This window comes from Anguilla anguilla, chromosome 8 (assembly GCF_013347855.1).
Source record: "Anguilla anguilla isolate fAngAng1 chromosome 8, fAngAng1.pri, whole genome shotgun sequence".
Taxonomy (NCBI): domain Eukaryota; kingdom Metazoa; phylum Chordata; class Actinopteri; order Anguilliformes; family Anguillidae; genus Anguilla; species Anguilla anguilla.
Genome location: NC_049208.1, coordinates 35948842 through 36085405, shown reverse-complemented (window position 1 = coordinate 36085405; position 136564 = coordinate 35948842). Strand labels below are relative to the sequence as shown.

General features: G+C 46.6%; 7 protein-coding genes across 11 annotated transcripts; 4 read left to right on the top strand and 3 right to left on the bottom strand.

Annotated features, from left to right (window-relative positions):
* Positions 1–6509: 6509 nt before the first annotated feature.
* On the top strand, positions 6510–10583 carry LOC118234668 (hairy/enhancer-of-split related with YRPW motif protein 1-like). The gene is made up of 5 exons (XM_035431374.1): positions 6510–6726; positions 7184–7259; positions 7439–7522; positions 7668–7749; positions 8452–10583. Exons 1-5 carry the CDS (start codon positions 6641–6643, stop codon positions 9108–9110), a joined length of 987 nt encoding a protein of 328 aa, XP_035287265.1. The 5' UTR covers positions 6510–6640; the 3' UTR covers positions 9111–10583.
* Positions 10584–11907: 1324 nt separating this feature from the next.
* On the bottom strand, positions 11908–20075 carry stmn2b (stathmin 2b). Its single transcript, XM_035431375.1, has 5 exons — positions 19772–20075; positions 15383–15478; positions 14976–15151; positions 13929–14120; positions 11908–13586 (listed from the first exon to the last, which is right to left on the bottom strand). The coding sequence occupies exons 1-5, from the start codon at positions 19788–19790 to the stop codon at positions 13527–13529; spliced, it is 543 nt and encodes a 180-aa protein (XP_035287266.1). The 5' UTR covers positions 19791–20075; the 3' UTR covers positions 11908–13526.
* A 4204-nt stretch (positions 20076–24279) lies between these two features.
* Positions 24280–46617, top strand: si:dkeyp-120h9.1 (uncharacterized protein LOC566469 homolog). The gene is made up of 10 exons (XM_035429964.1): positions 24280–24742; positions 28651–29203; positions 34132–34257; positions 36563–36707; positions 39050–39173; positions 42093–42196; positions 43045–43141; positions 43639–43788; positions 44696–44879; positions 45481–46617. Exons 2-10 carry the CDS (start codon positions 28768–28770, stop codon positions 45573–45575), a joined length of 1461 nt encoding a protein of 486 aa, XP_035285855.1. The 5' UTR covers positions 24280–24742; positions 28651–28767; the 3' UTR covers positions 45576–46617.
* Positions 46618–68529: 21912 nt separating this feature from the next.
* ripor2 (RHO family interacting cell polarization regulator 2) lies at positions 68530–114090 on the top strand. Of its 3 annotated transcripts, none has more exons than XM_035429957.1 (22): positions 68530–68764; positions 88796–88916; positions 90316–90471; positions 91083–91161; positions 91565–91588; positions 92104–92157; positions 98867–99016; positions 99483–99546; positions 99985–100028; positions 100346–100471; positions 101053–101201; positions 101718–101847; positions 103139–103759; positions 104324–104490; positions 105293–105458; positions 107322–107454; positions 107560–107721; positions 108170–108349; positions 108666–108868; positions 109040–109123; positions 109868–109958; positions 111647–114090. In XM_035429957.1, exons 1-22 carry the CDS (start codon positions 68698–68700, stop codon positions 111745–111747), a joined length of 3072 nt encoding a protein of 1023 aa, XP_035285848.1. In that variant the 5' UTR covers positions 68530–68697; the 3' UTR covers positions 111748–114090. The 3 variants fall into 3 exon arrangements, with proteins under 3 accessions (XP_035285848.1, XP_035285850.1, XP_035285849.1); XM_035429959.1 differs by lacking the exon at positions 68530–68764 and adding an exon at positions 76030–76678; XM_035429958.1 differs by lacking the exon at positions 68530–68764 and adding an exon at positions 87740–88021.
* Positions 114091–117283: 3193 nt separating this feature from the next.
* Positions 117284–122805, bottom strand: gmnn (geminin DNA replication inhibitor). The gene is made up of 7 exons (XM_035428202.1): positions 122704–122805; positions 121584–121653; positions 119263–119364; positions 119000–119156; positions 118629–118711; positions 118104–118214; positions 117284–117957 (listed from the first exon to the last, which is right to left on the bottom strand). Exons 2-7 carry the CDS (start codon positions 121635–121637, stop codon positions 117757–117759), a joined length of 708 nt encoding a protein of 235 aa, XP_035284093.1. The 5' UTR covers positions 121638–121653; positions 122704–122805; the 3' UTR covers positions 117284–117756.
* Positions 122806–126020: 3215 nt separating this feature from the next.
* On the bottom strand, positions 126021–127157 carry acot13 (acyl-CoA thioesterase 13). The gene is made up of 3 exons (XM_035429374.1): positions 126951–127157; positions 126596–126780; positions 126021–126381 (listed from the first exon to the last, which is right to left on the bottom strand). Exons 1-3 carry the CDS (start codon positions 127032–127034, stop codon positions 126225–126227), a joined length of 426 nt encoding a protein of 141 aa, XP_035285265.1. The 5' UTR covers positions 127035–127157; the 3' UTR covers positions 126021–126224.
* On the top strand, positions 126766–131999 carry tdp2b (tyrosyl-DNA phosphodiesterase 2b). Of its 3 annotated transcripts, none has more exons than XM_035429369.1 (7): positions 126766–126853; positions 128016–128143; positions 128237–128428; positions 129318–129409; positions 129525–129643; positions 130306–130476; positions 130954–131999. In XM_035429369.1, the coding sequence occupies exons 1-7, from the start codon at positions 126851–126853 to the stop codon at positions 131239–131241; spliced, it is 993 nt and encodes a 330-aa protein (XP_035285260.1). In that variant the 5' UTR covers positions 126766–126850; the 3' UTR covers positions 131242–131999. The 3 variants fall into 3 exon arrangements, with proteins under 3 accessions (XP_035285260.1, XP_035285258.1, XP_035285259.1); XM_035429367.1 differs by lacking the exon at positions 126766–126853 and adding an exon at positions 127258–127629; XM_035429368.1 differs by lacking the exon at positions 126766–126853 and adding an exon at positions 127506–127633.
* Positions 132000–136564: the final 4565 nt, after the last annotated feature.

Below are 136564 nucleotides of genomic sequence, written 5' to 3'. Positions count from 1 at the left end.
GATGGTTCATATGAATTGTTTGAAGTAGTTCTTGTGCATTAATGATTGAGAACTGCCTTTTAAATGATTGTAACTGCTATTTTTCGATTTGCATTATGCTTATAAAAGTATGTCTGTCATGTATATAACCCCTCTGTTTCTTGAACAAACCCTGAGTCACATGACCTTCAGCAGCAAATACAGCAACCACCATAATATACAGGTATCCATTACATTGCTGGCATTTAGCAGACACTCTTATCCAGAGCAACTTACACAACTTTTACATAGCATTTACATTGCATTACATATACTGATATATACTGAGGCAATGCAAGTTAAGTACCTTGTCTAAGGGTACAACGGCAGTGTCCTACCTTGGAATCGAACCTGTGACCTTTAGGTTACAAGACCAGTCCCTTACTCATTAGACTACACCGCCGCCCAATTATGATTCCACACTTGCTTCGTCATTACTCGACTTTGCACTTGAATCAGTCACGGCTTCCACACAAGATGCCGGTGTCTCATATATGTGATGTGCTGGTGGGGCAACTCAGGAGTCTGATGCTGCCAGGATACCGTGCAGCGTGAGATCTCTTTACCCTCAAACAGGACACTTTCCCCATACCAGCACAGAGCAACACAAAGGACCCCATTGCAGGAGAGAGAGAGGGCTGCAGTTCTGTGGTATTAAAGCAGGTATAACAGACATAAAAACAGAGGGTGCAGAAGCAGTTATTGGGGGTGGGTGGGGGGTTTTTAACGGGGCAGGGGGTAAGGTTACGGGTGTGCTGACGGTGCAGGGTGCACATTCCGGGCCACGGTTTGGGAAGCGCAGGGCGCGAGGGCCAGCGCAGTGTGTCTTTCACCGCTGACAGCCTCCTGACATGTGCGAAGTGTGTGTGTGTGTGTGTGTGTGTGTGTGCGTGTGTGTGTGTGTGTGTTGGCCCGCAGTTGTTCCCCGTAATCACAGCGCTATCTCCACTTGTCCGGCACGGACCGCAGCGGGTGGGCAACTGACACACCGGGGTCAGGGGGAGGGAAACAGTTGCTCCTCTCCAGAGCCCGGGAGAAGATGGGCAGGGACCCAGAGGCCCGGCTCCAAAGTGCATGATCTGTGTCAAAAATGCCTCCCTGGACTCTTGTGTTGGATTCATTGGGGTAATGTATGAAATGTCATTGTTAATTACTGAATGGGGATAAAATTAATTCAGGTCATGTCGATTGGGTTGGCCAGAACAAGGAACATCATTTTAACTAAGGGTGGATATTTATTGTAATAGTTTATCCACTTTTACCAGGACATGAAAATTTAGTTAGTACAGCAAGTTAAAAAAGGAGAGAGGAATTTTCAATATACACCTTATTGTCACTTTTTAACATAACCAACATTATTTAATGTTAGCTAGTATTAAATAAAATGTGTGTAGTTAGTTGCACATGAAGGAACTTAGCCTTTAGAAATGGTCCAGTTCTCATTTTGGAGCCCCCAATCTATCCTGTCCTGTCTTCTCTGTGTGTCATATCCCTTTTCCTGATGTTTCAGCATATCAACAACACACATACAGGCTAAGTGATCCTAACACACATCCATCAGCTTGACAATTACTACAAAGCACCAAAACTGAGGAGGAGGGTGTGGACCCCACCTGTTTTCTTTTTCTCCACACAAAGGTCAAAGGGCTCGACTCCATTTAGCGTTTCATGGCTGGAGACCAGGCCTAATTGGCCGTGGAAGGGCAAGATAGAAAGGAAAAGCAAACCAACACAAACAAACAAGCGTGTTTGCTTTTCGGGGGCCAGGCCGAGCCCCGAGCAGACAGAGCTCTCTGGGCTCGGGGCGGCCCCGGGGCCCCAGACGGACCGTCCCTGTCGCACAGGGCCAGCCGTACGGGGCCCCCAGCCACGCAGACCCCTCCGGCTTGGGCCCCAGAGGGCTCGATTTCACAGGATCACTCAGGCCGTGCCGGTTCCCAGCCTCGGACCAGAAACGCGAGGCTTTCGCACGACCCCGCCCCCCTGACCCCTCCTCCTCGCCCGGGTCACGGGGCTCAGCCACTGGAGAAGCTGCTCCCGAGGGAGGCAAAGGTCGCCCCCGGCCCTCTCGTCCACACGAAGCTCTGGGTTCACGTCTCTTGACCGCGGTTCCTTATCGAATTAGGAAAAGAGTGTGGGCAGTAGCTTGACATCCGGCCACAGGCTCCCTCCTGTCAAAACCAATGAAGCATCAACGCTACAACAACACTTACTCACTAAAGAGAAGAATTTGCGCTGTTTTAGTTTATTTCCTACATCATCTGAGTCAGCGTCACCTCGGCAAAAAACAAACAAACCACTCAGGCCATTGTGATTTTAAACACCATGACGTCACGCAGTAGTTCTGGTGTCCAGGACCAGCGAAAGCTAACAGAAGTGAAAGCCCAACCTGTTGAAAGGTCCCCAGTGAGAAGCAGAGTCACAGGACCGCGCACACTTCCCCAGCTGCGGTAAAAGTAGCACAGGAGCAGGGCGCCACGTTCCTTCCTGTCTCCTGTCTCCCTCCAACCCCCCCCCCCCCCCCCCACTCCCCCTCCCCCTCTCCTGATATAAAAGGCTGAATGGAGACGAGGGGATCTGACCCCGGTCCTCCCTCCGAGGAGCTCCTCTGGTTTCCCCTCTTGGTTTTCGGTTTTTCCCCCGGCATGTGCGGCCGGGGCCACCCAGGTGGAGCCGCGCCGGGGCGGACGCCGATCACCGAAACCTCTCCGTCTCCGGCTATCTCTGCCTAAGCCTCTGGGCTCACATCACAACAACTGAATTAACAAGAGCTTCACAGGCTCGCCCGTAATGAGGGCTGGGCTTAGCAAAGCTTTACATTCAATTCTGCACTTGGAGACTCGTCTAAAATGTCTTCATGAAGATTGTATTTATTTATTTGCAGCGTGTAGTCATGTTGCTGTGTTCATTTTCTGTACTTAACTTAATTTTCACATTAAAAATATTATACTTTATAATTAATGATCCAATGGAATTAATTAAAATAAATAATGTTTTTCTCAAATTAAACTTTTATTTCCCTTTTATTAAGGATGACACTGCTGAGTCATCTTCCGCAAAGTTTTATGAGACTGGTGAACATTTAGGCTGGGATTTTTAATGATTCCACCATACAGAACCTTTAAAAATGTTTTAGATCCTGCATTCTATGCTTATGGACTGCACTCTTCAATTCGATTGGGTTCATGTCTGGAGTCTGAGATGGCCAATGGCAAATTCTGCAGGCAGTAAATCATTTCTTGCTTGATTCTCTGAGAAAACAAAAGGGTGATTCTTCCTTCGCCCCTCCCCAACCCCACCCCCGCGGGTCCCGACACAACCTGACACAGGAGCCGGGGGCAGCTCGGCGGGGGCCGCGTCCCGTCCCCTTTCAGAGCGCGCGGGGTGGCCGGGGGACCCCACGGGGCTTTTAGCGGCTCGTTGGGGCGCGTCCCCCCGCATGCGCGCGCTGAGCGGGGCGCAGGGGTGGATTTCACGCCGCGATGCGCGATCGATTCAGCCCGCGCGGGAATAAAGGCCCGCGAGCATGGGAGAGCGACCCGGACCGAAAGGACAGGCCGCCGCGGAGAACAATGGCCGCCCGCCGACACAATGAAAGGTGTCACACAGGTTTCAGAGAGAGTTAGTATCCGCTTCCTCTCCTTGGCCTTGAGACAAAGCTAGCCTCTCTCCGGTCAAGATACTAATGCGCAAGGCTATTTATGAACAATATCATCTCTGACTTGTGGTTATCTTGAGCTTTTCTGATGGCCAACATATTGTTCAGATAAAGAACATCTGCCTTGTCTTTCCTGGGGAGCCTCAATCTATGATACCATGATCATCAATTCCATGGTACTGTGCCATAGATTTTCAGAGAGGTTATTGATATGATCCATTCTGACAACGTTGTCCAGAAGGACAACGGAAAACCTTGATGCATCTCAGAGGAAATTAGCCCTTCCTTTCAAACATTTTGCATGGCCTTCTCTATGTTTGTCACTGAAGGAATCTTTTAGTCTGTGGTCACCTATGAAATATTGTTGTTTGCTTCAAAAGATGAGCCTTGCTGGTTCTATTTCCCATCGTCTGCTTTGTTTCTTTATCTTAATTGTGCAAAATTTAATTTGATGAGTCACTCTTCTTTGGCTGTAAAGAAAATGTGATGCATACACAAATGAGATCCCCACCATAATAGGACAAATCCTAGGGACTTAACTGGCATTATGGTGTCAAATAAGAGAAACAGAAAACGTTTGCTGCAGTGAGTTCAACGTCCGCACTTCTGCGCCAAATTTCAAAGCCTAAACATTTTAAATGTTTGCAAGCACAGATATTTTGATCCACCATCTCATATTCCAGCAAACGCACAAGGAGGGAGAAAGGACTCCCTCACCCCCAGCTCTGGCTCCAGCCAAATCTCTGAAGGAAGTGATGTCACGTCGCGGGCCCTCACCTTCAAAGAAGAACCCTGGAACCACTAATTAGAACACGTGACGAGAGCGAGGAACAAAACGGCAGAAAATAGAAGCGTGGGAACCCCATGTGAACTCCAGTTACAGTAAACCCACCAACTCTACCCCCCCCCCCCCCATACCCCCTCCTCCCCCAAAACAAAAAGCCCGCTCCAACAATCAGGCGAAAGAACACAGAGGGGTAGAAAAAAATAAAAACAGTCACCCAGTCACTCTGTCATGTTAACCAGCGGCTGGTCAGAAAAAAACAACAACAACACAACAGCCCAAAGTGCTTCCTGCCATTCACGTATGCTATAATAAGGGAGCTTCTCTTCTGCACGGATTAATTGGTGCGCGCTGTATTTAGTCTGATAAGAATCCAGCGTCTAAAGATACCAATCTAATAATAACATAATGGGCGGCAGCCCGCTGGCAATCAAATAGGAACAAGACATTGTATTGCAGGACCTGACACTTTGTTTCCTCCTATTTGTTTCTGAATGGGGCTTTCGCAGGAAAATCGTGTTTGTCCAACAAATACGCTGCACCTTCTCATTTATTACACCCATAAATATACATTTATATTACATGTTCGAAAGCACGACTGGCACCCACAGGTTGTAGCCACGCAGACACTGGGGAGTTTGGGTTGCCTGTTTCGCGTGGCTCCTGCAGCCCTGAGCGAAGCCGGTGCGTCATGTCCAATCACCGCTGTGACCCATGCAGCTGACGCCAGACAATGAGCGACACATGGGGCCACCGCTCGTGCTAATGGTTTTTTTTGTGTCCTCCGGGCAGTGCGCTCGGCTCAAAAGCCGTGGGGCGCATCCAGCATTCAGTCTGTGATGTTACCCTTGCTTTGATATATTAAATATACATATTAAATGTACATTACATTACGCATATTAAATCTCTTCTTTATTGTCACAGTGCTGTTGTACTTGTTTAACTGTACACCATCAATCACCCAAGTGATCAGTCACGGCTTCTTCTTTTTTTCTCATTAGATTATCGTTGAACTGTGCATTCTTGCTGCAGCTGGCTACCTGCATGTTTCAATGCTGAATTCTATTAATGTTCCTCAATCAAAGAAGAAACCTTCAGGCAGTACAGTAATGCTATTCATATTAATATTAGCAGACTGCATTCCATGCTTGTCTGCAAGTCAAAGCATCTTAAAGCACGGTTCATACCTTGCACGGTTTGTGTGGTTAATACCTGGGGGAGAGGTGGCTGATATTTTTGGCTTTGTCTCATCCTTCTTGTGGGTTCAGTGAAGTGGGAAAACACGTGGCAATGCACTTCAAGCCTGGGCCTGTGACTCTGGGAAATGCAGCAGGAGGTCGTGATAAACACAGGCTTATTCATTTCAGCTTATTTATTGGAAGAGACTTGCCCAGGGCAAACGGGTGAATATCAAATATTTATACATTTGGTGGTCCCCAAAAGTGATAGAAACAAGAACAATCCTTGTCAAAGTATTTGTAAGCATGGCAAGAACTTTGGCAGTCCTGTGACGTGCACGGAGCGCGATGGAGAAAATGGGTTTCTTTTAATTGCATTATGTCTTTTGTACGGGCGCAGTTCATGAACGCCGTTTGCATGTTCCACGCACGGTGCCTCGCCGTGGGGTAAGATTATACTTTGTAGCTTCCTCTTGTACACTGCACTGGGTCGGATGAGTTAGTATTAGATTACAGGTTCACACGCTCACTCGCAGACCGCCCGTCGCCCTAACCAATTGCCCCATTCATTCCAATGCCGGAGACGGCCGTCGCCCCTGATTGGTTATCAGTGCTCGGCGATGGAACTTTCCCACGGCTAGCGCGTGCTGACAGCCGGCCAGGCACAACCGGGACAGACAGCTACAGTGCTCGCAAACACGGGGGCGGAGTGCGCTAGTCACGGAGTGCAACTCTATTGGACCATTGTCAACAATATTCAAAGGAGAAGGGCGTGCTTTATTCTGGATGCCAAAAACTGCACAGTCACTCAAAGTCTTGTTGGTTTTTCATTGGCTTGCCACTTCCCTTCCCCTCCCCCTCTGACTGACAGTGGTGCTGAAATGATACCGTGGGAAAGCTTGGGTCTTTAAACGGGTGAACCGGTGGAGCAGTTGACAGTAGTACACTGACAAGTCGCACGATAAAGGACTAGGAGAACCTTGCGCAAGACTTGCGATCAAAATGAAAAGAAATCACGATTTCAGCTCCTCGGACAGCGAGCTCGACGAAAACATTGAGGTAGAGAAAGAGAGTGCTGATGAAAATGGGTAAGTAGCTAGTTGCACACCAACTGCGTTACAACGGTTAAATTTGATATTAACTTTTCATCGTAATATTGGCATGGCAGATGACGTTAGATGGTTCGAAATCTAACATTGCGAACATTGTCTGGTCATTTTATTGGAATAGCTTGCAGATGTAGTTAACAGAAACTGGTAATGAAATCATGAAATCAATTTTCAGAGTGGGCACATGGGGTAAATTATATTCCTGTTTTGCTGCAGCTAAAAATACAGCAAGTTAATACTTAAGAGCTGGCCGCCATGCCGTTTAGCAATCCTCAAAACTCCAGACACGCGGAATTCCTACAATAACTAGCTAGTTTGCTAGCCACATTTTGTCATAATTAAGCCATCGCAATATTTTTTTTCAATCAGAGCTGAATTATTTCTCAATATTATTTCTCGACTCAGTACTGATATGCAACTAATTTATCCACATAAGGAACCTCTGTTCTCCCCACGGATCGATGTCTCCTTCTACATCGTCTCAAGTACAGGCGAGGAAACGGCGTCGAGGAGTGAGTACTTAATTTGCTTTTTAGCGAACTAACGTTAATAAGGCCTCAAATGATGTTGCTAACGTGTTTGCGTGCTGGCATGCTAAATTTGTTATATATTAATATATAGCTTGTAATTTGGTGCCATTTATGTTCTTTTTTATCACCTAAATTGACCGATTTCTCTCTTCAATAATTAGATCATTGAAAAACGTCGCCGTGACAGGATCAACAACAGCCTGTCTGAGCTCCGCAGACTCGTGCCTAGCGCGTTTGAGAAGCAGGTACGAACTGATGAAATCACCGCAAACGATATATACGTATAACTAGACTAAAAATATTATTAACACGCAGTGAAATGTATGTTTAATTTAAGCGACGTGTACGCTGACGTGGGCAGTTTTTCATTAATTTTCTTGTCCCTTCCAGGGCTCGGCAAAATTAGAAAAGGCGGAGATACTGCAGATGACTGTGGATCACTTGAAGATGCTCCATGCTGCTGGTGGAAAAGGTAACGACTGCAAATAAATTATCCGTTTATAGACGGTTCCCACTTTGAAGGGAATCATATTGAAAGTGTGGCTTAGCTGCTTGTTGCTAAGCTTGTGTGTGGTTAGGGGGAATGTGTGGTTGCCTTCGAACTTTAAACTATAGTTATTCGTATGTTTGTTTTGTATTTGTATTTTGTAGGGGTTTGAGCGATCGCCTTAGTATACATATAGATGTACAGAGCAATTCAGGTTATAATATGCTGTTAATAAGCAAAGTAGATATTATAAATCTTTACTTTCAATGTAGCTGTCATTTTTTTGGCATGAGGGATTTCAAAATGATTCAGATGTTTTGATGATGATTACGCCCAGGTGGGGTATTTGCATATTTGTTTCAGGGCATTTTATCTGCCGTAGACAAGTTTTATTGTATATAGATTAAACAATGTAAGAGCAAGCCTCCATCTCCAAAAGAAATTTAAAGTGGCAGCAACAAAATTAGTATGAAACTAGCTTGCGGTACAGGTGTACTGAGTGAAGTCCAGGAAATGAATGCTTACCCTGTTTAAGAGGCTGCTGTGTCCTATTGAGTGGCTGGTTCGGACACTCCCAGGACTTTATCGCCTGAAGGCAGAGTAGGTTTCCTTTTCTCCAGTCTGCTGGTTTCCTGATATTGTCCGAAAGCGTGCGACTGTCTGACCCCCCTGTGCCCTTGGCTGCAGGGTACTTCGATGCCCACGCGCTGGCCATGGACTACCGGGGCCTGGGCTTCCGGGAGTGCCTGGCGGAGACGGCGCGCTACCTGAGCATCATGGAAGGGCTGGACAGCGCCGACCCGCTGCGGATACGCCTGGTCTCCCACCTCAACAGCTACGCCTCCCAGCGGGAGGTACACTCGGGGCTCGGACACTTGGCCTGGGGCTCCGCCTTCGGGACCCCGCCCGCCCACCTGGCGCACCACCTTCTCCTGCAGCACCAGCAGCAGCAGCAGCAGCAGCAGCAGCAGCAAACGGCAGCTTCACGCAGCACCACCAGCAGCCCCCCTTCCTCCTCCTCCGCCTCCTCTTCCTCTTCCTCCTCCTCCCCCACCTCGTCCTCCTCCGAGCCCCACGCTCCCAGCAGGCTCAGCGGCACGGCGCACCCCGAGGCGGGGCACGGGCCCCTGAGGATGCCCCCGAACGGGGCGCTCCCCCCGGGCCTGCCGCTCGCCGCCTCCAAGCTCTCACCTCCCCTCCTCTCCTCCCTCTCCTCGCTGTCGGCGTTCCCTTTCTCCTTCAGCGCCTTCCCGCTGCTCTCCCCCAGCGCCCTCAGCCCCTCCGCCCCCTCCTCCTCCCTGGGGAAGCCCTACCGGCCCTGGGGTATGGAGATCGGGGCTTTCTGAACTCCCCTTCCCCTGGACTGAGCGCCCCAGCTGAGCTGGGCTCCTCCTGAAGACGGCCAAAACAACAGCCAGCCATTTCTCTTTTCCCCCCCTCTTTTCGCTGTGTTTTTTTTTTCTTTCTCCTTTTTTTTTTGGCAGTAGAGAGACATAGAATTACAGTTTTAGTAATTCTCTTTCTTCGAACAAAAGAGGAACGGACAAAACAGACTGATTTACAGCGTCATTGACTTTGTGTTTTTTTTTTATTTTGAGCGGTGCGGGGGAGTCGGTGCGTTGTGCCACCCCCCCCCCCACCCCCCCCCACCACCACCACCCTTCCACTGTTAGTGCCACTCCTATTTTAAACTAATCAAGGGTGGACTGTCCAGATGGTCAAGCTGTTGCCCATTTACTTCAGCGAAACTGTCCCCTTTGTCTCTGTTTAGCAGTGCACTGCACCGCTACCTTTCCCGACTACTGAGCGGAAGGCAAAAAACACTTTAGCATAATAAACTGTGGGCTGGAATCGCTGAAACCAGACCGTTTTAAAAAACGTTATATGCAAGTGACATTAACCTGAACCTTCATGTGTGAAATGTCACCGTTTAGAAAGAGTCCATACCGTCATCCTTGAGTTTGAAAGCTTAGTGTCTTAAGGGTCAGACTTGACTCCTGTCTTCAAACCTCCTGTCTTCAAATGGTTATCATGCTGCAGTCAATCAACTGAAAAACCCAGTCAGTTACCTTTTGTGTTCCTGTGGTATTAACTCACCGTACTAACCTTCAAAATACACTATCCCGAGTAACAGTATCATTTGAACCTGTTGTTACCTATAGAGTGTAGTTTTGTATCTCTCAAGTCAACTAGTTGATTTTTTATTTCTTTCAAAAAGGATCAAGTTTCATTTTTAGAATTTTGTATGCATGTCTGAGACTTGCAAAGCTGAATTTCATTTTATTGTATATATTTATGCGTATGAATAAGATGTAAAAAAAAAAAAAAAAAAAGGAACCTAAGGCTTTGACAAGTGCCTTGGAATACACACTTTGATCAATTCTCAGCCTCCTCGTTTTATTTTACTATTTTGGTTGAAATTCTCCATTTCTTAAGGGACATTTGCCAGAAAAGAACAGTTATTTCTTACATACTGAAGGATATGCAATATCCCTGTGAACTTGCTTGCTATTTTGAACCCCACCCACACCCACACTCCCCCTTTTCAATCACAAGGGTGCAAAGAACTCAAAAATATTTTTGTGTAACTTTCAAGAAAACTATTTTTAGTAACAAAAATCAGGTGTTTGCACTCATAAAGAAGAGAGGAGGGTACTGTATTTGTGAACAAAGCGTTGACAAATCATATTTCTCAGCTTTACTCTGGGAGGAATAGCAAGGATAGTAGTACTAGTACATTACAGTTGGAGTTTGTATGGTGCTGCGTTCCATCCTTGTGCAACGATCTATGACTTCTCAATAAAATAAGCTGTGTCAGATGTCGACTTCTCTCTTTTGTGTTACCAAGACTTGTCGGTTGATGCATCTGACTGACACTTAAGAGAACCCATTTCCCTGCCCTGGCTGCTGTGTGATATAATCCACTATGACTGATAAATCAGAGACCATCCCTCAGTCACAGTCAACACCAGCCTTTGCAATCTTGTATTTCTCTAAATGGAAAAGGAGAACAACAAAAAAGACATACCTTAGCTAGTTTGATTACAAAAGACATGCACGCGTTTAAGTAAATACAAATACCAGAATACGTTACTTTACCACGATGAAAGAAACACATACGCTACAATATACGTATGTTTAAATCTCCAATACATTTATAAGTAACAGCGATAAGCCACTGTGGATCTCTTCATGGCTAACTGAGACAGAGCTCCTCTGACTGTGGCAGAGGTGAAGCTGTAAAGCTCTGTGGCTTCTCTGTGTGTCCAGGAAGCGATTAACAACAAGGGGACATCCTGGACAATGGCTGCCCGGCCGGTCTGGACTGTGGGAAGCGGGAGCTGTGTGGGCGAAGGAGAGAAAGAGAGGGAAGTGTGCACACAGAGCGATGCTTTGTCCCCGAGCGATCGCGGCGCACACTCCTCCTGGTTTCCTGCTCTCCCACACACTCGTTCCCTTCATCTCCCCTTTTCACAGGCCCGACTCCCTCCTCCCTCCACTCCTCCACCTCGCGACCTTTTCTTTCTTCCCTCCAGCCTTGGTCAAATTCAAACTTGTTTGAACGTTACTCTTCAGTACCAAACGTCAAAGTTCGGATAGGCCACTATATTGACAACAGGAATCCGTGTTCAATCGTTTTAAGTGTTCCATGAGGTATATTGTGGTCATTTACCTCCACCTGCTGGAGGTAAATGTAATTGCATATTACAACTGAATTTTTGACTAGGTTCAAAGACAGGGATGAAGGAGTGGTTTTGGAAAAATGCCGTATGTGTTTTATATGTGCCATATAAAATTTATATAATGCATACTTTTTAAATGGGATTTGTCTGTATCATAAATAAAAATATTTTATGAAGACTAACTATGTTTCATGTATTTTTTTCAACTGTGGCTTACATTTTTAAAACAAATATGTGCATCTTGTCATCCACCCATTTTCCAAACATGGTATTCTCGGATGGATTTTGGTTGTGGTTTTTGTATACTACAATGTGTAGCGCTTGTGAACTGTGGTTATGTTTTCGTAAACCACTGCACAGTGATCAATAGAGCCATTCTTGTCAGATGATATGTGTCTGCATTAAATTACAGCAGGCAGCGGGAATCAACAGGCGCACAATAGAACACAAACACGCTGCGTCTCATTCACAGAACCCCAAACCTTTATTCACCACAGCTTGCTCACAAAGATATTATTTGGGGGAGGTAAACACAAACAGGAAGCGAAGGATGCAGGCAGAAAGAGAGAGAAGTACTGAAGTGTTTCCACGGGTGCGCCAGCCTGCACCCGTCCCCCGTCCCGGCTTTCCAGACAGAGAAGGGACGAGCCTGAGCCGTCCGGCTCCCCTGAATAGCGCGTACGCTCGGGGGCACGCACGTCCGTGCGCGCGCGGAAAATCGGAGGAGGAAGTCGCAACGACAAGGACCGGGCTCGTCACGTCTGCTCCCTGTCAATGCCCTTCCGGAGCCCTGTATCATTGTACAATCTGTGCGCGGCAGCGTGTACGTCTATCCTACGCTAAGGCATGCATTTTTATTCCTTCGACGCTTCCCGTTCCAACATCTTTTCAATTCCGTTTCGGCGTTTTTAAAATTCTACTTCAACACCGTAAAATGCTAAAATGCTACACAGAGGACTACATTTTGCCACATTTGTTTAAGTCTCGTACCACTATTGGTTTCCCCGTGCCACACCTTGGCAAAAAAAATGCACCAGAAAGTGATCCAAAGGACCACTGTGTGGTATCACCAATGACCAGGGACCACAGCTCAAGGGCAATACAACCGCCAATCAGCTTGGTGTAAGGAAGCAAAGAGTTTTCAGACACAGTCGAAACAGAGATAAAAGCACTCCCACCGTGAGCAATGGATCAAATATTTGGGCGTACTGTGTGAAAGGATGGGGAGGGGTGGGGGGCAGGGTGATACAGAGGGGTCAGAGAGGCATGCAGGTTAGACGCCATTGCGCAGCGAGAGGGGGCACGGAGCCACGACTGTCGATGGAACCAGGGGAAAGTCCAAAATCCGCAGAGCCCCCCCCTCCCTCCCCCCAGCCCAAAACGCAGGACTTGCCTATCTCTGTTCAGGAGACGTGCGGCCCAGGCCACATCACGAAGACTGCGAGCGTGCGCATGCGCGTGTGCGTGTGTGTGTGCGTGTGCGCGTGAGAGAAAGAGAGAAAAGCGAGTGATAGAGAGACAGAGAGGAAGAGAAAGTCGTAAATGCTAAATAGGCCACATGAAGTCTACCGCTACTGTAACTGGGGGGCTGAGTGACACTAAACGCTTGCATTCTTCACACCGACACAGAAAGAGACATCGTGGGGGAAACCGGACACCGCAAGCGTCAGCTACCTGGCAACTCACAACACCGAAGCCTGTCACGAGACAAAGCGCCGCAGGTCGTAAAGAAACGGAAAACATCCAGAAACAAACAAAATTATAAAATCGAACACCGTAACACTATTTTTTTCGTTGTCGTCTCATATAACAAAAAAAAGAAGTATTTACAAAAGCAATACCCATTTTCACTTTTTTTTTTTGTTTGTTTGATTTCGAGCAAATCATTCATTTCAGAGGAGTGAGATGTTTATTTTGTGTTTCGTTTCTACGAGGTTGTAAGTGAGAGGGCGGGGCGTGGCGGGGCGGGGCGGGGCGGGGCGGGGGGGGGGGGGGGTGGGCGGTCCTCCGGCTGTACGCTGTGCTGCAGTACGCTGGGGTCGGGGGTGGCGGGGCTGGTGGGGGGTTGGGGGGCGGAGCTCATGCTGTCACCTCTTCTCTCAACTCTTTGTTCCTGCGCACCAGCATGGCATGCTTCTCCTAAACAGGGCACAGAAACATCGCCACGGGTTACACTGCGCCCCTCTGCCGAAAACTATGGGCTTAACGTAAACCCTAAACGTAAATGTCCTCTTGACTCCACCCACCAAGCCCCACCCCTGGCCCCACATCGTCACAACAAAGACCGCCCCTTCCCCTCCACTTCATCTTCTTCTGCAAGGCATTCTAAGATGGACACATCTATCAGGTGAAACAATGAACTCCACAAAAAATGTCCCCTTCCGAATTAATTTAGGATTCAAAAAGAAACATCTCCTCCGTGGCTCTACCCCCTTGCACCCCCTCTCCTTCCCGCCCCCCTACCCTGCCCCGCCCCCTCACCTTCTCCTGCAGACGCTCCATGATGGAGGCCAGGTAGGCCTGGCGGTTTTCCTTGATCTGTTCCATCTTCATGATGAGCTTCTCCTCCGCCATCTTGCTGAAGTTGCTGTTCTCCTCCATGGCCTTGAACAGGACGTCCCGCTCGTGCTCCCTCTTCTCAGCCAGGGCCTTGAGCACCTGGGCTTCCTGAGACTGGAAGGCAGGGTCAGGACATCGTCTGCATTACTCACTCCTGCTCCAACTGACTCTACTACAGCCCCCAAGGTTTCACAACCTTGGGGAGTCGCACAGCTTAATTAACAAAATTTTAGGCTGCCTTTTAAACATCTGGCCAGGGACAGCAGATGAAAACTACCCTTTAAGGCTAACTCTGGCTCATTTACAGTTTGACTGTTAATTGGTGTGCATTGTCCCTGAAAAATAAACCAATAAAAAAAATTTTCAAAACCGGAAAGGCACTTAACCAGAAAGACAATGGCACACAATTCCGCTGAATACAAGGACAATAACAGCGGAAGCTTGTAATGCTTGCAGTGCCTTGCTTTGCATTTAGTATGAATTGCATGTATCCAGGTAAATATGATGCAATGACAGTTATCGAAATCATCCAGAAGATCTACCATTATGGTCTCCTGTAATAACTTATCATGTGAGTAGAAGTACAATTCTAGAGCAATTTCCCACATTTCTCATGGGCTCCTGCCAAACGCGGTGTGGAAATCTCTTGTTAAATGTGTTTTAGATGAGAGCTGTTTGTCTTCAGCCTGAAGGAGTGTGCCCTTCACTGAATCTGGATATTCTATGAGATTCCCTGGATGATATCCATTAAGCCAATGAACAGATTAAGTGCTACAGTGGTTTCCAAACCTATTCTCCATTGACCTCTGAAACAATCACGAAACCCTCAGTGAATCATTTTTCTTTTCAGCCACGGAACACCAAGGAGGTTCTCAGGGATGAACGGCGGTCTATGAACCACAGTTTGAAAACTGCTGGTGCAGAGAAAGGAACGCTGTGGTCATTGTGACATTTTGGTCGGCCACTCACTCTCCTCCGATCCTCGGCCGCCTCCAGCTTCTTCTGGATGTCCTCCAGGGAGACGTCCCTCTTCTTGGGGGGCGAGGTGATGCTGTGGGCAGCATCGGACATGGGGGACGGCGGCTTCAGGATCACCTCGAACGCCTGACCGGAGGCCCGCTTATCGATTGGCTTCACCTCCATGTCTGCAGGACAGTAGCGGAACCCCCGGCACACAATCACAAAAACAGCATTTGACGAGTTTAGAATAACTGGGCTACCTTACAGTAAAACCAAAAATCAGTCTTTAGCATAAGGATGTTGGGTCACACATTATTTGAAGTAGGTTTTTCCATTGATTTCACTCCTATGAACCTCTAGTCCCTAATAAAGCACGTCAACATTAGTGAAGCAGCATTCGCTGTCTGCTTTGCTACCTTCAAACTCGCACACCAGCTTGTTGCGCGCCTCCGGGTAGAAGCAGGAGCAGATGAGAGAGAGGACAGACAGCTCCTTCATCTTCTCTTTGTACGCTGTGGAAACCAAGCAACAGGAGCCAACTCTTAACCGCCATTCACGAGACACTTTCAAAGGGAAACTTAACAGATTGGAAATGATACGTACATTAAAAAAATTGTTATGAACAAAGCTATTTTCTCTGGAGTGAATTTGTTCACTGGCACGTTTCATGTCACGTTTATCACCCAACCTCGCCTTGATGTCGTCTCGCTTGAGAAACGTCCGCTGGCACGCCGTCTCTGCACTGGCACTGACAAGTGATGCTGCATTTGTGTGTTTGCAGACACGGCCACCCTGACTCTGACAGCCGCACCGCAGCGGGCGCGACCTTGAAACGTCTCGCTTTCGGGAGTAGACAACAAAACGAAAGGGTAACTGCCAAGTGATGCAATTATTTTCTGAAGAGCTCCCTGACTGATGGTAAGATACAGCTCAGAGGTTCTGAGGGATGCCCACAGTGGACAAGCTCAGCAGGTTAGCATGAACCTTATTCCTGTTCCACGCGTTCACTGTTCTGCAAACCCTCAGTGACCTTATACACGCCAGGGATGCTCATATCTGGCCCCCAAGGCCATCGATACCGCTGCTCCTCCTTACAACCACACGGTTAATTGATTGATTAATGTCACCGATTGGACAGAGACTTCGCTGATTAGATCTGGTGCCTGCGGGAACAGATCTAATCAGCTCCTCGTTCATTGGGAAGAATGAAAGCCAGCAGTACTGGAGGCACAGAGAGCCAGATCTGAGTACTTGTTTAATAATGTGCTTGTCACACCTCCCCAGAGGAGAATCTTGGAAGGAGAGGAAAAACCGTGTGGAGAACAGATTCCCACTAGAGCCCAGACAGGAGACCTCTGGTACGTAAATGTCAACGGCCAACAGTTGGAATCCTGGCAATTTTGCAATTATAAGCTGTTCGGTATTGAGGTTTGACTTATCATGTTCTCCTAAGAGATTACTTTTGTTCTCGCACAAAATTGAAATTGAAATTTATTCATAAAAGTGTATGTGGAATCTATAAAGGGACCTGTGTGTTTTGACAACTGTATTACAATGAACCAGAAGGGGAGACCTAATTCTAATCCTTTGAATGTTTGAAGAAATCCAGTCGGGTAATGTCAAGATAGATACAGATAATCTATATACTGACCAGATATGAAGCTCTGATATGGCTTCAATACTATACTTGCTTCATTTGGAGAATACAACTGGTAGAAGGTTCCAGTACTTTCCGTGTTGCTATGCAATCTATAGATGTTCTCTCTTCAACCACACCCCTTTATGAATATTCATTATGCGACTGCAACTCAGACTCAGAATGACATGGGCTTTCAATAATGTTAGGCATACGGAGCTGAATATCCAATCATAGTTCATCTGTGATTGTGTCATCAGAAAATACACCATCCACAAAAAAAGGTCCAAAAACAGAGGAATTAAGTCCTCTAGAATTTCAAACGCTGCTGAGCTCCAGCTGCTTTAAACTGGCCATTTTCTACAGTAAGAGAACAGGCTTCACGATTGGCAGAGCAGCAAAACTCCCTCCTCCAACTCGACACAATAAGGGGAAGAGGAGGCATCCTCTCATCACCAAGGTAACAGAGCTACATTCCAGGTCCCCCCGCAGCGATCCATCAGCGTGTGACGGCAGATCGTCAGTTAAGATTAGACAGCCGCTGCTGGGGCCGTGGTGTAGAGCGCCCTCTGGCTGCCACTCGTGACCAGGCGCCCTCGCTGTTCCGCTCAGAGCTGTCGGATGGGAAAACCATTTGTGTCTAACTGTCGGAAACCAAGAGGGTACATCTCCAGATCAAACATCACCTGTAAAATGTGACATGGCATAGTGCCATCTGCAGTGGGCCAGGACTGCTAAGCTCTCTAAAGCCCTGAGAACTTTTCAGGCTCTTTTGACCAAGGTATACTATATATTCAGAATTATTCACCTGTCTAGGAGAAACATCTAAACCCAAGGGATGGTTACAATATGAAAACCCTTTTCAGTACAACCCAGTACAGAGTAATACAGTGAAGGACAGTCAAACAGAACCTCCAGCTGTTCAATGTAGTCTGCATAGTACATAATAGTCCACAGTCATTTAAAAAGCATGCCCACATAGACTAACATTCCAGCACCGTCAAGTGCAATATCTGGATTTGGAATACAATGCACCAATAATGCAAGTAAAAGCAAGCATGCACCGGCAGACAAAAGGAGATACATTTTAACGCAGTCCACCACACTGCAACACATGATGCTCTCACCACACACCAAAAAGGTACTACGCACATGAACACATACTAGTTGGCAGGCAAATCAGAAGTGTGGAAATGCCCCTTCAAACCAGTAATCCTGGTCGCCAAGAGTCCGAAAACACTCGCAGTGCCAGTCACATTAAAGACACACTCAGCAGCCTCGGAGTGGTGGGTCCACCTCTAGGTGTCTCCGTTGAGATAAGTTCCGACCCAATGAGCTGTCAATTCCAAACGGTACCAGTAAAATGTTTCCAACTCAGTAGGCAGACTGCAGCCCTCAAAAACATTGTTCACTGTCTGCAAATGTAAACTATGAGACACAACGGGAAATCTTCCCTGAATATTAGAGCAGCCAAATGTAACTGTGTCTTTTAATGGTTAATCCGTGAAAAGAATCAACCACACAATTAGGGACATTTCCCTTATCTCTCTGCCTGGCAGACACTGAATAGACAATTTAAGAGTGTTGTCTGCCCCCTCAGTCGGTAGACAACTCACTCTAAAGGCACATCAGCGCCCTTGCACAGCAGCAGAAGCAAGAGGCCTCTATTCCATCAGTTCGGCTCCCTCTTCTGTTAAACAATATCAACCCAAAAAATAAAACGCAAACCTAAAATACCAGCCTAAAAAGACTGCTCTCTCCCTCTCTCTCTCTCTCTCTATATATATATATATATGTATGGAGAGAAGAGAGAGAGAGAGAGAGAGAGAGAGAGAGTAGCCTTCTCGGGTTTGCATTTAGTTCTTAGGAACATGTTTTTAGATCTGAGTGAAACGCTATCTATTTACTTTCCCAATATACACGTTGAATTTTATGGACATTTATCATTTCCCAGTTTAAAAAAACAAACAACATTATGTGAATAATACCTTGGATAATTATTAATGAAAATTTTGATGTAGCCGAGTGCCATCACCTGCAATCATATGTTGAACAAGGCCCAACCCAAATAGAATACATATTACATACATAGTGGCTTATATAAAAACACCCGGTCAAGTCTTGTTTCAACTGGTCAATTCAAGCATATTAAAATAAAGTGAGAATTAAACATGGAGACTCGTATGCATCGTTTCACATAGAATGCCGATTAGAACCGCTAATAGAAAGATAAACGGATAGGCTATGTGGTCGATAAAACAAATAATTATGGCAATACCAAAACCAGCCCACATTCCGATTCTCTATCATCCTAGTCTACTTACAACAATTTCGGTTCGCAAAAATATCAACGTTGCAAATATACTCCTTGGATTGCAGATCATATTTCTTGTTCACCTGACAGCTTCGCTATGACAAAAAAGTAAAGGAATATAATTTCCTAAATGTTCTGTTCTAAAGCCCAAAAGGTAGGCTATTTCATGTTCTTTAATTGTAGAGCCCGTGTAGAATTATATTTATGGGAAAAGGTTATTTTTAGCGATATACGAAACTATTCAATGCTTCTATTACACTGATTCTCACCCGTGAAACCTTCTTGAAATCATCAAGCGACCGGGTTCTTGGGTGCGGTTGTCTGCATTATGCTGCTGGGGCATGTGCCGGGCAATAGAAGCAGGTGCGGCAATATCGATATGATATTTCTGCCTGTTTTTTCATGGAAAATACGTGACGAATGAACGAACACGTTCATTCCTCAATCAACACATTCAAACAATATAAATGTGGCATAATGAGTAGACTATATAAGACCATTTGAACGCCAAATCCCGTGTGAATCTACTTTCACGTTGGGCGTTTTGTTGCTAGCTAGCTATTCATCTATCCCGTTCGGCCCCGTTGACACAAATAAGATGATTCACCACTGAAACATAAAACATTAGGCTATGTTTAAAACATATATTACATACTTTCATTTAAAAAACGTAATGTTTCCTCTGTTTTGTCATATGGATTGAATCTGACCGCTCCCATGAATCCGCTCGTAGCATCTTTTGTGCCTAAAGGATGCCGTCTGCATTCCTGTTGGATCTACCAGCATCCACGGACTTGGACAACAGATTCCCGGTTACCCATCCCAAAATTGACGCATAGAGATTGGGTTGCTTACCAATTGCGGTTTTAGCCATAGTTGTCGTTGGTGCAGTAACTCTGGAGTAGGCTACCGAAGCAAACGTCGCAGTTCAGGTCTGTGGCGAGTGAAAGGACTACTATAAGGCACTGAGTCAGCAGAACAGAGCTTGGTGGGAGCAAGGGATATTGAGCTAGTGATTTACGACCCTCTTCACGCAAGAGCAGATTGGCTACCGTCGTCCCCTGACGCGCATCTCAGGGAAAGAAACAAACGCACTCACAATATTTCCTGATTCTGCAACATAGAAATTACAATAAAAGTGGGAAAATGAGCGCATTCCTTTGCTTTTATGAGTCACTCTGATAAAATCACATGACGACTATTATCCGCATGGTAAAATATTGCGTAACCAGCCTACAACGAGTAAAAAGTTTTAATTTTGTTGGCATACGTGAAATATGTTCATTCATGACAGCATTTTCTGAATTAATGAATATTATTTTCTCTCATAGCTCGTAGCCCCCCCCCCCCCCCCCCCCCCCCCCGCAAGCGCACACGCATGGGTATATACAAATTATTATCGCCTTTTGGATATGGATATTTTAATATATCCGATTAGACTGTTCATTACTTGAAATGAATCAAATGAGTATGTCGTACTGCCTCTAACTAGTACTACTGAATATTAAGCTGAATAAAACAAAGAAATCGGAAGTATCTGTGTAATGTATACTTAGCAATTAAACACAAAACCATTAGATGAAAAGGTACTTGTACTTTCATGTATCTAAATGGTTATAATCATATAAGTGATTTCCCCCCTGACAAGTCTGCTTGCTATAACTTGTGGGCCTACATAGTTCACGCAATGACGCTTTCTTCCCCTGTTTGTCTTGGCTGAACAAAAGGCTGTGCAGGAAATAATATTGTAATACAAAAAACTGATATCGCCAGTGTTTAGACATTGTCATGGACATGAAAATATATTGACATGCAAACCCATATTCAGGTACATAAATACCTGAGGCAAATTCCGCTGCCTTTTTGCAGTTCTACCACTAGGCTGCAGTAGAGACCTAATACATTCTCGTTTGACTGTAACTATGCAGAGTCAAGAAATCTGAAAACTATAAAGTATAGAGGAAAGACGATATAACATATGGAACACAATGTTAAGTTTTTTTGCTAAAAATGTTTGTACTGACTGTCACTCAGACACTAGCTACAAATAAATGTCATGCAGGTCTGGGCCTCATTCATGCTGAACACGCCAGAATTAGACTTCAAAAATGACAGAACAGTACTAAGTCTACCTTTCCTAGACTTGTACCAGTGCTTTAGGTCCATCATCTGTTAACCTGAACACGAGGATGAGTCACACTAATACATCTGATTACTCTACATCATCCTAATGCATTAGTATTATTTTTACAGATGCATAAATGTATTTTACAGTGTGTCAAGTTTACAACCGCTTTGTTTAGCCTTTTTTTGTTCGGGAGTAAAGAACATAGCCACATTTGAACAAAATCATATTTTCAACGTACAAAAAATACCAAGTTACTCATACATACAAAGCACCTGTCTATATGTCATTGATTAAAACTTGCAACATCGAGGCATACCATTAAAAGTATTAATATCAAAATGAGGCCAAGTTACAACAAACCATATTAGCTATCTTAGCTCACATAATTTATTAAACAAGCTCTATTTCAAAGCAATGCAACTCATTATTTCTTTAATTTTTTTATGTAACTTGACCCTGTGTTTTTTCATCGTACCAGGGAATGTGGTCACTCATTGTATTTCTGTAGGAAACCCTGAAAAGTGCCAAACTCTCAGTGCTGTATTTATTCATTTTTTTAAAAAAAGGTAAAATAAAGTATGGGGCATGCCCTGCCATGCCATAACTTTGTGGATGGCTGCCTACCATCCCAATAAATTTTATCTTGAAGGGATTGCTTTATTGAATTTAAACATCAGAAAATAAAAGTCAGAAAACACTTCGCATGTTCAGACCCACTGTCAAATAATCTTTACTAATGTATGCATGGTCTTCACTCAGTTCACGTGGCTCTTTGCACTGGCATGCATTCAAGACAATTAAAATAATATTTACTTTCTGTTGATGAAAATGACCAAGGGGTAGTAAATGCTCACCACAAGTGTCTGAAGTGAAGTGCCAACATATGGGAACAAACAAAGCTGAAGTACGGCAGAGTCACTGATTAACCATAATGGATGCATTTAGTAGCACTTAAACGTAACTCATTCCCACCCTTACAAAAATAGAGGCATATTCCGTCTAATTACTTTACAGTCTGATTGGAGAAAGACACTGACAACTCCAGTTCTTGAGGTTCGCAGGCTGTGTTTGGTTTCATGTTTAACTCTTCCCTCAGTAGTTAAACTGAAATCATCCAATTTGGCCTTCTATGTACAAGTCAATTGTTGATTAAAGGGTAAATGGTCACCCACAGGGTCTGAGGCCTTGATTTCTCAACAAGTGATGTACAGTTTCATCTTCATTCCATCTGTTCTGTCCACTGCATAAGAAACTACACATATTACAGAGACATGTGAATCTACATGGTGAACAGTTCATGCACAAGCTTGATTTTCAAAAACTCTTTCAGACCCAAAAGTATTGTGCTTACTGATCTCAGATGAGTGTAATAACCAGGCATGGGAAAACAGGAAATTCCATGTACAGGAAGCTACCTTGTTCTGTAAAATAAGTTGTTTTAGCTATCAGCTGTAGCTATCAGCATTGATCATTGGGCATTGATTAGTTCTGTTAGGACCCAGCTTCTTTCCGCGAAATCAAAGTCAGGACGATGCAGGAACTCACCAAGGCAACAAAACACTTTACTGAAGAAAGTAAAAGTTTATTGTAATCACTGAAACACAGCACAAGTTTGCGGTACAGCAACCCTTCACACACTGGTCTTCTAGCCTGGTTTAAATACCCTCTGAGGCCTTGACTGGGTACACATGTCCATCCTATCTGCGAGGGCCTATCTCTTTGTTCCCTAATGACGTCTCCAAAGTTTTGTACACAAACAACCTATGCCATTAGTATTGGCTGATACCATATGGCGTCGCAATGTCCACTCAGAGAGGGCAGAGGTCTGTCCCCCCCCGCGCCTGACGTCTGAACAATACATTTACAACCCAGGCCCCAATGACCAGGCTTCACCCATTACACTTAATCAGAGATCAATACACACAGGCCTAACTACTTCCAGAGGAGGAAAAACCCTGAACCCATCAGTTCATGGGATCAGTTTTAACATTTCCAAGGTTTACTAATGATGCAATACAAGTTCTAAAGGTTGCAACGTTGTGCAGGGTGCTCACTGACTGGACCACCACATTTAACTCCAGTATCTGGCAGCTGTATGACTCACCCTGATACTCAGTTTCAGGTGGTTGCACTGGCAACTGCAAAGGAGATGTTGCTATGGCTACATTCATAATCCTGATGATGCGGCCCCATGGCCCCATGCTTCACCCAATAAACCTTTCCCAAAGAACTAAAGTTTGGTCATTTAACTGGAGGCATGGCATCTACAGGCAACCAACAGAGTGGCACAGCGGTTAGCACTGTTGCCTTGCAAAAAGGAGGTTCCGGGTTTGAGTCCAGGCCGGCCGGACCTTCTCCGCATGGAGTTTGCATGTTCTCCCTGTGTTTGTGTGGGTTTACTCTGGGTACTCTGATTTACTCCCACATTCCAAAGATATGTACGCTTCAGGGCTCACTTGCAAAATAGATGTCAATCTCAATGAGATTACCCTGGTCAAATAAAATTATACATACTTTTCCTCTAGAAAAATAAAGTGGATTGTCATTCATCAAAGCATATTTCTTGTAATTGATGAAAGACCTAAAGGGAACTTAAATTAGACTTTGGTGTTGCAGTCATGCCAAAACAATATAACAATTTGTGAAAGTTCTGGTCAGGTTTCGGCACCCAGAACAATTTTAACGTGGCAACACCACAATGATGTATACTGGTGAATAAGCACTGGAATAATAGCTTGAATGCTGCTGTTGCATAACTTTAAAGGAAAAGAAAATTAATCTACCTATAGGATTTGATGATAATAACGTGCTTACGTGTTTTGCTCTTATGAGCCAACTTTCATAAAAGAAGGCAACAACAATAGAACTCTAAGTAAAGATTAACAGCATACAACAGTGTCGGCATATTAAGGTATTAAGGTATATGTGTCACTTATTAAGCAGTGACACATAAACACAATTTTAAGGCAACAAGCCTACCTACCAAAACATATTATTACTGGACAGCTAAATATAGGGGGGAAAGGAGTTTCGTGTACAAACAGACGATTCTCCAACCTAGTAATAGGTTAGTCCGCTGTACTTCTTTCATGGAAAAATGCTTAAGGCTAGTTTTTGTATTGTCGGTCGTAAACTCTCACTTTACATCAGCCTTTCAGAGTTGACGCTTTGTTCCATGTCGCGAGGCTACCTTCAGGGTGCTTGACCACTTATAATGTAAAACGTGCAGAAGTTGTTAGAACTGAGTTAAGTGATTGTGTGTATATAAATAGCTACACACATGATGGAAAAGTCAAACGACTGTCGAATACGAGTTTTGAACAATATGTAATCATTCAGTTGCGGCTTAATAGTTACTTGTTTTCTTATTGAACATTTTTATAAACGAACAATTCAGTAGCTTTTTAGCCATCATCCCTGAGATATTGTTTTATTCGCACGTGACAACAGTGTAGCTGTGTTTCAGACAGCGTTACCAAAGTTATTAGCAGCAAAACAGAATACAGAACACTGTCACAACACAAAAAGATGATGACATGAAAACGAAGGTTGCACCGTTGATCCTGATTGGAGCTTATCGGACTCATCGATGTTCTGTGTGGTAACTGGCGAAATACACTTAGAGCGCGCGCTACCTTCGTTCACTGATTTGCCAGCATCAGAGGAAATAACACAGCTGCATACCGTTAACGTTAGAGGTAAGTGGTCGTTTAATTGACTTTAATGTTTTTTGAGCTTTCGACTTATGACTTATACGGTACTTAGATAGAAAAGCTGTGCTTTGGAATAAAGGAGTCATTTCGGTGCTTTTTTTTTTCTTCTACAACGAATGTATAGGTAGTTAGCTATAGCCAGCCACTGAGGATGTAGCTATCATAGCTAACTGGTGCTAATGTTAGCTACCGTGCTAACTGAAGAGATGCTGTCCAGAATGAACTTGATAACTAAAGTTAATTACAGCGATGTTGCGAGCTGTGTTAAAAACAGTTGTGCCAATATATAATGGAATTAAAATAACCGAACAAACTAGGTGGATGTCACGAGGCTATATGGAAAATAAAGCCGTTCGTTTAATAAATGTAGTCTAACGTGGTGAGTTGGTGTCCGTGAGAACTCAACCCACCACGAGCACCTAGTTGGTAGTTAAGGTTAGCTAGCTTTCTGTCTAATTTAAAACACAGAGTTAGGTCGAGCTAGAGTGGTGTTGACTTAAATGTCCGAGTCGCTGCCCGAATGTCTGTACGATTAACATTTTGTACTTTCGTTCAGAATCGTCCGTTTGTTGCTTGTCGTTTAACGTTAGCTAGATAGCACGTTAGCTAAATCGTCTGACAAAGGAAATCGGCTGCTCTGATATCGGGCCAACTAACTTAGTTTACAAGGAGTAACCACTTAACTCCTCTTGTAATAGTAAGATATCGTGCTAGACCGAATTAACTAACCCTAACATCTAGCCTACAGCTTGCTTTCTTAGCCGGTTGTAATTACTGGCACACAATCATCTACGAAAAGCATCATTGCGGAAGGCCATGCCGACAACTGCTTGTGCGTTTTAATACCGGCGTGGTTAAGTAGCACATGGCGTCGATTTAATTCAGAGCTTACCAGAAAATACAATTTTAACATAGAAACGAGCAAATCACTCTCTTAAATTATTTACGTGTTGATACTGAACGCATTACAGTACATTATCGCATCTCCACCGTTACAAATACTGTATACTGTGTAAATAACGTTAGTCTTTAGTAAAATGTAGTATGACTGGACGGCTGTTCATTTAATGTATTGGCAGAATCGCCTGACTATTTAGGTTAAAGGAAGAAAATTTAGCAAGGTCCATAATGTTTGGGACAGCCACATTTTTTGGTTCTTGGTTTGGCTCTGTTCTCCCTAATTTTAGATTTGTAAGCAAATTTACATTTCGTTAAATTGCAGGTTCTCAGCTTTCGTTGAACGGTATTGTGATACATTTTGGTGTCACCGTGTGGAAATAACAGCACTTCATATACATAGCCCCCCATTTCAGGGCACCCTAATGTTTGGGACAAACGGCTTCACGGGTGTTTCTGATTAGTCAGGTGTGTTCACTTGCTTCTTTAGGGCAGGTATAAGAGAGCTTTCAATATCTAGTCTTGATTGTAGGCTTTTGGTTGCCTCTGGAGTCGGTTGGCGTTTGTCAATATAAGGACCGGGGTTGTCCCAATGAAAGTCAAGGAAGCCATTAAGAGGCTGAGAAATATGAAAATACAGTCAGAGACATAGGGCAGACCTTATTTTCATCGTGTGAACTGGCACGTTGGCTGTTAGTCTGTTTTGCACTAGTTGGATCCAGCACACTTAAAGTATCAAAGTCTATAAAATGAGTTTTAAATGTAGGTATATTGTTGCGAGAATGTTATAAAACCGGTATGCTGTTCGGGAATTCGTTTCTTCGAGGATGTGGCTGTGATGTAAGCGCTACGTATGAAAAATGCCTCCCCATTTGGCAGCTCGTACAGCGTACCTGTATAAGGTCTCACACTCGCATCTATCGACCGCAATAAGCCTTTCCCACATTGCCTGACCTGGAACGCGACACTCGTCCATTCTATCTGAACGGTTTCCTGGCTGCGAGTCACAGGACCCGGACATGCTGGGTCTTGTGGAAAAGGCGGCTGGCCATGGTGAAGTTCGCCTGTTTTAGCTGCGTTTTTAATCAACACTCAGTCCAGGAAGCGGTTTGTTGCACACGTGGCCTTCGTGCTTGCGGAAATGTGAACTGCACAACAGACATGAGACCTGCTCCGTGGAACGTTCCTTAAGAAGCCAATTGAAGGAAACGTCCCGTTGAAACATCATCACCTGGTCTTTCCTGTTCAAAGTAATGAACCCTGAGTGAAATTTTGGTATCATGTATGTTTTTGACTTTTAGCCTGCAGCCTTTTAGCCTGCAGCCATGCACTGTTATCCAGAGTGACTTACACAGCTTAGAATATTTGCAAAAAATTTGTTCATAGCCCTGGATATTTACTGAAGCAATTCAGGATAAGTACCTTAGCACCTAACAATAATAACGACAACAACAACTAGTTTGTATAGCACCTTCCTGAATGCTAAGGCCACTTCACAGCGTAACGATGCACATGCTTACAATGCGCTAATTAGTTGGGGTGTAGGAATGCATTCTTGTACGGTGCAAGCTTATTATTAGGCTCTGTGTACACATCAGTGTACGGTTTTTATGGCTGTGCTCGGATTACAGTGAAGTGGGCCAAATCCGATTATTGTTTTTTTTTTGCCTACATGTGACACAGATCAGAATTTTTTTGGACCGTATGCTGCCAAACGCGAAGAACAGACAGACAAAGGCGATTTAAAACCTACAATGGAGACTAGAAGCTGAAAGCTCTCATGTACCTGCATTAAGGAAGCAATTGAACACACCTGACTAATCCGAAACACCTGTGAAACCATTTGTCCCAAACATTAGGTGCCCTGAAATTGGTGGGGGGGGCTATGTTTAAAAAAATAAAATAAGTGCATGAAAATATATTTTATACCAAAATGTATAAAAATGACCCATTAATAAAAGCAGAGAATCTTCACATCACCCACTTCTTAATTGTTTGATTACAAACCTTAAATTCTGGAGTAGAGCCAATTCAAGAAAATAAATCTGTAAACTCTTTGATATTAGATATATATATATATATATATATATTGTGTCTAATATCAGAGAGTTTACTGATTGTGCTTATCAACTAAGCAGCTGGGCGATGACAGCAGTGCAGTTTGTTGATTTTAAGACCAGAACTAGAGACGTCATATTTCAAATTCATTCGTCAGCCTATTTTTTAACCTTCCCTTCCCCTTCCCCTTTTGTCTGGAGCGGAAGGGCATACGGAATGCGCACTCGCAGGTGCACACAAAGGCTCTGTGTTTCTCCTGCAAACAGCAGACGCGGTAATCCAGGTCCAGAGCGGAGCGGCCGGTGCGCCCTCGGGCTAAGTCTCGCAGTCATGGGACCCCGGCTTCATTAGCATCGCCGTGCCTGGAGCTGTGGAATGGGGGCACCTGCGCTACTTAGCCCCTCGGCCTCCGCAGACGAAATGTCTGACCTAAGCTCGAGTGCACGGGGTCTCCGCGACGCAGCGCTGTGAACTTCACACACGCGTTAGAGCGCGAGCGTTCTTACTCTGTTGTGCTCAAGCGATGTCTGCAGTCTGACCCGTGACACACCTTCACGTACTTTTGGAAGTGTTATTTCCTTAGAGAAAGAAAAGGAAAAAAACATTGCTCCGATTCAGTTTTTGGGTTTGTATATAATGAAAGTAAAGTGTGCGAAATGGGGAACTTGCAGAAATCTTTAGCCTAAAGGGAAGGGCACTGCAGTGTGAAGAGGTATAATGGAGGCCTGATTTCGGACAGCCTTTCTCTTTCACAGTGACCGTCCACACAGTGGAATACCCTCATAGTCCAAATGTCTGTGGGTTCCTTTGATAAAGTAGTAATTCAGTTTGTTTTTGTTGAGTGTTGTATTTGCCATATTATTGATCTCTTGACACAAATATGTGGTAAAGCGGCAGCGTGCGAAACGACTGCCCATGAAATGCTGTTTTTTTTGTAGGGATGCCGTTCATCAGCTGAGATTTACTGAGTCCAGTTAGAGGTCATCATCACGTGCTTGGAGTCCCTCCCACCACCACCACCAGCACCAGCACCAGCGCCCCGCCTGCAGAGAGCCATGGGGAGCGAGTCGGACACAGGCCCGTTGCGCCTGAAGCAGGAGATCTCCCTCCTCCACGGCGTCTGCCTCATCGTGGGCAACATGATCGGCTCGGGCATCTTCGTGGCGCCCAAGGGCGTCCTGGAGCACACGGGGTCCTTCGGCCTGTCCCTGGTGGTGTGGACCATCGGCGGCGTCTTCTCCGTCTTCGGCGCGCTCTGCTACGCCGAGCTGGGCACCACCATCCGCAAGTCGGGCGCCAGCTACGCCTACATCCTGGAGTCCTTCGGCGGCTTCCTGGCGTTCATCCGCCTGTGGACCTCGCTGTTGATCGTGGAGCCCGCCTGCCAGGCGGTCATCGCCATCACCTTCTCCACCTACCTGGTGCAGCCCTTCTACCCCACCTGCGCGGCCCCCTACGTCGCCGTGCGCCTCATAGCGGCCGTCATCATCGGTAAGCCCGCCCGACTACGCTCTACGACCCCTCCCCCCCTCCCCCACCCCCCGGCCCGTAACTGACCTGATTCGTTTCAGAATGTCCAATTACGGCAGTAAGCCCATCCCAATAGTACAGCACCTCTTTCGGTTTACTTTAGCTGAACACGGTGCAGAGGAGTCCCATTACAGGTCCTTGTTCATGTATGGGGTTCCAGCCCCCCCCCCCCCCCCCCCCCCCCACTGGGAAGCAGGGCAGTGATAAGGGGTTCTAAGCAAACAGCTTCCCTAGAGTTTTGTCAGGCCATTTCAGGAGCTACCTGAGGGGGGGGGGGGGGTAATTTTGAGAGAGGTCATGCAAATGGAATTGGGAGTGCCGTTCAGTAGTTAATTCATACAACCTAGAAAAACACTTTTCCAGAGCAACTGCTTTGGATGGGTCCTGCTGGATCCCTGCCGTTGGTCGGACTGTGCAAGATGGCTTGGACTCATTGTTTAGGTGGGCGGGGCAGTCATTTTCATTTTCATTGGCTTATTTTTTTTTTGCACTCCGTCGGAGGACAAACGTTTAGGAAACGTGAATCCTGAACACGCCCCTGTTCCAGAGCTCTAAGGGAGCCGGTTTGAGCCGCGGAGTGGGGACGGCTCTCTGGTTTCACACCCGCGTTGGCAGGCCTTTGGGGGACAGCTGTGTATTTACACTTCGCGCACGCGAGCACGTGACCTCCATTCCCGCCTCGCCGCCGTGTCTGCGGGTGGCTTCGCAGGAAACTCTGCTCCGGCTTTCTTTCCCTCAGGGGAACAACCTTTTTTACATAAATCCTGAAAGAGCTCAGCTGAAGGTTGGCTCACGCTGAGACCAAAAGCAAACTAGAGCGTGAAAACGAACCTGACTGGAAATTTCCACCGCTACCTGCGCTAGCATTTGTTTTTTTGTTATCGGGACATACGATATTTATTGGACGGTGTTCTCTGAAGAATGCTGTAATTACATGATGATGCTCGCCTTTAAAGAACGGGTTGTTAATTTGTAGCACACTTAGAAAATCCCAGGTAACGCTTTGCCGAAACACCCGCATAGTCAATATTTGCTCTCTGGCCGGGGAGAGCGGGCCCCTGATCGGTTAAAGAGCCGAGCTTAATGCGAGTGACGCAGGGTTGCCAGGTGCGCCGGTCTCCGTCCCCGGACTGTCACCACGAAGCCGGGGCCGGGGGGCGTGACTCCGGAGGGTTTTCGTTTTTCCTCCTTTACTGCACAGCTGGGGCGTACCCTCCCCCTGCTGTTGTTACGCAGACGTCTGCGCTCGAGTGCTTTAAGCCACTGTAAATCAGCGCGTGTGTTCTCGCTCTGATCTCCAGGGGCTCTAATCGGCTGTGTGTTTTTGGAGCTTTTCGGTAATCCAGGGAGCGCGCTTCCCCCGTCTTCTCCTTGCTGCCAGCGGTCCGCGGGGCCACCTTTTAAAGAATGCTCTGCGTGCTTTAATGCAGGGACGTCCCCGCCCTGGTTTTTTGTCTTTCTGTCCGATCCGAGCACAGGAAGAATTCAGTCTCAGTTCCTAAAAAATAAAACGGCGCGGCAAACGTTGTCACCTCCGCGTTTCCCGCGGTTACCACAGCTGCAGAATGTCAGTCTGTGCCCACGACCGGCGGCGAGGGACAGCTGCGCGCACACAGCGAATACACAGACGTTTGTGCGAGGCGGCGCGTTCAGCAGCGGTGCCGTTTCCGCCAAGTTCACCTTCCTCTCAAGTGCACGCCCGGCTTCACTCCCTGTTCATTTTCAGGACCTCGCCGAAATGAATGGCCTCAAAACACAAACTAGCTTTGGAGGATGGATCGATAAAAGAGCAAACGCTAAAAAGTATGTGCTTCGATATCCGATGTATTTTCAACGTTTTATTGACTTACAAAAGAAAACAAGTTCTGGCAAAACTTTTTTTTGTATTTTTTAACCACTAGCTGATGAGGATTCAGAGAAATAAACAGTAGAGAAATTACATTTTAAGGTGCTTTGTGTGTGTGTGTGTGTGTGTGTTTTTTTGCCTGAAGTGCATTATGTTTGTATCATGAATAATTCCCCACGTATTCCATAGGTTTTAGTCTTGATGGTAATTTATAGATGTTATTGATGACCTTTTTTTGGCACAGTATGTTAATCAGCCTACAAGATGGACTTCAATTCTGGATGTAATTTTGCTAATGATCCAGACAGAATTTGCAGCATAGAGGTAATTGAGCCACTTGGAACTAGTCATTATTCTGTTAGAGTTGATGTATTATGGTACATTAACAAGGCCTCCTCTATGGCCAGAATCTTTTATTTTAGACGAGCAAATTTCAACAAGATGTGAGTAATATTGACTGGGTGCAGCTTCTTAACTGCAAGTCTATGAATGAAAAGTGGGACAGGTTCAAAACTGTTATTCTTGAGGCCCAATGTAAATTTATTCCAAAGGTAAGTTGAAGAAGGGCCAGTCACTTTCACTTGCATCACATGTAAAACACTGGAATCTATCAGTAGCAACAAGGTGGAAGTGTTTTTTGAAAATAGCGGCACCCTAAGGGATAGCCAGCATGGTTTTCGCAAGGGAAGGTCATGCCTGACGAACCTCCTGGTATTCTTTGAAGATGCTACCAACTGTTTTGATTATAACAAGCCATTATGATGTTCTATACTTAAATTTCCAGAAGGCATTTGAGAAGGTACCACATGAGAGACTTGTTAGGAAAATGAAGACTGTAGGAATTGGAGGATGTATTTTGAGTGGATTCAGAACTGGCTACAGGGTAGAACACAAAGAGTAGTAGTAAGGGGGATATTATCTGAGCAGGGAGCTGTTAGAGTCCCACAAGGACTGGTGCTGGGACCACTGCTGTTCCTCACTTATATCAATGACCTTGACAACAACTTTGAAAGTACATTAGTAAAATCTGCAGATGACACAAAACTGGGAGGCCCAGCTAATAGTTTGGAATCTACTAAAGTAGTCTAAGAAGATTAAATTAAAATTCAGAAGTGGGTGGAAACCTGGCAAATGAAATTTAATATAGCCAAATGTGAAGATTTGCTTGTGGGAATTAAAAACATTAGGCAGGATTACTTTATGGGTGGAACAAAATTGGAATGTGCTCAATATGAAAAGGTTTTGGGAGTAACGGTTTATCTAAGCCTTTCAGGTTCTAGGCACTGTTCTGAAGCAGTTAAAAAAAAAAAAAAAAAAAGCCCAATTGGATGCTGGGATATATGGCCAGAAGTTTTGAGTATAAATCCAAGGAAGTTATACAATACATTTGTTAGACCACACTTGGACTGTTGCGTGCAGTTCTGGGGACCGTACTACAAGAAAGATATAGAAGCTCTGGAAAAGGTTCAAAGAAGAACAACCAAATTGATTCCTGGTATGATAAGATAAAAGAGGAAAGACTTAAGATGCTTAATCTCTTCAAGCTTAGTAAAAGGAGACACATGGGTGATTTTATTGAGGCTTTTAAATTTATAAACAATTTCATCAATAAAGTGAACTTCAAGAGATACTTCAGGTTCAGTTCTGTTAGTAGAATGAGGGGACATTCAGTAAATTAAATTCGCAAAAGGAAAATTTCGTACAAACAGGAAGAATTTTCTCACAGAGTAGGCAATGTATGGAGTAGCCTGTCAGGTCACGTAGTAGAGGCAGAAACTCTGGTGCTTTTCAGGACTAGGCTTAATATGGTGTTAGATACTGGTCTGTAGGTAATCAGAGCGCTAATTTAGTCAAGAAAACGGCGGGCATCGTTGGGCTGAGTGGCCTGTTCTGGTCGTTTTGTTATGTTTTGTTCCTTGTGCCCTTCAAATGCTGCCATCTTCCATATCTCTGGTGTGTGCCCTCTCAAAGTAAAAATAAAAAGTATTTTTATTTAAATCGCGGAATGAAGGGGCTAGGCCAATTCGTTTTGTTAAAATTTCCATCAGGCGAACGGCGGAGTGTTTTAATTTGTCTGATGTTTGGTTGTATTTCCCTGGGCAAGTGTTTTTGGACCAGTTTTCATGCGTTCGTCTCCACCGCAGATCATTTTGCGCTAGGGCGTGTGAAAGCGAGCGCCTGTGCTCACCGAGGCCCTTTGCATACGCTTAGCTCCCCGCACTTTCCAGCCGCACTCGCAGGCAACGTGTTTTTGTATTTAAATCCTGAGAGAAGCCTCTGTTATTTCCCTCTGGAAGTGGATGTGCTCGTGTGTGTCACGTATGAATCGTTAACCGCGCCAAGGGGGTGAAAATTTAGGGAGAGGAAACTGAAACTGTAAGTTTTCTTATCACCTTCTGCCCCAAGGCTACTGTGTTTTCCAGTAGTGGCCTTCTATGAGTTCTACACGTCTTTACCAGTAACGACTTTTCGGATAAGGGGAACTGTACTTAAATACATATTCCATTATAATATTTTTTGTAAGAATACGATCCTTCAGGACGAACTCTGTCCTCACAAGCAGGTGGCACTGCGCTAAGCGCCCTGGGCTTATTGAACTGAACTTCCACGAGAGCCGAGGCCCGCGACGCCTGGGCTCGGCTAGCCGTTGATTGGCCGGCTCGTCGGTTTGCCTCCCTCCTTAATTCCATTTGGGTATTTTGTCGGAGACGGGAAGCCGGGTTTCATTACCCCAGCCCCCTCCGAACAGGCCCCCTCCAATTAGATCCAGCGAGCAGCTAAACCGATCAGCGGCGCCCGTTCGGCCGGGGCTCGGCAGGCCGAGGGGGCCGGGCGGACATGTTGCATTAGGCCAGGGCTTTGGGCCGGTCTTCGGTTCTGAGAGACCCGGTAAGACCTCGGGGGAGGAGAGTGCGGGTACGGGGCGGACGAGCAGTTGAGGTTTTGTCTTTTTTTTTTGTTTTTTCCCCAGTGGCGTTGTGTGATAAAGACCTGGGCGGGTGAACTCTGTACTGACCCCCCGTCTCTCCACTCTGACCCCTAGGCCTCCTGACCAGCGTGAACTGCATGAAGGTGAAGTGGGGAGCCATCCTGCAGGTCGCTTCCACCATAGCCAAGGTCCTGGCGCTCATCGTCATCATCGTGGCCGGCCTGGTGCTGCTGATACAAGGTGGGCTGCCGTGTGTGTGTGTGCGCGTGTGTGTGTGTGTGTGTGTCTGTGCACATGTGTATGCGTGCGTGCGTGCGTGTGTGCCCACACACACACACATACAGGATTTAAGTACATTGTACACTCTTATCTGTGGAATGCCAATTTTCCTTAGTCCTTATTGTGATTTTTAAAATATTATTTTATATTATTCTATAGACTTGTTTCTTGTTTGTAAAGGATGCATGTGCAAGCCAGGTGCACCTTTGTAGGCTATTACAATGCAGCAGACTCGATCATCAACGGTTTACTAACTGCATCTACTTGTGTTTCTGAATCTTTTGCTTCACTTTCATCTTTGTAAAGCTATAGGAACACACAACAAAGGTGGAGCAGAGATAATTTCAGTAAATTGTCTGTGAGAAATGGTGTGTTAGCTTAATGCTTAAAGCCTATCACTAACCATGTAGCCTACTTTTTTGTTTGGCCAGAACAGAAAAGGCATCAGCACCACAAGCCCTTACTTCCGTTGCCTAACGGTTAAGTTTCTTATCAGTCTTATTTCTCTTATCCACGTGTCACACTAATGGAAACGTGCCTTTTCGGGAAGTACGTTGGTTAACTCTCAGCTGGTGAGTTTGCCTTCTTTATATTACACAGAGTGGAAAATTAATATTGGCAATCTAGCAGTTAGCAAACATTCGCGAACTAATGTTCATGTGAGGTGCATCCACGACATTGGCTACGTTTGTGTGCTAACTGATTGGTTCGGACTTTTTCTCCTCTGGAAGTAGTTAGGCCATACACTATCAGGCAACAAACACAGGGTATTAAAGGCAGCTCCAAATGCACTTCAGCTCCTCTACACTTGCTAAATTGCTAGCATTAGTCCACCTATGCACATTTGGCTAACACTAGGAATGTGCAGTGCCGCATGTACCGACCAAACCGCAGATACTCAACATGCCCATAAGTATGTGGACACACCCACTTTCTAATTGTTGGGTTCTGCTACTTCAGCCGCACCCGTTGCTAACCGGTGCGTAAAATCAAGCATACCGCCACGCGATCTCCATTGACAAACATTGGCAGTAGAGTGGGTCGTTCTGAAGAGCTCAGTGACTTTCAGCGTGGCAAAGTCATCGGAATGGCTCCTTTCCCAAATTTCTGCCCTGCTAGAGCTGCCCCAGTCAACTGTTAGTGCTGTTATTGTGCAGTGGAAACGTATAGGAGCATCAGCTGCTCAGCCACGATGTGGCAGGTGACACAATCTCACAGAATGGTACCGTGTAGTGTGTAAAAATGTCCTCAGTTTAACCACTCACTACCGAGTTCCAGACTGCCTCTGGAAGCAATGTTAGCACAAGACCTTTTTGTCAGAAGCTTTATGAAATGGGTTTCCATGGCCGAGCAGCCGCACGCAAGCCTAAGATCACCAAGTGTAATGCCAGAGCGTCAGCTGGAGTGGTGCAAAGCACAAAGCCAGTGGACTGTGGAGCAGTGGAAACGCGGTGTGCTGACTCACACTTCACTATCTGCCAGTCTGACTGACGAATCTGGATTTGGAAAACACGAGGAGAGCAGTACCCGTCCAAATGCTGTTTTTTTATGGTTTTGGCGTGTCCCCTTAGTTCCAGTGAAGGGAAATCTGAATTAATGTTGCTGAGAAACCTGTCCTTCTGAGCAGAATTGTATCCAAATCTAGTTTATTTTAAAACAAGTACGGACATATACTTCTCTCATTCACGAAATATAATGACCTCTGGCAGTCTCTGTTTTAAAGGCAGATGCGTCCTCTGTTAAAAGGGCCTGTCTCTCTCTGTGTGTGTCTGCATGTGTCAGGTTTTGCCTTTGATTAGAAGGAACACATTGCAATACTGTGACTGAAACGTGAATGATGCAACGCAAGAATGACAGGAACTGGAACGGTCTGATGCAATCTGAATGCCAAATGTCCTCAGCTGGTAAAGTCCCTGCTATAGCAGTAACCTGACCGACCAGTCATCCTGCAAGAAGCTTTCCGACACCACGCCCATACATTTTTTTACAAGAGAACTGCCTGTCCTCCCCTGCTTTTTAATGACCCACTACGATCATGCACGCACGATCGCAACTCCAGTGTAAATGTCCCGAAGGAATTTTGTTTCAAATTAAATAAAAGTTTGATGAAACTTAAAAGTGAATCAAGTGTAAAAAAAAAAAAAGAAGCCCCAAATGCATGTGCTGCTTGATGACCAGGCATGAAAATCAGGAAAAATAAAAGGGAGAAATCCAAAAGCAACTAAAAACTTCTTTTTTTTTTTTGTGTCTCTCCCTTCCCTCGTAGGAAAGACGGGGAACTTCGAGGACTCCTTCAGAGGCTCCAAGCTGAACCCGGGGGACACGGCCTTGGCCCTGTACGCTGCCCTCTACTCCTACTCGGGCTGGGACACCCTCAACTTCATCACGGAGGAGATCAAGAACCCGGAGAGGTACCGCACGCCCTGTCCAGTGCGCACTGCTCTGTCGCGCGTGCTGATTGGTGGAACCGTCCTTCCCTCTGGCTGCCGCTGTTCACACACAGACCCCGGCACATACACACCACATCAGGTCTGCACACACACCTGTCCTAGGTGAGTCAGGGTGCACACACACACCTGTCCTAGGTGAGTCAGGGTGCACACACACACCTGTCCTAGGTGAGTCAGGGTGCACACACACACCTGTCCTAGGTGAGTCAGGGTGCACACACACACCTGTCCTAGGTGAGTCAGGGTGCACACACACACCTGTCCTAGGTGAGTCAGGGTGCACACACACACCTGTCCTAGGTGAGTCAGGGTGCACACACACACCTGTCCTAGGTGAGTCAGGGTGCACACACACACCTGTCCTAGGTGAGTCAGGGTGCACACACACACCTGTCCTAGGTGAGTCAGGGTGCACACACACACCTGTCCTAGGTGAGTCAGGGTGCACACACACACCTGTCCTAGGTGAGTCAGGGTGCACACACACACCTGTCCTAGGTGAGTCAGGGTGCACACACACACCTGTCCTAGGTGAGTCAGGGTGCACACACACACCTGTCCTAGGTGAGTCAGGGTGCACACACACACCTGTCCTAGGTGAGTCAGGGTGCACACACACACCTGTCCTAGGTGAGTCAGGGTGCACACACACACCTGTCCTAGGTGAGTCAGGGTACACACACACACCTGTCCTAGGTGAGTCAGGGTGCACACACACACCTGTCCTAGGTGAGTCAGGGTGCACACACACACCTGTCCTAGGTGAGTCAGGGTGCACACACACACCTGTCCTAGGTGAGTCAGGGTGCACACACACCTGTCCTAGGTGAGTCAGGGTGCACACACACACCTGTCCTAGGTGAGTCAGGGTGCACACACACACCTGTCCTAGGTGAGTCAGGGTGCACACACACCTGTCCTAGGTGAGACAACCTGACGAAGCCTGTGAGCGTGACCTTCTCTTTGTTTTCCAAATCGCTTTGCTTTGAATGATTCGAAGAGTGCAGGTTTGCAGGGTGGGGTGGGGGTGGGAACAACTGTCCCTAAAAAGTATGTGTAGAGCCTTGTGTGACCTGTTTTATTCCGTGAGACATTTAATACTGCATTTTTGCATGATTTGAAAATGACTTGTTGTCAGTTGAGACTTAATACCAGGATTAACTGTCTTATCAACCCGGTCCGTCAACTTAATTTGGCCAATTACGGCATCACGCTGAACGTGTGACTGTGACAGAACGCTCCAGCATCCCACTCAGGGTATGTGATCACGTGATGTCATGATGACCTTGCATGTTTGTACAACGTGGTTTTGGCAAATACTGTTCCGAGAAGCTCCGTCTGTGCTCTGTGCTGACGTCTAACTACCAACCAGAATAATCTGCTATGTTCATCTTCAACATGTTCGCCCATTCAGACTGCATCTTGGTGGCTCTTCCATAATTTTTGAATGTTTTACGGCTGTTATCTGCATGTAATTATGATTGGCATTATACTTCTACTAATTTTGCATAGGTTACATTTAGTGTTTCAGTGATGTTGCTTATACACTCCTAGCATAGGAATGCTGTTATCCTCTTCACGATCAACATTGTAAAAAAAAAAAAAAAAAAAGAAAGAAAAAAGGCGGCCAAAATAATTGGATCACCTTGTGTTTCTGAGAGATCTTTTTCACAAGCATTGTGCTAAAGGAGACTGCCAAACTGAAACAGCGCTGCCTGCCTCGTTCCCTAGGTGGCGCTGTGGTTATTATAGAGTAATGGTTCCATTGCTGTGGGCTTCGTTGGCTGAAGAACATGATCGGCTAATAAGTAGAATCAGGTGTCATTGTACTGTGGGCCAAAACAAAAAAACCTGCACCCTCTGCACTTTTCGGATTACATTTTACACCCCTGACCTACACCGTCGAAACATGATCTAACTTCAGCTTCTTGTTACAAGGCGTAATCTTCCCCGGCAATCTACCCGTGGGAGATTAACCGTCTATTTGTGTTTTATCGCAGTACATCAGCGATTTCTGTGAAGTACTTCAATTGCGTTTGTGCCCTTCTGAAGCACCATTCAGCACAGGAAAGTGCAGAACGGGTGGGACCTAAAAGTGTCCTATATATTTTATTGCAGCGTAACGAGCATTCAAATTTTGCAGTGAACAGTGAAATACCATTGAATCTGTTATTCTTTGGAATACGATATTCGCGTTTTACTTTACTGGCCCGTACGGCTGCCCTCCGGTTCCTGCTTGTGTTGGGCGCCGAAGGGTTCGCTCACGCGGCGCCTTCGCCGTCTCTCTCGCCCCTCCCCTACAGGAACCTCCCGCTGTCCATCGCCATATCCATGCCCATCGTCACGGTGATATACGTCCTGACCAACGTGGCCTACTACACGGTGCTGGACGCCGACGCGGTGCTGAGCAGCGAGGCCGTGGCTGTGGTGAGTGAGGCGGGCCTCGCTCTGCGGCGTTCGCTCACGCTGCAGCTGGGGGGTCGGGGGGGTCGAGGGACGGAAACTCCCATGTCACGCTGTTTCTGCAGGCTCGGCGCAGTAAGAGCGCGTCAGGGCGTTGGTGTTTGAAAAATAAAAGTTGGCTTATGCGCCACAATGGAAAGTGGGCATGTTTCGATGCTGATAGGGGCTTTAAAGGGAGCCGTTTAAGGGAGTGATTGTTATTGTGTGTTTGCGTTAAAGCAGCATGTGGAAAAAAAAGATAAAAAAAAAAAATTAGTAAGCATTAGCGATTCCCAAGCTGCACACAGTGTCCTCGAAAAATAGTTTGTCTGAAGTGAAACGGCTCTATGGAATGTAAAATATGTACAGCACGTCCCTTAAATGCAGACACTTGTCTGCAGGGTACTAAAGACCTGGTTGTTCAGTCGAGATGCCATTGGTGCCGTAGGGGCGATATAGCTCAGGAGGTAAGACCGATTGTCTGGCAGTCGGAGGGTTGCCGGTTCAAACCCCGCCCTGGGCATGTCGAAGTGTCCTTGAGCAAGACACCTAACCCCTAACCTCTAACTGCTCTGGCGAATGAGAGGCATCAATTGTAAAGCGCTTTGGATAAAAGCGCTATATAAATGCAGTCCATTTACCATTTACCATTGGAGAAATGTGGCTCAAGATAGCAACTGTCATCTACAGAAAGACATTTTAGATGTAAACCTTTTGCTTTTTACAGCGTTCAAAGATGAAGCTAAATGAAAATAATACTAATGCCATAAACCTCATTTGAATGGTGTGCGTTTGACCTCTATCCCAGACACTCACACACGCAGACACTCAGGCGCACACACACACACACACCTGCAGTCCCACACACACACACACACACACACACACCTGCAGTCCCACACACACACACACACACCTGCAGTCCCACACGCACACACACACACACACACCCCTGCAGTCCCACACACACACACACACACACACACACACACCTGCAGTCCCACACACACACACACACACACACACACACACCTGCAGTCCCACACACACACACACACACACACACACACACACACACACCTGCAGTCCCACACACACACACACACACACACACACACACCTGCAGTCCCACAGACACACACACACACACACACCTGCAGTCCCACACACAAACACACACACACACACACACCTGCAGTCCCACACACAAACACACACACACACACACACACACACACACCTGCAGTCCCACACACAAACACACACACACACACACACACACACACACACACCTGCAGTCCCACAGACAAACACACACACACACACACACACACACACACCTGCAGTCCCATAGACAAACACACACACACACACACACACACACACCTGCAGTCCCACAGACAAACACACACACACACACACACACACACACCTGCAGTCCCACAGACAAACACACACACACACACACACACACACACCTGCAGTCCCACAGACAAACACACACACACACACACACACACACACACCTGCAGTCCCACACACACACACACACACACACACACACACCTGCAGTCCCACACACACACACACACACACACACACACACACCTGCAGTCCCACAGACACACACACACACACACACCTGCAGTCCCACACACAAACACACACACACACACACACACACACACCTGCAGTCCCACACACAAACACACACACACACACACACACACACACCTGCAGTCCCACACACAAACACACACACACACACACACACACACACCTGCAGTCCCACAGACAAACACACACACACACACACACACACACACCTGCAGTCCCATAGACAAACACACACACACACACACACACACACACCTGCAGTCCCACAGACAAACACACACACACACACACACACACACACCTGCAGTCCCACAGACAAACACACACACACACACACACACACACACACACACCTGCAGTCCCACAGACACACGCACACACACCTGCAGTCCCACAGACACACACACACACACACACACCTGCAGTCCCACACACACACACACACACACACACACACCTGCAGTCCCACAGACAAACACACACACACACACACACACACACACCTGCAGTCCCACAGACAAACACACACACACACACACACACACACACACACCTGCAGTCCCACAGACACACGCACACACACCTGCAGTCCCACAGACACACACACACACACACACACCTGCAGTCCCACACACACACACACACACACACACACACCTGCAGTCCCACAGACACACACACACACACACACACACACACCTGCAGTCCCACAGACACACACACACACACACACACACACCTGCAGTCCCACAGACACACACACACACACACACACCTGCAGTCCCACACACACACACACACACACACACACACACCTGCAGACCCACAGACACACACACACACACACACACACACCTGCAGTCCCACAGACACACACACACACACACACACACACCTGCAGTCCCACACACACACACACACACACACACACACACCTGCAGACCCACAGACACACACACACACACACACACACACCTGCAGACCCACAGACACAGCCCGGCTCATCCTCACACTAAACGCAGCGGTGCAGAAGCGCACACGGAGGGCTGCGCGCGCTCACCAGTTTGAGCCGGAGGCTGCGCGTCTGCTCTTAATCGGGGGCGTCTGTTCGCTCGGAGCGGAATCGAATTACGGCGCTTTGATCTCGCGCTCTGACGGATGGCTGTGACCTACCGGATGGCGGCTAACCGCATTAGCGGCTATCTGGCGCGCCGCAGCCAGCCGTGTGTCGTCCGGGGCGCGTTGTGCCCGGAGCGTTACAGTGCCGCTGTCTCCCCCCCCCTGCAGACCTTCGCCGACAGCGTGCTGGGATACGGCCGCTGGCTCATTCCCCTGTCGGTGGCCATTTCCTGCTACGGAGGCCTCAACTCGTCCATCATCGCCGCGTCCAGGTGAGAGAGCGTCGGAACCGCGGGCCGCGCGAGGGGAGCGCCGGCGCGCGCGCGCGCCTGACTGCAAGCCGTCTGAATTTAACCTCGTTAGGTTACCGGCCTCTGCAGGATTAATTACTTCCCCGAATGCCCGGTCACTGTCTAATTGTTTTCCGAGTAGATTTCATGTCGTCTGCCTAACGAGGTTAAGTCGACGGCCTCAGTCACCCAGTGCAATTTGTCTTTGTCTTAAAATGGCCGATTGGAATCGGGCGTCGTGGTCAATTGGGAAAGGGAGCTTGCCACCAGCACTGGCAGAACCCACAATGCCATCGGGTCAGGCCTTGGACTATGTTGTTAGGCAGTTATGACTGGAAGTGGTGCCGTGGGAGGATGCAGATGGCTTTGTCCTCTCAGGTGTAGGGTGAGGGTTAAGCTGACCTGGGTTCCTGAGGTTGAGGACAAAGGAAATTATCTCAGCATAATTTTATTGTTGTCAAATGTAAAGTGATTTGGGCCACAGTGGACAGGTGAGACTTAATGCCATTTCTCTTGTGCAGCGTAGGTTGGGTTTCTGGGTGCACATCGGTTTTCCTTATTCTGGGAAACTGGCTTGCGATGCCCTTGAAGTGCGTTGGCCGGGTCTGTTAGTGCCAGAGCGGCGGGGCTGAGGTGGCGGTGTTTCCCACCGTCGCCCTCGCACTTCAGATTTGCCTAGGGAAATGAGCCTCAACGCTCGCCGGGGACGCCTGTTACTGAAAAGAAGCAGGCCGCCATTTTAAAGGCCAGCTCTGGCGTGGCGCTCTCCTGCTTCAGCTGTGAACCGTGGCTGACGTGTGGACCCTTCTTACCCCTCTCCCCTTGCGTAGATTGTTCTTCGTGGGCTCCCGGGAAGGGCATCTACCCAACCTCCTCTGCATGATCCACGTCAAGCGCTACACCCCCATCCCGGCCCTTATCTTCAATGTGAGTACGCTGGACAATTATGACCTCATAGTGTTTATTCCAACGGCCTGCTCTGGTGCAGCACTACTTAAAACCAAAGATTCACATCTCGAAGAGGGCAAGCACCACAGTCCACTGCTTTCGGTGCCAGCACATTGCAGGGAAGGGCGATACCCTTTTAAGTCTTTGGAATGGTTCATTAGCGGTGAGGCCCCCAGGCCTCGGTTTGGTCAAACAGCGCATGTGAGCTGGTAAGCCCAGGATGGGTTGGACCGAACGTGGTTCCTCTACGGTCCCTCGGAATCTAAAAGAAACCTGGATTTTTCAAGGGTTGTCATTTATCATTGACGGCATACTGTTTCACCCTGGTTAAAGAGTAATGACCTTTTAATAACCTTTATAAAACCCTCAGCGTTTACGTGAACTCTGGTCGTTCCCCAGGAAATGAATCTCTCCTGTATGTGGCCTTTTCTTCCCCTCTCCTCCCTCTCTCCTCCCGCCATCGCTGCCTGCTGCAGGGAGGCATGTCTCTGATATTCCTGTGCGTGAGGGACGTGTTCCAGCTCATCAACTACTTCAGCTTCAACTACTGGCTGTTCATTGGCCTGTCCATCGCCAGCCAGATCTACCTGCGCATCAAACGGCCCGAAATGCACCGTCCGGTCAAGGTATGAGCGCCAGTGGTGCTGCTGCTGCTGCAGCTGCCATCGCTTCTGTGGAGCCTGGGCCTAAAGAGACTTTAACATTATAAAGAATAGAGTTTTTGGAATGTTTTTTTTTTTTTAATTCAAAATTCTAAAGCGGTATTCTAGAACTCCATTGCTTTCAGTTACCAGTGGTGATTGTTACATCAGCATTAGAATGTTCCATATTTGCGATCTTGCACCTTAAACGGTTCGCAAAAGGGTAAGCTGTTAGGTCAGAGAGCCCTGTGTTGACTTAGAGAGTAAGTCAACACAGAGCAGAGCACTGCGGTTGCTGTGGCACGTTCCCCGTGAGTTGAAATTTTCAACTAGGTTGCACTGCTGGCCACATCTAAATCGGTGATGTCAGAGCAGGTGTCTTTCCATTGGCACCTGAGGCAAAATACCTGTAATGACATCACTGATATGATGTGACCAGCAGGGCAGTCAGGTTGCAAATTCCATCCTATAGAGGGTGCTGCAACAGCAGTTTTCTGCCGTCCTGACCTACTCTTTAAGACACACAAATCGGCTACTCACCCCTGGACCTGGAAAGGACCTGCTGGATTTTTTCCCAGCTGGTCTGGTCAGCTGGTCATGGTCACTTTTTTTTTCCCTGGTCGGTTTAGCTTGGAATGACTGTACAGCCCTCCATGGCATTACTGTTTCAGTTCTCTGTCACATGACGGATAACATTTGACTGGGGTTTGCAACATTTTGCTTTTTGTACAATAGAGAAAATATGTGTTTAATATATTTCTGAGAGGAAATTCCTGAGTTCTTTTGTGAGATAAGTTGCAATGTTGCCCACGTGCTGGTGTTAAAAAAAAAAAAAAACCTCCCCTCCTCTCTCCCTATCTCTCTCTCCCTCCCTCCCTATCTCTCCTCCCAGCTGAGTCTGTTTTTCCCGATAGTGTACTGCCTGTGCAGCGTGTTCCTGGTGGTGGTTCCGCTCTTCAGCGACACCATGAACTCCCTGGTGGGGATCGGCGTGGCGCTCTCCGGGGCCCCCGTCTATTTCCTCTGCGTGTACATGTCCCCCAGCTCCCGCCCCGCCTTCTTAGGGGAGATGCTCGGTAAGGACCCGGCACGGCCCGGCGGCCCGCGATCAACCTGCGAACCTCCTGCGTTAGCCACGTTAGCTGCGTTAGCCGCGAAAGCTTTGTCAGCTACTTTAGCGGTATTACCTGCTTTAGCTACTTTAGCTACTTTAGCTGTGTTACCTGCTTTAGCTACTTTAGCTGCGTTAGCTGCTTTAGCCACTTTAGCTACTTTAGCTGTGTTACCTGCTTTAGCCACTTTAGCTACTTTAGCTGTGTTACCTGCTTTAGCCACTTTAGCTACTTTAGCTGTGTTACCTGCTTTAGCCACTTTAGCTACTTTAGCTGTGTTACCTGCTTTAGCCACGTTAGCTACTTTAGCTGTGTTACCTGCTTTAGCCACGTTAGCTACTTTAGCTGTGTTACCTGCTTTAGCCACGTTAGCTACTTTAGCTGTGTTACCTGCTTTAGCCACTTTAGCTACTTTAGCTGTGTTACCTGCTTTAGCTGTGTTAGCTGTGCAGCCCTTCGCTGGTGTGCTGCAGATGAGACTGCTGCAATAAGATGACCCAAAGCCAAGATTAGTCATTATAATTGATAAGTGTGCTTCTCACCCTGGTCTGTGTCCCGCCTGCAGACTTCATCTCCCTCAGCACCCAGAAGCTGTGCCTTTGCTGTGTGGCCGACCCAGCGCTGGACCTGGACAACCTGCCGGAGGACAAGCAAGCGTGAGGGGAGGGGGCGGGGCCAGGGACGGGACCTGGGGCGCCCCCGCACGCGCGGCACGCTGAGCCGCACGCGCTTCGCTACGCTTTTATTTATTTGACTTGATTTTAGGCTGTTTTCCTACAGCAGGGCCTACGCTGCCTAGGCCTGCGGGGGGAGAATATCTGGATTTAAACTAGTGCGGTTGGCAGGCTCCTCTCGGCCCTGCGGCATTTTGGGACTCATTCCTCTTCGGGGGCGGGGCCCAGCCGTTCCTGGCCCCTCCCACGGCAGAAGAGCGGGACCAGCCTCAGTGTGCTCCTCCTCTGCGATTCCTAAAGAGCGGCTCACACGGACTGCGGCTCATTATTTAACGTAGTTATAAAATTGGCGGCGAAGGCCGACCAGCTATGTTTTAGTATAAAAAAATCTGATATATTTTAGCGTTGTTTAGAGTTAGAATTGGACAGTTTGTGTTCTTTTCTGCTTCCGTACACTGCTGTACGGGCGAAACCCCGCGGGGCCCTCGTTGGAGCTGCGTCAGACCTGCCGAGAGCCCCTCCTCCCCGAGCCCCAGGTCCGCGTGTGCCTGTGACGCAGCACGGAGCTCCGCTCGCAGCGCAGCGACCGTAAACATGGAGCAACTAGAGCGGTCCAGCCCAACAAAAGAAGTGGTTTCAGCCCGGTGCCACACAGGATCGACCCAGGGTCTATGCTCAGGTTCCCGTGCAGTTCATTCAGTAGGATAACAGCTGTTTGTGGTCCTTACTGCCGTCTTAAGAAGGTGTTTTTATGTATGTACACGGATGGTGACTGTCAGTCTAGTGAACCCTGTGACATCATAGTGACCTCTCTTAAAGGGAACCTCAACTGGAAAAAAATGGGTGTTTTTGCTATCCAGGGATGTGGATTGGTTTATTTGTTTTAAGTGAAGGCATATGGTAATGCAGATCGACTTTAAACCACACCCCTTCAACTCAAACAGTCAACGCCCCCCCTTGAAAGGGGACTCTCAGGGAGCAGTGAGCCCCACAGTGCACTGCTCTGCTGTGTTTGTAAAAAAAAAAAAGAACTTAGATATTTAAAATGCAAACGACAAAAAAGTAAGGAATTTTGAAATGAAAACCTAATGAGATTTTCTTAATTTAAGAAACATTTTCCCCTCTCTGTTTCCAGTTGATGTTCCCTTTAAGGAGCAACAAGACCAAATGAATGAAAGACAACTAGGGTTTCAGTTGGCTTTAAATTAGTAGCTTGCTTTTCCTGTTTTGCATGTCCCATGTGACACTGCTTCATGAATGGGAAACGGACTATTTGTCATATGGGGGTGTTTTGTTAAAATATGTTGTGGTTAATGAGGTGACCAGGTCCAAATGTTGAAGGAAAACGTTTCCTTGTATTGCGGTAGCCTTGCTGACCAAACCGAATCACATGCCTGACCGTTGCTAGTTACTCGCACACACGCACAGCTGGAAGGAACGTGACAGTCGGGCTGATATTTTGGACCATCAATCACTCTTTATTTATAAAAAATTTTTTTTACGCGTTTCTGAACTTTTCGCGGTGTGCTCCGTCGTCACAAAACCGACCGCTTGTAGAGCCAAAAATGAAACGGAGAGGAAGAAAAAGGCGTGACCGGATCGCTTGAGTTTCCGTCGAACGGTCAGGAAAGGGGAGATCTCGCGAGCACCAGTGAGGAGCCGGAACTAATTACCTCAGAAAACACAACGGTGATCGCAGTTAGAGTTTAAAAATGGCATTCATAATTGTACAGGCTGGTTGTTCTGTCAGGTACGAACATTCATATACGCTATGGGTGCCAAGCCAATCTTGGCAGTAGTTCAGCAGCCTCAGACTTGCATTGTTGCCCTCACCCAGTGACACAAGTCTACCCTTGGGTAGAACTGGCGTGCAGTTATCCAGCTATGGTACTGTGTGTAAATAACAGGTCATTACAATCAAGGACATTTTAGCAGATGTCAATTATTTTAAAATATGTTAATCACTCATACTGAGCAAATAAATCCAGTAGTGTGCCCTCCCTGTACTGACCCGAGAACGAACGTAGGTTGATACAGTTCCCACTACTGAGCAAACTGCTGTTACCATTATTTTTTTATGTTTACAAATTCAAACGTGCTGTTGAATTCAGGGGGTTCATTGGTTTTTCCTCCAGCAAATTGGAAAACCTAGCGTGTGTTTTTGTGTGGAATTCACCAAGCGCCAGTCTGCCTTGTAAAGCCTAAGAATTTGGTGGGTGCCTGTTACATAGTGTGTCCAAACAATGTCCCAAGATAAAATTTATGTGTGACAAACTGATATTTGTCACATAGTTTTGTGCATTATCAGGTCACAAGCTCATTCTGATGTAATGTGTAAAAAAAAAAAAAAAAAAAAGACTGCTGGTGCCCTTTAAGGGAGGGGGGGTGAGTCATATTGAAGCTGTAATGACACATCTGCTCCCCCTTGTGGCTGCAGTGTGGTATTGTTTTGTCAGAAAAAACCGTTCGTCACAGGAGGAGCGATTCAGAGGGACCGGTAGTAGGTAATCTCCATCAGCCAAAGCCTGTGCGATTTAGTGTTGCTGTCCCATGGTTAACATTTTAAAGCAAACGTTCACCAGCCTTTCCCTCGAAATCCTCTTTCTCTGTGCACACCGAGCTTTCACAAGTCCGGCCTGTATCACTTGGGTATTTGGGTACCCTTTCCAAAATTATGGTATCTTCTGGTGCACTCTTAATGTGCAGTTATAAAATGGCACGTTTTGTCCTAAGGATGCTTGTGGTCATAAATGCTTTTGGCGCACTTGCTGGATGAGGATTTAAATGTTTGTTATTGTACAACATGCAGGGACCTCAGTTTTGTTTTATTTGTTAAATCTGATGCTGAAGTGTACACTTGAGAGAGTGTGTTGTTTAGTTTTGGGCGATGCCTCAGGTTCGTAAGGTAACCGCACACTAAACCCAAACCCGAAAGCTGAGCCCTGCTCGTTTCTCCAGGGCCCATGTTTTTCACGACGTTGCAACGTTTGGTTGTCATAGCTTTTGCTCGCTTGCTCGTTCCTTTGCTTTTTTTCCCTCCCCTTTTGAAGAATGTACGCAGTCCAGGATTTCTGTATAAGGTCAACCATTGTTATTCCCAGCCATGTCATTTCAGAATGAAAAGTTCTCATCCCCTGTGTCAGGCAAGTAGCAAATGATGGAAAGTAGAGAGACCTGCACACACTTAAGTGCTCTCACACAGGCGGGTCTTCCTCACCTGGTTGTAATGAATTTGGTCAGTGGGGCATTTGTCTGCTTGTAGCAGTTTTTCGTTTTTATGATTTCCTGCCATGCAGAGTTTTGAATGAAATTGCTCTGCTTGCAAAGATGGGGTTACTTTACTCTTCAGTTCTAATTATTGGTGTTCAGTTGCATCTGGTGAAGGTTTGAGAAAGCAAGCTGGTGTTCATCGGAGACCAGCCAGGTGGGAAATATGCAATATTTAAAAAGGGACCCTTAAATGGCTTGTGCAAAAGTCTAATATACATTTTTTTTTTCTTTAAGCAAATATGGTTCCCTTATAATTGTTCTGGATTTTCCTTGTACAATGTTACAGCTGCTCAAAGTTAATAGTTTTTTTTTTTTTTGTTACTTGCAATACTATCAGTTTGTTCATTTAAAAAAAACTATCAGTGCAAGTTGTGCAATTGGAATTATACTGTTTCTTATGCAACAGTTATATAATTTAGGATTTAGAATTTAGGCTTCTTTGTGTACAAGAAGCAAGACTAATGTAGTTATCTCTAGCGGCATCTGACTGCAGGCTGCAGGAGGGTGGGGCTTCATGTCAAACCCCACCCTTTAACATCCTATCCCCAGTCCAATCCAGAACTTTGAAACGCGGAATGGTTTTTAACCAGTCGCTTGCGTCGATGGGTGGGGTTGGATGTCAAACCCCGCCCATCAGCATTCAGCCCCGCCCCTCTCTCACACCTGCAGTCAGATTAACTCGTCCGTAGCTGGAGAAAGAGCCCTAAATGGCTTTACCACAGAGGGGGGCAGCTGCACCCCCGTCTTCAGATCTTAAACGGACAGCTGGAATCCTGCGGCTCCTCCACCTGTCGCCATGGACCAGAAGCCGCGTGCCGAGAGGCCCGGAGTCCAGGCTTAGCGACCTCGGGCACGGGCAGCTCCTACTTGAACGCCGCCGTTTGGTGGCAGATGCCGAACGCAGCGGCGGGGCCAGTAACGCTGCACTGCTTTGACCCGGCCGGGCGTGGCCGCAGAGCCCTTCCCTCAGGGCGCTCTCGCACCGTCGGCCGAGGCGCGGCACCGCTGTCCTGTCAGGAGGACACGAAAGGAACGCCTTCAGTAACGTGCCTTACATCTTAACCAGCCGTCGTAATTTCGCAATGAAATGCGTGATCTCCAATGTGGGCGCATGTTCCAGTGTATGCTGTTCACCTGCGTGTTTTGTGTGTACTCTGTTCTGCAGAACGTAGACTTCTACCTCCCAATGTCCAGAAATCCTTTGTCATACCGCTGTTTTCAACACTCCCACCATTCCGGCACCATCCGTCTCTTCTGCTGTTACGAACTCGTGCTGCGGCACGTGTTTTGTGAAATGCCATGCTTCTGTAGATACTTTGTTTCTCTGTTTGTTTTGTGAGGAATCGTGTACATGCCAAATGACAATAAATTTAATCATATACAAAGCAACAAAAATGTGTTCATTGCAGTGAAATGTGATGATTGGCCACACGAGGGCAGCAGAGTCGTTTGTCATGCTTTATTTAAAATGACGTAAAAATGGCTGTTTTATATATTATGAATTTTTTAGGGGTCCTACAAAGTAGGAACCCTATTGTTTTCATTGGTTTTATTATTATTATTATTATTATTATCGTATTATTATTATTTTCCTGGACTTGGTCAAATAACTCAAAAGGTCCTTGACCAAAAATGATATAAATTACCAGGTCGAAACAAGACACCATGATTAACTATGCCAGAAAGAATGACCATAATTTGTCCATAGGTGACGCTACAGTAACCGATTCAAAACGCAAATTTCAAAACACAGGCATTTCCACCCCGTTTGATGAAAATTTATGAAACCAGGTGTACTTGTGTCATTCCTCATGAGGAACAAATATGCCTAAAGAAACCATAAAGTCCGCCATGTCTCCCTATAGAGTGTTAACAGCTAAGAGATCCATTCCAAGATGGCGGAGAAACTTGGTATTAAAAAAAAAAAAGAAAAATAGGCCACAAATTTCAAGTGCTTATAATTTTTACAACAATAATCTAGGGACTTGAAACGGACTGGCCATGAAGAGGGTACTACCATGTTGTACCATATCGGCGCAGTTGCAGATATCCCAAAAAATAAGAAAATTACAGGCATTTGAAATTTGACCATTTTGGCGGAATGCTAATGCTAATACAACGCTTTAAAACTCATCTTCTCATGAACGTTTTACCTGATTCCATCGCATCGTGTACTCTTGGGTATTCTCTCCATCAAGGGTGATAAGGACAAGCTGTTTCGTTAAAAATTGCGTGATTTGTGGCGTGACAAAGTTAGCACTTTATGATAATGCACATTCATAGTTCAAAGTCATGTTTCTCATGAACCAGAAGTTGGATTGTCTCATGCACAGGTAAGTAGATTGTCCAAAATCCTGAAATCTATCCCACTTGGACTCTTTTCTCCTTCGCCTAGTATTTACCCGGCTTGGACATGTTCGTAGGGCCCCGCATTGCTGCTTGCAGCTATATTTCCATTAATCTGTTTAAAAGCAAAAAAACAAAACAAAAAAAAAAGACAGTTCTGCACCCTATCAGGTTTTGGCAGTTATGCATTGTGTATATGTGTGTGTAAGGGTAGGTTGGAGAGACCTTGGACACTACTAGAGGAACTCCTTTCAGAAGGTGAAGAGGTTGTCTCTGTGTGCGTGTGTCTCCTTGTGCTTTGTATGTATATAGTTCTGTGTGGGTGTGTGGTCTTTGTGCGTATTTGACTGTGAGCACGCTTGATATACGCGTTTCATGTGTGAGTATTTCTGTGAGTTTGTGCGCGTGTGGGTGTGTGTGTTTGTGCGCGTGTGTGAGTTTGTGCGCGTGTGGGTGTGTGTGTTTGTGCGCGTGTGTGTGTGTTTGTGCGCGTGTGTGTGTGCTCGTACGTACGCGCTCGCTCTCCTCCGCATCGCCGGCAGGAGATCACGTTTCACTTAGCGGTCGGCGGCTCGGGTGCTGCCGTGGGCCAATGGGAGCGGCGGCCCTGGGGGAGGCCGGCTCGTTAGCGTGCGCGTGCGTGTGTGTGTGGCTCCAGCCCGGCGGGGGTACGGTTCCCTGCGCCTCATGCATTAATCAGAGGCCCAGCCTGGAGAGGCCGGAGAGAGCAGGCAGCACGTCCGCGCGAGGAGAAGCGCCGCAGCCCGTCCTAATCTCTAAACCCCCTGCCCTCCCGAGAGCCGCCCGCTGCCGCCGGGGGCCCGGGGATGAGGGCCCAGCCGTTCGCCCGGTGAGCCCAGGGCCTGGACCATGGACCTGACGGGACGGCTGCGCTGGATCAGGAGCCGGCCCTGGAGGGCCCGGGCCCGTCGGAGGGACTTCAGCAGTAAGTGTCCTCGCGCCGCGCCCCGTGGGGGGAGGGGCGGGGGCTGGCGTTTTCTGTTACCTTTCCTCAGGTAGTCAATATGATGAAAGTTCATGGAATATGAGTTTCCCTCGTGAATATCGGCCAATGGCTTTTTGAGAACGGTGAACTGGACCCCTGAGAGAGAGAAAGAGATATATATATATATATATATATATATATACACACACAGGGCAGGTGTTGTGATGTCACTGCACGCGTGTGATGTTACACTCAGTCTTTTCAGGGAACAGGCCTTTTAGGAAAGCAGACTTGCAGAAATGCAGTAGGGTCCTACTTGCAGACCTCCGTGTTTTACGGCAGGTGCCTTTGATGTGGCTTCGCCTCGGGTTCCGATCCTGAGCTCCAGCACTTGGCACGCGCTTTTGTCAGCGCTGACCGCTTGACACAGCAGTTCTGCGTTCTCTTCAGTAGCTGCTGCGCAGACAAAAAAAAAAAACTGCTCGGGCGAAAATGTGGTCCGACACGACGTCCTGATTGGACACATATGCTTGGGGTCCTGAGGTGCTAGCAGTTTTTATTCATTACAGGAGAAGATGGCCACCCCGGCTAGCATACGAGCCGGCTAGCGTACGCTTCACTGTTGTTTCCTGATCTGGTAATTCTATATCTGCGGTTCGCCGTCTCTGCCCCGAGCCCTGTTACATAAGAAGGCCCGTCCCTGAACCCCTCGCCATTTGAGAAGCCGAGGATGGTCAGTTACTCGTTTACAAACCGGTTTCCAGTAATGGCTGTCGCATGACCACGCTGTTCAACCCTAAATGGAGGTGAATGGTTCCACTGGGAGTTCGATGAAAATGGCGTCCGCGTGCATCTTGCAGGTTTAAAGTGCACCTCTGCATTCCCCATCTTCTGGGAAACTTAGCATGGCTGTCATTCATTATGCATCAGACCGTGCAGTGAGAACGGGTTCTGAAGATGCAGCCATGACACCGACTCGGCTGGGCAGGGTTCTGCTCTGTAGCCATTGCTTGGTGTGAGAGTTCAACGGGACGTTTGTAGAAGAGGGATGTTGAGAGGTTTTAGTCTTGTATGACGTGGTTTAACCTGAGTAAGAACCCCACACAGGCAAACTTACAGTCTGTAATTACTGTTGTGGAGAGAGAGAAGGCCCCTGAAAAGGCTGTTATTTTAAATACTCCAGTTCCAAGCCACAATAGGATTTCCATATGTTTATGGAAAAAACAGAATAACATCTCAAGTCTGAATGAGTCAGCAGGCCTGATGAGAAAAATTAGAGGCAGGACGTGCAACTGAAAAAGTAAAGATTAAACTGTAGTTTGTTGTAGGACCTTCATATCTTGTTCCGCACCAATTTTGTATTTTGTTTTTCTAAGCTGAGGCCTTTCTCGGAGTCTGCTAGAGTGGTTCACTGTCTCTGTTAAAAACCAGACACCACAGAAGCGGCTACAGCTGCACGGTGCGTAGAGGTGCGAGGCGGGCGGGGCTGACTGGAGAGCCGGAGCGCGGGGCTGATGGGTAAAAACAGAAGGCTGCCGTGATGGCGTTAACCCTCCTGTGCGCTCTTCGATGACCAGGACACCACTGTGTGGCCAGACGCTCGCGTGCGGATGATTGGTTGTCCTAGGTGCAGAAATTCTTGAAGAAAGGCATGTGAGTTTATCTACAGGTGTACAAGCTGAACTTGAAACCGTGAGGTTGTCACTGTTGCCCTTGAGCAAGTGACCTTGCATGAATTGCTTTAATTAATATCCAGCTGTTTTTGTGGATGATATGCAGAAAAGTAAGGTTTTTGCATGATGCTGGATAACAATGTTTTTCAGATAAGTTGCACTCAGCAAATATAATGAACAATAAGTGAAATGGTTGTACTTAACTAGGATGTCTGGGATCTTGTGTTGTACTTTGGCCTGAGCACAGCTGAAATTAATCAGAATTGCGTAGGAGTACTAATTTGGACCAAGTTTGTTTTTACCCCTTCACAAAGACGCCAAATCAGAGGCGAGAAAAACTATATGGGCTGGCAATTTCCGCTGTCCCCTCCCTCTCCTCCACCCCCAAATGTTGGAGAACGGTCTTGGCCAAGTCTGTCTGAGATGTTTTGGAGGAAGATCGGCTGAATGTCATTTCTCATGTGTGGACAGCAGAGGGAGAGCTCACAGCTCCAAACCACCAGAAGTGAAGTGGTGTAGCTGTGTGATATAGGCAGTCAAACTACTTCAGTCCCATTATCACTTCTGCTGGGCATTGAGGAGGCCTTCTAGATCTTTCCTCTGACATTGGGGCAGAGCCTGATTAGATACACATCTGAAATACTGTAATACTGAAAATCTGAAAGCAAGTAAAATTTGGACGTAGGACTATATGAAAGAAATATTGTCCAGAATGTTGTTGAAATCATATTTCTTTGAAAATCTGCGATGGTTGTACTGGCGACTTAAGGATTAAAGAAATAGTCCACTTTCTGGGTTTATAAAAAATATTGTTTCAGCTTTAGTGCATGGTTCCAGTTGGCCCTGGCAGTTTTTGTGAGCGGTGAAGGATATTTTAGATGTTTACTAAAGTTTCTGTCGACGTGCTGGCTTTACAGCTGCTGGCGTATGGGCATTATGGGGTTTGTGGTTCAAACCAAGAAAATAAACTGAAAGTAGCTCAGCCTGTAAAGGGACTTTATACCTTTGGGGATTGTATACGTGTATATTTCCATAGTGTTCTTTCAAAAGAAATGAAGCCTTATATTTGGGTGGACCTAATTCCTCTGTGAGAAGGGTGGCATGATGTACAAACAGAAATTTGTGATTATTAATGTGAGTAAATGCTAGAAAAAGAATTTGTTCAAATGTACAGCCACTGGAGAAAAATGGAAGTTTGGAAGTTTCTTGAAGTGTATTTTCTTGCTTCATACCACAAATCCAATAATGGTCCTAACAAGCCATTGTGAAGCTGGCAGGACATCAGAAACAACAATCCTTCATCGCACACAAAAACAGCCTGGGCCAAACGAAAACACATTACAACCGAAATAATATCAAAAATCCCCAGAAAGTGTAAAATGTTTCAGGTATGTGTTTGGCCTAGGAATGCACTCCTGTTTGTTAGGGTGACATATCTAATGGTGCCCTTATCTATAGTGATCTCAGATCAGGATTCAACCCTAATCATGCCCCTTCAGCTACTGAATCAGAGACTGCGGGAGTGTCCATGACGGACTCCCAGTGACATCCATCCCTGTCTCTGCGGGAGGCAAACTGGGGGAGTTTGCAGCACAGGGAATGGACCCGGCTTGTCTGAACCTTACAGTCAACCACATTTCCCATTTCAAGCAAATGGCTGCCCTTCTCAGGTAACCATCGTTCCCTCTTTTTCCCCCTCTAGTTTGGTATCCCCACTTGTGCCTCTTAAGTCCCTGCTCTGTCCCCAGCACTCTCACCCTGAGCCCATACTGCAGCTGAAGTGTGTGCACTGTCCAATCACCCCTTCCCCCCAATACAGGCCTACTGCCCGCTGGAGCAGAGGGGTCTCTTCCCCCCCCCACAACAGGCCTACTGCCCACTGGAGCAGAGGGGTCTCTTCCTCCTACTACAGGCCTACTGCCCTCTGGAGCAGAGGGGTCTCTTCCCCCCACTACAGGCCTACTGCCCACTGGAGCAGAGGGGTCTCTCCCCCCACTACAGGCCTACTGCCCACTGGAGCAGAGGGGTCTCTTCTCCCCCTAATACAGGCCTACTGCCCCCAGGAGCAGAGGGGTCTCTTCCCCCCCCACTACAGGCCTACTGCCCTCTGGAGCAGAGGGGTCTCTTCCCCCCCCACTACAGGCCTACTGCCCACTGGAGCAGAGGGGTCTCTTCTCCCCCTAATACAGGCCTACTGCCCCCAGGAGCAGAGGGGTCTCTTCCCCCCCCACTACAGGCCTACTGCCCCCAGGAGCAGAGGGGTCTCTCCCCCCACTACAGGCCTACTGCCCCCAGGAGCAGAGGGGTCTCTCCCCCACTACAGGCCTACTGCCCTCTGGAGCAGAGGGGTCTCTTCCCCCCACTACAGGCCTACTGCCCTCTGGAGCAGAGGGGTCTCTTCCCCCCACTACAGGCCTACTGCCCCCAGGAGCAGAGGGGTCTCTTCCCCCCCCACTACAGGCCTACTGCCCCCAGGAGCAGAGGGGTCTCTCCCCCCACTACAGGCCTACTGCCCCCAGGAGCAGAGGGGTCTCTTCCCCCTACTACAGGCCTACTGCCCACTGGAGCAGAGGGGTCTCTTCCCCCCACTACAGGCCTACTGCCCGCTGGAGCAGAGGAGTCTCTTCCCCCTGACAGCTAGTAGCCTGTGGAACAGAGGCAGTGGAAACTTTGCAGACTTAACCACAACCCTCCCCTGGTAGGACCAGCCAATCGTGTCCCTCGACTGCAGACTCCTGGCCATGGTCTGCCAATAGATCGGAGCAGGATTGTGAGGTGAAGGCCGTATGACCCAGCCTGGGTTTGTGAAAAGCTCCTTCAGCTGAGCTCACGGTGCTTTGAATCCTTGGATGTTATTTGTTATTATTAGATCGCTTTTTATTGACTCATGGATTTGGAGACATGGGCTTTTTTTAGCTCACAGACTGTGAGGTATGAGTATGCCTGCCTATACACACACTTATGCACAGTCCTGCAGTAGTGTTGTCAGTGAAGGACAGGGCTGCTATTCTTAGCTGTGGGCGAGGCAGTTCACAATAAGCAGACGTTCTCCACTCCCGATAAACGCAGGCAGCTCGGTACTCTGAATCCCCGGGGTGCAGTTCCACCCAGCATCCCAGCATTCACCGCTTCCCACTCATGCTCAGAATGGCAAAGTGACAGAACTGGATCTGTCTACGTCTGCTTTGAATCCAGACAAAGCTTTCATCTGACAAAGGCGGACAGAGTACCTGCATAGAATCCTGTAAGTTCCCTCAGTTATCCTGCACTTATTGGCACTGCAGTTTAGAGCAATGGCCACTAGGGGGGGCTTATTTAGCACTTGCAGTACATTTTGTTACAATAACAAAATGTAATGGCAGATCACACACGCACACTCCTGCGTACATCAGTACGTGTATCTTCTCGTGGGTTCAACCCACTTTGCTGCCCCCAAACCACCCCCCCCCCCACCCCCATGTCCAGGCCGCGAGCGCTGCATCCTTCGCTCACAGTCGTAACCAAGGATACAGCCGTTCGGTGACGGCCTCTCGGAGAGAGAACAGTGTGAACCCTGCGCTGTTGTCAGTTCTGATGCGTCTTGTCCCTAAGACGGGAGAGCATGGGTGAAAAGCATCTGATCAACAACGGCTGTGTGGCCACCAAAGGACACCAGGGACAAGGAAATTATGAGAACAGCTTCTTAATATTCATTCCTAATCAGGGCTTGAGATGAATTTACATTTTTCTCAACAAAATGAATGTGCGTGTAGCTCATGTACTACGTGTATCTGTGTGCACGTGTACACTGCTGTGCAAGGGACAGATGTAAACAAACATTAAACCAGGCCCTGGGGAAGCATGGAACATAAATTCTCGAAGGTGTGTTTTCAGAATTATTTGAAAGTTAAATTCAAAGGATTTAAGAGAGAACGCACTCCCAGTATTTTATTTATTATTAGCTGTCCAAGCGGCGAGGCTGCTGGAACCCTGTTGTAATTGTTCTGTTTTTTTATTTGTATTTTTTTCTCCAGGGAAAATGCTTATCTCCCAGACATTATGGTGAAAACTCTTGAAACTTGATAGGCTTATTAGGGATGTGTGAAATTGCAATCTACTACAGCATGGCAGCAATTGACCTAGTGGTAGCGCTACAAAGCATTTTAGAAAATTTCCAATTTTGAAAATTCATAACTTGAACCGTTCAACTTACAGACATACAACCAAAACTATTAGACACGGCTGCATAATATTTTTGGGCCAATAAAATGCACCAGATCACATTTTCCGCTGTTTTCAATTTTCTGAAAAACACAAAACAAATCTATTACTTTTCATGAATCATGCATCAGGACTCAGTGTGAACCATCTTTGTACTAATCCCTAACTAAACTGCGAAGCAGTGAATAAAAAAAATGGCTGAATGGCGGGCCAATCAATTTGACCCATTTGGGCGTGACCCTTTAAACCACTGTAATTAATTCCATACATGGTGTTCAGTCTTGACATGTTCTGAATTGAAGGCCACATCATTCTGAACAAGGCAAAATTTGAACAGTGTTGAATGCTTTAACAACATGGCCACTATAAGAATATGGGATTTTTAGCATTGTTGGTCATCATTCCATTCAAAAAAAGAATTTAATCTGATTCCATCTGGAAGCAAGACCAGGTCAAAACCTAGTATGTGGCTGGACCGAACCGGCCGACCAATGGTGTAACTTCATCACTCAGTCACTCAGTCAGTCACAGACATTCACGTTTATAGGGCTGGCCCCGCTGTTGCGGTCCAGCAAAAAAAAAAAAGATCTCATTCTCATGAAACAAGTCTGATCTGATGTCATTTGGAACAAGAACACTTTGTTCAACTACCTAACTATATTGCCGAGGTAATGTTTCTATGTTCAAAGATGGCAAAATGATTGCCAATCATATTTCAGAATATGAAAATTTGCATAGGATGCTAAGTGACAGCATTAATTATTGGTCTTTTTAATTCCAGACTTGATCTTTGGCCTTGTGCAGTGTCATGTTCACTGCTGCTGCTTGGACCCCGGAACTGCTGCTTTGCAGAAATCTTTTATTTTGGTAATGATCTTAACGTTGGCTATTTGCATAACATGCATAGTTGCCTTATACATGCCAGTAGAAAAATGTAAACATACCTCCTAGGACGTTGCACGGCAATGTAATACGAATTGCACAGGACAATTTATATTATAAATTTACCCATGAAAAAGAGAGAGTGAGCCCCAGGGAAAGTGTTTAGTTGGACACCTGACACTATCTGCGGCTGTCATATTTATGCTCAATGCTGTATATGCAGCTTACAGAACTCCACTGGGCTTTATTTGCACACTGAGCCTCCTCAGGAGCTTTTAAATAGAAATGCATATCCTTTTTACTGGGTTCTTACGAAACTTGAACCCCTGTGGTCATGGCTCTATGTTGTGGTTTGTACGCAGAAGTCTTCCGCAACCTTATTTCTGATATTTCACTCTGCATAGCTGTGTGCCGCTTACAAAAGGGCGGTTTCGCAACAGCGGGAAATTCGCACCCTTATTTTCTTGCACAAATCGCAAGCGCGCTGCCACCGTGCCATTCACGAAGGAAATTGTGAGAACAGAACAGGCGATGTCACTTATTGTTTCCTCTCCAGTGCGACCCCGCTCTCGTTTCATAATGCGCCCAGGGAACCATTAGCAACTCTGCAAAACGGAGGGCTTTGTTGGATTACCGCGAGTTTAAATTTCACATTCATCACGCCGCGTTTAAGCGCATCCACCAGCTACGGCGAGTTTGCCGCTAACCCTCGGGATTTGCAGAGGCTGCTGGACGTTTGGTGTAAATTGCATCCCATTTTTGAGCAGGCTTTTATTTTTGAAGCAGACTGACAGTGTAAAGACGGCCCGATACGTTTTTTGTTTTTCTTTTGAGATCAAGGCCCGACGGCGCGCGGTTATCTGCCGAGATGAGATCAAGCGTCACGCTGCTTCTCTGACAACGCCAGAGATCAGTGCAGTTTATTTTTAATCCCCCTCCCCCGATCCCCTCCCCAGCAGTGTTGCCTTGACTTGATTTGTAATTGGCTTCACAGCCAGCGCCATCGTCCCACTCCGCGGAAATATGCATCATAAGCGCAAATACTGGGGTCGGAAATTAGGCTGTTGAAACCTCATCAAAATATGATTCCTCATGTCGTAAAACAATGTCATACGCAAACATGTTACATAAAATGATGGTTTAAACGGCCAATTATGAAGACATTTTGTTACCAATATTACATGATATCTTTGTGAAGGATTCATTATTAATGTTTAAATAATCTGTGGATGGCAATTTTAATTTGGTCGCAGAACAAATCATGTTTTCCCAGTAGGCATAATACTGGGATACTTGGTGTGAATGGATCGTTTTTAAATGTATGTGAGAAGACTTGCATAGTGTATTGCATTTGCATGATTTATGCAACCCACAATACATTGTATGTGAGGTCACCTCATCATTTTAAGCATTTGGAAATATCAGTGGGAAAACAAACTCCATTCACTCACTGTCAAGGCCAAGGGGCTAGCGCCTAATTTCAGCACATTGCAACATGCAGCATGTCGCCATATTGTCCTGCGACTAGTGCTGCCCCAGGTAATGCTACCCCTGTTCTGTTCTGTACAGTCTGTTGTAAGTTCCTTCAGGGGATTTCCTCTCCTGCTTACAGGGACCAATGGGAAGGAGGGGCCAGTGACCACTGCACAGGTTATGCCTCTTGACTCAAATGATGCTACAGCTCTGTGCACTAGTAGAGTACTGGCTGCTTCACAAGCTGTTCCAGGGAGGCACCAGGGCCAGTTATAGGCATAGGCCACGTAGGCAGTCACCTTGGGCACCGTTCGTCTTGGGGAGTGCCAAAAGGGCTGACAAGCGGCATCTCCAGCACCCTCCCCCTTCACTCCAAAATCTCCCCTGGGGCAGCGGGGGGGGGGGGGGGGGGGTCACAGTGACACGGCTGCAATGTAACCCAAATCTAGACGGGGGAGTTCCACTGGGAGCGTGTGAGGAAGCAAACTTCATACCCATGGTCCTTGCGTGTCCCATGAAGTTATAGTCATAACGCAGACACGCAGACACACACGAACATGCAAACACACATACGCACACACACCCGTACACACAGGCACAGATGCAATCTCTGTTGGTCGACAACAATAAATCATTTCGGGAGTTCCTCTTTCCAATTTTGCTTATTCATCTGGAATGGCATCAAAAATGAATCATACGCAAGTGCTGAGGACAGCAAACCGGGAACACCTCCCGACAGTTCCCTTCCTTGATTAAAGACCACAGTTCTATGCGCAATCGAACCTCTTGCAGTATTAAGTGATTTAGTCCAAATACTCCTTTAGTGGGCAGTATTAATACTCATTTAGTCTGTTATCAATGTGTTTAGCAGCCAGCCATGCCCAGAATGACTAAACAAGTAATTTTTACATCTTGTCCATTTGTACCTGCTGAATATTTGCTAAAGCAATTTAGGATCTTCCAAGGCCACTGCAGCAGTAACTCAGCTGGCATTTGAGCCGATTTATATCCTGCAATATTATTTATGCGTTGTAATAAATGTATAACCGTAGGTCTGGATCGGTAGGCCTGTTATATTACTTAATAATCATAAATAAAAACAAATCCCAAAGTAGTAGTAATAATTTATGTGAGGAGATGGCTCGTGGAAATGTCTGAGGACCCTCTCAGCATATGGAGAGACCACAGGAAGCCATCGGAAGCCTCCTCAGATTTATCGTGGTCGGAACAACTGACCTCCGACATGCTCACCAAGCAACATTCCTCTCCATGTGTGGAGGGTTGGATGGGCTTGAAAATAAGATTGATCTGGGTCACCCAGGTTGCATATCCAGCTAATGCACTTGTGTTGTAGTGTAGTGATGGTGAAACCCAAGGTCCGGATCCAATCCTGACTTTGCCGGTGTCAAATGTGGCTGAGAGTGAGCTAGATATTCAGGGGTATCCCGACACGTGGGGAACTAACTTGAGGAGCTAGATTATACTTACAGCAACGGAACAAGGATAAAACTGAACGAACGAAAATGGACAAGTAAGGCAAAATGAGAACAAAAGAAAAAACTTTGATCCCTCACTCTTCTCGGAATTCGCTGCTGGTCACGAATGTATCTTTATGCGCGAGCTCCGCGGCTATTCAGCAGTAAGACGGATTGTGGACACGGAAGTCTCGGTGCTCCCGTGCGTAATTCTGGAGGCTGCGAGCGCTTGGCAGTGTGGCCGGCAGGATGCGGAGCTTTGTTAATGGGGATCGCGCAGTACCCCTCAGAGGACTGCCAACGGCTTGCGCTGGTGAGCCTGAAAGAGGCAGCGTTGCTAACGTACTGCTTCGGTGGGAGACGCATTCTCATGCTAATGAGAACCGGAAAAGAGCTCTTGTTTCTTAATGTGGGAAGCAACGCCACAGTGTTTTTGCACATTGCTCGGATAAATGTCTTCGTGGAAAGAGGTGTTGACGTGTCCCGACGTTTCCTGGGAAAATAAATCAATAAAGGATGAAGTCATGAACCCGTTAACAAAGGATAGACGATTTTAAAACAAATGCAGTGCACCGTGTCTGGGTTTGTACACTAATCGAAAGGCACGAAAATAGGCCCAACAGTCGTGCTGCCCGTGTTTATGAACTTGAGCTGAGATTGTTCAGACCGTTTCCTGTTTCCTAGCCTGCAACTACCAGCATCTGAGTAAACACGATTCAAATATTTTTTTTTAAGTAGCACTAGTATCACTGTAGCTTACTGTGGTTTGAGCTACTACTATTCTTCACACATGATCAATTTACAGTTCTACAACAGCTTTTGGACTCCATCAGAACATTATTTAATCTTTTAAAAATAATACACTATTAACGAACCTTGAATAAATGAACACTGTTCTGGGGTTTATAGATTCACTCATACATGAGTGATTTTTTAAAGTACAGTAGTCACTGTTTTGTCGTTCCACTGAAATATATCTTCCTCACAGCAATGGGCAGAGTTCTGTGTTTACTGGGCTGATGGGCCCTATCGCACAGAGAAGACCTACAGACCGCAAAATGAAGAGAGACCTGAGTCAGGCTAGAGTTAGGCCTGTCAAACACAGCTCTTTAAGGAGGTCTCTTTGGGGCACTCCTGTGAAAAAGCTGGACTTGTCGAAGGTGACAGGCTCAGGGTGCCGTTTCACAGTTACACACCTGAGCCAGACAGAATCACTGCAAGCGCACCTTTGTTTTCCACAAATGACATTCTAACAACCTGAGGTGTAAACCTCAGAGCCCCGCTCCTCACTGCTCTCTCTCTCTCTCAGATAGCCCTTCCTCTTTCTATGTCTTGCTGCCACGGAAGTTCATGTATCCTCTGCGCTTGTTCCAGGAAGTGGACCTCTGAGCACACGTACGCGCTACACCGCTGTTACCACATGAAGATGGCAAGAGTGAAATTTCACTGCAGGGCACACCCTCCCTCCCAGGGTGCGCTTCCTCTTTTTCTGGTCACCTGTTCTGTGAGAACGGATGCTGTGGGCACCCGGCTTCTCACCGCAAGGCCCGCCCCACCCAGCCCGGCCCTCTCACCGGCTTTATATATTTTTCCTACCAGAAATAGACGGCACATCGAGCAGAAGCTTCACAGAGAACCGAACCTCCGGGGGGAGCTGCAGGAACCTGAGGGAAAGGGATTCTGTAATGAATATTTGCGCATTTGATAGAGGCGTTCGTGCCCCTCCCATGATAACGTGCAAAGCAACTGTTTGTGGGAAATCCATAATACCAAGCAGTGCTTCAGCTGCATGTCAAAAAATCTGGAAATCAGACACCGTCTTCTCTGAGTCCACAGTAAAAAGAATGCCTGAATCTTAAGTGTGAAGAAAAGGCTGTTTTCAAATGGAACATGAATATGCCGCAATTGAATACTCAGCAGTCTGTGATATTTAAAGTTTTGTTTTTGTGGCATTAGTAAGCATGTTTTCAAAGCAGGTGTGGTGTGATAGGTACCGAAATCTGTTCCTCTGGGGGAAACAGAACGCAAACAGGAACCAGGGTGTGAAGGCCTCAGTTTCTGTTATCACCACCCCTCCTAGAATATATAGTACACATGTCATCCTCTCGATATTGTCAGCGCTGTCACTTAACAGCTGACAATTAGCAGCTGCAAACATTGTAGGGTCTGCCTTTAGAATTTTGGAGCGCAGATGCAAGGAAGTGCTTGTGTAATAGCCAACCGCTAGTTACACGAGTAGCCTACATGGCTTTCCGTAATGTTCATTAGTTATACGGTTGTGCAATGGTGGAGAAATTAGTATAAGGATAATTAGGAATCATAATCTATTGGCATTTTCTCTGTCCTGTTCTAATTTGTCATGAACATGTCTTCGGGGTTTAAACGAGTAACTCCGTTGCCATGGCTTCCGATGACCTCATACACAACTGCGACTTATTCGGCCGGGGGGGGGGGGGGGGGGGGGTACTGGAATGCATTAGCAATTGTAAATTTGTCACGCTGCTATATGCGGCGCAAAATGAATTTCAATTACAGCTCGATGAGCCAAGCGAGCGGCATTCGGTTCCAGAGCCCTCCAGCTCAGTTCGCTTTGCTGCAAACAACTGCCGTGCCGCGTTCTGCGTCTTCAGCTAAATACCGACAAGAAATAAAATTAGATTAAACCGCCATTCTGAACGATTCGTTATTTCAGCGAAGTCTCACTTCGGATGAACAAAGTGGAGCCTCGATGCGCCTCAGTAATCTTTTCCCGCGCGTAGACTGGGCGGATTATGGGAGACGTTTATCCACAGCGTTGGAGAAGTCGAGGCTGAATGCGCGGCTAGTGAATTCTTCACCGGACCATAAAGGCAGATGAATCAGAGCCAGAGTGGGCTTTACAGCGCTGCCCTCATTATTGTTCCCATGGAAACCCAGCGCCACTTCACAATTATCCCTCATTGTCTGCACTAAAAAAGCACAGAGCGCCACTGTGACAGGGCGAGACCAGCGCACGCTCTTGGGCTTCTCTGCTGGGGGGCGACCCACTTGTTGCGTTTTCCACCCAGCGGGCAAAGCCACGGACACCCATTCCCCTCTCTGCAGTTCTGCCCTCTCTACCTCAGGCAGGCCCTTCCTTCGTAATCACCTGTCCTTGCTTCCCTCCATTTTGAATGGTTTTGTTGTTGTTGTTGTTGTTGTTTTATTGTGCAAACTGCCAAAGAGAATCAATAGTTTTTCTCAGTAAATGCGGTTGTTACAATCCTACAAATCAGTTTAACAATAATAAAGCAGACTGGTTGATCGATTTGTTTTATTGACCATTTATTTAACCATGATAGAGCCTCATTTAGATTGTCATCTCTTTCAAGGGGGACCTGTGCAAGAAGCAGCAAGCATTTAAGCCTTTAAGTCTGTTATGCATGGAAATAGGGTAGGCGAACATTCTTCAATTTCTGTTCTAAAATTAAAACCTTTTGAATTTTGCAAATGGCATTTGTAAGTTCAATTTAATGTATTCCTGTAATATTTAACAGGCTACATGCTTGCTGTGAAGACACACAGTATAACACCACAGCCCCAAAATGAAATCTGCAAACCCTTCTGCATTATTGTAAACAGAAGCATCCCATTCAGTTTTTACCATAATGTGTGTTCTATTAACCATCAATTACTTTGCAAGGCGAAGAGACTCATTGTTCAAGTCCTTAAAATAGTCCATTGTGAGAAAGGAACAGAGTGGTGATGGTGATAGTGTGAGTGTGTGTGTGTGTGTGTGTGTGTGAGTGTGTGAGAGAGAGAGAGAGAGGGAGAGAGAATGAATATGTACAATCCCATGTGTCTTCAGTAACAGTGGATCCTGTTAACACTTTTGAATGCATGTGATGGGAAAAACATGACCCTTGCTTATTGTTATTGTTGTGGGCAATTTTCACTGTGCCACACTGGGACATTGGCCTTTTGTTTTTTAGCAGAACTGGGTGCAAAAGGAGTGTCTGGAGGATGCACAGTCTTCATTTGATGTTTGTTTAATTTGGCTGTTTGAAGGAAGAGTTACCCCTCTGAGGTGACACCTGCCCGCTGTTTCAACCAAGCGGTGGTTATAACGCGGACCGTTTACGTTCAGCATTGTCCTAAATGCACAAGCAGTGGTGGCATATGGGGTACAGATGATTTTGGGGCATAGGATGTGTTCGGCAGAAAGATGTTGGGCGTGTGGTGTGGGGCAAACACTGTTTGCGGAGGCAAATCTTCAGAGTGAAGAAGAGGCAACGTCTTACCAGTTTACTTTAAAACATAACGTGGTTTTAACTTAAAGATATCTTCCATGTCATGGTATGTTCAGACCTGGCATCTAGTTCGCACGTGTGATATTGGCATCTAGTTTTAGAGTTTTTGCTGGGCTCTGATATTCTTGTGCATGCTGGTGTGATGCAACGCACAATGAAGTTTATTCCATTTTTATTCTTGTGTGTAGTGTCAAGTTTGATGTTTCAGCCATGGAAAACCACGGTTTAAATACATCCAGCAAAAAGCACATCTCAATTCTCATCCTAAGAGCCTAGAAATGTTTCAGTATTACTTTTGGTCTATGTTTTCCAAAACTAGACTTCTGTTATCATACCAGCCAAGGGCTAAAGTGGAAGCTCTTGGGCTGTGGATGTCAGATATGGGGCACACAGGATGGATTTTTTGTCTGTGTTGCAGCAACCCTCTTAATCAACTTCCCCATTATATCTGATTGGTGTTCTTGATAAATGAATGCATTGCACATACAGATGCCACATATGTACATTTCTGTAGTGTACTTTAGGAAATGCGTTAGGGTGAAAGTATACAGCTAATTATTAACCACAGATCAGTGAAGACTATAGCCAGTTCAGCTGGCCAGTTCAGCAAAGAACAGCATATGTTATGATCCACACAATAATGTAGGGTTTGGCTGTTCAGAATAACTGGGACAGTACCAACTCCAGTCTGTAGAGCCATCAGACGAATATCTGTCAGAATGGCCTTGTGAGCACACACAGACTTAGCTGGCTCAGTGATTGTTGTGTTTATGGAAACCCATCTCAAAAATGATGGTGTCACTGGAGTTGACTAGCCTTCTTCTTTCTGCTTTCGCTTTCTTTGAGATCAACGGCACAGAGGAACCATGCTTTTTCTTCTGAAGTCCGAGCTGCTGCTAACGCACCACTTCCTTTTTCAGCTCGGTCTCTGGTTTTCCTGTGCTTCCTTCACTACTCACTGCCGAGGTGAACCTCTCTTCTGTGGCGGCCCACAGTCAGGGCCGGTCTCCACACAAACAGAACATTTCATCGTAGCAGGAAGTAGCCAAGGCAGGCTGTTCTGTTAGGTTGAATGTGATGAGTCCATATGCACACTTTGCGTGTGCCAGTTTCCCCATGCATTGTTCGAGTAGTGTGTGATGTAATACATGACACAGTTCTGCTTGAGGGCACTATCCATTTGCGTAGACTGATAACTTCTGTCATAGACATTTTTATCGAATGGAGCAAAGCTGTTTTGCTACCACGTTGGGGGGTACTGTAGCAGTGTTTCATATTAACCCCTACTCCAGCAGCACCTTGTGTAGCATCCCTCAGTCCTCAAGCTGCCCTGTGCAACCTTATATAACACAGAGCAATATTGTGTTGTCAGGCACAGAATTAAATTTGTAAAACCACACAAGCTTTCGGATAGAGATTGATGGGATATGAAGTCGAGTGCTGGTCAGAAACACTTCAAAATTTTGAGTTCTGGACTTCATATCCCATTGTGCTGTCTATTAAATATTAAAGAGATTAAATTAAATTGTACTGCTGCTTGACAGAGGAATATCACAAGGCTTTGCAGATGTGGCTCTCAGCCAGGTATGTGTACCGATCAGTCGGTAAAGCACTGTAGCCTTAATGGGTTTATCTGCATCGGTTTGTGATTTAACTGTCGAGAAATGTCTTTCTTTACCTTTCAATTTTATAAACGAGCTCCTTTGATGGATCCACTGAGTTTGGCAGAGACATCTCCTTTCATATTAAGCTCAGAGGGGAATGCACAATTTAAATGAATTCCGTTCCTCCTAGTTATTATGTTGAGGCATTGACTCTCAGAGTGTCTCTGTAGTGATGATCATATCACTGAGCCTGTGGCACTAGATAGGCTTGTACTGAAAAGACCTCTACAATCTTGATGAACCGATTCTGTCTCATAGTGGTGAAGATGCCAATCACCGCTTCTAACAGTTAAAGCCAGCAGCTAAGTCAGAACTCATAGAGAGGAATCAGTGATGTGATGGTTTTCTAAAGCACCAGACCTATGTTGTCACTGAGTTTACAAGTCTTTGATATTTTCTTATCATTATCTACAAGAAACTAATGTTGTTGAGTTAATTGTAACTGTAAACCATGAATGGCAAGCACAAAAGGACCTGAGCCTCATTAAACTGTCCCTGCAAGAAGATGAGGGATTTGGATATAATTCACAAGTGTCTTTGCCTATTGAAGAACACTCCCATAATTCCCAGCGAGCCAAAATGGCTGGTCCTATGCCTGCCATCCATTCCCCGCTGATTGTTCATGCTATTAGCTGGCATTCTGAGCCGTTTCAGACAGCAGAACAGGTCTTCCTGCCCCCTCAGACCAGAGATTACGAAACCGCAGTGTTGACGAAACGCAGGGGAGGGCCCGGATTAAAAGCTCTTGCGCATTCGTCCCTCCGAAACGAGGAGACGTTTTGCGCCTCTCAGCCCTGGACTCGCGCTGCCAGCCAAGGCGACTGCCCCGGGGGCTCGGCCACTGCTGATTCGATTTAGCGGCACAACAGCTCGACGAGAAACTGCCTCTCCAGGAGGAGAGAGCGGCCATCATGGCTGACATCACCGAGGGTGACCTAGATGCCGCGATGCACGAGGAGAACGACGTCTTCCTGGAAGGTAACGGCAGGGTTCATGGGAAGGGGCTGCGCTCGCGAAACGGTGCCGCAGGGCTGTCGCAGTCAGGGTGTAGCTCACATGGCCATGAAAGAGCCAGGTTTGGTGAGCAACACATGAGAAATTCAGCCACCTGCAATACACAGAGAAAAAACAAACACTTGTGTGAATTATGTGGTGTGAATTATGTTACTATGCCTAGTAGTAATTATCAAGTGTAGTTTTTAGTTTTCTCAAATTTATTAAGAAATAATTTAGATTACTTTTTAGATGTTTTAAATACTGCAGTTTCAATAGGTTACACACAGCAATTTCTGTGACTTTGTACCTTTATCAAACCATGCTTGATATCAACAGGTTATAATGAAAATCTCTCAATAAATTAGTCTGTTTTTCAGCCTTGTTTTGGTAACATTGCAACTGTCTTACAACCTAGACTGTGCTTTGAGATTCTGTTTAGATTGTGTTAGGTCAATGTTCTCCCTAAAAGCATAATATCAGGTAAAATATTAATAATATTTTGACTTTTTGCATCTAATAATTGCACTTAAGTGCTGGCAATTCACCCAGGAACAATTTAGCGGCAGACATTCTCCATTTGGAAATGTGCAAACGCAAGCTAAATAAAAGACACAGTGCTCAAAAATATAATATGCTAATCAATGCAATGAACGTACTGGCTAAGGAAACATATCGGGCGTGTCCAGTAGGTCTTAATGGTGTATTGATTCCTCCAGCTCTCACCTGTGACCTATTTGAAATGCAGCTGTGTGACCATCGCTAGTCAGAGCAGAATTATGCAGTGAACCTCTACTTTTGTTTTTGGAATGGTACATCAAGTACACAATAGCCAAAAATAGCGTTTCTTAATAATAATAATAAATTGTGTTATAATACAGCAGAAAACTGCAAAGGGCAAGAACTATCCATATTCCACATAGATGACTCTAGGAAACATGAAGTCTAGGATCCTTCTTTCCTGAGAACAAGTTGCGCGTAAACAGGACCAAGAGGCATGCATTGCATATTTTACATACGTGTATAGAACATTCTACATATATATATATATACACGTATATTTATATATATCTTGTGGGCACAGTATTAGAATACCCACCAAAAAAATTGAACAAGATAATTATTTCATATTCTGTTCCTTGCCTCTAACACAGTCAGTTGGTATCCGTGTGCCTGCCTGCCTTCATGTCTCAAACCTGGCACAGATCTCTAGCATCTTTTCATTGCATCTGGGTTACCTCAGTAGGACTGGCACTGATCCCCATGCTGCTTGGATGGGCTTTAGGGGAAGCGCAGATCACGGGGTGGGCCATCAGATAACTTCAGATCTGTGCTCCTGCAGGCCATCTAAATGTTTTCTGCACAAGATGCGTATACAACCGATTCAAATCGGTTTGTGTTTGTGGATTTCCCTTTTGTTGCACTGTGTATAGTGTGGCTTTTCAGTTAGCTTGTCAGCTACAGAGACTAAGCAGCCAAAAAGCAGATTGTACATAGAGACCGTGAAAAGGCTGTGGAATCCCTGCCACACAGCTATTCCAGACGGTGACCGCTGTGAATTACAAGAGCCCTGAACCTCCCTGCTTATCTGAATGAGCTGTGGGAGTGGCAGGAATGGGGGGCTCTGGGGTGCATGGTGACAAATGCTTGAAGCTGACACACAGTTGTGGGGAGCATTGAGATGAATGCAGCAGATGACAGATAGCTCTTGGGTGCATAGTGATAAATGCTGACAGAGATTGCCCACAGTGAAACCCCACTGCGGAACCAGGGATTATGACATCACTCTGCATTCTGCTTCTCCATTTACAGAACTGGGTGTGGCTCAGCCTCCCTGAGAACATATACACTATCTTTGCATAGTGCATCCAATCAAACACTGGCGTTCACTTTCATATACTAATATTGCACAAATAATTCAATATTATTACTAATAGTATTATTATTATTATTATTATTATTATTATTATTATTAATAATAATAATTACATTTATATAGCACTTTTCCAAATGCTCAAAGTGCTTTACAGTGAAGGGGAACTCACCTCACCCACCACCAATGTGTAGCACCCACCTGGGTGATGCACGACAGCCATTTTGCGCCAGAACGCTCACCACACATTAGCGAAGGTGGAGAGGGAGAGAACATTTATTTAGCCAATTAAATCTGGGGATGATTTTTAGTGGCACCCCCTACTCTTAGTGATAAGTGTCATGGGGTCTTTAATGACCACAGAGAGTCAGGACCTCGGTTTAACGTCTCATCCGAAAGACGGCATCTCCTACAGCACAGTGTCCCCGTCACTGCACTGGGGCATTGGGGTTTATTTGTACCAGAGGGAAGATTGCCCCCTGTATTTTCTTCACCAAAAAAGAAAACATGAAATTTTTTCCTTAAGAACAATCTTAAGCAGGGATTTTTGATGAGCCCCCTCCCCCCCATTTTTGAGTAAGGCGGGTGTAAAGCAGGTTGTGCTTGTCTGCAGGGGGAACAGACAGCAGCACTGAAACGTAACACAGATGTACGTTCATCAAGAGCCTGGCAAGTGAGGCTACAAACACACCCACCCCACCCAACCCCAGCTGGAACCTGGCTCTACGTACGAGGTGGTGTAGTGGCATGTGACAAAAACCAGTGATCATCAATGGCCTATTCCTACAGAACATGAATTTCAGGCATTTTGGAACCAAAATTGATAGACTTACCATATGAATATGTCACCTTACGTACTACATGCGGTTGTATTCATTTTTTTTTTTGACTAAAGGTTTTCTTCAAAGCTTCTTTTATCTGCAACTTTTACCTGGTCCTGAGAGCCACAAGCTCTGCTGGTTCTTTTTTTTTCACCTTTAAATCAGCACCCAATTCAGACCCAAGTAACCACATAAAATGAGTTAACTGGAATCAACTGCTGTAATTGATTAATTGATCGCGGAGTAAACAAAAACCAGAAGAGCCTGTGGTTCTCCAGGACCAAGGCTGCAGAGCCTTCTATAGAGCGTTCCATCAACCAAAATCTATTTGGAGATACCATTCCAATAAAAAAGATTAAACGCGAAACAGAACTTGATACGTGAATTTCACAATGATGTGGGAAAGCTGTTCCGTTGGCACACTGACCCACTTAGTACATGCTGTCCTGCATTGATGAAGCTATGAATTATGACTGCGGCTGCATTTTACACCGGTGGCACCAAATGTCAATGCGCTGGAGGTGAAGTGCATGGCGAACAGATGAAGCCTTTTTTTTCGCCTTCTTCATAATCCAGGTCACTGCCCAGTGGTAGGGTTTTTTTTCTTGCTAGGAGAAGCCGTTCTTTGCACGTGCAAAGGAAGTGTCTTGAGACAAATATTTCCTTTTGATGTACTACTCTGTACTACACTGGTCCTACGTAGGTTCATTAGCCCAAGTCGTGTTTCATTCCTGTATATTACAGATGTTTTCAGACACAAGCTGTGGGGTTATGGATACAGTAATCGCTTCCCCTGTGGAATTTGGATATGCAGTTTGGATATTAGGCCCTAAGACCTAATCGTTCTGTGACTGCCAACCCTGATCCTATTTACTGATCCTCCATCTCTAGGTAACGACGTGAGGTGCCCAGTCATGATTGATGAGATAGAGACAGAAAAATAGGTGTACGGAACCTCATTTTTATTGTTTGATTCATCAAAAAGCTTATGATGTAATTAAGTCCACTACTTAGCAGCTGATAAATTTTTTAATTGAGTAGATATAACATGTCTTGTGATGCTTTAATTGAGTAGATACAATGTGTCTTGCGATGCTTTAACTCAGAAACCTGAAATTAACAAAATATAAAAAGCTCCAAGAAAGAAAACGAAATAAAAATTTAGCATGAAAATCAAGCCTTTAGCTGGTGCCCTGAAGCGTTATGAGAAGTCAAGATGAGTTAACCTTTTGATTCACAAAGCATTCACAATGGATTCATTTTTATTTTCTGGAGACCTAATGCAAATAAACAAGGAGGGTACCACAAAACCGCTGCATTGTGACCAAACACAATGGATTCCTTTGACTAACATTAGCGTGGGCCTCATAAGTTATTTAAAACCTGCCTAGCACAAGGCTGTTTGCAAGACCCAGAGAAAGTGAAAAGTCCTTGAAAGTCCTAAAAATGGCCGACTGAGGTTTGACACAAGAGCGGAATAAAAACACTCCTGGTCACTTCAGAGCCCTGAATGAGTCCTGGTGGGGCACTTAAATAAACTATTACGCAAAAAGTGGGCCATCTCTGCCCAGAAACCCAGAGTATTACTGCAGCAAGAAGGAATTTTGTAAAAGCCCTCATACCTGGCAGCTTCACTTATACGAAACGTCAGCCGTAATGTCCTCCCTGCTCTCTGTGAGAGGACAAGCAGATGACACTTCCTGTGAGGCACTGGTCTCGACATGAACAGCCTGTGAAACGGCGAAAGAAGATACCGCTTTGCCTCAGTCATCGATCCCAGGTGAGGTCTGAGCTAAAATAAGAAGTTCCTGGGCAGTCAAAAATCCAGCTATATTTCAGGGTTTTCTCTAGCACTGATGCTTGCATACAAGGCCGATGAGACCCATCAAGGACAAAAGGAGCTGTGGCCACAGTGAGATGCAAAAAGCAAGCATCCGGTTTCACAAATCCATTTATCCTCGCTTTTCTAGTCCGGACTTGTCTTGCGCTTGATCCTGGGAAACACTATCCTCTCCAGGGTGACTAGCAGACCCAATCATACCCGCATTTCAGCCAACGACCGTAGGGAATGATTTATGGAGGAAATAAGGAAAAAGGCTGGTGGAGAGGATTTATTTACAGGCTTTAGTTTGATGGTGTAGTATTCACAATGATATCGTGGACTGTAGATTTGAGGCGGCTCTTAAATGTTATTGCCTCATGCAGCGGTTGCTCAGAGTTTTCAGTTTATTACCGTTGAATCGATGAAGCGTGCTGTCTGGGTTTCTGTCAGCTGTGGGTAAGAAAAGCTTTATGTTCTGCAAAAACAGCATCTGGCGCTAGGATCCAGCACCGCTCACTTCAGTTGGTTCAGTGTATAACAAAAAATAATTCTAAAGTGTTACCGACATTACATTACAGATAATGAAACCCTACTGAACATTCAAGCAGCAACATGATAGTGTGTTTAATTCATAGAGTGCCAGATGAGGAAATACTGAATAACAGGAGAAAATCAGGTCATCTTTAATTCCGTTTCGGAGCTTCCTGGGGATTTTGACAAATAACAGTGCTCTGGAGCTCCTCTTTAACTTCTGCCAAAATAGAACAGGAAGCTTCAGTGAAGTCTTAAGAACTTGCTCATCGTGTTCTGTTGCCCTGAGGGGAAACAGCACAGTATTTGCCCATGGATTCGTTCACGGTATGTTTTGTCTTTCTGCTGCATGACTCTTGCATCCATTTGACCCACTTCAGCTCATATATTGTAAACAAGCAAAGATTTACGTGCGTGTGAGCCAATTTTCTTTTTACAACGGCGAGTTTAAGAGGAAGGTTAGAACAGGGCCCACCCAATGTACCTTCTCAGAAATGCAGAACCGGTCAGCCTGGCAAGCGCGGCGACGGCCTGGCCTCGATATCCCGAGCCGGCGAGGGGTTGAGGTAACGCGAAACACCTGGAGCGCCGAGCCTGTTGCAGCCCTCACACAGCTGCGCTCGGGGGCGGGAGCTACCTGCAGCAAACCCGTCATTAAGACCGAGCAGACACGCCACGTGTGTCTGGGAGCCTGCAATTGGCTCGCATTCGAAAACTGAGGTCTCGCCGACGGCACCAGCGAAAACACATGTTCTCATGGGGGAGGCCTCATTTTTCAAAGCCCTTCTGAAAGGTACGGGGGCGTGCGCCACTCCCCGGAAGCCGCAGTGTATGAGCGATTAATGCGAATGTCAGCTGTGCGCAGTCCAGCTCCTCCCCCCACACGACCCCCTCCTTAACTTCTCCAAACACAGGCAAGCTTAAGAAACCTGAGAAAGCCTTTTCGGGACTTTCAAAGGGTACGTCCTCTATTTGCACCCACCATCTTCAGCTGTGCCTCCTTCCTTTTACTCCATTTGACCTTTCACCCCCACATACGTCATATGGCCTTTAGATTGATGTCCAACTGCATTTGAGTGGTCACAACTCTCCAAGGGGGCTCTTATTGAGATGTTTAGAAATGTGCCCTTGCTCTGACAATCGTTGTTTGGGGAGCCTGTGAAATGCCACACTTCACTAAAAAGGGGATCACTGGCTCAGGAACAGGTTACGGAAGAGAGAGACAGGAAAGAGGTGAGTGTTCTAAAGTGCAGACCAATCACGGTGCCTTTGGAACGCTTCCTGTAGGCTTGCTTTGATAAACTGTTATCTGACAAAATATAACCGCTGTGTAATAATAACCTAAGTTCTCACGCTTTACGACATAGCTCGTAGACACGAATTATAGAAATGTGCGCACATCCGGAGCCGTTCCTTTAACCCATGCGACCGCCCGTTTGTCTCCAGTAAATATAGCCGGCTGTCGGGGGTTGTTGATGACGGGGGGGGGGGGGGGGGGGGGGGGGTTAATTACAGAACGGGAGCCGCAGCAGCTGAGTGGAGATGTGTGTAGGTGTCTGAGCTGCGCTGCGAGAGCCTGCCTTCGCTAATCTGCTGGAATGAACTCCAGCACATATGCATATGCAAGCAAGCGAGACTTGCACTTTCTGGTCAGATTTTCACCGCCATCCTCTCGCTGCCAATTTGAAGGTAGTCACTTGAACAACATCAGCAGGTTGCTCTCTTTGGTGACCCAGTGAGGGTTTTGCATTAATGTCCTTCATCATAAAGTAGGTCTTTCTCGTCACAAAATGTCTCTCTAAAGTGAATTTTTTTTCACTCTATTAGTGAGTTAATATAAAAAAAATTATTGGCAAGTGCTTTGTTACGCTGTCCTTTCCTCTGGAGTAAGAATGGGTCCTTTCCTCTGGAGTAAGAATGGGTCTGACTGATAAGTTCAGACAGCCCAGAATCACCCATCCCCCCCCGCCGCCCCCCCAACAGTAACGGAATTAGATCTGCAAGCTGCAGTGTGCATGTCCAGTTAAGGGGGAAATCAAGTTGGCAGGCAGTGAACTGTCATTCACGGTGGGAGGAGTCAACGGCAGAAGAAAACTCCTACTGTGGGACCATGAATAGGAGTGCTGTATTGTTTTCCCATTCATGTGTCTCAAAATGTTTGTGGTACCTTTAATTGCACAACAATTCCTCAGTACCCCTGGAGTTGTCATCCTCACAACTTCACTCTTCATAAAGTTTTAATTGCTCTTTAAATGGTTACTACACTGTCAAATTTTGTGTGGAATTAGATGGTGCCTCTTTATAAGACAGCCTGCTATTTACTCAAGCTTAATTTGGCTGCTTGCACAAAGAACAAACATGGCTATTGTAACGGTATAGAGGCATGGCTAACGGTAGAAATAAATAAATGCGTCGACAGCTGTGTAAATACGGCATGGAGATAGGACTTCAGAACAGTCCCTTCGCCTGGAACACTTTATTGCTCCACAGCAGCTCCCCGAGCGCTTGCTGTTGTGGAAAGTATGGATTATGTCCCGCCCACTGGATGAACATTGGATGTTTATTGGTTCGTCGCAGCTCCAAAGGGTACTACGAACCTAAACTGAGATGCACATGATTTTTGTTAGGCACTGTAAGCGCGGCTACATCTGGAACAACCACGAAGCAAATAAGAATTCTGTTTTCCGCCGGCATCTGCAGGAGCGCTCAGTCGAATGCCTTCTTTCAGTTAATCTATTGCTGTAACATTGAAAAACGGCGCGCACGGCGCAAGGAGGAAAGTGGTTTTAACGTATGGATGGAAAGACGCAGGTAACCAGGCTTTCGGATTCAACTGAAGTAGTTTCCTAGAGGTGAGTGGAGTTTGTTCCATATAACTTGCTTTTTCTAACGTTGCAGCTGCTTATGTAACTCGGCAAATGCTAACGCGCTTATAAAAATCGAGTTGGTCAACTTATTAGCTGGACAGAAATCGTTAAAGTGCTGAAACGATGTTGTCATGCTTTCATGTGGGTTGTTGTAATAGTCTTTCTTTGGAAGACGTTTTTGTTAGTGGGACAGTAGAATAGGCTTATCGTGTTTCCCAGTCATTAACTATGAATTTCGTATGCAGTAAAAATATAAAGAGCTGGCCCAATATAAAGCCTGTGCATGTGTGCACAAATAAAAATGTATTTTGTTGTTAAATTCAGTAGACACTTTCAAAATGGTTTCACGTGGGATACATAGCTAGCTTGATGCATGTATTTCACTGATTGCTTTGTTTCACAGAAGAACAATATCTTGCTTGATATACCAAGGATCGCTATGTACGTTGGTAGCCTACTTGGCTAGCAAAATAAGTTGTTTGAATTACGGAAAGTCGTTGTTCACACCCGGTGGCCACTCACTCAGAAATGTCTGACCACTTTTTTTGTGCTGACGCGGATCGAGTAATTATTCCACATCAAAAAGCCACATGGAGTACTTAAATTGGTGCCATAGTAAATTGGGATAACAGATGGATTTTACATCAAACAATGGTGTAGTGACGGACTGGCTTGGAATTGCGAGGGGATTTGCCGCAGGTGTATTGGGGCGTGGGGGTGAATCGCGTGAATTCTCGTGAAAAGAACCAGACCCCTGGTATCTGCCTGTCAATGGTATGTGGGCGGGGCCAGAGGGTCTGTTTCATCATCAGATAAACTTTATATGGTTCTGGTAACAGCCCCTTTCATGTCTGCTTTGAGGTTAAGGTGGGGTCAGCATGGACACCTCCTCTTTGCTCGTTTGAGCTGTCATCTTTCTTTTGTTTTGGTATATTCAGTTAGAATGAGTGAACGTGGGCCATGGAAATGTGACTGATTATAATGGCTTTCTGATTAATCTGACATTGCCTTGATACCGAAACTGACATAATGTGAAACTGAATGCATTGTGCACAGTGTGTATCCTATTCAGATTGAGCCCCAACAATCATGAGAACTTCCAGTTTATAGCCAAAGGTAATATAAGCCACCTCCCTCACACACATACTGCTGTATTATTTATTATTCAGAGAGCCACATTTTAAAATTTAAATCTCAAAGTTCACACCTTAGCTTGGTAGGGGAAGCAAAGACTCCAGACAGGTGGTACCACACTGATTTGACCTAATCAGCGCCGTTATACTGCCATGCATTTCCTTCAGTGTAAAAGGACAACTACTCTTGTCTTGTTGGAAGGCATTTAAGAAGCAAAAAATCTATGAAAAAACACAATGCTTTGTGCATTCACAGACCTCCTTTTGCGGGTGGTAAAGCGGTTTTTGTGTAGTGAACGGTAGTAAACAGAGGAGAGTAGATGTGTGCGTAGATCCGACGTGTTGCTGCCTGACGGGGTTCTGTGACTCCAGCGGCCCCGAGCGCGCCTCTGTCTCCTCGTGTTACCGAACGGAGACGCTCGCGGCGTCGCCCCGGGCCCTCGGGAGGCCCGCCATCCGCCTGCCGACGGCCGCCCCGCGTCCCGACCCGCTCTTTGCTCCCTTCGTCGAGTGTTCCAGTTACCCAGTTTCCCAAACCAACATGTCCGCCTGTGCAGATGAAGGGCTGTCTGGGAGCCGTCTGGCCACCTTGTCAGTGCTGTTTTTCTAGAGCGTTCCCTGGGGGTGTCTGTCGTCTGGCGTTTTGAAAAATGCGGCTGTGACAGAGCACCGGGGCAGAGCAGACCTGTTGTGCCTTTAATTGGCTTTACTTTTCATTCAAAGGCATATTAAATTAATCAATTTATTGAGAACATCATGCTTGTAGTCTGGAGTGGATTTAGACTGCCAGTATTTGTGTCCCACAGACTTTCTCTAATGGAGTTTGACTAGGGTCAGTTATGGCATGATGTCACCCCCCCCCCCCCCCCCCCCACTCCCCAATATTTTTTACAGGCCCAATGCAGCTCGATGTAGCACAAGGGAAATATTCCTTACGGGTCATTTGTATGGAAGGATAAGCATCGATCTCTACTTCGGTTTTGTGTTACACAATTGCAGACTCCCTCAGTTGAAGGCCACCTCACCTGGCTGATGGGTTTCTTGCTACACAGACTACTGTTACAGTGTAGAAGAGAGACGGTTAGATTTGAGATGGGGTTAAATGGAAAGGGATGGATAATGTTTCGTGAAACCTGCCAGCATATCACACCACATCTCTCTCAGAGATGTGTATGACTTCACCTCTTCAAGAACACCGACAGACAGTATTGCAGAACGGTTTGTCCTGAAGTGTATCAGTTAAAACCCTCTGTGTGTGTGTGCACATTGCACACCAGAGCGTTTGTGTGGTTTGAGTTTATTTTGAGGATACATAACTGAAGGCAGTCCTTTAAGATTTGACAGCTGATTGCAATCTAACACGACTTGTCACACACCCTCGGTAGCCAAAACATGTTTAATCACAAATGATGTGCGCTCAGCATTTCCTCTAACTGTAACAGGGTAAAAAATCTAGGCAATTTTTTATAAAGTCTATGAATGTATGACAAAACCGATGATTTTATGGTAATATACGCACATGCTATGCGTGAAGTCCTAACGGTGAAAACGCACCGGTAATTTTACCCTGAGCTCTAGAGCCGCGTCCGAGTGCTTATTTTAATTCAAACGCTTTATTCTGGGGTGTATGCCGTAATTCTCTCGGTGATTCATCGTTCTTTTGTCAGCCGCGAAGGGTTAGACAGAGAGACATTCCTCTTCCTGTCTCAACTCGTCTCAACCCTGGCCGCGACCCGCACGCTCGTATTTTGGGATGGGGGGACAGGGGCGGTGTAGGCGGTGGGGATGCCTGACATTCTCCGGTCCGGCTGTTCCGCGACTTTCTATCCTCATCTGCGCCGGAGTCCGGATCGGGGTGCGTGGCGGACGGAAATCCGCCGGCCAAGACTTGTCTGCGAGGAGCTGAATTAAATTGGCGCGGTCATCCTCGGTTCACTCCGACGTGCGGTGGGGGCGGGGAAGGAGCGTGGACGGGACGGGACGGGACGGGGCGGGGCGGGGGGGCTCATCACTGTTTAAAATTGGGCTGCTTTACGGCTCCATTGATCACAGCGGTGGCAGTACTCCACCCACGTCATCATTCAGTAGCCTAAATCAGTGACAGTTAATTTTCCGTCCATGCATAATGTTTTCATCCAGTATTAATTGTGGTTTGCCACCGATCGGGGTTTATTCGAATTACCAACCGCAGTCCAGATCCGATAAAACGATATTGCTAAATTAGTTTTTCAGCAAAACAAAATGACATGTTGCTGAGGCCGGAGTAATGAATGTGTATTTCTTGTTGTGGTGGAGTGGATGTGGTGCATATGGTCTAGTGCCGAAAGGGAATGGTGTGTTTTTTGGGCTCTTTGACAAGATTGGGTGGCAGGTGCCGGAGCGAGCGGCTGCTAGTCCAGCCTGGGGCGCTGCACCACCCTGTCCTGGATGGGAATGGGACCCTGTGTCTCAGTTTCTTCCTCTGAACAGATGAACAGTGTATTCAACAGTTCAGCAGGGGCTCTCCCATAATCCTCCTGATTATCAGTCCATTTGGGATCATCACTATCTATCTCTCAATGCTTACCTCTCTGTCTCTATCTCTCTCACACAGACACAGTCAGCCACACATACACACACACGCACACACACACACACACACAGGCATGCACACGCTTGCACACACACACACACACACACACATACGCACACACACAAACTCGATAGGCTTTCATCCTGTATTACACTGGTTGTAGCTTTTAAAGCAGCTAAGCTGATAAGCTGGATGTTTGTTTGACCCTTGATTGCAGTCCACAGCTGGAGACTGAAGAGGTTAGTTAGGAGGCTTTTGACTCTGTTGGGCGACGAGCACAAAAAAGGCTGCTTTAACAAACACGGGAGTGTTTGTGAGCCGAGTCTGCGGAGGAAAACCACGATGCCAGAACACGCTGCTTTGGTGCCATGCGTACCCCCTAAAGAGACGCGTGCCAGTTTTGCCCGTGCTCGAGGGAACCTGACGCACAGCCTTACGATGACGGGCGCACATGGATAGGGGCGCAGTCTCACCGTCAAACAAAGTTGTCCAGCGTGTTAAGGGTTAAAGATGGGCTCAAAATGATTGGTTGAATTTTAAGTTTATCACACGCATGGTGTGATTTTCTGGAACGTGCTACGTTGCTGGATGAGAACAGATACCTGTGACGCCGGCTCATTTTCACGGCACAGTCTCACAATACCTTGTATTAATATTGATAAGACATTGTTTATTGAAGAGGTTTTTTTAAGATCTCTTTTGACAAAGAGGTTTATAAATGCACGTGATGATTCAAGGGCAATAATGCTATTAGCCATTTTTTTTAAGATGGTGAATGTGTTATTTTTGGGCCTGAATATTCCTGAAGCTGGCGTAACTAAGCGTCACGATCGCAAGGTCTGATTCTGGGGGAGTCGGGGCTGAGGCTCAGCCATCGTATTAGCGTCCTACCTGTCATTCTGCAGTGTGCTGCCAGCGCACATCCCCCCCCATGAATAATTAATGCACTTAATTTCCTGCACTTCAAAAGCTGTGCGGAGGATGGGGCGATAAGAGTGGAGCCGGTGCAGAGCAGGGGGTTCAATCCGGTGCAAGTTCATTCGGTTCGATCGGTTGCGTGGCTGAAGCCCATGTGGAACATGGGATGCTAGTGCTGAGTACACTGTTCCTGTTTACATATTGTCGTGTATTCAGGATGTTATTGAGATATTTAAGATGTATTGAGGCTGTTCATCCCATCTCCTTCTCCCTCCCCCACCCTCTTGATGGCAAAAACATCCTGAGAAAAGGTGGTTACATAATTCCCTGGCCCTGAAAAGTGCCTTGGTTTGCATCCAGCATTCACGTGTCCTCGCTCGTCTGTCCAGCTGAAAAAATACCTGATTCGCGGAATCACAAAAGCACAGCCATGTTGTTTAAATTAGTTTAAATCAAAACACATTGCGTACTCAGATGATTTGAAATGAAATTTTCTTAACGGATCAGCCATTCATGATTAAGTCTCTCAGTATGCTGGTGTTTCCATACCAGAGACAGGGAGGCCCAGGTCTACCGGCAGCGAGTGCTCTTGAAACCTTGACATTTGTGTCTCTTCGCAGAGGAATATCCCCCTTTTTTTCCCACACTCCTTTAAAGCGTGTTCTGTAATTATCGACCCTCAGCATTGTGCGCAATGCTAAGATACCGACACGGGCATCACTTCCATTTGCGTTGGGGTCTGCGCGCGATTTCGCCCCGCTTAAGCCTCTATTGTCAGCGGCGTCCATTTTAAAATGGCAGGATCTGCTTTTTTTCACCCCCCCCCAGAAACAACACCGCCAACTTCGAAGCGGAACTAAAAAGCTGTGTCCGTCTAAACTAGATTAAGCCGGCTATTTCTGCCTCACTTGATAAAGTTTAAAAGCGTTTCCTCCAGTGCTGGCCACTGCTAAACTGCGAGCTGCTGTGAGGGGAGTGGTTGTTGATAAAGGCCACGCTGTTTCGACAGAGAAGAACGACCGCAGACACATTGAGGTCGATGTTTTGTTGTAGTCTCGTCATGCATGGGGAGGTCCCACCCGCTCATAACCTTATGACACGTGTAGAGTGATCAGAAAGCGGACTGCATATCCCACAATGAGTAATGAGTAGTCTTCCAATACTGGGTGACCTCGCAGGTCGTGAACATGCTTTTTGTGTTTCAGATTGATTAACATGAAGAGTATGTGACATGGTTTGTAAATGTACACAATAGTAGTTGTTTTTTCCCGTCACCAGTAGCAGAAGCTCTTCGAGAAGTATTTATGCGTACCTATTTCCGGATACATTTTTGCGTAGGCCTCAAAACAAGTGGTACTGGTGTGAATTCCAGATTGATCAGAGAGGCACTTTTTCTGTCTGGTCTGGTGTAAATGCCTGCCCTCAGTGGAGTCTGAAGTGGAAGAAGTGCTGTTTCACCGCGGAGATTCTCCAGTTAGGAGTTTGTGTTTGCTTGCTGTGGTCGCTCCTCGTGTTCCGCTCATGTGATCCGGGGCTCGTGACCCGCGCCTCACCACACGGAGAGCGGGAACAGACAGGCAGCGGTCTTCCCGGCGTTCCTTCCCTGTGGGTCGTCCGACGTGGCCACGCCCCATGGCACCCGATTGAACCCCGAATGTGTCATAATATTTCTGTTAGGTTTTGTGAATATTATGATACAAGCAGTGCCAACTGCTTCATTGTTTACCTTAATTGACACGGGGAGTGGTCATAGAAGGGCTCGTCAAATTTATGGCTTTCCCTTAAGGCTGGCTGAAGGAATATTCTTCTGGGTCCGGGAGCCTAGGCTCAGATGGTTTTTCAGTGTATCAGTGGACACACGTGAGACTGAAGATGAGGAAAATCCACAGTGGCTCGCCACATCCCTGAAATACGGACATCTGTGCCCGTTTTGGAGAGAGGCGCGTCACGTAGCCTTGTCGGTTAAGCTGCGTTCGTTCATTTTCTGCTATAATTCCATGAGGCAGGCTAATTGCTCTCCTCGCAAGTAAACAATGTTTAAATTTCCTGGAAGGGCGATGAGACCTGATTGAATGACCCACTTTTTTTGCAGCGTGAAACAGGGAAACAAATTCCAGAAGCATCAGCCGCGTTATTTACAGCTGTGCCGTGAGCTGTAGGGTGTGGGAACGTCTCCTCACCCCTGAAATTACGACAGGGGCTTACGTGCACTTTGTGAGTTTGGAGGGTAGAGTGGAATGCTCATTCCGTGACCCCATTTATGGCCCCAGTAGACCTCCCGCACCCTTTTAGGTGGAGGCTCTTGAAGCTAATTTGTGGTCATAAAGTTCTTCTCAAGTAGGCCAGTGAAACCCAAGGCACACCACTAATGGGTGGAAAAACCTCATCAGAAGGTGTACGCAGTTATTAAGGATCTCATTGGTCAATAGATTATACTGTGTTAGTGATGGAATGGGAATACATTGTTATTCATTTGGTAGGTACTATGCAGGTTACATGATGTTTTTTTTTTTTTACATGGCGTCCATTCATACAGCTAGCTGCATGTGAAGCAATTCTGGATAAGTGCCTTGCTCAAGGCTACAGTGACCTCCAGAAGTAGCTATGTAATTCTGAGTTGTCAATGTGACAATTTTCTTCTCTGATGGATGAATAGATACATGTTATGCAACTCCCTACATGAAGATTTTAAAAGTTTTTTCACCTCTATATGAAATATGAATTTTCATTCAAATGTAGATTTTTCTTGAAAGTGTTGTGAGTGTTAGCTGCTTTCCCATCTTTGATTCCATCCCCCAGAATGTAGTCTACTGTGAGGCTTGTGTCCCCTCTGCTGTTTACGCAAGACTAGCATATTGCTAAAATGGATATAAATACTAATTACACGCAGCAAAACACAAATTATCTCAGTGTACAAAGAACAGACAGTGTTTGCAGCTTAGCTAAGCATTTTGAGTCTGTGTTTATGTGTGTAAGTTATTGAGTATGGATTTCAAAGAATGAGCAACAGCGATGCAGTTTGCAAATGTAATTTGTTATAGTCAACAGAGAGCAGGCGAGGTGGAGCATTGCATTCTGGGCTTTTCTTGAGGGTTAGGTAGCCTGAAATGGTTTAACAAAACCATGCAAGGATTTCAAATGAGCTTGTTTTCTTTGTTAGAGAAACAAATTAAGCTTTTCAACAGAAACAACATGCTAGCAGTGTCTCGTAAACGCATGCTGAATTTACCCTTGAACCAAAGGGTTCCTTGTAAATGCACGTGGCTCCCCTTCAGCAAAGCTGATTGAAATTTTACAGCTACACTTAGCCTATTTACTGAAGAGAAATGGTGTAACTAACTGCTGCTTCATTTCGCACCATTTCAGATTCCGCGGTTGCATTTTATTAGAATTCAAGGCTGTGTTACGGAGTTTATTGTTGTCCCTCATTACTCACTTGTGCCTTGTTAAACAGACTAAGGCAGCGCGTTTTTGAAAGAGTGAAAGTGGTCTTTGTCTCAACTCCAACTGGCATCCTAGAAGACTGGCACTATTTGTAGGCCTTTGTGTTGGTTTTCTACAATGGGGTAAAGATACAGGCCTATCTATGTCTGTGAAAAGAACATTCTTTGTTTGTTATAGTGCTCTTCTTAATTACATTTGTTCATCTTGTTTGTGGAATGTGCCAGTGGTCAGCTACAATGACTAGTGTGTGTCTGTGTGTTTGCAGTACTGAGCACCACATAACATTTTAGAAAATGGTCCATTTTCCTGCTCGTGGTCAAGGCTGTGAGGTGTGTCTTGTTGTGCTGATCTGCCTTTTGTCTGTCAGCGTGAGGGGCCAGTGCTCTATTTACTGTTGGGTTAAAAGTCAGGCACTGGTTTCCAAACACCAAACCAAGAGATTTCTTTTCAGGGCCTCTGTTCTGGCCTGTGTAGTCACTGGATTGGCTTAGCAGATGAGGTTTACATTGTGTTGCTTCTGCTTCCTTTATCATTGGAAGGTGAACCATTTGGCTTCACAGGGGTCACCATCAAAATGGCAGTTTGCGAAAGAAAACCTGAGAGAACAGCGGGGCTTCAGATAGTGTGTTAGAGGTGACACAAAGGCAATTTTGTTACACAACAGTCTAGTATATTGTGTGCTGTTGCTATGGGAAGTGTAATTTATACTGGCAGAATCGTTTTAACGCACACTGTGGGCTGGATTTAATTGAGTTTTGAAATGCTGCCTGGATTCATTTAAGGGTTTTTATGTGTGTGTGTGTGTTTATGGTGGCGTGTGTATGGTGGTGTGTGTGTGTGTGTGAATGTGTGTGTGTGTGTATGGTGGTGTGTGTGTGTGTGTGTGTGAATGGTGGTGTATGTGTGTGTGTGTGTGTATGGTGGTATGTGTGTGTGTGTATGTGTGTGTGTGTGTGTATGGTGGTGTGTGTGTGTGTGAGAGAGAGGGTGAGAGAGCAGCAGAGGAGAGCAGTGTGCTGTAGTTGTCTTTCTCAGGATTGTGTCACTGTGCCCTGGCAGCGGTGCAGATTATCCCGCTGCTCTCTAAAGCTCACAGCCCTGGGCCCTGCTGTGAGAGCGGATGTGGGAGGCACGTCCCACTTTTCCCAGCATGCACTCCACCCCCAGGGCCGACTTTCCACCAGACGGTTCCCTCAACTTCCCCACCACCCCCCACCCCTACACACACACACACACACACACACACACTGGTAGCCTGACACACAGAGACCCTGTTGGAGGTGACAAATTAACACAAGAAGTCTGGGCAAGCAGAGGAGGGGGGGTTGGCTGGACCAGGGCCCTCTGCCAGGGTGTTTCAGAGAGGCGCTCTGGGGCCCAATATGGATTAGTCTGCTACGCTGCCGCCCTTTCTTCTTGGGACATTTGGAGTCCGTGAAGGCAGCGTCGCTGAAAGGCCCATCCAGTGTGAATGGAGGCCTCTGGGTAGCCGTGTGTAGCAGGGCTCTGTGTGGCGGGGGCATTGAAACGCGGGGCTGATTTCTGGAGCAGTGTGGGGGGGGGGGGGGGGGGAGACCGCGCTTGGCGGGAGGCAGGAGGTTTTGTGGACGGGGCTTGTGTTCGTCAAGTGCTTGTGTGTGGAGCAATACATCACATTTGTCCTTCCTGACAGTTATTATTTATTGTTGTGATTTGTTATATAAAGGCCATTCATTCAGTCCCCAAGCCTGTTTCACTGGGAAAAAAAAGGACTGTGTCACACTTTGGCCCAGAAGAGTTCTGGGAAATCCAGGTTTTAGCATATCCATATTTCGTGAAATGTCTCTCAGTCTGCTTTTTATATGTGTTTTTATTTAATTTAAAAGCAGAGCAGGGAACAGACTGGAGAGACAGGATGACACGTTCACTTTTGGCGTGGTTTTGAATAAACTACCGAGTTTATCTTGACTGACGTGTTTTTATGTTTATTTTTTTGTCATCTTTGACTACCTGCATCTTCCAACAAAATGTGTTGTTCTGGTCCAGAAGCAGTCAGCCAGACCAAGCGCCGACAAAGCAACTCGTCCTCCATTGTGTGCTGAATGACGTGGCTCTGTATGTAATCCCTCTTCTGTTCTGCCGGGGATGTTGATGGTTTGACGAAGGTCACAGAGCCCGACCACCTCACGGTCCTCTTTCCAGCACCCGTGTTTTTATGGCCTCCGTTCCAATCAGACGGACGCATTGTGAGCAGTCTGAAGCAAGGGCTGCAAACATGGCCCACGCACTGTCTGTGAGCGTCCTTTATCTCTTTATTTTTATTACTGCAGATCCGTCAGTGTGTGGCCCTTTTGAAAAGGCCTGTTCGTAAAAGGATAAAAGACTGGATTGAAATAAACTAGTTCGGCACAGAAGGCTGAAAACACCAAGCATATAGGTCACCGACCGTCTCCTGGATATTTTCCCGATAAATCCCCCCGGTAAAAATCAAGACGGTAATGACTAGCGGTGGCATCATGCCAAGCAGAACGTTTGGCACATTAGCAATCATCCATTACCGGCAGTGCATCTCAGTCACTGTATTATTTATGATGTCAATGAGAAGCAATGAGAAACCATCCCAAAATCAGTTGACGTCTTCCATTTTGGATCACCTCAGAGACATGTATATGCGATAGGCCTGCTATGGTAACTGTACTTCAAAATTCAAACTACGTTACGTTAGTGTGAAAAGCTGTTTCGGTAACCTTGTGATGTAAGTGCTGACTTTGATCACATTTATCAGTTCTTTTGAGAACTTGAAGGGTATTAACACGGGCTGTCAGGTGCTCAGACGCCCAAAGTTTCTTACGCCTTCAGAAACATGGGGCGGTAATGAATAGGGAGCTGTAATTGGCTGCGGACAATATCGAGCCGGCGGTCTTTGTGTCCGCCGCCGCAAAACAAGATCTTGTCTTTCCCCGGGATCGGCGCTGCCATTGTGCCGCTCGCGCTCCGAGGCTATCGCTTGCAGGCTCTCGCCGCGCGGCGAGCCGGGCAGAGTTTCACGCCGCCCCAGAGGATTCTGGGCCCTCTGTAACCGCGTACCGGGCGCCCATGGAGCCGGCGGGCCGTGACGCCGCGGAGGGGGAAGCTCGCCGCTGAACTCTGGGAACTCTGCGTAGCGATGAGGAGCCGAGCCGGGAGCGCGGTAATTGTCGGAGATCGATTCGCGCTTAATGTCGCCGTTCGCTTCGGGGCGGGAGAGAGAGATGATCGCTCGGCTGGTGTTCATATTTAGCGGTGAGTGAATCGCATAAAATTCAATCTTTGTCAGTGTGGTAAACTGTATCATCTATATTGTATTTTAGCTGAACGGTGATGCACCGCGGTGGAGCAGCACAGGTTACTGTTACAGCACTGGGTTCTGCTTCATCTTTATCAGGCGGGTCGATGTGTGACCTCCGGACCTCCGCTTAATCACGCCCAGCTGTCCGGATAAATCCTGTCACTCTCGCCTCACACAAGCCCGTCATCTGTGGTTTTGATTTTGTGTCTCCTGGAAACACTGTAGTAAATGTTTCAGGGGAATGCAAATTAATTCAAATAATTCAAGTTTGTGCACGACATCGCTCGGGTAATTAGTCCTGAAATATGTTTTTGTGCTTTCATTTTAGGATTTTAAAGACAGGTGGGTGTAAGTTTTATTTTTTGTATGGTTTTTCTTCAGCTAAAGGGGAAATGTACACGCCTCACGGTGACCGCTTTGTATCGAGGCTGCGTGACACTGTAGCTGGTTGGGAGTGTGGAAGTGTGGGGCAGCAGTGCCTGCTGGGTCCCGGTGGGCTGATTCACGTAGCGTTCCGCTCCTCGTGATTTACGTGCGTGTCGGCTAGCTGCGGTCAGCGGCCAGGGGCTTCCCCCAGTTTTACTCGCGGCGTACGCTGGACCCATCCCGCGTCTCCGAAAGGGTCCGTGTGTTTCGGCTGGCGAACCGCGGCGGTTTTGGTGCGTGGCGGCCCTGCTGATGCCTCCCTGTCTCTGTCTCCCCCCCCCCCCCCCCCCCCCCCACTGCAGGAGTGTCCTCCCGCTGCCCCGAGATCATGGCGTCCGGCACGCACTCGCCCGGAGGCCCCAACGGAATCATCCGGAGCCAGTCCTTCGCCGGGTTCAGCACGCTGCAGGAGCGGCGCTCGCGGTGAGAACGCCCGCGTGTGTGTGTGTGTGTGTCTGCTCCCTCGCAAACCCTCCGTCGGGCTCCTGCTTTTCCCTGAAACTGGCCCTGTTCTGTTTGATAAAGAGTGCCTGTGCAGATGAGGATCAGCTGATTAACAGTCAGGGCCAACTTGCAGAATGTGATGTCATCACGTAGGTGAAAATGAAAACAAATGTCATTATGAACAGTTGCAGGAATTGGAGGAGAAAACAGAGCAATAATAATCCAGTTTAATACAAAGTAAGTTTGGGGGGACCCTGAGAACTGCAAACCAGTCTGGGGGCATGCCCCCCTTAATTTTAAAAAAAGAGAAATTATTGTTTCTGGGGAATCATAAGAGGAAAATACTTCAGACTACTGATCAGTGTATCTCACTCAGAACCTGAAATCCCCCATGTTTATTATATGACATTATTTTTATCATCATCATGCTACCCCCTGTAAATTACACCCCTTTACTTTAATATAAATCATAACTCACATTGACGCTGCATGTGTAATCTAATTTGAAATGGTGGCATTCTCACATTTGATTTAACTGCCACTGTTGGTGTTTTTCTAGCTACATTCTCTGTGAACATATTCACCACCGAGAGGACAGCTGTATTGGGCATATGAAAGAGAATCCTTTTTTTCCTTATTCTTTTTGGATGGCAAACAGGCTATATTCGGTTTTATGCATTCAGGAGACCAATTGATGGTGACGTGCTTATGAACTGCAGTTATCCAATAAGACAAGGAAGGAGTACTGGCTGGAATACAAGTAGTCCCGGTGACGATGTGAGCCAATCGGATCCAAGCCCTGGCGTGCGGGGGGGTAGCGTGACCCAAGGCAGCAGCGTGTGCTCATTTCGCACGGTGGCCTAGATTGGCCTCGGCTGAAAGCCCGCGGCTAGCGTACGTCCAGGCCGTGCGCGCACCCGTCGGGTGAAATTTCTCTCCGGTGGCCCCTCTGGTGACTCAGAATGCCGGAGCTGGTGAGGGGGCAGTGGTGCTCCCTGCAAAAATGATCACTTCTTCTCAGTAGAGAAGGTGTATATAACAAAAAATGTAACAATAATAATAACAGCAGTATAGTCATAACAATAATTTATTAGCGTGATGGACAATGAAATCACTTGTAAATCTGTTACGTGTAAGGAAAAGTCAGTTGAAGCACTGTAAGCTTTTGGTAAGACCTTGATTAAGTATTTGGCTATGTGTGCCTCCCCTGTGAGTACCACTGATAAAAGTACATTTTAATATGACACGTCACCCACAGAGCAGGCAGTGTAGTGTAGCTGAGGACACCCCCCCACCGTGCTCGCCCAAACGGGGTCAGGGCCCCGCGGCGGAGCCATCGCTTCCTATCGCCTGACGGTCCCTCTGCGACTGTCTCCAGGTGCAACTCCTTCATCGGAAACTCTGCGGCGCAGAAGAAGCCGCAGTCCAAGCCAAAGAAGACGCACGCGTCCGGGCACAAGGCCAGCAGCTCCTCCCACCAGCCGCAGCCCAAGAGGGTGGAGGAGGTGTACGGCGCCCTCAAACGCGGCCTGGAGTGAGCGCGCGCCCCTCGCACTCTTACTCGCACGCACACACAGACACACACACACGCACGCACGCGCACGCATGCACACACACACGCACACGCACGCACACACACACGCACACACGCACACACACACACAGACACACACACACACGCACACACAGACGCACACACGCACACACGCACACACACACAGACACACACGCACAAGAGCACACACACACACACACGCATGCACACACACGCACACACACACACACGCACACACACACACACACACACACGCGCTGATTCACGTGCACACGTGCCGTCCTCCTGTCGTATACGTGCGCATACATGCAGGCACACACACGCAGTTTCCCTTCCACGTGCACGCACATACACGCATATGCACACGCGCTCACCTGTGCATTAAATTTCGCACTTCTTTCCAACAAAAGGCGCATACGCACACTTACGCGAACAATCATGAAATGCACATACGGTCTCCCCCTTTAACACGCACACAGACGCACACGCTCTGTCCGCCGCACACACCCTGTGAATGTCGCGCGTGTGTCACCGCGTGAGATGTCTGTGCCCGAGCCGTGCTCTGACACGCCGTCTCTCCTCCCACGCAGCGAGTACCTGGAGGTGCACCAGGCAGAGCTGGACAAACTCACCTCCCTGATGAAGGACATGAAGAGGAACTCCAGACTGGTGAGACAGGAAATGACATCATCTCTCGTACAGTCCAAATGGACACCGAATGCTGCCGCTTTCCTAATGCTTATGACTGTCGGTACAGTTAACATGATTGTGACTTCTGTCCTTTTGTAAGACATCTTTGTTATGTTGGCGTATAAAAGTGTGGATGGCCTCTGATATGTGAGGGGTGTGTTCAGTGTCAGAAAGATCAGTGTCCGATTTCCATGTAACGCATGAAAATAAATAATATATTGCTTTGATAAATAGCTTATATATACTGTGATATTCAATGTTTGCCTTTGATAGACATAATATTAAGCTGTAGTAGGACTGCTTATGGTGTCAGTTATTGGCAGTTTTGCTGATGGCAGCACTAATGTGCCTGTGGTGATTGCTGTTTTGCATTGTCTTCCAGGGCGTGCTGTATGATCTCGACAAGGTGAGCTGAACGGAGAGGGCGGGAGTTCTCACACGCTCGGTTACTCGCTCGACGGGTCCACAGAGCCCTTTGAAGTCTGAGCACGGGAGGGCAAGCGCTCCCAAATTTAGCCGAAGGGAATTAGCATCGCGGGCACGCTGCTCTCCTGTGAATCTGACCTGTTTGCGTGGCGCGCTCGACTGTGTTTCTTTTATTTTTAAAAGAGCAGTTCCCTTGAGCTAAAAATGTCTTTTTCGAGGGAAACAGCTGGCACAAAATAGAATGTGTAGAAGTTTCATGTTAACACTAACAAAAAACACAAAAATGCATGACTTTGTAATTCAGGTCCGCAGAGCATAGTGTTCTCTAATGTAAAGCAATTGAACTCTTCTAACGATCTGAAGTCACACAAGGATATTGGTGTGTCCGATTTTGTTTGCGAAATGAGAAATGAGTTTGAGAAATGAGGAACTAACTCCTCTGTTGGCCACTCTGCATTCAAACTTTCTTTTCCTGTGCGTCTCTCTCTTGTGCAGCAAATCAAAACCATCGAGAGATACGTTCGACGCCTGGAATTCCACATCAGTAAGGTGGGTGTAGCTTTTGTCATCCTGATTTTCACCGGTGTCGGGTGATGAGAGATTGGTCACGTTACTGGGATGGTTTGGAAATGCGACTGGAATGTTCTAGAAAATATTGTCCCCTTGCCCGTCAGATATTGAATATGAGCAGTGGTTTCGTACTGCCAGCATATTTCTCGTGTAGTGGAGTGCATGGATTAAGATACTGGCTGCGTTTCTACCTCGTGGCTCTTAATGTGCTGAATGGCAGTGCTCATTTCAAACCAAGCCGCTTGTGTCAGTGTAACAACCGAAGCACCCGTTTTAGCGACTTGGCACTTTATCAAAGGCTAGTTTGAGCGTATTGCGCGTCTGACTCCAGCGCAGAGAAAGCAGCCATGTCCCCCGGGGGTTAAGTGTAGTTCAGGCCCAGTCCTCTCCATCTCTTCTGCGTATGTGTAGGATGTGGCTCTGTATGCTGCTCACGGTCAGTCTACACACAACTACAGACGAGTGTCTGTAGTGAACCTGGACACCTGGCGGTCAGAACTCAGAGCCCGGCGCTGGTTCTTTTGTGTTTCACCGCTGTGCTGCACGTCCTTAATGAGCTAAACCAGGAGCACTCGCTCCCCCCTTTCATCTGCGCTCCTCTTCCTCTGCTCCTTTCCCCCACTCGCTCTTCTCGTTTGTTTTTACGTTCTTCTGTTCTGATCTTTCGATCCTTCCTGTGGCACCGGTGTACGCCCAGCTCTCTGAATACAGTTACTAATCCTGCATTTCCCCTGATCCTGAGCAAGCTCTGTTGTAGGTGAATAATGCATAATTACTCTTACAGTGAGTAACGAATCTAAACAAATGAGAATCAAAGTGACGTGGCCACAGTTTCAGGGGAGCGAGGTGTCATGGAGGGGACGGTTGCCTCTAACGGAGGTCTTCTCACCACGGCATTTGGAACAGCGTCTGAGGGAAGCAGGTTTTGGCTGGCATGGCGACGGTCATGTTGTGAGTTGTGCTCTCAGTGAGGGTGACGGCGAGGCCCCCTGGCTCCACGGCGGTGTCACGCGTGCTCCGGCAGAGGGCCCCGGGGGGGGGGGGGGGCGCTCCCGCCCCCGCCCCCTCACTGCCCCCTCAGAGCGGCCCTGCGTGAGTCACCCGGGGCCGTGATGCTCACGCGCCGCCCAGCAGCCAATCAGGAGGCGTCCAAAAGCAGAGATTTGAGGGCAGCGAAAGGTATCCATGGAAACCTGGAGACGTGAGGCTTTGAAGCCGGTGAAGAGCGAGCCGCTGTTGACGTTGACCCCTCCCCCGCGGCTCACGTGTCCTCCGTCTCCGCGGTTTTAAAAGCCTCCCGCTCCCAAATCCCGAAAGCCTTCGACCGTGACTCATAATCCAAGACCTGGTTTCTGAACTCCTTTTGGTTTTGTTGCTTTGTCTATTTTCTGTTCTGTTTTGTTAGCAACGGACTGAATCAGCGCTGAAATCTGGGTCAAAACGATCCTCTAGAGCTATTGAGAGCCCATCTGATAGCTGAACGTACAAGGGCTTCACGCGACGGGCGCTAATGAGGGTCTTTTTGGGGGGGGGGGTGTGTGTGACGGCCGCGTGTTTCGGGAGGAGAGCCGCGCCGTCTGTGTCGGCCGAGCGGAGGCGGGCTCCGGGGTGAGAGAGCTCGGGCGGATCTCGTCCCTCCCCGGGGGGTCTGCCGTGGCTTCCCAGACCTGTGGGGGGTCTGGTCTGGTCTGGGGATGGGGGCGCTGTACGCATTCTGAACCAGAACCCCCATCCACCTGCATAGAAAATGCAAGCTTTTGTGTGGGGGGAAAAAACGGGGGAAAAACTCAAAAGAAAGCAGCCTGTGCTGCAGTGCCCGCTGGGATAGCGGTGGCTACCGTGGGTGGCTAACCGACGCTTGTCTGCGCCTCTCTCTCGCTGTGTGGGCGTGGCCGCTGCAGGCCGGGAGCGAGCCGTCAGCAGATTGTAATCCGTTTGGCTCAATTCTAATAAACCGCCCCGCCGGGACAGCTGGACCGCCCCCCAAAAACAAAACCACTGACGCTAGGAAACAGAAACCATGTCGCGCTGGTGTTATTGCTCTCAGCAGCACAAAGGAATGCTGTGGTCTTAACTAATCCGGTCTTCCGCGGCGTTGGTTTTACCGCTCGCGCGGGGCCCGGTCCGGCGGCGTCTGCGTCCCAGCTGCTCGCTCTGCGTAATCGCCGTCGGCGCTCAGACCGGGCTGATGACGCGAAGCGGCGAACGAGCTCGAAGCGGCGTGCGTTTAATGGAAGCCGACAGCTTCTCGGCAGAGGCGTTGCGAAAGAGATTGTTGTGACAGGCGCCGCAAAAAGCGTTCGTCGGTTGGCAACAGGAAAGGAGGGCGGAGTAAACAGGAAGCTGCGGGACAGGTGGCACTGGGGAGGGGAGGGCAGGGCAGGGCCCTTTGAGATGTGTGTGTGTGTGTGTGTGTGTGTGTCTTTTTTTAATCATTGCTTTCAAATGCCACACTGCGCTGAGATTACTCCTCAAAGGGGCGCTATAAATAGGGCTTCAGTTGGACGCAGCTGAGCGCTCTCAAAGTGTGCGCGGGCCAGCTGGAGACTAAAGCCCGCCTCTTTTGGTCTCTGCCACAGGGGATGCTAGACGATTGCCTATCTAGCGTGCGGGCCGTGAGTCCGCCCCGTCCTCATCCTCACACAGCTGTCTGTTAGGGCTCCTGATTACAGACGCAGGTGTGATTGACGGCCGCACTTCTGTGACCGGTTCTCCTCGCTGGAGGTTTTTGGCGGGGCCCGGTCGTCGGGCGCTGGAAGTCGTGAGGCGCGGAGGCGACAGGCCACGCCTCCCGGTCCGTCCCCGAGGAGACGGCGTGCGGGGGACAGACGCTCGGCTCCACATCATATTTCTGGCTGACACTCGACTCCCGCCGCACATGCTGCCGCTGTCTCACGGAAACCTGACACTCAAGGACACAACCTGGGTCACATGACCCCCCCCAACACACAGGCACAGAACTCCCGCCATGTGTGTCCTTCCATTATTACTCTGCTATGTATTATTTATTGCCTTTCTGTTTACTATTTTACACACACACACACACACACACACACGTGTGCATGCACACACACGCGTGCATGCACACTCACATAAACAGGCCGCGTGAACGCATGCATGCACCTACACACACGCACACACTCCTATATAATCAAGAGATAGACGACAGGAAAGAGAGGGATAATGTTTTATAGTAGTTAGGTGGAGCGCCACACAGAAATGTGCTGAATCACGGTGTCCGTGGAGCCTGTGTAATTCTACTCGTCTTACTCTGCTCCGTGTTTTTAGAACTCCTCTGCTCTCCGCTTGCCTCTCGATCCCTCCCTTAATCCCGTGCTGCTGAGGGGAGGCCTGCGTTTGATCCCAGGGACTTGCTCGGTAATCTTCTGTTTAATCACAACTCCGGCTCCACGCTGCCGCGGCGTTGTCGGGGCAAATCCAGGACCGCACAGCTGACGATCTCACGCGTATCTGCGGCAGCAGGAGGATTACGTCCGCGTGACGCGGCCGCCGCCTTGTCCTGCTGCCCCAGTTAGATGACACGCGGCTGAGGTGCTGTGCATCCCTTGCCTCTTGTCTTTGTGATGCTGTTCGCTTGGGTCTTTTTTGGGTTCCTTTTGTGCTTCGAAGGCTCGGTGTAAACACCGCGTCTTAGGGAATTGTAGTTCATTCTGGGTATGGTTATAATACAGTCATCACTGGGGATTCTGTTCTGTTAGGGTAGTAGAATCCTCTTCCCTCTCTTTACTTCCAGCCCCCCCACCCACCACCACCACCATCACCAGTCAGAATCATCAAGTGGCTCTAGAAGTCAGGTGTGAGGGGTATGTGTCTGCTGTCACATGGTCACATCCTCAAGGTCTCCATCAGGGTGACCATCTGTTTGAATATGAGCCTGGTTTGCTCCTAAAATATTCATTTTTAACAAGAGAAAACGCTGATATGCTGTCTGTCTCTCAGACTACTCCCCCTGCTGGTAGAACAGCCAGTGTGAAATCTGGGGCCCGTATCTTTGACACAGAAAAGACAGAAAGAAGAGAACATTGGAAGACGAAGATATATAGAGCCCTCTTTGATTGGTTGTTTGATTTAATACTGGTGTATGAAAATGGTGTTGGATCAAACCAGTAACTGTGTTTTAGATTGCTGTGTCATCAGCGTAGAGCAGTGGCCAGAGTGCTGGAGTATTTCTGTCCTGTCACAAAACATGATGTTACGTATTTGTTTGCTTAACAAGCATCCAGCATGACTTACAAGGCCTGCATTTTACAATATCATCCATTTATGCTGCTGAATATTTAAGGAAGCCACTCTGGTTAAGTGCCTTGCCGAAGGGCACAGTGGCAGTTTCATACTGGATTCAAACCAGCAACCCTCTATTCAGTTTAGATTAGATAAAACACCGCGCTGCAGTGCTGCTAAAACGGAGTAACTTTCCTCCGCAGCGATATGCTAAGTATTTATTAGCATTTGTTTTAGTATTTATTGACTTGGCAAAAGTAGCAGCTGTACAAACGGGGGCCGTGTGAAACACAAACGGTGAAAGTCGGTCCAGACGAGCGTCCGCGAGAGGAAGAAAAGTAAAGAAGGCAGTTTAATTGTCCTTCCTTCGTTCCCCAGTACCCCTGCGTGGATCGCCAGCATTCTTAAGGGCTAATCCGTCAGCGCTGCCGTCGCCGTCAAGCGACCGGAGACAGACTCGAGCAGGTGGCCCGACCGGACCTCAGCTGCGTCGGTCCCTCCCGAATTCCCCGAATACCTCTCCCGCGTGAGGCCGCACGTGCGCAGACAGGCTCGGGGCGTCCGGGGTGGACGGGACCCCACGGGGCGTGCGTTTTACCACTGGGAATAATTTGACCTTTCCCGAAGCTCTAAAAATGAGAAGTGTTAAAAGAAAACAGTTTGCCCACCTGTTCAGCGGTGGCAGAGGGAGGGAGTGTGGTGGTTAAGGACGTAACTGAAAAAAAATGTTTTTTAAGGGTTCACACGAACGGGCAAGACTCTGAGGGGAAGGGGGAGGGGGGCCGGGTTCGGCTGGGGAGATGGGTGGGGGTGACGACCCGAACGTGACAGGCTGGGACCGAGGACAAAAGTGCAATGAAGCGCAAACGACCAGGGCGGTGTGGGGGGGGGGGGGGGGGGGGGGGGGGGAGGTGTGGGCTCAAACAAAACAGGAGGGGAACTGAGGCGAGAACCACACGGATGTTGTTCCCCCCTCCCACCCGGCTGCAGTCTCACCAACAGCACTTTCTCTGCCCCTCACCCCCCCCCCCCGTCTTAGCCTCTTCCGCACAGCGGTTTTCCCTCCGCTAAAGGCTCTTGGAAACGTTGGCTGAGCTGCGGAAATGTTCAAAAACACCACCGAGCCTCCATTTTCTTTCCTTTTCCCCAATGAGCACCTGACACTGTGCGGCATCAATATTTCAGACACTTTTTTTTTTTTTTTACTTTGGCGCTGTGTGCACACTTTTGAAAAATTCCTTTTGATGTTTGCCACAGTCAGATTTTTTCCCTCAACCCTTAAAAAATACATTCAATTTACAGGTCTAATGTAGAGCGTGCCAGGTGATGTTCCAGTTTTGTTTGAAATGGATGAATAGTGTTTTAGATCTGAAGATTTATATGAATTGATGAAAGCCTGGAAGGATTGTGGGAAATGTAGTTTGTTGGGGACTGTTGGCGATTAGAGGCCATATGCAGAACTCATTGACCTGGGCTGGGGTAATGAGCTGTCAGTGGTGTCTGGCCAACATGCAGCATGTGGAGAGGAGAATTCCATGAAGTATTTTTTTTCTTTCTCTTTTATTCTTGCCTCTCACTTTATCTCTCCCACCTGCCCACTGTGTGTCTCCCCCTTTCTCCTTTCTTTCACTCTCTCACCTTCTCTGTCTCTCTCTCTCCCTCCCTGTACCTCTTTTCCTCCCTCCCTCCATTTGTCGTCCCCCTCTCTCTCGCTCCATGCTATGGGATTAGCATAGCAAATACGGAGGGAAAGTGGGAGATCAGAAGTGGACACGCTGAGCGTGCATTACCATGAGAAAGGCTGCCGCTCCTCAGTCAGACGCGAGTGAGGATGCTGCCCTCCCCCGATGAGACTGAAATAGACACACTATACTGTCGAATCTGGGCCTGGTCCTGAGGCTTATGCTCAGTTGATCAGACAGTTATGTGTTCTGAACCGTGGGCACAGAGGGGGAGGGGGACACAAACTTGTTTACCGCTTTGATTTCATCAGCCAGGGGCTTCTTTTGATTGCTAAACTGAAATGTATCCCAGACTTGAAAGGCTTCGTGTGGTGCGGCCTGGTGAGGCCTGGTGAGGCCTGGTGAGGTCTGGTGTAGCCTGGTGTGGCCTGGTGAGGCCTGGTGAGGCCTGGTGAGGCCTGGTGAGGCCTGGTGAGGTCTTGTGAGGCCTGGTGAGGCCTGGTGTAGCCTGGTGTAGCCTGGTGAGGCCTGGTGAGGTCTGGTGTAGCCTGGTGTAGCCTGGTGTGGCCTGGTGAGGCCTGGTGAGGTCTGGTGTAGCCTGGTGAGGCCTGGTGTAGCCTGGTGTAGCCTGGTGTAGCCTGGTGAGGCCTGGTGAGGCCTGGTGAGGTCTGGTGTAGCCTGGTGTAGCCTGGTGAGGCCTGGTGAGGCCTGGTGTGGCTGGTTCCCCGGGCCGGTGTGTGACCGTTTGTGTGGCTGTGGCGCAGGTGGACGAGCTGTACGAGGCCTTCTGCATCCAGAGGCGTCTGCAGGACGGGGCCTGCAGGATGAAGCAGGCCTTCTGCGCCTCGCCCTCCACTAAGGGCACCAGGGAGAGCCTGGCCGAGGTCAACCGCCGCTACAGAGAGTACAGCGAGGTGGGTACGCACGCACGCACGCACGCACGCACAAACGCACACACACACACACACACACAACCGTCGCTACAGAGAGTACAGCGAGGTGGGTACGCACGCACGCACGCGCACACACACACACGCAGATAAACTGTCTCATACAGCATGTCATAAATCCACAAACACGCAAATACACACTACCTCAGGCAGAGTGCAACATGTCCACACATGCACTACCGCACTGCGTGCCATAGACACGCACACACACGCGCAGCCTCGGACACGCACACTGCCTGACACGTGCGCCTACGCAGATGGTGAACTGGATGCTGTAAACGCACTCCAGTTTCCTCCAAACGTTTCATCTTGTTAATTCATGCCTTTGGTTCTACTGTAAATCCTGGTGAAGTCCTGGCTGGGGTCCAGATGGACTCTCCCAGTGTGAACGCAGCGCTGTTGACACGCTGCTCTGTGTTGTTCTGAGCAGAATATGTGCACGTTTGAAGGAGAGCTGGAGAACCTGCTGGGGGAGTTCCACATTAAGATGAAAGGTAAGGTCCCCGAGGTCAGTGCCTCCTGGAAGAAGCGTGTGTGCGTGCGTATGTGTGTGCGTGCGCGCGTGTGCGTGTGCGTGTGCGTGTGCGCGTGCGCGTGCGTGTGCGTGTGCGTGTGTGTGTGTGCGTGCGCGCGTGTGTGTGTGTGTGCGTATACGTGTGTGTGTGTGTGCGTATGTGTGTGCGTGTGTGTGTGTGTGTGTGCGTGCGCGCGCGTGTGTGTGTGTGTGTGTGTGAGAAGGCTCGTGGATGTCTTGACACGTGTGTTTATGGACTGGGGTGCAGTTAAGTGGCTCGTTTAGGGTAACTGATGATGTCAGTGCTCTGCAGCCTGTGAGCCACTTAAGGATCATTAGCACTTTACTACGAGTATAAAAAGTGCTGACATTAATAACTTATGCACTTCTCCACTCTCTGTCTGTCTGTCTCTCTCAGGTCTGGCAGGATTTGCACGTCTCTGTCCAGGAGATCAGTATGAAGTAAGCTACATTTATTATAGGTGGTCATTTTGGCCTTTTCTGTGAGAAATCCTGACGTTCTTTACAGTGACCAATCTCAACAAACCATGTACTTTACTAGGACTGTTTTCTATCAACAAACCATCTACCTTCTTCTTTACTAGCCCTGGTCTCAGTCCATCAAAACATCTACCTTTTCACTGCAGCTACCATAGACACGTGACACACCTGATATATTGCAATGCTTTGTGATCTTTTCACAAGCAAAAGGGGGTGAAGCGTGATTGATACGAGAGCTCATTACTCAGCGCCCCTGTCCTCCCCCCTCCTCTCCTCAGATCTTCATGCGCTACGGACGCCAGCGCTGGAAGCTGAAGGGGAAGATCGAGGTGAACTCCCGGCAGAGCTGGGACGGGGAGGAGATGGTGTTCATGCCACTCATCACAGACCTCATCTCCATCAAGGTAGGGCCCCTCCCACCACTTCCTGGCTCCACCACACCTCTTCCTGTAGGCCCCTCCCATGGGGGTGTGGCCTATGGGAAGGTTAGCATTGTAGAAATACATTTGCGTCTACTGAGAGCATGAAGCCAGTTTCAAATTTTATGTAGAGGATTCGTTTTTAAAACATTTATTTTTTTTATTAAAAAGTAGGATATCGGGATAATTATCCATGGATTGAAATGTCCATGTATGTGGAAATGAACATTTGCAGGTATCATGGGACTTGCAAGGGTAGTGTTTGGTCTTCTTTTTAATTTGCCCAAATCTACCACTGTGATTAAACGCCTGTATAAGTACTTGACTGATCCAGAAATTCAGTGCTGTCCAGTGGTTCGGTGGACTTTAAATTTGGAGCCAGTCATTCTTGACCTATGACCCTTGAGGTTGACTTTTCAACCTCTTACCAAATTAGGGGAATCCCTGTAGAAGAAGCTGCTTCCAATTTTTTGGTCTCAAATCTGTATGGCCATACAGGCCGCGCCCTTGTTGTTTGAGTCCTTGGTTTCCGTGACAGCAGGCCTGTCTGTGGTCTGCCCCCTCAGGTGTCGGAGCTGAAAGGCCTGGCCTCGCACATCCTGGTGGGCAGCGTCATCTGCGAGACCAAGGACCTGTTCACCGCCATGCCGCAGGTGGTCGCCGTGGACATCAACGACCTCGGCACCATCAAGCTCAACCTGGAGGTCACATGGTTGTAAGTGGAGTGCCCGATTGGCTGAGAAGGACTTTGAAGGAGTGTTTGAGAGAGTGTTTGAAAATGAGACATTACATTACATTACAGGCATTTGGCAGACGCTCTTATCCAGAGCGACGTACAACAAAGTGTATAACCATAACCAGGAACAAGTATGACGAAACCCCTAGAGAGAAGTACCGGTCCAAGTGCAGGGAACAACCGCATAGTTCAACTTGGACCCTGATGGTTAAACTGATTAACACTAACAACGAGAACGTGTCTTCTCTCTGTGTCTGAGAGAAGAGTAATCCTGTAAACAGAGGAAAAGAACTGTTGGAAAATTGCATTTAATTAAATTACATTCAACACTACATTTTAATTACATCGGGGCTGTTTTGGGTCCCTGCCACTGGGATATAGGAACCAACGAGGGTCTGAATTTCTGAACTTCGAGAGGAAGGACTGCGTAACCGTGCCGTAGGTTTGGAAGGGCGCTGCTCTCTCTGACTGTGTGTCCCCTCTCTCTCTCCGTAGTCCGTTCGATGCGGAGGACCTGACCCTGTCCTCGGGGAACCTGAGCAAGGCCACGGCCCTGCAGAGGCGGGTGTCTGTGTACAGCCAGGGCACGCCCGAGACGCCCACCTTCCAGGACACCTCCTTCTTCGTGAGTCCTTTTTCCCGCCCTCACGAGGCCGCGACCTCGCTGGGCTCCTAAATCGGGTGGCTTCCCGCCACAAGCCGGCTTTCTTCCTGCCCCCGCCTTAACCTCGCTGTGCGTTCGTGTTGGTGAAAGCGTGAGGGGGTAGTGCTGTGTGCGTGCGTGTGTGTGGACATTACTCTAGTGTGTGTGCGTGGACAGTACTCACGTGTGTGTGTGGACGTTACTCAAGTGTGTGTGTGGGCGTTACTAAAGTGTGTGTGTGTGTGGGCGTTACTCACATGTATGTGTGTGTGGACATTACTCTAGTGTGTGTGTGGACATTACTCAAGTGTGTGTGTGGACATTACTCAAGTGTGTGTGTGGGCGTTACTAAAGTGTGTGTGTGTGTGTGGACATTACTCAAGTATGTGTTCGTGTGGGCGTTACTAAAGTGTGTGTGCGTGTGGGCGTTACTAAAGTGTGTGTGCGTGTGGGCGTTACTAAAGTGTGTGTGTGTGTGTGTGGATGTTACTCAAGTATGTGTGCGTGCGTGTGGACATTACTCAAGTATGTGTGCGTGTCCACCCGCCTGTGGCTCCGCCTCACTAACCCTGACCCCGCCCCCCCGGCTGTCTGTGTGTGAAGCGGCGGCAGCCCCGCCCGGAGGCCCGGCAGCGGCCCTCGTTCCTGCGCGCCCTGCGGAGCGCCGTGCTGGAGCGGCTGGGCCGCAGTCGCTCCTTCGGGGACCTGGCCTCCCTGCGGCCGCGGCCCAAGTCCAGCCTGGAGGTCTACGTGAGTGCGGTGGGCTGGGACCGCGCCCGTCGCGCGCGCTCGCTCGCTATCCGTGTGCTCTGCTTGCCGTGTGCGGCCCGACGCGGCCGGTGGACTTCCCTCGCATGGGTGTGGCTTCGGAAGTCCTGTTTAAAATGGCCCCTAAGACCTCTGGGGTTCATTGAGAAAATTCTGTGTATATACACAGCTCCGGCCTACAGAGGTACAGACACATTCTGTGCTGCTGTTAGGCTGTGCGGCGTTAGCCTAGCCTAGCCTGTGCTAATTAGCCTGCATGAGTGTTTGTGTGAGGAACGAGTGCAGTGGACACTAACAGCAGGGAGGGCCGTGATTGGCAGGGGGAAATGAGTGCCCCTCGCTCCCCCCCTTTAACTCCAGTCAGGAAGACAGACAGGTCTTGTGGTGGGGTTCGTTATTAAAGCAGCATGTTTGGAGTGAACCTCTGGCTTCTGCTGTCCTCCCTGTCTTGATTGACTCTCTCTCTCTCTCTCTCTCCCTCCCTCCCTCTCTCTATCTCGGACAGTCGGTCCTCCCCGACGACGTTTTTGAGAACGGCGAGAGCAGCGCCCCCGAGTGCAAGCGCCTCTCCTTCAACTTCACCGACTCGGCCCGGTCCAGCCCCAGCCCGGGCCAGTCCACCCCCGAGATCACGGTCACGCCCCCGCCCCTGGAGGGCGACCGCCAGCCCCGACCGCTCCGGCGGGCCGGGGAGGGGGAGGAGCCGGACCGGGAGGGGGCGGAGACGGCCAGCGAGACGGAGGCGGAGTCGGAGTGGGAGCGGGACGGCTCGCCGTCGCTGTGCTCGGAGCAGCTGTCCGCCGTGGCGCCGGAGGACGTGTTCCTGGACCACGGCGTGGCCGGCGCCCTGCTGCCGGACGAGGGCTCGGAGCTGAAGCCCGTGGAGCTGGACACGGACGAGGGCAGCCTGACCAAGCAGCTGGTGCGGAGGCTGACCTCGGCCGACGTGCTGCCCGAGGCCGGCGTCAGCTGGGCGGGGCCGGAGGCGGGGCGCGGGTGGCCGCTGGAGACCAGCCTGGAGGAGGCCATTCAGAGCCTGCTCCTCAGACTGGAGAGCCCGGGGGAGGTGTGCCGCGAGCTGCAGGACCTGGAACAGGAAGTGATGCGTCTGGAGGACCTGCTGAAGGTCAGCCTCCCGTTGTGATGGCCATTTCCCATGTTTTACACCCCTCGTGTAAAGAGATAAACTTACACTTTAGTTCATTAAAAGTATATACTTTCATTTATGACCTTAAATGGGAGATTTAAGTCGACGTACATTGGCATTTAGCAGATGATCGTATCCATAGGTGCATACATACAGATTTTGGGAATTAACAGTGCTGATGCGAAGCCACTAGTCAACATGTGGTCTTACAGCACAAAGTGAGATACCATTGTAGGTGTAAGGGGAAATATGGAATGTAGTATTACACATGGGTACACAAGGGATATAGTTTTATATTTGTGCAAGTAATACATTCCAGGCTCTTGTGCTATTGTGACTCTTCCAGCCCATATTAAATCAGGTATTTCATTTAAAAGGAATTTATTTTGGCAGATTTCATTTCTTTTCCATGTGATTGACATGGCGAGGGTCCAGTTGTGCTTTGAGGATGCGTGCTACGCATGGGCGTGTCCTCTCCCTCTGATGCCCCGCCCCCTCCCCGGGGCCCAGGTCTTAAACGGGTGGATCTTGTGTTCCCCTCAGTGCCGAGCGCCCGCCCACAGGAGCCGGTCCTCCAGTCTCAGTCTGACGGTTGAGAGCGCTCTCGAGAGCTTTGACTTCCTCAACACCTCAGACTTTGACGACGACGACACGGGCGAGGACGCCCTCCCCGGCTCCGTGTTCTTCGACATGGAGGCGGAGAGGATCGGGTGAGGATCTGCATGCCCCGCCCCCTCCCGGCAAGCCGCCCACCCCCCCCCCCCCCCCCCCCACCCTCTAACTTAACGCTGCTTGCAACCCCGGCAGCCCGCCTGGAAGAGCGGTCGCAGTGGGGGGTGTCCCTGTCCCTGTGCGTGTGTGTGTCTGTGCATTCGGTCTGTGACTAACCCCCCCCCCCCCCTCGTCTCTCTCCTCCCTGTCCCCCTGTCCCCCCCCGTTCCCCCTGTCTCCTCTGTAGTGTGTGCGGTGGGCTCAGAGTGTGACTCTCAGGCCCTGTGTGGCACAGGCTGCCGGCCTGGCGTAGGTTCTTTCTGGACTGTGACATGGCTGTGTGTGCCTGTGCTGTAGCCATTTCTCTGGGCCTCTGTGTGGATGTCCACGTCTCCCCTTCTCTCTCTGTCTCTCAATCTCTCTTTCTGTTTCTCCTCTCTATCTCTCTCCCTCCACTCAGTGCATTCGGTTGTGGGAAGCATCACCATAGTGCAGTGGGTTTTGCATGATGCTTCCTCTTGTTTTTGTGAGAATCATCTTTTAATTGGTCATTCATTGAGGATATTAGCTGATATGAAAGCTGTATGTAATTCCCTGTATTTGTATGTACTGTAGCTAGCCTAAGCATATGCACAACACCTTCACTGACCACTGTGTTATTCATTTTCCCAAGCTGTTCATATGCACTGTGCTCATATCACTTGCAGTGCTGTTTTATTGTTCCCTGTGAGAGAGACGAAGAAGCGCTCTGCTGCCCCCTTGTGGTGACCGCATGTTCTGTCCTATTCTGTAACGGAACAGGCCGGGGCAGCATCCAGAGGCCAGGGGCCACCTGAGTGAGGCCCTGACAGAGGACACGGGAGTGGGGAACAGCGTGGCCGGCAGCCCCCTGCCCCTCACCACGGGCAACGAGAGCCTGGACACCGCCATCATCATTCACCTGCAGTACTGCAGCCACCTCGTCCAGGTACACACTGAATACTGTACACACACATATACCATGTGTGCCCACCATACATACACACATGCCTCACCATCTATACACACATATATACGATATCTGCACACCATACATACACACATACCTCACCATCTATACACACATATATACCATATCTGCACACCATACATACATACATATCTCACCATCTATACACACATATATACCATATCTGCACACCATACATACATACATATCTCACCATCTATACACACATATATACCATATCTGCACACCATACATACACACATCTCACCATCTATACACACATATATACCATATCTGCACACCATACACACACATACCTCACCATCTATACACACATATATACCATATGTGCATACCATACATACACACATACCATGTGTACACACCATGCATAAACACGCATATGCTATGTGTCTATATATATATGGTCTGTACATAAGATGTGTACCCATCACACACACACACAAACTCACGCCGTGCATTTATTATATACCTATGTGTTCACAGTTCATCCATTTGTGTATATTTAATTCGTTTTAAGAAAAACAAATGGCCAAAATAAATTTTGTTGCTTACAGTTATTTTAAGCATAGTTGTAACAGTTCAAAAAAAACTTTGGAACTATTATTATAATGTACAATTGACTATAACTGACATTGATGCTTTTATTTAGGTTGGGTTAAGAGGGTTTTTTTCCTGGCTCCAAACAGAGCTTAGGGTGGCGACATTGTGTGACAGCGTCTGTCCAGCTATACTGCCACCATCAACTCTTCTTATATTTAGGTTCATTTAAAATGTAAAGTTCTGGTCTTCAAGAGACCACAATGCATCGAGATGTAGGCTATAAAAAGTGAAACGTGTGACAAAAATAAAAAATTGAAACAATTTAAATATTTATTGAAGGGTTACATATTGTAAGTGCCAGAGTTGGGGGTAAAATATAGCCTATACTGAAATATTTACACATTGTGAGGGTGTCTACAAGAATCATGGTATTTGGAAGTGCAGTGTCTTGAAATGCATTTATTTTCGTCACTCAAAGAATGCTTGCACCATCCTTTTAGTTAACTAGTGTTACTGGCACCCTACACAACGTTAAAAGCTTTTCAGTATTTTATTTCTCTGTTCTATCTGCACAGATAGGCAAAAACAGTCTGTGTTACCAGGCCGACTGTAGAATCCACTTAATTGCACAATGGATCGCATAATTTGGGTATTTGCATAGAATTAGCAACGAACCGTTTCTCATGCATTCAGTTGTAAAGAGATCGCATATTTGCATAAACCGTTTCCGCATTTCTGGATATTTTCATGGAATTATGTCCAACTATATCGGATAGTAACTTCTAAATATACATTAAAAGTCGGCAGATCTGGCGTAAAAAACGGACAATTAACCAATAAATACATAAACCCGCTAAAAAAACCGCTACGTGGGTGGGCGGTTTCTGTTGAAAATCACGTTACTAGCGGACACTTGGTTGTGTTTAATTCTTTTATGCAATTAAGCGGATTCTAACGTTGTTAATTCAGCATGTCTAATGTTGCACGTAAACTTGAATGCAGTAAAAACTTTAACAACTTAAAATGCAGTATCATTCACGACCAAATTGTACCCGTAAATTCAAGGACCATTTCTAGTTTAACTAATAGTTTTTTCTTTGCTAAATTTCTCCTATGAACGCCTTAAGCACATAATCGGTCCACCTAAGACATTTCAATGCAGGAAAAACTCTGATTAAGCTTATAAAACTTTTCACCTTGTCTTCAAGCCCTTATAATTAGGATTTGAGTCTTACAACAGTCTTCACTCTTTGACTCTTTGACTGTGTGTGCTTGCAGCTCTTGTCCACCGGGGGGAGCCCCACGCAACGCAAAGCCTGGTTGCACAAGATCTCCACTCAGACCCAGCTGCTGGAGGAGGTGGGAGAGATCAGCACGGAGCGTCTGGGGGGCGCGGTCTCGGCAGCTGACGGTAGGGTGCCCCGGCGTGCTGGAGAGAGGGCTGAAATCGAAACGCTGAGCCCGGGCGAGCGTGTGACTCGTGTGCCCCCTGTGTGTGTCGCCCTGCTCCCCTCAGTGGTCGTGGGACTGGCGGAGAAGCCCGCGCTGCTCTCCCTGTGGACGGCCTGCAGTGGCTCCGGGGGCCTGTTCCACACCACGGCGGACCGGGCGGTCAAGCACATGGACCGCAGCTTCAGCGCCGCCCTGCTGGCCAGCCGCGCGCACACCGCCGACTCAGGTAGGAACGCGCTGGCCTCTCCCCGAATTCCGCTCTTCCACTGTACCACTGAAGTAAACTGTACCACTGAGATACCTGTTCTGAACCTGCAAGCTAGCATGAGCCGATCCTGAGGTTACTGCACACTGAAGCTAATGTTGGGCATGTCTCACAGACATGTGTACTGTGGGTATCTCAGGGCTGTCTGTGGTAAAGCAGTCAGACCACTGTGTAACAGGGTCATTCTTTGGCTGAGGGCTTTGAGAAAAAGATTTTACTGTTCCTCTCTTGAGAGCTTTATGTCAAATACAGATTGTAAAATGTTTCCATTGAAAGGGCCTCCAAGTGTTGATAGTGCAAATATTTAAGAGGTGTTGTTATCAGTGATTATAGTGATTATAGTGTGAGATTTGTGGCTTGTGATATTCAGGGACGCTGATCCTGAGATCTCTGTGTCTCTGTCCCGCAGTAATCCGGCGGTTGGTGAATGAGATGATGGACAGGACCGAGCCGGGCCCCTCCCCCTCCCCCTGCGGCTCGCCCCCCGCCGTGTCCCAGGACGTCCTGACGGTGTTCCAGTTCCACAGCTACGCCTCCGCGCACGGCGTGACGGACATGGCGGAGCACCTCCTGCAGGTGGCGCGCGAAGGTAGCGGTGCGGGCCCGTCGCATTAAACGCTGCAGCGGGCAGTCCCAGAGTTCTGGGTTTGATGCGTCCTTTCATCTCCTGCGATTATTGAGAATATTGTGTACATGCTGTGTGTATTCTGTATATAATTCCATGCATTATTTTATGACTGAAATAAAGGTCAAGGAAATGTAGATGTTATAAGTAGAGTATATTATTAGATTTTCACAGTAACGAGAATCTGTCATTTGGGTTGAGACTCCAACAAGGCCAAATGTAGCGCTCTAGATAAGTGAATATTTGACTTGACTGTGCTGTGGTGCTGTGTCCTGTTCAGCTGTGTTCGTGGAGAGCCTGTGTTCCGGTGACCCGGATTGGGCCCTAAGGGAGCTGGCGGAGGTGACGGCGTCCAGTCTGAAGCCCCAGCCGGAGACCCTGAGGGCCCTGGCGGCGCTCCTGACCGCCGACACGCCCCAGCTCAGCAAGGCCGCGGCCGCCTTCCTCTCCTCCGCCTCCGCCCACCTCCCGTTCAGGTCTAAGGTAAGCCGGGCCCCGCCCCCTTTTGTACGTGCAAGCACAACTGATGTGCTGCTTCCTATGTTGGGCTTTGAATGTAGTTTTTCTCGATTGAGTCAAAGTAGACAGTAGATTAGAGAGTTTACGTGATCGCCCCCCTGTGGACAGAAGTAATCGCGGCGTGTGCTTGTGCAGGCGGTGGAGGGCTACACTCAGGCCCTGTCGGAGGAAGGGGTGGAGGCGCAGAGAGGAGCCTGCGCCGCTCTCAGCTGCTTACAGGTCAGTGTGGGGAGGTGGAAACTCATGTAAACGGCATACATTTTGTCTGCTGTCTAAGTCGTGTGAGCAGCACAAAAATATAAGTATTGATTTACATAAGATAGGAATTTTACAGTCTAATAATACTATATACATGTACCCTGAAGGACTGGTGGTCTATCAAAGACAACAGTACCATAAATGCTTATTATTTTTGTATTAATGTTCTGTATGATTAATGTTTATGTACTTATTTTTATCTGTTGGATATCCTGTTATGTTGGACCCTTATTTTGTAGGATATGCTGGTCTTGCTTGAGGTGTTTTAAAGGAATTACCGTAGTATATTTCTGTTTTTGTAATTGCTCAACCTGGATCAATGGTCTTGGCCCAGTTAACTGTGGTCAGATAAATCTGCTGCCCTCTGCCTGTGTAAACTGTCCTGCTGTGCAGTAGAGAGAGCCCGTCTGCAAGTTTTCAGTGGTGAAGAAATGATGTTAATATGTGCTGTCACAGAGGAAGTGGTGATCCTACTGGTTGTGACTGGGCAAAAAAAAAAGCAAAACATTTTAGCTGTAAAATTGGAGGACTTCTGTCTGTTCAATTGTGTTGAGCTGTTAAGGCACGCAGTACCGTTCTGACATCTCTCTCTCTCTCTCTCTCTCGCTCTCCCTCTCCCTCTCCCTCTCCCTCTCCCTCTCCCTCTCCCTCTCCCTCTCCCTCTCCCTCTCCCTCTCTCTCTCTCGCTCTCTCTCTCCCTCTCAGGCCCATGAAAGTGTCGAGGCAGTGGTGTCGCTGTGCGACTCGGCCGACGAAGAGCTCCGCCACGTCGCCATAGAAACCCTCCTCACCCTCGGTGAGCGCCGACAGAACAATAGCTGGACGTGCAGGATATTAGCTTAGCAGACCTGGGTCAAATACATATTTAAAGTATTTTAATTACTTCTAAATGTGCAAAGACATGTACGGGCATTTAGGCTAATGTCTGTTAGAGGCAGCGCATGGGTTGTTTAAAATTGCCGACGCAGGCTACCCTTGCTCACAATCCAAATTCGACCCCTAGCACCTAGTAGTTCCCCTGGAGTGCCCTCAGTATTATAACTCGCTGACATCACATTGAGGGCCACTCACAAAGATTGTACTTGGGATACCCCCTTCAGTATGAAGCCTACATTGTTGCTGGCTCAGTCAGTTCTGTTGTCTATCACAGAAATGTTTAAAAATATTTTTAAATTGTATTTGTATTTTAATGTATTTTTAGAAGTCTTTAAATACAATTTGAAAAAGTATTCCCGGGAGTGGGTTTCCCAGGAAAGCGTTTATTTAAAGGAAATGATTTTTTAAAATACTATTTGGGAAAGTATTTGGTTTTCCGTGAGAACAATTTAAATAAATCAAATACACAGGATTTCATGTGTAAGTGTATTTGAAAGTACTTCAGATATGCATTTAACTACATTTTCAAATACAAATACAAATACGTAATTGTATATGACCCGGGTCTGAGGCTTAGACGGCAGTCCCTCTCCTTCCTGCTCCATCACGTTTGCGCTCGCCCCAGGATTGGCTCGCGGCGCGGAGCCGCTGTCGCTCAGGGGAACCCGGGTTCCGTGGAAGGAAGCGGCCATTGTGCCGCGGGGGGGCGGGGGGGCGGGCGGGCGGGCGGGGCGGGCGGGCGCAGGTGCTCAGCGCTCTCTCTCTCGGGGCCGTTTCCCACGCTCCGGCTCTGACAGGTGCACACGTGAATAGCAGAGAGGTCGGGCGAGTGCCTGTGGAGGAATGCGGTCCCGTTTAGCCCCCGGCTCTGCCCCCAGCGCCCTTATTTAAGAGCCTGTGAACTCCCCGTGATGATGGAGCCGCCCCCGTCTCTCCTCAAGGGGCTGCTTTTCAAACTTGGGGTTGTTTGATATAAACAGTAAAATTAGCCTCCGTTCAGTGTTCTGTTTATACATTACATTACATTACAGGCATTTAGCAGATGCTCTTATTCAGAATGACTTACACAACTTGTTGCACTGTCATTTATAATTGTATATTTGATTCTTCAGAGATACACAGCCTTATATCATTTGCAAATGCAAGCCTTTCTATAAATGTGTGAAACTCCTTTATCTAGCATGCTGGCTTTGCGTAATAAGGAAGATAACTAAGCCTACAGTCAAAATAGATTGGTAGTAAGCATTCATTTAGAGTTAGTTCAGAAGACTGGTATTGGCAGAATTTAATTAGTCCAAGTTTCTGTATTTACACAGTTCAAAAGGCGTATGAGTGTGGCAAACACGAGGGTGGAAGTGTGTATGTGTGCATTTGTTGCCCACCATGTAGGTGTGTGTGTGTGTGTGTGTAGGTGTGTGTGTGTGTTTGTATGCTTGTATGTGTATATGTGTATTCTGTTGTATTTTTTTTGTGTGTGCATTATTGTACTATGTGTGTGTGCGAACATGCACACACATGTATATCTGTATGTAATGATAGGAAGCACTGTTCACGCAGGGCTTTTCGCACAGTGTGGTTAAAGCCGTGTGCCCGCTGGTGTTCCCGCAGGCGAGGAGGGCCGGCTGGCGTACGAGCAGCTGGACACCGTGCCCAGGGAGATGGTGCGCCTGGGCACGCGGCGAGGGAACGCCGTCACCACTGCCTTTTGAGATGGCCCGTTCCAGGATCGCATGGACCCCTCCTGCCTTCCCCCCGCCGCCCTCTCCAGTGTCCTAGGCCTGGAGAGGCTACGGCTGGACTGACCCGGGGGGGCCTAGCAGGGGGGTCTAGGACATGCCCAAGGCTCCTTTCATTCACAGACTGGACTACATGATTTGGTGTTCATTCTGACCACTATTAAGCCATTTCTGTCTGCACAAAGCATTTTATTATTAATTATTACTATAGTTATGGTTGTCCTCATTGTTATTATTATTACTGCGGTTATTAATTATTCGTTTCAGCGGCTCATATTCTTGAATTTTACTTATTTTTGTGCGCTTTGAAAATTGCACTGCTGTTACCAGAGGCCTGTAAATACTGTGACATTATACAGTGGTTTGTATGATGTGGGAAGCGGTACTTGACTTTGTTTTCTCCGGTACGTAACGTTCAGTTTCAGGGATTTTTATGGACTCTTATTTGCTTTTGTCAACATGTATTGTGGGTTTTCACGGCCTCTGCTTGTGGTGTCTCAGAGACTCATTTTGGGGGGGGGGGGGAGGAGAGGGTGGGAGAGGGGGTTCAGGGCCTGCGGTGGTTCGAAAGGGTGTAGCTTACCTGCTGTCTGCAAGACCCTGCGCCTGTCTGCCTGCTCTGAGACGGTGTGGAACGCAGACCCCGGCCTCTCTTCTGATGGGTACGTCCCCCTCCCCCCCGCCCCTGAGCGTCGCTCGCCCGGTCTCCCTCGGTGGAAAGGGAGGGCTGGCCGGCCGGTGTCGGAGCGCTGGGCGTCTGTCAGAGCGCTCGGAGCAGAGCGGGAGGGGTTTGAAATGCTACCGCTCAGGCAGCCCAGTGATTTACAGCTCCTCTCTCGCCCGGCGCACTGAGGCCTGTGCACAGCTCGTCTCCGGAGCCCGTCTGGAACCAGGGGGGCCTTTAGCACAGGGGCGGGGGGAAGAGAAGTCAAAAAGCTGCGTGATCCATTCAGCTCGTGTGCCTACTGTAACCGTACCGCTGAGACGTTTACCGCGACCAGTCTTTCTCTGCTGTCTTTTTTTTTTTTTTTTTACGCTCGAGTATTTCGATACTTTAACCCTTTTTACAAAAAAAAAGAAAGAAAAAAGCTTCAGGGTACACATGAAATTTGAGCTGCCTACGAGCTGCGCATTTATATTAACGCACGTTCCTGTCCATAATTATACACTGTTTATTATCAGGAACAAAATGTCCTCTGTTTTCCTGTGAGAAAACAGGACTCATCAGTAGTTCCGCCTTGATTTTGTTCTGTACGCAGACCATGTCGTTTTTCCCTAGATTAATTTTAAACTTTCATCCCGAGATGAGACTTCAGTTAACGTAATTAATTTAAGGACTTCACCAGCACCTTATTTGTAAATTAACTATTGTTCTGGGAATACAACATGCTGGTTTGTAGATTTTGTTTCTTGAATAGATTGAGGTACATTTCTGTTTTGTTTTGCCCAACCATTGTGGATATGTTTCTCTGTTAGTTACATAGGCGAAAGACCAAAGGATGTCATCATGAAATCTCAAGGGCAGATCCTGAAATGGCTATGAATTAATTCAACTGTAACATTGTTGAAAAGGAAATGAGATGAAAAAATAATTTATGTTGCAACTGCAATTTAGATGTGAATATAACAATAAGACAAAAAGCCATAGCATTACCTGGAAAAAAAATAATTTAAAGCAGTATTTATGTTGTAACAAAACCATGTAGTTTTATATAAACCTTGAATAGAAATGTGTACATTATGTGTGCGAGATGAAAGCTAACTTTAGGAATTTTCATTTTGCGGATAAGTTGAACAGACCTCGTACTCTCTTTAACAGAGCTGCAATTTTTTTCCCTCTTTGTACTGTGAATTCTATTTAATATGGAAATATTTTGGTTAATATTGTTTCTCTGTTGCTACTTCTGAAGGTAACACTGTCTTTCACAGAGGTATAAAGAGGCCTGTTACAATTTTTATATACCATATTTATATCCAAGTCTCACAGCATGAACCTAAATTCAAAGTCACAATACAAAATGGAGTGTCATGTCTATTGACCCTTTAAACATCTCCAGTGTCTAAATATTCTCTACAGCTGCAAAAAAAACATTCATTTTTTATGCCAGTAATACATATCAATTGAAATTCAAGTCCACTCACTACAGTATTGACTATTTAAATCTGTCAGACATGGAGTAAATCTGGTAGATTTATTGTGGAGGTCCGAATGATTTTTGCCGCACTGATTACTGTCGTTTTCTCCTTTGGGTTCACGATTCAGTATTCGTTCAGCTCATTAAAAGTGGCAATAAAGTTTATTTTTGCATAATTCCATGTAAAGAAACGTGTCTTTTATTAACTTGCGTTAAGCGTTTCTCAGCTATGCCTGTTGCGTTTGGAGTTGGCGCCTTTTTCAGACTAAAAAAAAACCTGCAGCTCTTCCCTCTCTGCCACCCGTGGGAACTTCCAAAAACAAGGTGAGAGAGACACGCGAAACAAAGGCATTCCATTGTCGACCTGTTCTGAGGCAAATTGCGGGACAAACAGGGGCCTGTGAGGCTGGAATGTTAAGAGGCTGCGGGAAAGCGTATGACCTGTCTTAACTGATGTGACCTCCAGCTATCGGCGTGTTTCTCTCTCCGACTTCCTTGCGGTTTGCATAGTCAGAGATTACTTATCAAGAGCGAGCCGCATTGCTCAATGACAGCCGTTGCGCCTTCGCTCTGGTTCCTGGTCGATGGCTCCGCGCTCCTGCCTTTTTTTGTTGTTGCCATTTTCTCCCCAATTTAGTTGTTATACCAATTCCCCGTGTGTATCACACAGTCCTGGTTGATGCGCTATCCTTTGTCGGTCTGGGGCGGGTGGAGACTACCACATTCCAGCCTCTGATACATGTGGAGTCGCCAGCCGCTTCTTTTCACCTGACAGCGAGGAGTTTCACTGGGAGAGTGTAGCACGTGCGGAGGTTCACGCTATCTCCCCTAGATCCCCTCCCTGCTGAACAGGCGCTCCGACCAACCAGTAGGAGTCGCTAATGCAACGATCAGGAATCGTACCCACACCGGCTTCTGCACCACCCAGACGACCCCTACGCGCTCCTGCCTTTTGAAGAGCTTGTTTCAAAGAGCCCTGCTCCTTGCCAGCAGCCGTGGTCGTGTCACTTGTCTGCACATTGGGTTGGGGGCAAAAAGCCCCAGAGCTGTTCTGAGCAGAGAGCGGGGACGGCTAACAGCGATGGCCTTGGGGGGCCGTTAAATTCACAACCCCCCTTTCATGAAGGCTTTCATTTATTCAGCATTGAAGGCAGAAATTTCTTAACCCCTCGTAAAACACTAAAATAATGGAATGTCTAACCTGAATGTGGCATTTGTTTCGTATTCACTTGGGCATTTTGAATCCCTGTGCCCTTGGGAATCCCATTTGAATCTGATGTGCAACTAATATTTCAGAATGAGCAGTACCAGTCTGATTTAGCAAAGAACTATTTTGAACACGTTCAACAAAACCCTTAACCACAAAACTGGAACCCTCAAATTGCTCGTTTTGAAGAAAGAACCACAAATGGGCTTTCAAGCCCATCTATGTCCAGAGGCTTCAAGCCTTTTCTAAAGGCAGGGTTCATACACTTTTTCACCAATGATTTTCAATGACTTTTCCATGACTTCTCCACGACCTTTAACTGAATTTCCATGACCAAAACAAATGACTTTATCTCAGCGGGACGATTTAAAATTAGTAAAATCAGGTCTGTATCTGAAACATATGGTGCCTCTCTAAAACAAATAAACACCAGACAGACACACTTAGATACATTCTTTCATATTTTAATTCGAATAGTTTAACATTTTGTTAATGTCTCAAACAGGGCTCGAAATTTTGGTGGTCGCAAAGTCTCTTCCTCTGTACATTAGCTAGTTCAGTATGTACTCAGTATGTGCCTTGTGAGCTGACGGTGACCCTTCTAACCAATCGTGAGCTTGACATTCTTACCTTTAATGCTGATTTTAAATTGGTTAATATTAGCCTTCAATCACTCCCTTTTGCACCACTGTCACGCGACACAGAGAGCTAATGCGTTTACTTATGTTACCTGAAGACAAAAGTTTATGTTCAATTTATTAGCGTTATCGAAAGCTGAAAAGTTGAAGCGAACGATTACGGCATTTTTTTGAAACATTAACGTAGTGTTTTGTATAGCGACCCGGTTGAAACAGCTAATTTCTCCGATGCAGTTTACTGGCGGTTGATTTAATTAGCGGTATTAATGTGACGAGAAGCGCTTTGTCGGTTGAATGCATAACACGCAATTCCTTGAAGAGTCGACACATTTTAGGCGTGACAGTTTTACTGTTACTTGTAAACCGTACTGTTATATTGTCGTTTTTTATCAATAAAAAATCTATTGCATATATTGTTGGTGCTCCTTACATTTTGGTGGGTGCTCCTAACTTTTTGAAATTGGGAGCACCAGTGCTACCAAATAAAAAAGTTAATTTCGAGCCCTGATAGATTATTGAAGCTGCACTTCCCTGGCATATTGTTGGCACAGTAGGGCCTACGTTTACTAACTGACTGCTACATTAGACGAAGGGTGCCTGTTGGGCGTGCCTGCAAACAGACTGAGCCAGACCGAATTAACTTCTCACACCACCAAAATACCGCGAAGGTTACGTGAAATTTTACGTTTTATTACTATACATACCATTTTTATGATTGGATTAATTAGCAACTTTAGATACATTTCCATTACTTTTCCAAAATTTTTCAAGAAATATCATTTTCCATAACTTTTCCAGGGCCTGGCAATTGCATTTTAAATTTCAATGACTTTTCCAGGTTTTTCATGACCGTACGAACCCTGTAAAGGCCAGGTCCTCTTAAGAATCCAAATCTGAAATACCTAAACGCCATTTAAACCGGTACACAACATTTTTAATGTTGGCCCCAAACCAGTTATTGCAGTCCTCCCTATCAGGTCCTCATAAATTGCAGAGCACAATACCAGCATCCCAAGTGACCACCTCTTGGTGATACTACAGCCTTGCTGAGATTTTCCACATCCACCACCAGCAAAGGCTCTGCTCCACTGAACATGTAGCATTAGGGCCAAACCATCAGCACTACAGTACACAACCACTACCTGAAGCACAGACCGTACTCGGAATGGTCTACCATGAGGACAGATTGAATTGTACAGCATATGCCCTGGACTGCAACATCTGACCCACAGGGCAAAGCATGGACAAGTGGTAACACTCAGTAACATAACTCTGGTTCTTTTTCCTTTTACCTTAGATAAGATATAACCCTACATACAAATCTTTAATTGACTTATTTGCCAAAAAATAAACTAGTTATCTTTTTTGCAGCCATTAGCACTACAGTGCAGCCATCTTGGGACAAGCTAGGTTGTGATGTGAACAAAAGACAAACCAACATGGCGACGTTTAATGATTACCTCCTCGACACAATCAAAATAAAGTGGTCACTGCAGACACCAAAAGTGAATCTCAGGAAAATAAAATAGTCAGATTTGTAAAAATAAGGGAGTTTAATTACAGTACAGTCCGCTAGATTACATATGTACAGGTAGCATGCATTAAAACTGCACAGTTGAAGTTTGACTGATCAATCCTCGTATTGAACAGTAGTCACACTGCAATAATCAAATCGGTAAACTCACATGACACTTCAATGCCCTTATGTTAAAATTATAGCATCCAAATTTTAGTTCAGCAAATAAGACCAAGGGAAAAATCCTAACCATGTAAAAAGGCAGTCGTGGAATTTAAACCATCAGAAAACTATGGAACTAACATGGCATCACTTTGCCCATGGCAGTGATGGGCAAACTTTTAAAAAATAAATACAAAAAAAAAAATTCACTGTACAAAGCAGGAACAAGCTTCAAGGCAGTACAAAGCCAAAAGGCTCAGTGGACCTCCAAAATGTTTAAAGTTAGTCTCCATTGAGTCCTCAACCCTGGGACAAGCAGTCAGCTTATTGATCATCTGCACCATCTCTGTCGCAGTCATCTTCATCTTCCTCCTCTGATTCAGAGTAACCCTCTTCACCACTGCTGAACTCATCTTCACTCTCCTCTTCCTCTTCCTCCTCCTCCTCATCATCATCATCCTCCTTTGCCAGAAAGGAGAGGTCTCGCACGTCTTCCAAGCTGTCAGGACCCTTCCCGGTTAGCCTCTGCAAGGAGGCGGCAAAAGGGACACATTAAGACGCGATGCAAACGGAGACGCTTTGTGAAGTCTGTACGAAAGGTGCTATAAAAATAGTTAATAATAATAATATGGCTTAAAGCGAGCGTTCTCGTTCTAAAGGGTCTCCCTCACCTCGATCATGTCCGCCATGTGCTGGACGTGCTGGGCCAGCTCCTGCAGCTCCTCGTTCTCGCTCCGCAGCTTGGAGATCTCTTCGTCTTTTGCTTCGATGGCTTTGTGCAACTGGTGGGGGGGAAACATTGGAAAACGCTTAAAGACTGTGCATCCAGACATTAATGGCGGCATTCAGCACCAAACACAGGCAGCTAATCACCCCTTCCCAGAATGGCGAAAGCCAAATGAACAAGTCAATGTTCTGTCCCAAAAAAACCCCCCACCCCCACCCCATTCACAAAGGGGCTACTGGGCAGCTTGTTTGGTTTAGGTGCTACGATGAGCATCTCATCTCAGATCAAATCCAGAATGTGCCAGTATAGACTGTGGCCTGTAGGCTCCACAGAACAATGTGCAATTGGTGACCAGGGTATGGGAGGGTTCAGTAGGATAAGGGTCTGCATTTCAGCGCTCAGACCCTCAGCCCCAAACCAATCTTACGTAAAGGTGTGCGTACATTTGCAGAGGAAACCCAAGACTCACCTTCTCGTTCTCCTGCAGGACGTTATACAAGGCTTTCCGCCTCTCCTCTGCCACCTCCTTCCAGTATGTGGACGGCGGGGTTTCTGAAATTAAACAAAGCAAAGGATGAGTAAGGGGGAGGGGAAAACACAGAAACTGCACATGCAGGAGTACCAAAAAATCTGGATTCGTCTAGTTTGGACTACATGGATGAATGTTGTTATTTAATCTCATGTTACAGGGACCAACCACTCGGTGTGCCCTTCTAATGGCAGGCTCTCCTTCAAAGCCTCCAAAAACTGCTTACGGTTGGCATTTTTCAATGCATGGGATGACACGCATGAAACAGAATAGGCCATTTGGAGCTGGCAGCCAGTCAAGGGGGCGGTTACCTTTGACCAACAGCTCGTAAGCCTGCTTTGTCATCCCCTCAGACTGGTTCTCGTTCTCTGCGTCCTCCTTTAGCACGGCAACCTCAGCTTTACTCCTCTTCGAAGCCTTCGCATGTTCCGCGCCCCACAGTTTCCTTTTAGGAACGGTCTTTCCAATCTACGAAACAAACCGAAGGTACAGTTAAAGCCTGCTTGGAGTTAGGCCTGGTTTGATTTGGGTCCAAATCTCACAGGTTCTCTTTTAAAAGCGCGCACGGACATACCTCTCGCACTCTTCCAAGATTCCCGTTCACTGCAGAGGGCTGCAGGACTTGGAGTGTTCTACGTTCTGATTTTCCTCCTGCAGTCGTTCCAGGGAAAAAGCTCTGAGGGGGTAAAAAAAATAAAAACATGAACATGGGTAACAACCAGGGTTCCTACAATGTTTAATTGATATCAAGTCATTTTTCCCAAGTTGACAAATTAATGACCTGACTTCTGGAAAAGGTCATGACCAAATAAACCCAAACGCCAAACAAACAACCAAATTAAGAACTTGTGGGACCCACAATAGACCAGTTTAAGTCTTAAAAAGGTACAGAGTGCTAGAAGTGGGGTGGGAGTACCCCCGTAACAAATCTGCACGCGAGGGGTTTTAAATGAGAATACGAGGGAAAGTCACGGAACCGGTTTTTAAAAAGCCAAAACTCAGCAAAGACTTGGTGGGGAAAAAAACAACCCAGTTCACAACTCAACACACACAGGGTGCATTAACCCAGGCTCTGAGCCCTCCGCCTCCTCCTCCTCCTCCTCCTCCTCCTCCCCCCCCCCCCCCCCCCCCCCCCCCCCCCCCCCCCCCCCCCCCCCCCCCCGTGGTTACACTGTCATCGCGGGGTAGCAAATGAGTAGAGAACTGGCTGACCGACCCTGCGTGTCCGACGGCATTGCAGGCGTGGGAAAGGAGCCGGTTTAGCTCCAGCACCATGGGCAACTGCACTCAGTTCCCACGGGCAGCCAGTTGTTTCCACAGGTTATTATCTTACTGCAACATTCTTGAACAAATAATTACCGTGGGAACCGGCTCAGAAATGATGATTAAGAGCAGGCGAGAGCTAGAGGTTAGTTAATGTTTTTCAACGGGGAACAATGGTGACAGCGAGAGGTACAGTTATCAAATTACAAGCGGCAGTATGAGATTCTTCTGAAAAGCTGCCAGAGTGGCCAATAATTTATGAAATGTGTATCCAAGGTCTCTGGTTAACCACCTCGGAGAGCAACTTCTGTATGGTTTAAAGCACAGGGAACTCCCACCCCTAAAACAGAAAAACATTCTGAATACTGTCAATTTATTCAATATTTACAGATCAGTACAATGCATGCATGTACACAATTCCTGAAAACAAAATTAGATATCATCATTAGAAATTGAGTTCAAGTACAATATATAAATCAATCTCAACTTGTCCAATACTTTGGAAAGCACCACTCCGAAATCTACTCAAAATGAATTCAGGCAAGGAAATAACCATTGTTTATACAGTTGGACATTTACTGCTGCAATACAAGTATATCCACAATCAAAGGAACAGCAGCAATTTACAACCCCCGCTCTTGGAACCTGTAATCTTCAGGTTACATGCACCCACACCCCCTATTGCTGAACTGCGCTGGCTGGGATTGGCTGCCACGCTTGCCCGTCGCAAAAGCACTGAAGGAAGAGTGCCCCTTCGCTGCAGTGGCACAGGTGCAGAGAGCGCCGCCCTGCAGCAGATGCAGGATTACCTGAACCGTGCATTTGCTGCAGGACTGACAGAAGTCAGCCATGTGCAGAAGTGCAATTCACGGTGCATTAAGGTGCGATGCGGACGCGTGACTGGTCTGCTAAAAGCAAGCTGCAGCATAGAAGCAAGGGCCTGGGATATGCCAGCAAGCACAAGCAAGGCTGACCCTTGCTGACCAGCAAGGCCGAGAACAGACATTTCCCCTTTACAGCAGACAGATTGGGTAAAATGAATAAAACAAGTCGAATATAAAGCTTATGAATTCAGGCTCATTTGCCAACAGAGTACTATCAAAGGTTGACTAAAGTGGGTCAATTTAATCATTTTTCCTTAAAAATAATTAGGGAATGAAACACTTTTGAACTTAAATTCTAGTTCATGTAAATGTACTGCACACATGACCTAATTAAGATTTTGGGTTCACTGGTGCAAAATTTAATGTCAGGAAGCACTGGACAGGAAATTGGGCAGAACGCCTGACCATACACATTAGATTCCATTAAACTGGTTCATTCAGCAATGGACGCGGCAATATGAAGTTGAAGTACGTGTAGAGCATGAAATTCGCCATCTCTCCTGTTCAAAGTGACCACAACACAGATACTTTTCATTGCAATTCAACTAAACTGAAAACAGATTTTACTAACCATATCAGAACTATCACTCGACACTCCAACCTTCTCCATACTCTCATGGGTAACGTTAATCATTGGCAACTTCAAGCAGTCAGTCAGTGATCACACTTTGAACACTGACCTATTCAATGTTAATTCCACTTCCGATGTGGAAGAAAAAAAAAAAAAAGACAAAATGGCCAAGCTTACCATTATGTTCTCTGAAGCCACATCTGTGCGTTTCATTTTCCTGTTGGTGGTCATCTTCAATCACAGAAGCCTAGAAGGCGACGACCAGGCAGCAAACGTTAATTTAATTTACTTTACATGCATTTAGCAGACGCTTTGATCCAGAGCGACTTGCACAACATTTTACAGTTCAATTTATACAATTGGATATATACAGAAGCAGTGCAGGTTAAGTACCTTGCTCAAGGGTACAACGGCAGTGTCCCACCTGGGACCGAAATTTAGAAGTTTCTGAACAGCGCATCAAACAATTCGTTTAAAAACAATGTTTTCGTTTTTAGTAAGACTGTCCCGACGAGGCCAGTCTTAGAAAACGCTATAACAAGAAACCGCCGATAGTCACATAGTTCGCAGGCCAACATTTGCTTAGTAACAACTACACTTTTGTGCAAGGGGTAAGGATTCTTACTCGACAACTAGCATACGACTACTTAAAAACCGAATTCGACGAGAACCGTTAAAATTTAGCGAGCTCATCTTGGTCAACGTTAGCAGCGTTAAACAACAGATGTGCGATTTCCTCTGGCGCCAGAAAAAAGCCGCCAAACTTAAGACGGTAACGTTAGGGAGAAAGAAAACACTTCTGCCCAGCCAGCAAACGTCACCCTCCTTTCTAATAATCTTAAATTTAACAAAACTAGCAAAGAAGCGAAATTAAAATCCGTTTAATAACCTTTGACCCGTTACAACTTCGTAGCTAAAGAAAATTCCGTAATTTAAAGTAGGCAGCCCGTCTAGCCAATTTGTATTAGACATCATTTTGTCCTGCTGAAGACAAGAACGTTAACGTTATCCGAAGTTAGATTTACATACGGTTTTCACTCATGAAAATCGTATAACCATCTAGCTAGCGAACGTTAAGAAGCGAACAGCCACATTGGAAGAGTTAAGTAAACAATCAACTAGACTAGCTTCAGTTAACCAACTTAGACTAGTCTACTGTGCCAGCAAGACAACCCGCCAGCGCTAGCTCGCATGACTGCCCAGTATTTTCTGTCATATGTTTAGATATTCCTACAGAACATTTCAGTAGTTATTTGCAGAATGATATTTAGTATTAAATTAGTATTACAATACTTACGGTGTTAAGCAGTCAGAAAACGCTAGTCCACCAAAGTGTCTGTCGAACAATGTGCAATTTCTTTACTGCCGCCATAGGATTAAATAGCCCTTTTGATCACGTGTTCTAAAGGCCCATCCTACCCGGTTGTTGCACGCGCTCAGAGTATTGCTACAACCGCGGGCTGCTGGCGGCTACTGCACTGGCCATGTGGAAGCTTTGAATAATACGTTTTCGAGTTTATCTATGTATATATATCTTCGGCTAGATTTACCGTTGGAAAATAATTTCAAGAATTTTTGAAAACTGTATTTCAGCTTACAATTTCCTACATAATATCGCGCCGATTTCTTAACTGAAAATTCCAACAATTAACAATTATCATGGCAAATCTACTACTGTTTTCAAAATGATTAAAGATTCAAAATGATTAAACATCAAAGGATCGAGGTGTTGTACGGCTACTCATCACAATGTAGGCCTAGTTGTTCTGAAATTCATGACGATATTAATTTCACAGTTCCTGACGATATCTGACCTACAATTAAAATGAACTAACTATGAAATAACAAAATTATTGTTTGTGCCGTGTTCTCAGTTTTTACAAAATTGAAAAGGTGCTTTGTTCATTTTGGTCTCTTTTGTTCAGTTATTGATGTCCGAAAATTGAATAGCACAGTAGGCTACAACACATATTTACCTTGCTATGAGGTTCTGATCGATTGATTAATTGATTGGCTATGTGCGGCATGTTTATCAGAAGCCACTTGAAGAAGGGGTTGTAGGTCCTGAGTGCTAGAAGTGGGGTGGGAGTACCCCCATATCCACCATAGCATGCGTTCGGACAGTTTTACGTTAGGCAGTTTATATTTTCGGCAGTTAAGAGGGCTGTAAATTTGCGAACCACTTCAAACGCTAACCTTGAAAGCGCGCTGAGCAGAGCCGGTTGCTGTCATAAACCCTGATCTTCATTAGAGCCACAATTATCCCTTGGCCACATAATTAAAGCGTGATGTAGTGATTTATGTTGTAGCTACAGCAAGGGCAGGCAGTTTAGGGCCAGATCTGGCGCTGAGAATAATGACAAAACTTATTTAATGACACGCTTATTATTATTATTATTGTTATTATTATTATTATTATTATTACCAAACACCTTGTAAGCATTGAGCTCAAAATGCTTTACAGACAAAAGTTAAAAATTGCAACGCAAAGGACACAATAAAATAGCAGCATAGAAGAAAATAAAGGACAGCAAATAAAAACAAATATACAGAACAGCAAAATTAAAACACAAATTAAGACACGAAATAAGCACAGCACAGTAATAAAAAACAGCAGAATGAAATGATAAAACGATAGCATTAAAAACCAGCAACAACAAAGGAAAAATTACAAAAAGGATTGATGGCAAATAGCTATCAATCACCATGGAAGGCTATTATATATATATATATATATATATATATATGGTTTCAGGCTAGATTTAATTAGATTTCTTACATCGTGTTGAAATTACGTGGTGAAGAGCCCGTCGTGAAAGGCGTAATCATAGAACACAGTATACTTCTCCTGTTTCATTCAATTTTCACATGGATGATCTCTATGGAATTCCATCAAATAACAATTGGCTAAATTTGACAAACTTAAGGGTTGACACAGTCAGCCTATATTCTCAGAGGACTACGTAGGCTATGTATAAATTGTCATGGGATACTAATGCAAACTACCAATATAAATAAGGAACTAAGTCACTTGAATACATGGAAATATTACCTTAGGTAGGGATTGTAATGTCATTTTTCAATTAGTTATCACATTAATTAATTACTACCCTTTATTTGGCCAAATATATGTATTAGATACGAACCATTTACTGTAACGTAGCCTACCGATAATTTTATTACAACACGTAACTACTGCAGAGTGCATACTATAAATGTGTAATTAAGATAGGTATTGAACATAACTGACTAGTGACATCCAGTGGTCACTTTGTCACATTGCCACAAAATTAATTCAGTTAAAATATTAATCTTGGTTGAATTTCGAACATAACATTTATTACGTTACAAAAATATTTAACTTGTACTTGAAAGGAGGAGTACTCAAAATGTGGTTGTTAACAACCTGACTTAATTGCATAAATCAGATCCAGTTCAATCATAAGTCATTTATACATGGGTGCCATTCTGGTCTCTCTATTTGGGTTTCAAGCAACCTGCAAGTCATACGGTTACTGTGACATGGGGGTTAAACACCCGTTTGACAACAGCCCTCTCCCGCCCATTTCCCGCCATTACATTTTATTGTTGGATGTCATAGAATGCACCCGGGAAACGGACTTCATCCTTTGGCCTCACAACGATATATAAAAGATAGCCTCTCTTTGTTTTCTAGGAAAGCACCTACTTCCTAAGTGATCATGTATTCATACCTGACACTTAGAATTAAGCCGATTGAGAGGTCGACTATCATTGCACATAGTACTATTAGCACTGAAATGTTGTGAGGACTTCAACTAAAAACAAATACTGGACATCAATATGTTTCAATGTTAACTTTGGGAATAGCCTATCCAAATGTGCTTTTGATAAACTCATAGACTTCTAACTGTGGAAGGCTTAATTCCATTCATTTCTTAATCTGACAGTCTCCAAAAACAAAGGTTGCAGTGACTTTTTGCAGCTTGTGGACTACCACACAAAATAAAGTGACCCTCTGGGGTTTATCGGAGTGGTAGTTTCCCTCAGGGGTATGTAGTCAATGACATCAGTGACCAAAGGAGCACTTGTAATGCAAATTGCAAACAAATGCCAATTTGGCAGTAACGTTGATTTTATTCAGCATGCCTATCATTAATGACTGTTAACATGCCTCTTATTTTACACAGAAAACAATAGCACTTAAGTGTCAGGGTATCTGTAAGAGGATATACAACAATCCCTGAAAAGGCAGAGAAAAGGTAAACAATCCTTATAAATAATAATTTGATGACTGCATTATTTTCTACAAGCTAGTGCATTTTGTGTTTCACTGGATATTTTATTCTTCTGCTACAAATTCCACCTTAACACCACATCATGAATTTTGTTTAGTCAGAACTTGATATGAGCAAGTCTATGCTTGGAACACTCTTGGTAAGACCAGTGAACTAGATAATATAACAGTATAACAGAAAAACAAAACGTGTTTATGCAATGCTTAAATGCGAATATACTTTTGCACTGGGCAGGGATTAAATTGTTCTATAGATTCACAGCTCACTGCAACGCACTAGAAATAATCATACATCAAACCAATATAAGTTATTTACTCATTCTACAGCACAACACAAATTGGCACAAAACCTTTTTATTAGTGTAAATAAAGGTGAAAGTTCTGGTTTCCTTGTTTTGTTTGGAAACATATGTGAAAATCAACACTGTTAAACATATATTTGAATTCATTTATAACAGGTACAACTCTATATACATTTGAACAGTACTGCAGGTTCTCTTGACTGTGATAACACAATCCCCATTACTTCAGCAGGGCTAGGTTTAGCTACCCAGGTGCTTTGTGTGTCTTCCTTGTGCAAGAAGCTTGCCTGTTGCTTTAGAAGTGAGATCTACGGTGGCAAATGCCAAGGTTCTTCCTTGTTTCAAGACTTGGGCAGTAATGACGACATCTTCTCCCACCTTAGCAGCATTCATGTACCTGATGGTCGGCCAGAGAGAGAAAATATAGACAAATAGAGTTGGTGGACGCCTACGTTTTACAGGCAATCTCAACAGTAAGCAATCTTGTTGGAAAGCAACAACCAGGAGGTTCTATCTGGCTTTGAATAAAGTGACTTTACCCAAACACGTGGTTTGAAGCGATTGTTAAATTAACTGAATCGCGCGTTCACCAAAAACAATAGATAACTCACGTGATGTTCATGTCCACGCTCACACCAGGCAGTCCTCTTTCCGTATACATTAAAGCAGTTGTGGAAATGATATCGACCAATGTGGCAGTCAGCCCTCCGTGCAGAGTGCCAGCTCGGTTTGTATGCTCTTCCTCGACCTTCATCTCGCACACTACTTTACCGGGACTTGCAGAAAGAATATTCACCTGAAGATCCACGAGACACACCACACGGTATAAACGACGAACGGCGGAGAAGTTAAATGCCATTGGCATTATGGTATGGGGATGTACGGTAGTTGTTTGTGCATAGAGCCAATTATCATTCATGCAACGTTAGCTTCGGCTAAAATATAGATGCGACTCAAAAAACTTACCTTACTTAAGACACGATCAAAGCCAGGGCTATCCACCATAGCACGCATTATCTGTTTTAACGTATTTAAAGACAGAGAACTCATTGTTTTACTTTAAAGAGTACGAGTTCAATGTCAACTCTGCAAGTTCAGTTTTCAAGTACTGAACGAACCTAGGACTGGGTATGCAATTCGTCCCCCACGGCAACACGGACAAATATTTTGTTCCGCATTGAAATAAGTTTGTTTCAAAATATAGGACAAGCCTATTCCGATATATTTATGTAGTTTTTTAAAACGGTATTATACGATAATAATCGTATAACATATATTGTAATACCAAGACGTGAATGACCTAATATCTTTGTTGTGGCGTGATGCGTTATTAGACGGACCACTGTTGTAGAAGCACCTGTCCTGTCCACCGAAGTAATGGCGGGGAAGGCTGAAACCGGTTTCTGTTAAATGCAAAACAAACGTAATGCGTCGGTGGCGAAATAATCTAACATTTAACAAATTATTAAAACTACACATGAGTTAAGTAGGTTGCTGTATTATGGATAACACTACAGTGTCACAACATTCGGATGCAGGCTTGGAAGAACTGAGAATTCGTCTTTGCGATGAGTTCGCTTCAATCACTGGTGCGGACACGGCAGTGGCTCAGTGTTACCTTGCAGAAAACGACTGGGATGTGGAAGTATGTGAGTTTAAAAAAAAAACTAGAATCAGTACTGTATAGCAGGGGTGGCCAACCCAGGTCCTGGAGGCCACAGGGTCTGCTGGTTTTGTTTTTACTCTGAACTTAATTGATCGATTATAGCAGTTGATTACGCAGTTAACTCACCTAAACTAGTTGCTTCAGTCTAAGTGGTTGCTGTATTTAAGAAGAAAACAAAAACCAGCAGGCCCTGCGGCTTCACAGGACCAGGGTTGGCCAACCCTGCTGTATAGTATTTACTGGCGCATTGGGTCGGCACTTGCCTTCATATTTTAGTATGATCTTTAACAATGTTCATTGCAGGATTGCCATGACAATACTATGGCTGCCTACCGTTAAACTATCGTTTTTTCCTATTTCTCCAGAGGGCTTTAAACTCTTTTTTCGAGGCAGACACGAAAGCTGTATCTGATGAATTCGAAGATTTGCCAGACAACAGTGCCACTTCTAAAATGAGTAGCAAGCAGTCGTCGCTGACCGAGAACGTGGACTGGTGAGCACTGTAGTCTATGTTAAGTATGATTGTATGTATGAAGTATGATTATTTCTTTGGCCCCATCTTCAGCTTTCCCTTTTGTCCTTACAGCATTGACCTGACTGGTGACGATACTCCCTGCTCAAGTAGCACAACAGTACCAGAGGTCACGGAAGGACCAACTGCACAAGGCCAAGGGGGAGACGATGCGGGGAAACTGTCTCTTCTCACGTGGAACGTTGACGGCTTGGATACTGTCAACCTTGGGGAACGCGCTCGAGGACTGTGTTCATACTTGGTCTTGTAAGTGAACACATTTGTCCCACAATTGCATAGCCTATAGGGAGATGGTTAGCCGATGGTGTGTTGTCTTGCCTAATCTTATTAGCAAGAGCTACCAGATTGCCCTCAACAGCAGGGGTTTTCAAACATCATCCTGGTGACCCAGTATATTTTTTCACTCCTTCCATAAATGCAACCACTGAATTGCAATGAGCTGTTCGTAGTTATTTTTCTACTGAAGGATTATATACCCTCTTAAGATCACATTATGTCTGAAATGGCTGCGTGCTATGAACTATACCACATTCACATTCCAGGACTTTTAATCAGGCAGATCAACTCTTCCTTTTAATATTCTGTATATTTTATATTAGAATATTAAATATTTTAATATTCAAATTTTGACAAATGATTGTTTTAGAAAGCGGTTGCATTTTGGAAGATTCAATTGTAGACTGACTGGCAGAATGATTGTGTGTGGTCATTTGAACACTGAGACTAAACTGAAAAATGAAGAGTTCAATGAGAACAAATGGCAGTCAGCCAAACTTGTGTCATGTTGGAATAAGTCAATGTGAAAAATACAGAACTTTTCCGGCAAACAAAATTGATCAAAAGATTGGCTGTGTAAAAAACAACATACATACTGATCAAGTATGAAAACCACTGCTGTGGAATTGGCTCTCATCTCCGCAGAACTGTCAGTATTTTTAAATAAATTGCTACGGAAAATATCTGGCAATCTTTCAATTTAAGTGTTTCTTTATCCCTCAAAATATTTGCATATTTCTTTAGATCTCATTTATAAAATCATGAGTTTGTGGGACTGGATGGATGTTGGCAGAGAGTGGTGTTACTTTCAACAGAAAGAATGCCGGTTTAATTCCAATAAACAGAACATTTGTTTCAGGTACACACCAGATGTGGTGTTTTTGCAAGAGCTCATTCCACCCTACGTGCAGTACCTGAAGAAACGTGCAGTCAGCTACACCATCATTGAGGGTTGGTATGATCTCTCTACTTGTTAATGACTGGAGGAGTGTCTTGCCGTTTTGTTGACTTTTCATTTATTTCGTGATATTTTGATATATTTATTCATCATTGTTTCCTCTTGCAGGAAATGAGGACGGGTACTTCACTGGCATTATGTTGAAAAAGTCTCGAGTCAAACTCTTGAAGAGCGAGATCATCAGTTACCCGACGACACGGATGCTTAGGAATCTGCTTGTGGCTCAGGTTAGCTGCTTCTTAAACCCAGTCATGCTGTCACAGGTAGATGATTTCCAAGATGGAGAACTGCTATTTACAGTCATTCATGCTGATAACCTGGTCTAGGTGGGTAGTGTCGAGCCATTTCTACTCTGTCAAATATTTTCATGAATTTCATAATCATGAAGCATTTCTGTAGGCACCGAAAGACTGGTGTGATGCATACAGTCCATATATGGTACACAGAGACCCTCCTCATATGGTACTCTTAGGGGTGAGCCCCTCTTGTATTCGTTGTGGTGGCAAGGTCTTTTCTGACTTTTCTCTTCTGAGGGCAAAGAAAAGTTTTAAGGTCTGTGCTGGAGCATGCTGGTTCACACGGGATACTTGGGCCTTATAGGGGAAACGCTGCATCGAGAAACTATTGCAGATGCTGTTAACCAGGGAGATATTATGAGTCCCCTCTTCGCTGTTCATGCTAAGGGATTCTGGTGACTGTTTAGTAGTTGAGGTGTGAAGTGTTCTGGCCATGGACTCTGCAGTGAGTGAATTAAAAAAAAAAAGTATACTTGGGTATACCCACCTGCATAATCCGTGTGTGTGTGCGCCCATGTGCGTGTGTGTTTTGTATGCAACGCGTGTGCATACGCTTTTATGTGTGCATACATATATGTGTGCGTTGGACTCAGGTGAGCTTCTCTGGCCAAGAGCTGTGTCTGATGACATCACACTTGGAGAGCTGTAAAGAGCAGGCCAAGGAGAGGATGACCCAGCTGAAGACGGTCCTGAAGAGAATGAGCGAGGCCCCTGACAATGTCACCGTCTTATTTGGGGGAGACACCAACCTTCGGGATGCTGAGGTAAGGCCGCTGCAGAGTTGTTGGAATCGGGAGAGTTGTGTTAGGGAGGAAAAGCCAGCTGTGGCAGCCGTACCCACAGTATAACAGTCTGAAGATTCTGCAGTGAACAGAGGTAGCATTAGCAAGCTGAAGGTGGACTGGATATCGGACGGAACAAGCGAGAGGATGGCCGTAGCTAATGTACATGGCTACAGATACTGTGTATGTGCACGCTGTGAGAATATGGCCACGGCGTTTATTGCTTGTAAGTCCACACTAATGAGTAAGATGCTTTCCCTTTTGGTCGAAAGGGTGTGTGGAGATGCAATCCATGGCCCTGCCCAGAAACACGTGGACAGTCACTGGGCGGGGAGCTGAAAGGGGATTTTCTGACTCAGTATTAAGGAAATGTATATATTAGTAGAAGCAGGTGGAGTCTTATGCTCGTCTTGGTGGAGTCTTACGTGACTGACCCTGCTCGCGTCGTTGTCGTTGCAGGTAACCAAGGTGGGCGGCCTCCCCGCCGGCGTTTGCGACGTTTGGGAGTGCCTGGGCGAGCAGGAGCACTGCAGGTACACCTGGGACACCAAGGTCAACAGCAACAAGGGCGTCCGCTACGTCAGCCGGTGCCGCTTCGACCGCGTGTACCTGCGTCCGGCCCGGGAGGGGCCCCGCGTGGCCCCCGAGCACATGACCCTGGTGGGCCTGGAGAAGCTGGACTGCGGCCGCTACACCAGCGACCACTGGGGCATCTACTGCGGCTTCAGCCTGGGGTCACGTGACTAAGGCCGGGGTGTAGGTGGGGGTGTGGCCTCACCACCAGAGGCCTGCATGATGGCCCTGGGAGAAGCACTGCTGTTGTGCTCTTGAGCAAGGCACAAACTCCAAATTGGCTGGGTAAAAATCGACCCGTGGAATGGAATATGTGCTGCATTCTAAATTCAGAAGGGCACATCTCAACCAAATTTCAGGTAATAAACTGTCCTTGGCAGTGGGGCCGGTGCAACTGCCTTCTGTTGTCTGAAGAACATGCAACGCTCCTCAGTCAGACTCCTCTGATGTATCGTAAGTTTTTTTTTTAAAATGTTCGGTTGCATCATGTTTCATCATGTTCTTAAGAGAAAATAAAGTTCCCAGTCCTCCTTTTAATAAATAATGCTGCTGCTACAGGAGTACGTGATGAAGTAGGTAAAAGCAAGTGAGATGCAGCCTGTCTGTAAGTGGTTTGATGGTTTACAGTTCCTAGCTGAGCTTAAGTATTTTAATAATGGGGGATAGTGGGGTGAGCACATTGCCTGCCTTATTTAATTCTGCTCAGTGCATTCATTGCTACTGATATTCCACTACAGTGTTCCCCAGAGCTTTCTCATAAACGTTTCTGCCCTTGTCATTGGCTGAGATGTTCCCTTTTATGGGGGAGTTACTACTGTTTATTTGGTGATGGCTGTGTACTGGGATCTTGCTTGTTGATAACCAATGATTGGCCTTTACTTAATGTTTTAAGTCTTGCAAAATTAATAAAATAAAATATTACAGTGTTGAAAGACTTGACTTGTTGGGATGCAACATTAAGAGGTCAGAATATATGATAATGGTCAAAAGCAGGAGTGCATGACGGTAGTTTTTAAGTGTGCAGTTTATTCAGGTAAATATCACACCGTGTTACTGTGTAGGGGTGTTGGCTGACTGAGTTGACTGAGTTTTTCCAGTTACATTTGGCCAACTATTGGCCAAATACAGATGGAAAAAAAAAATGGCACAGGTGTCAGGATGCAGTATGAAACTTGAGACGTGATCTTGAAGGACTGCAATGCAAGTGCTTTCTTGGACTAACCACCAGAGGGCAGTATGGTCACTGTAGTGTGAGCACTTTATGGTTCTGCCCTCTACTTCATACCATCAGGTTAATCAACCAGAAGTACCCCCCAGCTGTTTTTACAGATTCGAAATGGGCTGATATTCTCAACACACCCTGTACCATCATGATTACATTTTTATAGTTGTAATAAAATGACTAATAACTTTGAAAGTTTTTGAGGATATCCAACATGATACCTGACAATATCAGTGGAATTCAAGGTACGCTTTTTGGATATAAAAAAAAGTGTTTTGTTGTACTTGAAGAGAATAGTCAATCATTTTAAACCTGGGATTCAAAATGAGAGAACACAAATGGCTCATTGCTAGTCCTCTCCAACACACAAAGCTGGGGTCCAACTCAACCTTGTATTCACAAGAAATTGTTGTAGAAGTTGCATTGACGAGACATCACTCCACTTTTCAGACCGCTACTTCTCTCTTTCGCTATGTGACCAGTCTGCTGTCCAAACCAATGGCGACTTTTTGCTGGAACTGCACAACCTCTCACAGTTCCTCTTCTAAGGGGAAGTGATATCTTCTCTACCTCCCATAGAGGCCTTCTTCATAAGTACCTTCTAATGCTGCTTCTGCCTCCATGCTATTCACGCTTGGTGGCACCCTCGTTTCTGACTCCGCCCTCCCAGCTGCTGTCCTGCGAAGCCATCTGCTTCCTGTCCGTGGCTTTTTATTATAGGTTCAAACCGCAATCTGCAGAGAGACTACCCAGTACTGGCCTGGCTGCTCACCAGCACTACTGCTCTGCGTTTTCCTCTGGTCTCGTCTGATAGGGCTTCCTACTATCAAGTCAAATCAAAGCCTCTGCAAATAAGCCACAGAATCTCTCTCTGCTTATCACCGCTCTGTTCCTAACCCCGCCTCCCTCCACTCTCAGGGCCAGCCTTTTCACATCTTACTTTGAAACCAAATAAGTAACTCATACCCATCCTGCAGAATTCCTCCTCTTGGAAACTTGCACTGAAATAGACCGCCTTGACAGCAGAATTGCTGTTGAAATTCAGTTGAAATTTCCTGCTGCTGCTGTGGTTTTCCCCTTACCCATAATAAAATAACACAAACATTAATCTGAAAGAAGACTGATGTAAGTCGTGGCAAGTCTCCAGTTACGCACAAAGCCCGGCTTTACAGAATTACAGAGTTCAAGTCAGCACCACAAGGGGCTTCTGGTTTCTCTCCGCAGTGGTTGACTTGCCTCCTACTGAAGGAGTCTTTCAAGACATCACGACCCTCAATATAGCAGCAGTAAACTAAGTATGACAGTACCTGACATAACCCCACTCCCTTGTCATCTTGTCTTTCAACACAGATCGCTGTCAAAGGATTTATAATATCCTGTTCCATAATACCCTGTTCTCTCTTTTCATCCCTTTACAAAACGGGACAACCGTCCGCATTCATTAGTTGAAAACAAAGTATGATGTCGCGCAGGAGGTGCCATCTTGATTTTTTTGGAAGCCTCGGTGGGCCCTTGTTATGAGCAGTTTTGACAGCTAAAAATGGCAGTGATCGCTCCGGTTAAGCACACTGACATCAGTAAAGCAGGGCTGATGTCTCCAGAGGTTCTGCATTTTTTTATATCCTTGTTCCAGCTGTGGATTAAAGATTTGAAGAGGAGCTACTGAGCAGACAGCACGTCAGAGGCAGGCCTGAAGCCATGCGGATGGAAGCAATAGCTGTCTGGGCAAGGTGGACATGAGACACCCCAACCTGTAAACATTTAGCAAATTTAAATCCGTAAACCTTACAACCGTACCATGCAGATTAAAATTATATATTCGTGTGCACAGACATGTCTATATGTGCATTTTCCCTCCTTACCGTTTAAAATGAATGATTTATTCTGCAGTCCTGAACGCACCCAGCTGTGTGAACACGTTAACTCGGTCTCCCATTGGCGTGGTGCCTCTTGCCAGTCCCCGGCAGCTGGGCATCCGGCTAATTACATTCCGTTAGTTTTATTTTTACTTACGGTCGTGGTTACCGCCATTTTATTTCTCCTTGGCGGCTTCAGGCAGAGCCTTGCGTGTCGCCAGGAAAACTGGGTTATTCTCGCGCGGTACAACTCAAAATCTGAGCAGAAACTAGCGCACTCGGGCAGAAATCGGTCACGAGAACGGGAAGTGCGTCCGGCCGACTTTGACCCCGTGCCGTTACCGCCGTGGCTCAAAACCGCTTTGACAAACGGGGGAAAGAATAATCCTAGCATCCTACCACGTCATACCAAGTTGCCACAGTGGGACTGACATTTTAAAAATGTGGTTTAAAAATGTCAGGCAGAGCTTTTTAAATAGCACACTGAAATGGAAACACATCTCCGAGCCCATCTTGGAAGAAATCCAGCCATAAGGCAAATCTACAATGCTCTCAGAACACTGCCAGGTCATGTTAATAGTTCACTAAGTTCACATTATCATTTTCTACATGTGGCCATGTCCATAGAGAAACTTGGACTCTCATTACAGTACCGATCAGTATTGCCCAACTTTTTTTTTTTTTAAATCAATTGTTGCACAAGGGACTTGCAGCTGAACAAAGTGTAAACTGTCCCAAGGGTCCAGCATTGCGTTTATCCAGTACAGTAAAAAAGAGCCATCGTTTTGCACTTGTTTACACTTTTTAAAATTTTATTACATCCTAACAATTGTTTTGCATCCCAGAGCGGAATTAACAACTTTTACATTTAAGACAATGTTTTTTTTTCTCCCATAAATAACACGGAACAAGCATATTACAGCGATAAATATTCATTTACACACTGTAAAATTCTCTGTATTACAAAATACAGTATATGTATAATGCACTTGATATGACCAGGGAGAGGATTTCACAGACCCTGGCTCGTCCTGAACTAGATATAATAAACAGTGATCTTGATCTGAATGTGTTGATTTTCTTTTTTCATAGGCCAGGACTAATCCAAAACTCGTGAAACCCCTCCCCCCCGTCTTCTCTCCTCAGATTTCATAGTTGAATTCCATAGTTGCATAACTATATGTCTATGTTAAGTAGAGTCTGTAGATAGAGAGCAATGGCATTCGATGTATGGACCCACAGAAGGTTTGCAGACCTTTATTTAAAACTTATTACATTTTCAAAGCAACATCATGAGTAAGTCTATATGATCCGTCCTTTCATACCCCCTTTTCATTACATTTGTTTTGCATCTGACATAACTTGGCAGAGCGCAGTGATTTTCCCCGTCTTCATCGTAACTGCAAAGTCACGCCTGCCCAGAATAAGAACAGAGCAGTTCAGTATGTAGTCCTTTTTTCAACATATCAGAGGCAGCTGGAGGTAAGAAGGCAGGTTAATACTGTATCAAAAAGCCAGGGAATGTTGGACGCTCAAACATTATCCAGTTGTTGTTTTTTGTCATCTTTCTCGTTTTTCAAACATTATTGCTATATTCAGAACTCTCTGGGTCTATCTACTTTCTGTAACAGAAAACAGATTCAGGGTACACGTTGGCATGGAAAAATACTCCCCACCCCCCCAAAAAAAAGGAATGTTTCAAACTACCTAATATTTTCTAAGAGAATCGTTTTACTTGGCTTTTTAGCTTATAAAACCACAGCAAAATAATTGGTCAGTTTTGACTAAAATGTAAATCTCATCAACATCAAAAAAAAAAAAAAAGAAAAAAAAAAAGTATTTCTCATGGGAGCCCTTTGTCAACAGTGTCAGCACTGATCATTCAAACCTTAAACAGAAACCTGAAGAGCAGCAGACAGGAATATATATATATATATATATACGGCAAACATGTGTACAAAAAACTGTACAGCCAACTCATCATCAGTGACCACATCGCATCTGATTGTCAATATTTAAACACATAATCAACATGATACGAAGTTGTGTCAAGCCATACAAACGGCTGTACCGTTTACTGCGCACACAAAGCCTCTCCCTTGTGTAAACCCAGGGGCCACATTGTTAAAGCCTCAAGAACTCCGATCCGAAAGCCGAACCTTTCGCCAAATTTTATCGAGGCTGTAAGGGTGGGATTGAATGCCTTTTCAGACGTAAATGGTCAAAACGTTTCTTCCCTAGCAAAAAATAGCAAATGGCTAAATGGCTGTTTAAATCCAAAGCAGTGGTGATGATGTCACTTTTCTGTATTCGTGTTAATATGAACTCGGGCGTGGCCGTATCGCCATTGGTGACCTCTTATCCGTTCTGTACAGCGACGCCACGCGACCCCGGTTCTGAAGGAAGACTATCCAGCAGG

Bases quoted from the DNA above. Each gene is read 5' to 3' on its own strand.
- acot13 (XM_035429374.1), bottom strand. From the start codon at position 127,034: ATGAGTTCTCTGTCTTTAAATACGTTAAAACAGATAATGCGTGCTATG. The intron at 126,781-126,950 runs GTAAGTTTTTTG...GTGGATCTTCAG, and splicing joins TTGATCGTGTCTTAAGTAAG to GTGAATATTCTTTCTGCAAG. The intron at 126,382-126,595 runs GTGAGTTATCTA...GCCGACCATCAG, and splicing joins AGCGTGGACATGAACATCAC to GTACATGAATGCTGCTAAGG.
- LOC118234668 (XM_035431374.1), top strand. From the start codon at position 6,641: ATGAAAAGAAATCACGATTTCAGCTCCTCGGACAGCGAGCTCGACGAA. The intron at 6,727-7,183 runs GTAAGTAGCTAG...TATCCACATAAG, and splicing joins GAGAGTGCTGATGAAAATGG to GAACCTCTGTTCTCCCCACG. The intron at 7,260-7,438 runs GTGAGTACTTAA...TTCAATAATTAG, and splicing joins CGAGGAAACGGCGTCGAGGA to ATCATTGAAAAACGTCGCCG.
- stmn2b (XM_035431375.1), bottom strand. The intron at 14,121-14,975 runs GTGAGTGGCCGA...CCTGCCTTCCAG, and splicing joins CGGCCGAGGATCGGAGGAGA to TCTCAGGAAGCCCAGGTGCT. The intron at 13,587-13,928 runs GTGAGGGGGCGG...TGCCCTGTTTAG, and splicing joins TGGAGCGTCTGCAGGAGAAG to GAGAAGCATGCCATGCTGGT.
- si:dkeyp-120h9.1 (XM_035429964.1), top strand. From the start codon at position 28,768: ATGGGGAGCGAGTCGGACACAGGCCCGTTGCGCCTGAAGCAGGAGATC. The intron at 42,197-43,044 runs GTGAGAGAGCGT...CCCCTTGCGTAG, and splicing joins TCCATCATCGCCGCGTCCAG to ATTGTTCTTCGTGGGCTCCC. The intron at 43,789-44,695 runs GTATGAGCGCCA...CTCTCCTCCCAG, and splicing joins AAATGCACCGTCCGGTCAAG to CTGAGTCTGTTTTTCCCGAT.
- tdp2b (XM_035429367.1), top strand. From the start codon at position 127,486: ATGGATAACACTACAGTGTCACAACATTCGGATGCAGGCTTGGAAGAA. The intron at 128,144-128,236 runs GTGAGCACTGTA...TTGTCCTTACAG, and splicing joins CTGACCGAGAACGTGGACTG to CATTGACCTGACTGGTGACG. The intron at 128,429-129,317 runs GTAAGTGAACAC...CATTTGTTTCAG, and splicing joins CTGTGTTCATACTTGGTCTT to GTACACACCAGATGTGGTGT.
- gmnn (XM_035428202.1), bottom strand. From the start codon at position 121,637: ATGACCACCAACAGGAAAATGAAACGCACAGATGTGGCTTCAGAGAAC. The intron at 118,712-118,999 runs GTAACCGCCCCC...GTTTAATTTCAG, and splicing joins TTACGAGCTGTTGGTCAAAG to AAACCCCGCCGTCCACATAC. The intron at 117,958-118,103 runs GTGAGGGAGACC...GCCTCCTTGCAG, and splicing joins ACATGGCGGACATGATCGAG to AGGCTAACCGGGAAGGGTCC.
- ripor2 (XM_035429957.1), top strand. From the start codon at position 68,698: ATGGCTGACATCACCGAGGGTGACCTAGATGCCGCGATGCACGAGGAG. The intron at 88,917-90,315 runs GTGAGAACGCCC...GACTGTCTCCAG, and splicing joins CTGCAGGAGCGGCGCTCGCG to GTGCAACTCCTTCATCGGAA. The intron at 92,158-98,866 runs GTGGGTGTAGCT...GCTGTGGCGCAG, and splicing joins TGGAATTCCACATCAGTAAG to GTGGACGAGCTGTACGAGGC.